This window comes from Parasteatoda tepidariorum, chromosome 5 (genome assembly GCF_982258835.1).
Source record: "Parasteatoda tepidariorum strain Cologne lab strain chromosome 5, Ptep-v5.0, whole genome shotgun sequence".
NCBI classification, from domain to species: domain Eukaryota; kingdom Metazoa; phylum Arthropoda; class Arachnida; order Araneae; family Theridiidae; genus Parasteatoda; species Parasteatoda tepidariorum.
This window is the reverse complement of record NC_141759.1, coordinates 5059650-5164551: the sequence shown is the minus strand read 5'-3', so window position 1 is coordinate 5164551 and position 104902 is coordinate 5059650. Positions and strand designations below refer to the sequence as shown.

General features: G+C 31.3%; 3 protein-coding genes across 7 annotated transcripts; 2 read left to right on the top strand and 1 right to left on the bottom strand.

The window, feature by feature from the left end:
- Positions 1–12548: 12548 nt before the first annotated feature.
- On the top strand, positions 12549–67741 carry LOC107446729 (soluble guanylate cyclase 88E). The gene is made up of 12 exons (XM_087163196.1): positions 12549–13046; positions 40620–40898; positions 46087–46428; positions 47347–47464; positions 49385–49469; positions 51332–51461; positions 51909–52055; positions 53706–53852; positions 59544–59700; positions 61137–61246; positions 63584–63673; positions 67064–67741. The coding sequence occupies exons 1-12, from the start codon at positions 12879–12881 to the stop codon at positions 67547–67549; spliced, it is 2259 nt and encodes a 752-aa protein (XP_087019322.1). The 5' UTR covers positions 12549–12878; the 3' UTR covers positions 67550–67741.
- Positions 67742–75751: 8010 nt separating this feature from the next.
- LOC107446746 (putative RNA-binding protein Luc7-like 1) lies at positions 75752–101556 on the bottom strand. 5 transcript variants are annotated; one of them, XM_087163194.1, is made up of 11 exons: positions 101293–101496; positions 100158–100252; positions 98371–98407; positions 93916–93982; positions 90526–90624; positions 86288–86398; positions 83425–83568; positions 81960–82136; positions 80518–80660; positions 76777–76953; positions 75752–75911 (listed from the first exon to the last, which is right to left on the bottom strand). In XM_087163194.1, exons 5-11 carry the CDS (start codon positions 90619–90621, stop codon positions 75845–75847), a joined length of 915 nt encoding a protein of 304 aa, XP_087019320.1. In that variant the 5' UTR covers positions 90622–90624; positions 93916–93982; positions 98371–98407; positions 100158–100252; positions 101293–101496; the 3' UTR covers positions 75752–75844. The 5 variants fall into 5 exon arrangements, with proteins under 5 accessions (XP_087019320.1, XP_071041567.1, XP_087019321.1 ...); XM_071185466.2 differs by lacking the exon at positions 98371–98407 and having other exon boundaries at positions 101293–101533; XM_087163195.1 differs by lacking the exon at positions 93916–93982 and having other exon boundaries at positions 101293–101524.
- mRpS9 (mitochondrial ribosomal protein S9) lies at positions 101466–103135 on the top strand. The gene has a single exon (XM_016061488.4). The coding sequence runs from the start codon at positions 101892–101894 to the stop codon at positions 103095–103097; it is 1206 nt and encodes a 401-aa protein (XP_015916974.1). The 5' UTR covers positions 101466–101891; the 3' UTR covers positions 103098–103135.
- Positions 103136–104902: the final 1767 nt, after the last annotated feature.

Genomic DNA, 104902 nt, shown 5'->3' with positions numbered 1-104902 from the left:
AACCGGGAGGAAAAAGAAAAGATATAATCTTTTCATCAGCCCACACGATTATATCCGCAAAACAGAGTGCTATCTGATATTGTATCAATAAAGCCAAAGCAAAATATATTAATACAATAGTGTGAGGAGCACTCAGAAAATTTTTTTATAAAAATTACAGCAAATAAAATAGAACACAAAAAGTAAAAATAAGTATATATATATATATATATATATATATATATATATATATATATATATAAATTAGAGGAACCAGAAAGTAATGTCGTTTCGGTGCATTAAATATTCATTAGTTTTAAAAACTAAATCATTTTTTTCGATCCAGTTTCGTCTGACATTGAAAGGTTGTTGCTAACGCGGGTTAATTCAATATTAAATAATCTGAGATATTATTCCAATTAGTAATTACGACTGAATAATTAAAGATAAAATAAATAAACGAAAATGATTTGAGCTTCTACCGTTAATTACGATTTTACCTTAAATATGAATAATTTAAATTTTAAGTCATAGTGGTAGTTTTATTAATTAAAGATCATTATAACGATTTATTAATTAAAGAAATTATGAATAAATAAAAACGAATTGAATTTTTACCTCATTTTATATTTTTAGTTGCCCGTAGTGTCAATTTCTAGCATCTTTCAGACCATGCTTATCAAAATATATGAGATTTTAAATAGGCTATATCTCAGTCTTACTGAGGTTACTAAAAGATATAGTATAATGATTCTTGATATAGCCACTTAATTAGCACAGGGCAGCCAACTTTCTACACTTTTGGTTATAATTTATTCTAGTGATAGCAAAGTCAATGTTTTTATGTATTATTTTTTGTTCATCTTAAGAAATTATTAAGCAACAAGAAAAGAAAAGAAAACAAATCAATGAATAATTGAATTAAAAGGAAATCGATAAATTTGTTTTTGAACGAAAACGAATCAATGAAAGTGTGAGCTAATGAATCAGGCATAAGCTTTTAAATAAAAGCGAATCAATGAAAAAGTGAGCTAGGGAATCAGTAAATCAGTCTTTAAATAAACGCACAAATCACTGATTTAGGGAATCAAGGAATCAATTTTTAAATATAAGTGAAGGATGAGCTAATAAATCAGCTTTTTTTAATAAAATTAAATTAGTGAATAAGAGATTGAGAGAATCAGTTTCAAAGAAAAGTGTATCAGGGAATGGATGAGCAAGTGAAAAGATTATTATTATTTTTTTTTTTTAAATGTAGGCGAATCAATGAATAGGTATTCTCAGAATCTGCAAATCAATCTTTAAATTGGTAAAAATAATAAAAATATGTTATTTGTGATAATATGTACAGTTATTTAGAACACAGTTTTTATATATTTGTTTATTTTAATTTATTAGAAAAAAATTGTTTTCGAAACTCATTCGCACAAATTAAAATATTTAATAATGACATTTTTCTTCCTTCATTTTACTATTATACATGCTGTATTCATTAAGTATAAATCAATAATACATTATTTAGTCACATTATTTATTTTATGAATTAAAATATCGAAGAATGAAATTACTCATGAAGCAGGTTACGAGCAACAGGAATGATGGAATTCCCAATCCCATTCTAGGAGAAAGAAATGACGAGTGCAGAAAGTTTCGAATAATCTTATAGGATTTATATAAAAAAAAAAAAGAAGAAAAAAGTCGCCTGCAAACGAAGTACATCTAAGAATTTCAATTTCTCGAAATCGTTTGTGGAGTCGTCAAGCAGGCGACATAGAGAAATTCCATAGAGAATTGGTCGAGGGAGAGAGCGGGGAAACTCTCATCAAATCCAGCGACCACCCTGTCCCAAAAGGGAGGATGAAATAAAAACAGAAAAGGAAAAAAAAATCGGTAATTAGAGATTCTCGGGATTCTGCGGCTGATGTGTTCTTTGAAAGAGTGCGTGTTCGTTTTCTTAACAAATTTCACTAAACGATTTATTTTATCGTTTGAATTATAAGCTTTTAAAAGGTATTAAGGCCTCCAAATCGTTGTTGATGTATCTCACGGTATTAAATTACAAGTGATGACATTTATGGAAAATTGATACAAATCGCGAAGATAGATTCGAAATAAATCTTGGCATCTTTATGAAAATCTTCTAATCAAATATTACATGCCTTTTCATATACTTCCTATGAAACGATTTGTTATGAAAATAAAGAATTAATCTCCTTCGTTAAGTTTCTTTACTTCCGGCATCTATAAAAACAATATTCTTAGCATCCAATCGAAAATAAATTAGTGGTAGGAGATTTATTAAATTTTTCGTTTATTTTAGTGTGTAATCAGAACTAGCTAACAATTGAATTTGATTTATCTATTTAGTTTCATTTCGTTTCTTTATTCAAATGTAACTAAAAAACTTTATATTTAGTTCGCTTAAGAGATTAATTAATTTTAACTGATTACCATATTGTATGCGGATCTGTTAAAAGCACGTTTTTTAAACTTCTATCTAACAAAAGTTCGAAAAGTGGTAGCAATTTTTTGACACTGTAAAGACGGAAACTTAGTATATACCTATTTTGCCTAAAAGCAGTCAAAATGACTAGATTGTAAAAGAATAAATAATGTGCAAAGAAATTTGTTTAAAATTAATTTTTAATATTATTTACAGTTAGATAACAAGTTATAAGTAAACATTAGCAAATAAAAAAGTTGTATGTTGTATAAAATTCTAAGAAATTTTGTCATTATATACATCTTTTTTTTTCTAACTAACCAAAGATTTCAAGATTTTTTACGAACTTACCACATAATACCCGGAGATCACTGAATGAGTTTATTTATTGGTACAACATACATTTGCAGGCTTGTGTGCTCAATTAAGGCTTATAAAACTTTGTCAAGTAGAAGGACAGATAGAATAATTTAGAGTAGGGCATCACAAAGAATACATTCAGCGTTACGGCGGGATTCGAGCCCGCCACCTCCACGCTTAACAGAGCGCTTGGCGGGCGACACCGCTCGGCCAGGGAGGCCCCATACCTGCCAACTCTTCCGGAAAATCCGGACGATTTTATTTTCATATTTAAAGTGGTAGCAATACTCAGGTTATTCCAATTAACTTTTTGAAGTATAATGATAATTATAAATGAGTTTGACCACCACTACATATAAATAATTACAATAAATATAGGAAAGCATAATAAACCTTGCACAAGCGAATCTCAACGGGATCAAAATATAAATATATTTTTGAGTCAGATTGTTTTTCGTTTATTGTTTCACAACCACTCTGAAAATCCATTCTCGGAAAGAGTGAAAGTTGGCAGGTATGAGGCCCCATCACTGAATGAAATGGTAACGGACGTTTCTTATCTCTACGAACACGCGTCAATTTGACGAATGAAAGAATACATATAACAGCACTTACATAGATGCTAACTTGCTCCGCACCGCAAATATATTTTTTAAAGTGGTATTTTATCAATTGTGATTCTTGGTTTAATAAATTCAATTTAGTAGATTTTTATCCACCACTATTTCTAAATAATTGGTAGGCTTGTTTAATTCACCACTTTATATTTGCAAAATTTACATAGCACTTATTTCCCGTTTTTTAATTATTATGGCGTGTCAGGAGCAGTTGGCATCACTGCAATGTAATTATATTCTATAAGGAAAAAATGAAAATATGAGATATATATTTATGAAATATTCTAGTATTTTATTTTTCAATACTCCAACTAAGCAACTGAAACCTTCAAAATCTGACATCAGTTGACATTCTGCTTTTGTTCTTTCTATTATTGCTTAACGGCAACAGTTGTTTATCTCTTGTTTCATTTGAGAAATCGGATAACGGATCGAATTATTATCGGTACATTCCTATTTATTATTGATGTGATGCTTGCATGTTTACTCAAAATTTTGTCTAAATTACAATCGCGTCAAATGGACGCATATCCGTAGAGGTAGGTATACCACAAAGAGAATTTCAATACTTCAACGCTTTTGAAGAAAATAGATATTTCAATATATATTTACCTCGATCAATGGATAAAAGTCATTACAAGAGATGAAATAAAAATGCAAACTGGTTCTGTAATCTTCCACCATATAAAATTCAAAGCGTTTTGTAAACCTAGCGTTAGTTAAAAAATCAATGCATTAGAACTTGAAAACCTATAAACAAACTATTCTTAAGAAAATGGTGGTAGTTTTTAGAAAAATGTATCAATTTCTTTACTTTTTTTTAAGTTTAATAAAACGGTTAGTTTTTAACGTAGAGAAAAAAATGAGGGTTTTGACTAGTAAACAGACTTCTAAACAGAGTAAGAAGTATTCGTTTATAACAGTTCGTCCTTGAACCTTAATTCTAATACAATAAATACCTAAAAATTTTAATACATCTTTATTATTCCAATAAAACGTATAATTCAATAATGTAAGCCAATGGCTATATACATATTTTCTCAAAAATGCATTTTAATGTAAATGTTAGTCTACATCTTTTGCCAGTACCCTCTATGCTAAATCTGAAAATGGCGAATACAATCGATATGGCGTAAAACCTATAAGTTTTATGAAAATGAAAAGTGTTCGCGAGATAATTTTTTAATAATTAAAAAGTCATTCTGAAGCCATACACTACCTGATCTCATTAAAATTTGGAAAAATTTTGAGAATTTTTCAATAGCTTTGACAATTTTCATTATCTCGATAGAAAAATTTCGCCAATTTGGAGATTTTTAAGAAAGTTTAATATTTTTTTAAATATTTAAGTTGTCTCTTTTTAAGCTCTGATAATTCTTTATGACAAGACGCTAGTGTTAAAGCTTCCTTCATGTGTATAAGCATTCGAACCTTATATCTCGACTTGCTTATTATTGCGGATGGAAGAGGCATCTGAGCAATATTTAGTACATTTTTTTCGCATTTTTCCGATGGTCGGGAGTAACGCTATACAAGTAGTACAACTACTGTAGTCGCTGCTTTTTCTCGTAGTTTGTAGTGCTGTGTGATAATTTTTGAGAAAGTAGTGCAGTGAGTAGTGCGTTACCAAAAAAAAAAAAAAAAGATACAAAAATAAAAAATAAAAAACAATAGTTAGAAGCGATTTCTGACAACTACTTTTTACGTTAGTTCAAAAGAGAGAAAAAGCACGGTTCTACCTACTTTTCCGAATGTGATGGAAACACATCTTCGCTGGTTCGTCAATGGATGTGTGAAGAGAGTAGATATTGACAACATCAACCTTCATCTATGAAAATATTACATCTTGAAGGAACAATTTTATGATTGCTAGCATTAACCCTTTAACGGGCCCTTTATTTCCAGTAAAGGTAAATAAAAGTATTTTTGGAATTGAAATTGTTTTAAGAACCGTAATTGAGAAAACCGTAAAAAAGAAAAAACTCATTTAGTTTATAAAAATGCCATTTTCTTGGTGGTAAATATATTTAACATGACCTATTAGGAACTTACTGACTTTTATTTTTCTTTATTTATAAAATAAATTCCTTAAATGCTACAAACTTCAAAAGGAATTATGTATTTTATAACTTTTATACGTTTTTTAAAAGTGACAAATGGTTACCAATTTTATTCAAACTCACTTCAAGAAAGCTGAAGTCATTTAAAAATGGAAACCTAAATTAAAGGTGGTAAAACGTGGTGGTAAGTATACTTACCACGGCCTTCAAAAGGGTTAAAGCTAAACAAGATAAAAGAAGGTACTATTATCTTTTCCCTACTTGGTCGATCCGAATTTAAAACAGTTAAAAATTGCATCATCTCTAATGCTTCACGTATGATCTTTCTAATGGTGCCAATAGTTTCGCCATTTAAAATTTTTCATAACATTTGTTACTAAAATAAAGATTGTTTTCATAGAGTTAACATAGAAAAGTTTCGATTATTTTGATAACCACCTGTCAATACTCTTAATGTTTGTGACTAAAACCAATCAGGGGATGACCTGTTCCGGAACACGTAAAAGCAAAGATCCTATCAACACCTCCTAGAAAAAAGATGACCTCAACACGGATCAAGTTAATAGTCTGGCGTAGCGAACATAAACTGCGCAGTGAATGAAAAATAAGAAAGATGTCATGACGTTCGGGCTACTTAGTTCGGGTATTGGTGGTAAATACGAATGAAGTCATTACTTTTGAACTACTAAAGGATCGAATTTCTCGTTTATGGTAACCCGTACTGAGGCCTTCTCTTTTCTAAGTGGTATTTTATTCTATATTATAACCGTCGTCGAGCAGTCGACCTAATTTTTTGAGCTTACGACTACTAATGTTTAACTCCGACACCTTGTACTTTTGAACCCAATCCAGAAATCTAGTGAACTCCTGGATCAAATATTTTATTTTATTTTATAACCGTCGTTGAACAGCCGACCCAATTTCATGGGTTTACGACTACTTACGTTCAACTCCGTAGCCTTGTAATTTTGAACCAATCCAGAAGACAAGGAAGCTCCTGGATCAGTACCCCCAGAGGTATTGATTTGTTGTGGGAACATGGAGGACTTTGAGACTCGACAGATTTAACGTGCATCAGTCACCATTTACTACACGGAGAGTCTTCGGCCGAACGACGACCCACCCACGATTCGAACCCACGACCTCTTGGATAAGGGCCCAGCGCCCTACCGACCAGGCTATCCCGGTCCCCTGGATCAAATATTTGGAGAAATTTTGCCTTCGTGGAGGACTTTCGGATGGAACTAACCCGCATTTGCGTTACCTGGAGAGGCAAACCTCCCACGGTTAGCCTGATTGCAAGGGGCAAAATTCAGTTTGCGAAAATTGCTATTGGCCTTGAAGGAGCGTTCCTAATAGTCTCCAAACAGATGCCAGCCAATGCTTTCGTTTTGTTTTCGGTACAGTATCATTCTCCAAGTTTAATATAGAGGCGAGGAGACGTGGTGGCCACGCCACGTTCAAATAGACCAAAATAACAACTGATTTTAATACCAGCAAATTTGAAATCCTTCTATACGATTGCAGAATTTTTCGGGGTCTCGAAAGTTCACATTGTAATAAAAGCAAAGTTATTTGAAGAATGTCTACAATGGTATATCATGTAGTTGAATAGAGGAGCAAAAGAGATGATTGTGTTGTTTTTACAGGTTGTAAACAGATTTTATTTGCATGTTTTGATACTTTGGAAAAGAACGCGTCACTGTAAGCTGCTATGGGTAATATAGTAGTAGTGTAAACGGAAAGAAACCTAGAACTTCCTGCGCATATTTTGGTCAATGCATTTTTGCATCTTTGAAAGTTTCAAGCATGATCTTTTAAACTGTGACAATAGTTCTTTTTTCCATGTCCCAATCCTCCGAGAGATTTACTGTTAAAAGAATAATTCTTAACATCGAGTCCAACTGCTTTAAATAGTCTCCAGTATTTACAATACCGGACCCGGCTCGCATCAACCACAGTGCTAATGTAAAATACCGCCAGTGGAAGACAAATCATGGTTAGAGTCACCTTGCCGACAGGCTAACCGTGGGAGGCTTTCGAGGTTTTCCTCTCCATGAAACGTGAATGCTGGTTAATTCCACCGCTACGAAAGCAAATTTTCTCACTCTTCTTGATCCAGCAGTTCACTAGGCTTTTGGATAGGGTTCAAAATTACAAGACTACAGAGTTGAACAAACCCAAAAATTGGGTCAGCAGTTCAATGACAAATATGAAGTAAAATACATATAATGATAATACTATTAATAAATATTTTTTGATCGTCTACGGCTTGATGTTAGCTAAAAGAAAATTAAATATTTGAATTCATATGAATTATAACCGAATATTTATGAGTGAGGTATCAAACGTTTTAAAAGTTTTCAGCAATCTCCAAGCATTTAGAGCACAAGACAAAGTCCAGACACTTAACATATATCACACGAATGCCATATGCTACTTAAAATGCAAAGAGTGGTAGAAACGTAAATTGTTTTTTATTTATCTAATCTAATTATTGAATCGTAAGTACAACCACTACTAAACTTTAAATTATTCATATTTAAACTGAAAACAATTTATTTCATTCACTTTCTATAGTAACTTGGGGGAAAAAATTCGGAAAAAGTTCTAATTTTCATAAATCTTTAGTTTTTACTAGACACCACTTTTTACATTTTTAATCTCTAGTGTCATCCCTATATATAGGGAAACTGAAGTGTTCAATAAACATTAAGATGCAATAATTTCACCATTTACAGTGGAAAGTAATTTACAGATAACTATCGCATGCCTGCAAACTCTTTCTGATTTTCTAGATTTTATCTTTATATTTAATGTGTGACAAAATTTATATATTCATGTGTTGGTAGCGTACAAGTGTTGTTGGTTAGTGTTGACTAAGTACGTGGTATCAAAATTTATTTAGACTAACCCCCATTGCATCCAAATAATTCAAATATATATACAATAAGCCTGCTAGTTCTAAGAAAATATTTCCAAGTGTTGTTTAGATTTTAAAGAAAAACCACCTTTCACTTGAATTGGCCTAACCACTAGAAAAAAACTTTTTCTAAGAGCCTGAGAGCATTAAGAAAAAGAAAATTTTGAAACTACCAATGCATTTAATTTTGTAGAATAAAGTTTCTTTCAACGATTATGTGTAGTTGTTTTCATGAAACCCGAGAACAAAAATACTCAGATGGAACTTTTTTAGGATGCATCCTCAGTATTCTTTCATTTTGGTTCTTTTTTATTTGAAATATTTTGTAACCAACGTTGAACAGATGACCCGATTCTGAGTTTACGACAACCATTGTTCAACTCCGTAGACTAGTCATTTCGAGCCCAATCCAGAAGACAAGGGGATTCCTAGACTAAGCATTGGGACAAGCCAGCCTTGGATGAAAACTTTCTGAAGGAACATAGCCTCACTTGAGTTGCATGGAGAAGACAACCACGTAAATCTGTTAGATTGATGGCTTGAGGATAATGAACCATGATCCGTATAATACTAACGATATTTTCAAAATCTTATGTCAGCACTGCGATTTTGATCCGAGAGCAGGATTCGTTCTGAAAAGCCAACACTGGGATATCACTTCTGAGAAATATATTAACAGTATACATACATACAACACTCGCGCTAAGCAATCGCCAAATGCGATACAATTGTGTTTCGTCTAAAGTAATGGCGAATGATTTTTTTCCTCTGGAAAGAAAATATATATTTAACTCGATCCTCAAAATTACGTCTAGATGAATTTTTCTAAGCAAATCAGTGTTTTTAATTCGATTGCATTAACTTTCAGTAAATGCGCCGCATAGCCAGTTAGAATTGGGTCCAAATAATATAAGTCTGAAACAAACTACCGTAAAATAGTTTTCCATGCGAAAAAAATTATTCATAAAAAATTTTTAGACTTTGCATTTGGGGAAGCACTTTCGAAAATTGGCTAATTTACTCGCTAATAATATGAAATCCTTAGCTGCAAAATAATAGAAAATAGAAAACTTTTAATGGAAAAAAGTAAAGGTCTTCATCAGGACACATCCTTTACTATATATATATAGGTTCAAAATGAAGATAAACAAACGAAGGAAAATTACGGACATATGAAGAAAAAAAAAGGGTGGGGGAAGAAAAAAAATAATAAAAAATGATGAACATCTGAAAAGAAAGAAAAAAAGGATAAAATTTTTTTTAAAATTCCGGAAAATAAAAGATACAATTTTTCATCAGCCCATAACCATAATATTGAGGTTATTAAAAAGTTAATGCCTCCTAAAAATGCAAAATCATTGCAAAAATTTCTTGGATCAATAAATGTTTACAATAAATTTATTGATAGTTATGCAAGTATTCGACATCCTTTAAATAACTTGTTAAAGAAAGATGTAAAATGTGTGTGGTCAGAAAAATGTCAACAATCTTTTGAACTTTTAAAAAATGCTATTATTTGTAAACCAATTTTGAAAATTTTTAATCCTAATCATGAATGTCATCTTTTTGTTGATGTATCGTTAGCTGGAATTGGTGCTGTGTTAAAACAGACAGATGAATGTGGTGTATTGCATCCTGTAGCTTTTCATTCTCGTTCCTTAAGGGACTATGAAAAAAACTATGCAATTACAGAACTTGAATGTCTTGCTATTGTAGATTCTTTAAATAAATTCCATCATTATCTTTTTGGCCAAAACTTCACCATACATACTGACCATGCTGCTTTAGTTTGGCTAAAAAATTTTAAAAATCTAAAAGGTAGATTATTTAGATGGTCATTATTGTTAAGTATGTATGAATATGATATTAAATACACAAAAGGTTCTACTAATTTTGAAGCAGATTGGCTTTCGAGAGATGCAACACATTCACTTGTCAAAATTAATTGTAACAATAATAATGTTCATGTTTCACATTTGTTAAAGTTGGATGAAATTGTTGAAGCTCAAAGGAAAGATAACTTACAAGGTAATTTTGTTGATGTCAATAATGTTTTATGTGTACGTAAGAAAAATTTTACTAAAATAGTTGTTCCATTTTCGTTAAGATTAAAACTTCTGCAAATTGCTCATGACAAATTTAATCATTCAGGAGTGCAAAAGATGATTAACTTGATAACCCCTGTTTATTATTGGAATAACATAACTTTAGATATAACAAAATTTTGTAAACATTGTCATACGTGCCAATTAAATAAAAAACCGCGACAAAAAAGATTTGGATTATTACAATCCTTACCCCCTGTTAATCAGTCTTTTGACTTGCTAGCAATAGATAGTGTTGATGGATTGAATTACTATAATTCAACAAAAAAATATTTAACTTTAATTATTGACCACCTCACAAGATACATTTGGGCTTTTGCATCAAAATCCATTAGCTCAGAAACCTATAAAAAATTTTACATCAAATTCCTAAATCCTTGTTGAGTGATAGAAACACTGCCTTTACTTCTTCTCATTTTAAAAAATTTTTGAAGGATAATAAAATTCAACAATTATTGACAACTGCACATCATCCGCAGTCTAATGACAAGGTAGAACGCCTTGGTCAAACAATAATTACGAGTTTAAAATGTAAAACCAATGAAAAACCTACTAAAACTCCATGGCCTACTTTGTTAAAAGATATAGTTAATACTTATAACTTAACTCCCCATTCTATAACAAAATTTCCACCTGCATACCTCATGCATGGTAGACTCCCCTATGAAAATCCTTTAAAGGAAGGAATCTATCCACCTGTTGAGGAAGTTAAAAAAATAGCAATTCGAAGAACTAAAGAATATCATGAAAGAAATAAAATCTATTATGATCCTAGATTTTTAGATATAGATTTTAAAACTGATGAATTAGTTACGTTTAAAGAATTTACTTATCCTAATACGAGGAAGTTGTCACCTCCTTTTAGTGGACCGCATAAAATTCTTCAAAAAATTTCAGAAACTAATTAGAAAATAAACAAAAAGAATAATTTAAGTAAACAAAATTTTGAAATAGTACATGTATCAAAGCTTAGGAAATATCACAACCCACAAATGTTGAAATTAAATCATGAATAGAGTCCAAAGGAAAAGAAATTTTTTTTACTTTCTTCAAAGGAAGAAATAAACCCTATATTTTTGAGAGATCCGAATCACGTGTGGAGATGTTTACCTCTACGTCATTTTGATGTGAGGGCGATGTAAGTTGAACCTTTTTTTTTCTCAATAAGGTGAGAAAAATTTTTATAAACTATTTTTATATTGTCCAATCTGGATCTCTCATTTTCCCTCTGCTTCATGAAATTCTGTTTTCCTCCATTTTAACGGGGAATACAGATTTTCAAAAAGTAAATAAACCCTATTAACCACACAGAATCTTAAATTCTGATTAAATGACACTTGTTGTCCAGTTCGTTTGCATAAAAGTTTTGTATATTTTTGTGTGAAAAATTTTTTTGAAAATTTTAGTAGAATAGTTTATAAACATGTTTCATTTTTCATTCTGTTTAGTTGACTAACAGATAATTTGCATAATCATGTTTTTCATATTTTTGTCTTGTTGTAAATAATCGTTTTGTTCTTCTTAACATAACTGAAAAAATGTTGTTTATAGTAGGGAAAAAAAATCAAAAGGAAAATAACAGCTGATTAAAATTTCCAGTTTACAGTTCTAAATTTATGTTTATTTCTATATTTTCTCATAAGACATATAAATCCTACAATAACAAAATTTTGTTCCATGCATTATAAATTATCTCCTTTTACTTTAAATAATGTTTCACCAGTAAAATATATATGTAAAAATTATCAAATCTTTCATTTCATGTTTCATTAAAATAATTTGTTTCCAGTTCTTTTTGTTTCATATTAGGCACTATTTGAATGGAACTATTGAAAATCGGTTTATTTCTTTGTAGTAACTTAAAGAAGCAAAAAAAGGAATATGTAATTTTTTTCTTATTACCACTTTCTTTTTCTTTAACTTTCTTTTTTCATCTTCTATCTCTATTTTGAACGGATGTCAATTGGCGGAGAAGAGAAAACGTCACGAGACTGTTATCCAATTAAAAACCTGAGCTGCTGCTTCTATAGACTCACAAATGAAACGCGGCAGCCACAGAGCAGTTCTTTTTTTGTAATGATGCGACATTGATGCTGAAGTAAATTTATTTTAGAAGACGCGCGGAAGTTGAAAAAAAGAAAACACTTCATCCGGTGTTAGGACTGATACATCCATTATTGTTATTATTATTTTATCTCGCTTACAACTTGCAGCATGACTGATATTTCATCTACGACTTTTCTCATAACAAATAATCGTTTGATATTTTGAATCGTTTGCGAAGAACTTTAGTATTCGTTCGAAATGAGGGATTAATTATCCAATGGATTGAATAGAGTGATCGTTTGGATAAATATTTTCCGAGGGTGTTCCGCCTGTTTGTTTAAGGGGATGTACGGTCTGATACTCGAGAACCTTAGCCAATACGTCGTCCATGTGTACGGAGAAGATAGATGGGAAGAAATTCGAAAAAGTGCCCGACTACCTCACCCCACCTTTACAAGGCAACAGGTGTACGAAGATGCCCTGATACCTAAACTGACGGCTCATGCCTGTGAGGTAAGATAATTTAATTAAAATTTGATGGTTTAGTAATTGTGGTAAATTTTTTGAAGCGAACTGAATTTAATTAATTCGTTGAAACCATTAATGTATCGTGGTGAAAAAAAATGAATTTTTAGTTTAATTTATTAAACTAAGTCTTAAATATAAAATATAAATACGAAAAAAGAAATCTGCAAACAAAGAAAAAAAATTTAGAATTATGAATTTAAATCAACAAAATATGTATTTCTGTTAGCGTACAAAAAATTACCTGATTCCTCCAATTTAAAAAGTTTTTTTTTAAGTAGTTAAAAAATTATAAATGTTGAAACGGGATTGCCATGATATCGAGAAAAGTCAAAAAGTGGTGGCAATTTATTTTCTTCTTTTGAACTCTTATTAATTTCTCTATAAGTATTATCAAACATTATTTGGATTTTCCCTTTAATATAAATAACCTAAAACAACTATGTATCGATTTATAGCTTTGCTGCCACTTAAAAATTATTTTTTCAGAGCATGGTATTCCAGATCAAATATTCATAACTACGAAAAACTTTTTTTTTTTTAAAGTTTTATAAATGAGAGTAAAGAGCCTTGGTAATATTTTTGTAATGCTCCGTAACCTTTAATGAAACTTGGCTACCGATTTTGATTTTTTATAGGTCTTAAAATTTTAAATTAAATGAACATTACGACTTATTATGAAAGCGTACTACTTAATTTCTTTAAGATGAGATCCGATAATTTAATTATTAAAACTATGGATCTAAGCCCCCTGTTCGCTATTGCACACGAACCCTGATGATTGTTTCCAGGGGTCTGTCCAGACATTTTGTGAAAGGTCCGTTTTTCGTGAAATTGTGAAAAAATTACTCACATTCTTTCAACCAGGGTCCGCTTTTATGAATTTGTGCAAATAGGGTCCGTTATTGCAAAAAAGAGAAAACTTTTTCAAGAAGTTTTTAAATTGTAAAGACATACAAGATTATGCTCAACACTGTAAAATTATAATTAAAAAACTTAAATTTTAAAAAATAAACAACAATTGCTGCTTATAAATTAGAGACGTAACATTTGGTATTTAGCCTATACTGCTGAACGCAGAATATTAATTTCGGACGAATAATGGAAGAATAGTCTGCCGAAGACAAAACTTAATTAGTTTACATCCATCTTTCTTGCTTTTTGCCCTGGAAAGGGTTTATTCGATTAACAAAATAATAATGAAGATAAACAAATTTGCGAAGGATCCGATTAAAAGAAAAATCATTTTGTGAAGAGTCAGTTTTTAAGTTAAAATATTTTGTGAAGGGTCCGTTTTTAAGTTAAAATATTTTGTGAAGGGTCCGTTTTTATGAAAAAATATTTTGTGAAGGGTCCGTTAACGGACCCAAATTTCTTCTAAACAGACCCCTGGTTTCGCAATATTTGTTGTTCCTTGGCATAAAACAGTTTCTCCTATGTAAGTTGAAATGATGAACTTGAAATAATTCGCACTAAGATTAAGATCCATTAATAAACATAAGTAGTTCTTCTAAGCAATCGTTTTTTTAAATAACACTTAAAATTAAAAGTATATTGTTCTAACAAATTTGGTGAGTCCAGAACCGTAATTTCATATTTTCGCTTTCGAAAGGGACGGATATATTAAACACAATTTTTGGATGTATCGCATCGTGCATGAATCATTATGTTCATTGAACGAATTTCTTTAATTTATAACAGCATAATGAAATTCGCACAAAAAATAATAATTGGGTGTTTTCACTTCAAGAAGAGGAAGACCATACATACCCATACATGTGACTTAAGTGCCAGCTGATGGTTTATGAGCAAAATGGCGTGTTAAAGTTGAACTTAGTCTCTCCATATAAGCTTGTTGATTAACGTGAAGTTAATTAAATACTGCGCCGTATTGCACACTGAATTCGCTGAAATATAATCCTTTCACTTCTACTAACTTAGATTTATTATTTGTTTGCGTATTTTTTTGTAACCGTGATGCAATTTTATTTTGTGTACCTGGCAACTTCGATGCATAATTAGTTTGTTTATGTTCTAAATGGCTTCGTCTTTGTGTTAAGTAAGAAACATATAGAGTGATAAAAATTGAAATATGGAGTGATAAGAATATAGAATGTATCACTTAAGAGAATTGATACATGGCTTACTCACAATAGAATGGAAAGAACAATTGTTAACGTAAACAAATGCAACGTTTCAACAACCAATCAGGATCGAAATACCCACACTACGTCACTTGCGGGTATCCCATTGTAAAACGGTTAATAAGATAAGACACATATTTAAATAACTTTATTTTGAAATCTAGCTTTAAATTGTGTTATAATAATTATTATGTCATAATAATAATAATAGGATGTGTATGATAGATATGTGGTCAGCAAGAGACGCATCCTTTTGAAGAGCGAGGCAGAATATCTGAAAAATAATCAAAAATATTTATTTTGTAAGGAAAAAGATAATTTAACCGGTGGTCGCACATATATTGCTCGATGAAAATTAGGGATGAAAATTGTTAGGAAATGGGCACTGGGACGGCGTCCGAGAGTTCGTGGGTTCGATCCCCGCCGACCGAAGATTCCTCGTGTAGTAAATGGCGACTGATGCACGTTAAATCTGTCGAGTCGCAAAGTCCCCCATGTTCCCATATCAAATCATACCTCTGGGGTTACGGATCCAGGAGTTTCCTTGTCTTCTGGATTGGTTCAAAATTATACAAGGCTACGGAGTTGAACATTAGTAGTCGTAAACCCAAAATTGGGTCGGCTGTTCAACGACGAATACAAAATCATACAGTTTTCATATCTTTAAATTTAGAATTTTGTTTTTGTTTAGAAACTAGTTGAAAAACTATCTCCGGAAATCTTTTATTATCTCCGAAAATTATGCAAAAACCTTTAGCAAAAAGTGAAGGAAATTGGCATGAAGAAAGTCTACTTTTTTTTTAAAGCTAAAGTGGTCGGTGACACAAATAGATGTCCACTTTCTATGAAGGTTTTTCATCAGAGTGGCCTGTATCGAGGGTGACTAATGAGGTTATTTGAAAATTTTTTTATTAAATTTAGGAACAACGATGAAGAGCTTAGATATAATTCACTAAAATTACAAAATATTTTGGATTGTTAGTTAGAACAATTTGTTTTTTGTTTTTTTCAATCTTTCTCTATCACTTTTAAAATTTTTCCTCCATGTTTGCAGGCAGGACTATCCAAAATATGAACTTTTCAACTATTTTTCAAGCTGAGCTGTACAAAAGAAGAATAGAAATAAATATAATTTTGGTGAAACTTTAATCAGATTCACCTGACTTTAACCAGAATTTTAAACCCTAACTATTCGTCTACATGACTTTTTAGAGCTGTGGTCGCTTAGGGAATGGCGCTCTCGTTTCCCAAAAAAGTGACCCGGGTTCGAATCCCAGCGATGGCTGGTGGATACGAATTCCGCACCCGTCTGGCACCAACCACAGTACTGACGTAAAATATCTTCAGTGGTAGACGAATAGAAAGTTAAATTCACCTTTCCGTGAGGCTAATCGTGGGAGGTTTCCACTGATTCCCTCTCAACGTAACGAGTTAGTTCCATCGAAAAAGTCTTCTTTCTTAACCCTTTGGGGACGGGTGATTCAGAAAAGCATTCGTACAAAATCAGAATCAAGTTGTAATGAAATAAAAAACGGTAACTTAAATGTAGTCGTTGCTAATTTGGCAGACTTACTTTGCTGTTACTTTAATTATTGTTAGTTTAATCATATATATAATCAATGTAAATTCAAAGTATAACTAAATAGTTTTATTTTGAACAAAGTAATGGTGAATTAAATAAATCAAACAATTATAACTCCGTCCACAAATAAACTGCTAAAGAATTACTTTGATTACCAGTTTTATCTTTTTACCCTGATTGATACGATTTTACGCTGTAACGTATTTGTGACAGTCGGCGCGAAAGGGTTAAAGAACATAGAGTTTAAATCTTTTTTTTTCTATGAATTTATGATCTACGGTCGTAGCGGCTGATTTTCAAAAATTTCAGTCAAAATTTGCTGCTTTTGAATGGGTTAAACAAAGGCCGTGATGGCTGTTTAAAATCAGGTGTCAATGGCTACTGAAGTGCTGGTGTAAAATATATTCAGTGGCAGACGGATCATGCTCTTGTCGTCAGGCTAACCGTGGGAAGTTTTCGTAGTCTTCCTCTCCATGTAACGCAAATGCGGGTTAGTTCTATTTAAAAATCCGCCACAAAGGCTCTTGATCCTGGAGTATACTTTATGACAATGCCAAATAATTATACCAATGCCTTTTGGAATGAATTCAAGACTACGGAGTTGAACATAGGTAGTCGACCCGGGTAGGTGACTGATCGATACGACTTCCGCACTAATCACTCTCAGATCCCCAATGGTAGACGGACCATAGGTTAGAGTTCCTTTGTCGTCAAGCTAACTGTGAGAGATTTTCGTAGTTTTCCTCTCCATGTAACGCAAATGCAGGTTAGTTCTATCTAAAAGTCCTCCACGAAAGCAAATTTCTCCGAATACTTGATACAGGAGTTCCCTTGATTTCTGAATTGGGTTTAAAATTAAAAGTATACGAAGTTGAACATTGGTGTACGCAAACTGAAAATTCGGTCGCCTCTTCGACGACGGTTATTAAATAAACTATAAAATAGAACGACCATTAAATAAAATAATTTGTTTTTAAATAAAGTGCATTAATTATAAATAAACAAGTTATCAATGAGGCTGCATTTAAAAATAGAGGTCAAATAAACAAAGTAATTATTTTATTAAAAACAAGAGCGATTATTCTACTGTTTGAAAGCGCACGGGAATTTCACTTACTCCTTATCTTGCATCAGATGGCATACAAATGAAGAAGTCAACTAAATACAAAGAAAATCAAAAATGATTATATTTAATTTCTAATCGCCATATCTCAGTTTATAATTATAGAACCACTTTATAAACACTGCAACCGCGATTAGAAATTCTTTTACCTATATACCTACAGTCATTAAGTTGTAATGAAATCTGGAGTGCCAAAAACGATTTGTCAAACTGTCAGTGGATTTTGAATAGCTGCCTTCACATATCATTTACTGACCTCTGAGCTGTGATAAAAAATGAGAGTTTGTTAGACTTAACAATGAACTTTACATTGTTTTTTTTTCCTCCCCTACAGGGCTAGAGTTTAATGATATGAAAGATCATTAAGTTTCATTCATTTTGTAATCATCGAAACCATGGTAACTAATAAACTACATTTCAGATCAGATTCATAGTATATTAAAGAGATTTTTAAACTTGAAAATCCTGTTTTAGTTGAAAAATCAGCTCTTTGCAATGTACCGGGTTAATTGGGCTTCAGTATTTTCTAATATGTCTGATATTTTTATGCTTGTTACATTTAGTTTATGGATTAAAATTAGCCCAAGTAATGATTATTAAATATTAGTTATTTCGGTAAACTTCACATCGGCTAAATTATGACTAAAATTATGGACTGAATTGGTGAAATTTATATAGCCCCTTCTGGGGTCTGTTTAGAAGAAATTTGGGTCCGTTAACGGACCCTTCACAAAATATCTTTTCATAAAAGCGGACCCTTCACAAAATATCTTTTCATAAAAACGGACCCTTCACAAAATATTTTAACTTAAAAACGGACCCTTCACAAAATAATTTATCTTTTAATCGGACCCTTCACAAATTTGTTTATCTTCATTATTGTTTTGCTAATTGAATAAAACCTTCCCAGGGGGGAGGGGGGGAGAGAAAGACAGATGTAAACCAACTAAGTTTTGTCTTCGGCAGACGCTTCTTCCTTTATTCCTCCGAAATAAATATTCTGCATTCAGCAGTAAAGGCTAAATACGAAATATTTGTATGTTGCCCCTCTCATTTAGTTGCAGCAATTGCTGTTTATTTTTGAAAATTTAATTTTTTTTTTTTATTTATTATAATTTTACAGTGTTAAGCATGATCTTGTATGTCTTTACAATTTAAAAACTCCTTGAAAAAGTTTTTTTGCTATAACGAACCCTATTTGCACAAATTCACAAAAGCGAACTCTGGTTGAAAGAATGTGACTTAACGTTTATTTTATATTCACAAATTACGAGTAATTTTTTCACAATTTTACAAAAACGGACCTTTCACAAAATGTCTGGACAGACCCCTGCCCTTATTAAAGCTGAATAATGTACTGAAATATGGGCTGAATGGTACAAATCTAAATAGTCTCAAGAACGATTGAACTATGGTTGCAAAATTGTGGGTAAATCAGATATTATTTATGTATAGATCACATCTTGGCTGAATAGTGGCTAAATATATTGTGTGAATCGGTCAATTCTAAATGGGGTCTATATTAGCTGAATAATGATTTCCGGCGAATCTTACAGTTCTATAAAGGACCATTAGTGACTACAAAATATCGATTTAATCGCACAATCTATATGAGGCCTTTGTTGACTGTATATTATTACGAAATCGGGTGAATCTGACAATTTTATTTAGGACCAATATTGGTAAAACAATGGCCGTTCTGGTGGCCAAAATAGCCAAGAATCTTGAATATTAGTCCAAACAGAGCCTAAGTTATTTTGCTGTTAGGGTAAATGAATTTAGGCCATGAATGCCCTTTGCGCGGAATAACTCAATCAGACTGAATGTGCTTAGGCTTATTGTCATAAACTTTTAATTAGGGATTTACAATAAGCTTTCACTTTTCTGGGTTTATAGCAAACTTCGCGAAAGACATCGTGCCAACTAAGTAATGAATGATGAATTTTTTAACTAGCTGAAAAGTATGTGGGCTTACTGCAATATGCTTGTGTCAGGTTGATAATTTCTCCAATTAGCATAGCGCATTGTAAACTGACAGCTGTCTGCAAAGAGTATGCATTCAAATGTTCAACTGCGACGTCATATTTATTAAAATAAAAAAAAAATTAAAAAAAATAGTGCGTGGAGTCCCTCCGCTCGGAAGAAGTTAAACTTCGTAACCTGCGGCGTTAATTGTAGAAGAATCAGCAGTCGTAGAAGGATCACTAGTTCTATTCAACGACTCTTTTTCCTTCTCCCCTCGCTTCCGTGCTCTGTAATAACGTAATATTGTGCATTTTTCCCTCGTGGACCTGTTGAACCAGTGGAAGTGCTTGTGGTTGCCTCATCGTCTCGCCATGGAAAATGTATTTGTATTAATAATGCGTCATAATGTAATTTCAAAAGAGAAAACCTAACAATCAATTGGTATTCACAAGAGACGTACCTTGACTTAACCTTAAATCCGTTGCATTGTCCGTGGGATTGTTTTTACTCATTTTTCACAATTGGGTATAATATGAAAAAAACACAACTACTTTGATTTAGTAGGAACAACATATGACGCAATGCTAAACGAATGAAATTTAGTTGTTGTTTAATTAGCTATATTGTTATTAGTAGTTGTTGTTATTTGTTTTAGTTGTTGTTGTTTATTTAGTTGTATTTAGTTTCAATAACTTTTCTTTATCATGCAATAAAATCTGGCGAGCAGCTATTTAAACGATCGAACACTTCGTTTGTTTATTTGTGGCTTGAAGTTAGGCTCGCAGAAAATGCCGTTCATGGGTTAAATTTAGTAGGAACAACACAACCTGTGACGTAGGCTATATTATACCCAATTGTTATCCACTAAATTTGAAAATAAAGAATACTACCCTGTTTAATTATATGTGTATCGAAACAAACTAAAAAAATATTTATAGAAAAATAATACTTTTATGACTTTTATTAGTTTTATGCTAGTGAGAACCAAAACAATATGAAAATGAATGAGGGAAAACTGTATCCTACCACGTGATTTCCCGGCCAATAAAAATGTAGTGTTAAACGTTTAACGCAACCTTGTTGGAAGTCGCATAAGAAGTATAACTTCAGTAATCAATAAGTAGCAGCGAAGATTTCTGAGTGTTCACAAAAACAGACTAAAATTTAGCTTCCACTTTGTTCGAGCTGTCAACAACAAAATTTTTTCAAAAATATTTTATAGAGTAGTAAACAATTAAAAGCTTTCAGAATCTTTGGTAATTTTAATTTTGCCAACATTTTAAAAGCCTAAGCACGGGAGAACGAGAAAAAAATAGCATTTCTGTTGAACTTTTGAATCATTTGCTTAGCAGCCCTGATTCATAATTCATTTACTTAACACCAGTGGTGCGCATACTTTTTTCATTTGCGACTCCCTATTTTGTGTACAATTCTTTCGCTACCCCTGGGTAGACAACAGACGTTTTGTTTAATCGTCAACGAAATTTCATTGAAATTCTTTCTGAGATTTGCTCTTACAGGGTGTTTTTAAAAGAGTGTCGTGACGTCATGGATTAAAATAGCGCATCAAACTTATAAGTCATCGTAAAAATATTATAAAAGTTGCAACATCATAAAAATCAGTTAATGAATCAACACATAATTTCGTGAAACAATGCTTTATTTATGCATATGGGTATAAATATTTTTTTTAAGGAAAAATACTTTTCAAAAACTTAACATCGTAAAAAGTCAATATGAGGTATGTGCTTTCAAAGAGCTCACGATTGCTTCGATGTTCGAATCTGTATCGGGAATTGCGAGTCATCCTCTGAATCCGATCGAGATCGATATTTTGTTTCAATGAAAACTAATTTTGAAAAGCTGGATTCACGTGAGTAGGTAGATTCAAAATGAATCAGAATATTGATTGCCTTTCTTTTCAAATCGGCTTATTCGTTTCCAATTCGATAACCAAAATTTTTGACAAGTCAGAGAGTTAAATTGAATGCGCAGTGTTTCCGTCGCTCGAAACATTTAACTAACTGTTCTTTTTCATTTAAAGGGGATATTGGAATTAATAATATCAAAAGAAAAAGGATCCAACCTTATTCATTTTCTGAGAATTTTTCGTACATTTTCATTAAAGTTTTCAATAAATTTTATCAAAGGGCGGGAAATGAAGTTCTTAGATAACTATATTATTTTCTTTCGTAAATTCTGAAACTCACAGAAACATGTTTGTGTTGTTTTTGTTCAATTGCCAAAGTACTGCTTTAATATATGTTATGTTAAAATGTTTAAAACCCACTCCCTGCTGTAGACTCATATCGTTCAGTTTTTCGAAAACATCAACCATGTAACTCAGTTTTCCGAGTCAATCTTCATTCAAGAATGAACGTGCCAGTATATGTTTCTTTTCCACCAAAAAATATGCCCAAATCGAAAATACGTCACAATATTTTGCCGCGTGAGAGCCATCTGACTTCGGTCTGTAGTAATCGTACACGGAACCCATCTCATTTCAGAGTATTGAAAAGAGGCGACTGTTTAATGTAATTAATTACAATAACATCATCATTTAATATTTTTTGCAACTATAGCTTGTCTATGTATCATGCAGTAGTTGCAATTTTCATTATTAACCCTTTTTGTCCTTTGTATAACCACGCGGTTAACTATAGGCAGTTCGATTAGACCACTCTGTAGGTACACCAGTCTACGAAAGAGCCATTACCATTAAAAATCTTGTAAAATTAAGGAAGTGGTAACAAATATATCTCTAAAAAAAATTTTATTTTTGAATATGATTGGTTTGTCTTATTTACTTGTCTTGTTTGCTTTAAATTTGTGATCTTATTACATCACAAATTTATTTCTAAAATATGTATGATAAATTCCTCCCAATTGGTTTTAAAAAGGAATTTGGGTTCACGATCACAACTGGTTCACTTTTTAAATAGTCTACGCCGACTTCTTATAAAAATTCATGTGAAGGCTTTCTGATGTAGGAGGTCCAGGTAAGGTCATTTTCCTCAATATATACAGGGTGATTCTAAAAAGATGAGCAAAATTTTAGGAAGTGATAGTACACACCCAAGCAAACAATTTTTATCAAAGAATGCATGGTCGAAAACAAAACTCAAAACCGCTAGAGGGCGTCAAAGTTTATGTTCTTATATGAGGCAAAAGCACACAAAGAACGATGAAGTTAAGTTATAAAAGCAAATTTAATGGCATGTGATTACAATAAGTGTTCAAAACAGTGGCCGGCAGCGGCTATGCTGGTACAACGGCGAAGGAAAGATAGGCGAACTTTCTCTGCAGCGGCCGAAAGCTTGGTGACAAATAACGTAGCGCAGTAACTCGCAATAGAAATGGAGCTTTCTCGTTTGCATGAAAAAACTTTCCAATTGTGCCATCACCTTTGCGTTTTGTTTTCGACCATGCATTCTTTGATAAATATTGTTTGTCTGGGTGTGTACTATCACTTCCTAAAAATTTTCTCATCTTTTTAGAATCACCCTGTGTATATATCAATAATTTCAAATATTTTCTCTCTAGTTGCTTTCTCTTCTAACCTTTTACAACATAAAAAATCTTTTTCGAAAAACATATCTCACATAATCGATTAATTTAGACATTTTAGTATTGTCAGTACTTTCGTCAAGTTATAGAGCAAACACAGGAGAATTTTGTATACGATTCAACAGAACCTATTCGATATTACGTGTAATGGCGCCAAGAAACGGTATCTCTTGATAATAACGGTATCGTTTTTAAATCGTTATCATATTTTTCTCCATTCATAATTAATGTCATTTTAATTGCTGAATGAAGAATTGTATGTGATTTCAAAATTTCCCTTATTAAATATGAAACTTCTAAGGATATCCGTAAAGCTTTCTCAGGAATTGTTGTATATATGTTTTCATAAATACAGTTTGATTTTTCATACGTTCAGCGCGGCTTTTAAAAACATGTTCCAAATTTATTTGCTAATTCTTAATGTTTAGTTACCAAATGTCTTTCTAATTTAGCAGGTTTAAAACTTTCATTTGTTAATTTATACGAGCTATTAACACTCAACGGGCATTCTTCCCCATTAACAACGCAAAATGTAAATTAATAAATTTTTTATTAGATAACGCATTTCGTACGATATTTTTTGAACTAGAAACAGTGCCACTGGATTCATATTTATTTGGATTTTCATCCACAGTTTTTCTAAGTTTATTATATGTTGGTCCATTATTCTCATTTGTATTGCCATTCCTTTCAATATCTGGACACTTGGTACCTATTTTTAGACACTTATCCATTATGAGGTTATTAACTAAAACAAAATAATAAATAAGCAATATTTCTATACTACAAAAGAAACGAAAAGATTTATGCAAAAATACATGCAAAATATTTTAGAAATATCAATTTTCCTTCATTAACATTTTAATATCTATATTAATTTTTTATGTAATTGTTATTATTACACTCCGAAGCTGTGAAATGCTTAATGCTTTCAATGTCTGTAAAAGCTTATTAAATAATTAATTTGTGGCCGGTTAAATATTACGAAAGCATCTCATTGTAATTGCATCTTGCATTGCTATACAGACAAATGAGGTATTGTCTCCTGCGTATTTTCTCTCGCTTAGTTGAATGAAAACGAACTCAAATCAAAAGCACTAATATTTCAAATGTTGCGATGTGTTTTTAAAGAATTATTTTTTAAATTGAAGATATTTCTAACAATTTCAGAGCTATCCTATCGACTTGACTTATTTATCCTACTGGCTTCTACTTATCTCCTCCAAACTCCGTGGTGGGGGGGGAGGTAGATGAAGTTTTAAAAAGCTCGCTTTCATAGTTTAACCACTACAACGGTTCAAAAATTTGTTTCTCTAATGTTAATTTAATGTGTCACACTTCTCTTCTTTTTTTTGAATAATTAATTCATAATAATTCTTTCAAAAAAGTTATGAACCATCAATTCAAAGACAAGTAATTGGAATTAAGATGAATGAATTCATTGCTATTACTTAGTGGGGAACAACAAGGTAAAATTTTCAAAAAATGAGCAAAAACATTATTGCATTTTCATTAGTTTATCCTATTAAGACTAATGTACCAAAATATTGAGCTGATTTTTGTAAAAATGTAAAAATCACAGCAATTATTTCGAGCATGGCTCGTGTTGCAGGACGCTCTGTGACATGTACCATCATGTGAAATTGTGCTCTGAGTTGATTAATGAACTTGCTAACTCCTATGAAAGCATTTTCGTAAAATACTATCACTTTTACTATTTCATTGAAATAATTTGTTCAAATTAAGTAAGAAAAAGAATTAACGGTATTTTCAATGTAAATAGTTGAAAATGCAACTTATACAGCTGGAATAATTTTTAACCTCTTCGTGACGGGCGAGTCATGCATGCATTCTAAGAATGGCGACAATCAGGGTAAAAAAGCAAACTGGTAGCCAAACTATTTTTATAGCAGTTTATTTGTAGGAGGGGTAATAATAGTTTGCTTTATTTAATTCACCACTACTTAGTAAAATATATAGTTACACTTTAAACAATTGTGGATTGGTTGTGTTAGACTTAAAATGAAAACAAAAGATAGGTCTGTCAAATTAGCAATGATAAAACAAGCTACCGCTTTTTTTTACGATCTTGAATATATTTATTATGTTTTAGTATTTTATTTTTAAATAAAGGACGAAAAAATTTTTAATTGTAAGGTATTAAACTTTTTGCATCATATTGAACACTAGGTTTACGGGACGCGTCATTTTGACGGATTTCGACTTTTGTAAGGAAAATTATAAAACCCGTTTGATTTTTTATTTCATCTCTTGTAATGACTTTTAACCATTGATCGAAGTAAATATATATTAAATGCTATTTACTTCAAAAGCGTTGAAATATTGAAATTCTCTATGTGGTATACCTATTTCTACGGATATGCGTCAATTTGCACAAAAGTTTAAGTAAACAAGCAATTATCACATCAATAATAAATAGGAATGTACCGACAATACTTCGATTCGTTATCTCAAATAAAACAAGTGATAAACAACTGTTGCCGATAAGCAATAATAGAAAGAACAAACGCAGAATGTCAATTGATGTCAGAGTGTCAGATTTTGAAGGTTTCAGTTGCTTAGTTTGAGTATTGAAACCTAAAATACTAGAATATTTCATAAATATATATCTCATATCTTCATTTTTTTCTTATAGTATACATATACATTGGTTTCTAAGTGCGGAGATGCCAACTGCTCCGAACACTCAAAAATAATTTTAAAAAATGGTAAATAACAACAAAGTAAATTTTGAAATATGAAGTGGTGAATTATATAGGCCTACGAATTATTTAGAAATAGTGGTGGATAAAAATCTACTAAATTGAATTTATTAAATTAAAAATCACAATTCTTTCATACGTCAAATTGACGTGTGTCCGTAGAGATAGGTATATAAGAAACGTCCGTAAACCTAGTGCTAAAGACTATAATTTAACATGGCAAAATTTTAACGAAATCAGTCGAATTTCTTAGTACCTTTTCAATTGATTTTACTCAAAACTTTTGTATTTTGTCAGGTAAATTTTGTATATTCTTTGAAGTGATACAAAAAATACTCTATACCTTACAATTCAAAATCTTTTCAACCATCATTAAATAAAATAATAAAAAATTTTAAGTATTTTCTAAAAGTTATTTTTTCCTAGAATTATCTTTGGATAAACGAATTTTCTATTTGTTTGCAAAAATTTTTCAATTCGTTTAAAAAATTTCGTGATTCAACAAAATACGCAAAAAGTAAGAATAACGTTAAAAGATCCAAACTTAGGACAGCTCTCCTGACCAAACTATTGGGACAATATTTCCCATAATACGCCTGACCCTTATTTTAGGGGTTAGAAATCCGAATTCCTTGGAAAAAAAGATATGTTTGTTAAGAGAAAGTTTGTTTTTGTATCTGATTTCGTAACTTAATACATATTTTCAGAGATGCCAACTGCTCCGGACGAGCCATAATCATTTAAAAAACACAAACTACCACAAACTAAACTTTGCAAATAATGGTGAAATTGTGTTAACTTTTTAAACGGTGTAGCACGACCTTAGAACTACCAAGTGGTGAATTATATTAGCCTTCGGATTATATAAATATAGTGGTGATTAAAACCTAATACATTTAACTTATTAAGCCAAGAATCACAATTGATAAACTACCACTCTAAAATATATATTTGCTGTCCGGAGCAAGTTGGCGTCTCTGTATTTGAGGTCACCCCCTCGAATCAATGAAAATAAGTTCTAGAACATGAAGATCCGATTATTTTATCAAAAGTTGTTCAATGTGGTTCTTTAAACATTTTTGTTTTCTCTTTTTTTCATTTCATAGCATTCACAAGCATATTTAATCAATGCCAGAAAATGCCTAAGATTATAACTTTGCTATATCTTTAACCACATACATACCTGCCAACTCTTCCGGATTTTCAGGAAGATTTTATTTTAATATTTAAAGTGGTACTAAGTATATACTATTTTTTCTTTTATAAACTTAATTTTTAGATGATTTCGATCACCACTATTCATACAAAAATTAAGCACATATATTACCATGCGTTGCTATCATGGTTGTCAACTTAAGGTTTCTGTAATACAACGTATTTGTTTGCTTAAAATTGAAGTTTTAATTCCATTTTAATACCACTGGAAAAAATGATAATGGAAGGGATTAAAAGTTGGCAGGTATGCACATGATAATGATTTATACAAGTCATAAATATAATACAACAAATTTGTTTTTAAAATGGTAGTTCATAGTTGCCTATTTTTAATTTTTCCGATTAAGATTATTTCCTCGAGTAGTTGCGAAACGACAATTGAATTACAACCGTATACAGAAATTTTTCATTAGCTTGCCTAAATGTAAACACACAATTGTGTGATTATTAAACATTTATATAATTATTTAAATTTGTTTATCAAGTGAATATGGAAGCGAGAAATTTGGCGGAAATGTCACTAAACAGTCATTTTTTGATTGCCACACAGAAATTTACTAAAATTAAAACGTAACCATGATTTATAATAAAATAACTACATTTACTATAATAAAGTACAACTTCAAAGAGTAACCATGATTTGAAAAAATTTCCTGACCGTGTTTGGGAAGCTCCGTGTTAGGACTGAGTTGGTTATAGTTCAAGATTAATGACACAGAAACCTAAATCATTCATAAATTGTATAATCTTTTAATTATCAAAGACAATTGACAAAACTGAAAAAAAATTTCTAACATACTTTTTCTTTCGAATTTTTTTTTTTATAAATATGACACGTCTGTTATGTCAGCATTTTCTGATCCCACTACTCTGGGTCGCCGTGATGTAATTTCTTCATTAAAGTTCATTAATTAAAGAAAGAATAGGAAGATTCCGCAAATTTACGTTCACACTTACAGTGCGCATGAAAACTTAAAAGTAATATCAAACTGTAAGTGAAAATGAGAGATTTTGAAAAAAATCCGTAAGCTAATAACTCTAACGATATAACTATCATTCTAACGTTATAACTATAATTCAACTCTAACGTTATAACTATCATTTTTACTATGACCGCAAAATCAAAACATACATTTACAATGAATCTATACTCTCTTTAAAGCTGTGGCATACGATTCAAGATGCTTTGCTCTTCGTAATTTGCCGATCTGCGAGCAGAAAAATTTGTTTGATTATAGATTTTAATAAATTCAATGATAAAGAAAGCATATTATTATTATTATTAATATTACCATTTAAAAAAAATTTTATTGATTTTCTATTGATTATTTAACTTCTTTTGACTAAATTGCATAATTAATTTTGAAATAGAGAAAATATATCTAGTTTCGTATGGAACTAGTACGGTCAGACAACCATAATATTAAACTAAGTTCAACAAAATAAATTTTTTTTATTGAACGAACCAATGTTTGTAAGATCACACGATTCATTTCTAAATTTCATGAATACATTTCTTCAAATTCACATTCCATGTCCATATTTTTAGTCCGAAGTTAGGCTTAATCAGAAAACAACATTTAACATCTATAAACAGCGTGCTTGCTGTTTTGATTTGAAGCGTAAATCACGCCAACATAACAGAAAGATGCATCTAAAATACGCGAGCATGCGCAGTTGATTCAATCTTACGTACGGAAGCTAACGTATAAGTGTGAAATCTTCCTAAAGTTACAACGCGTAGCGTCTCTGAAAAGAAAGAAAAATGCGCGTGTGTGCATAATTAGTAAAACCCGATTTGAGTATACAACTTAATAATTTTTATTCATTATTCACAGACCAACAAACATAAAGGCGTTTTTAAAGCATATCCCTCAATTTTAAATTTAATGTCTACCATGTATCAGTTGTTAATGATCAGCATTGATAATAGATGTGTTGCATGTAAGATTAGATTTAATATAAAATGTACAAAAAGAAAAAAAAAACTTTATTAAGAAAAATAGTAATTACTTTTTTTTACGTGATACCCGCAATATATTTTTACATATAAGAGAACTATCGATATAAATTTTAATAATTGTTCAAGATGCCTCTATCAATAATTTTGCGGTTCCACAGATTTGACTGATAGACTTTTCAGAAGCATATCAGTGTTAACAAGAGTTCTTAACTACTGATTTTACTGTAACCAGACTGCACTTTACTGTAACCGCTTGTATACGACGGCGCTAGCACAGTTTCAGGGGTTCAATGGATGGTAAAGCGAAAGCTATTTAAAGCTACGCCCAATATTTCCCACTCTTACATCTATTATTTTACCACTTTTAATTCATGCTGCTAAATGTTTGTAACTTCAATTCTAATGAATTAGGTTTGAGTTGCCACTTTTAGAGATTGGCGTATATATTCCAAATGAAAACAGAGCATTTGTGATTTCCTGCAGCGTGTTTCATCCTATTTTCGAATTATGGAAATTAATAAGCCGTTAAAAGATTAATAATAACCTTTAAAATGTGTTCACAATCGGAGGAAAATTAAAAAGTGGTAGCAAATCTTTCATGACGCTGTTGGAAATCTTAAAGGTTTCGCTTTAACTCTTTTTGCAGTCAGATGTCGCATCTGAGGCGCTATTAACAATCACTACTTTAAAATTAGAAACTTTTATACTTTAATAATATATAATCACATTATTTTAAGAATTATGTAAAAATATTGTACTATGTGTTTCAAATGTTTCAGTGCTTATATTACTTTAAACAGCATTTTAAAGCACTTGAGGTGCAAAGGGTTAATATCATAAACTTGTTGATGCTGGATGCTGGATATTGGGGTTATCTCGGCGTTTGGCGCGAAGCGCCACTAACCGATTCATCGATTCTGTTTTGTTGTATTCTGGGAGGTCCTATATATCTTTGAAGTTGTAGTATGTTGTAACAACAAGTCAAGTCCTTAAAGAAGTAAATCTTTAGTTTTGAAGGGAAAATCATCTTTGGAATGGGGAGATCCCCTTGAGTAGAGTTGTATGATAAAGTTAATAGTATTTTGATAGTATGCAGTCTGAGCATAAAAAGGCGGTAATTGGGCTGAAATTCGAATTATCACGGATTATATCAATATCGAACAATTTATTGAAATCTGATATAAACTTGTTGAACAGTTTTCACGCTTACATATATTTTTAATTTACAATTATATTTTGGTAGGTAACACCTGGTAAAAACAATTTATTTATTTTTAACTATCTTCCTTTACCACTTTTTAAATTTTTTGGGGTTACGACCACCCTGTAATAAGATTTTTAACAGACTAATTAGCTAAATTAAAAGAATATTTATTCAGATGGGGGGAAAAAACGAAAAAATAATTCCTCACTTTTTAAAAAGATAGCACACATTATGGGTAAAAAAACATATATCTTGTGTTTCAATTATAAGCATACACTACTTAAACTTTGAATTTACGAGTACGTGACTTTCTATCACGTAAGCATTGCCACCGCTCTTCCTCAATTAAAAAAAAACAAAATTAAATGCTATCATTCTGAAAGCCCTTAACCTTGCTTTGGCTTCCGAAACCGTTTTAAATTTCTCTAGAAGGAAAAAAAAACTGGCAACACCCGATTTTTCTCTCCCATCATGCCTCTATCTGTTCCGTTTGGAAACAAACTAAATGCTGTGTTCTTCGTAAACCAACTCTATGACACAGGAGATACTGATTAAAATCATATGTCCTTTTTTTATATCTTATGAAAAGAGAAATGAGATAGTTGAAGTTATGTGTTGATATTTGTCACAGACACCGTAACGTCATTTTAATGATAATCTAGTCGGGTGACAATTTAGCAATAAGATATTACAAAATCGATATCCTTATGCTTTCACTAGCTGGGATGATACGGCTGCTGAAGCTGTTAAATGGGGGTTTCAAATATGAAATAAGTTTAGTTCGAAAAGCTAGGGATGTTTTTCAAAATGGTATTTTAAGTTTAATTTAATTTTAGTCAGATTATAATAGTTCATAAAGAGCGCATAAGTTTATATACATAGGCATACACCTTTGAAAATAACACTAAGAGAAAAAAATAGATATTACCTTAGCATATCGCATCCTATTATAGCCTTCTTCTTACCACATCCTACGTAACTGAGAAGTAGGGACACTCTGTATTCACTCGAGTCAATTTCAAAAAATACTATTATCAATTTAATAATATACTAGGAGGCTTCGCCCCCTGCTCGCTGGCGCTCGCCAACCCCCTTAAAATCCTTACTTTTTTGTTTCGTACTTGTAGTTTTACTTGTACTTTTTACTCGGTGCTTTTCAAAACCAAAACTTTTTATTCGTTACTTTTGCTTAAAGTACTTTTACTCGTTACTTTTTAAAAGTAACGATATATGGTTTTAACCAACTATTTATTCAGATCAATGTGATGGTTCGATGAAATGGTTACAAATGGAGTCATGGAGTGTTTAATGTAACGGTGTTTGTTTAGGTATCATTAGAATATCAATGCTCTGCCACGAAGCGACCTTAACTGATTCGTCAAAGTTTCGAAAAGGGGGGAATGTGTGAAGTGGGAGGCGTGAAATTGGGGGGAGAGGGGTTGCTAAGCACCAAATAGTAAAGTCATGAATGGGTCACCAACCAGTTGAGCATATGATGAAATCAATAGACTGATATTAAACTAGATCAGAATATAATAATATTTACAGGGGTCAGAATAATATTAATATTTACGCTGATGTAATAAAATAGAAAATAATAGAGAAAATAAATGCAACTATTTACATATTTACACGAGATTTTGCAGAAAATCGGGCAACAACAAAGAGAAAGGTATGTAGGCGATAGATTGTCTTGTTTGTGACTCTATTTATGGTAATGATCCAGGAGTCCTGGTAATACCACTCGTTCCTGCGTTACTCGTCACACTGAAGTTGCCAAATCATTGTCTTAACGGTTGTTTAAATATTTGTATATCGATAAATATCGATTGTAAAAGTAATTTTTGTACAATAGATAATGTTTACATCGCAATAAAGTGCTGCTTAAACAGAACGTTAGCAGGGAATGATTTAATGTAGATATTAATTTATGCTATATTTTTTAATCTCTAACTGCCGATACAATTATTTCTCCCCTTAGTTTCTTTTATTTAATAGCTAACAGAAGAAAATATTCAGTTAGTAATTTTCTCACAATTGAATTAACCCTTTCCACTCCGAGTCGCACCAACAACTGTCACCACTCTAAAATTAAAAAAAAAAATTGTATCTTAATAATTAGTAACCACGTTAATTTAACTGTAAAAACTTTATGAACATACTAATTACTATCGTTACTAAAATGGTTTGAAGAAAGGAATTAATGCAATATAGAACACACAAAAATAGTTTTATTTCTATACACAGCGATGCCAACTTGCTCCGGACAGCGAATAAATATTTTCAAGTGGTAATTGTGATTCTTGGTTTAATAAATTTAATTTAGTAGATTTTTATCCACCATTATTTCTAAACAATTCGTAAGCTTATATAATTCACCACTTTTTTCAGATAAGTTATGCTAAACCTTTAAAAAACTAGCAAAATTTAACTAATATTTGCAAATTTTGTCTGTAGTAATTTACCGTTGCATTCAACGTGTTAATCAATGGTCAGAGATGTCATACGAAAGGTACGAGAAACAAAGTGACCGAGATCATCTGAACTATTTATTGTTCAAATATATTCCATGTGCCATGGTAGATGATGTGTGAAAATGTCACAAAAGATGTTCAAAGTTTTCACCATTGCATTACATCGTTTGGATTGGTGGGCTCCCTCTCTGTGGATACCTTTCGTGATACACAAATGATGCACACAAATGAACGATGTCTGCAGCAATGGTTTCCTCCAATGATCCTGCGAACAACAACACCTAGCGGCGAAACAAAGACGTTTCCAACAATGGGTTGCCATGCAAATCTGAATGCTTTGTCCCAATAATTCTGGGACACCCTATATATATAATTCCTTTTAAAGGGTGCAGCATTTTTGAAATTTATTTTTTAAATAAAAAATAAATTAAAATCATTAATTTCAACTGCTTTTCTTTATAAAATGGGTGGCAGTTTTAGGAAATGGATTTTTAAAAAAATGAAAATATACCTTCCTTTTGCTGGCTTCTCTATTTCAAATCTTTTTTTATTAATTAAAAAGAAATAGAAGTCATTAGGTTCATTACATATTTACAACACTTTATGTGTGGTGGTAAACATTCCTAAAACGGCGTTAAAATTTGAATTAATTTTATCTAATAAGCTAAATGAATTCTTTTCTTACATCAATTCCTAAATTAATAATCCCATTAAGGGGTTTATTTCCTAAAATATTCTTTCTCTAAGCCTAAGCTCATGATTTCATTTTTAACTCATTAATGGCCCGCCATCTGAAGTAATCCCGAACTGCACTCACGAGAAAGTAGTTGTTTATGCGAAGTGGATATTTCTTTCTTTTGCTTACTTCTTGAACTTTAAAAAAGAGCCGTTAACTTCCAACATAATATTTATGTTACTGTGAATGACCTAAATGTGTTGACTTCCACCGGTGAATGTCGACAATCACTTAGTCACTTTGGTAAATATCCGAAATATATACTAGGTCTAGTTAAGTGCCACTGCCCTATAAACATTTGCCCGATATGCCCTACATCCATGTTTTTTCAGGTCAAGTGCCACTGCCCTGTATGCATTTAACCGGTACTTCGAACATTGATGTTTCTCCTAACCTTAAAAAAACATCAGTGTAGGGTATACCGGGCAAATGTAAATGTATGGCCCGATACTCCAAACTCTGATGTTTCTTCTGATCTATCGTCAGTAAATATTAAAATATCGAACAAATGTAATAATATCAACGAATAAATGAATATCGAATCGGAACTAACAAATATTTCAGGCATTCACCAAAGCGACTATGTGATTGTTGACATTCACCGATGAATGTCGACATTCTCTTGACTTCAGTTATTCACTGTAACATTTACATTATAAATATATTATAGTACAGAACAGCAGGTCCGCAAATGGCGTTCCGCGGAACCCTGGAGTACCGTGGAAGGCTCACGGGTTCCGAGAGTAAAATTTTTAAAATCCATAATGATTTTTTAAACTTGTCGTTATCCAAACAACAAAACATCATCTATTAGATATTTTGGTTAGTATTAAGAAATTATAAGTAAAATAACAATAAAAGGAGAATTTTAAAAAAATCTTTTTAAATATATTTCTTTCCAATAACAGTTTCACTTCGAAGACTGTAATTCAGTGTATATTATTCGTTTTCAGCTTATGTATACACCAAAAACAAACTCAGAACTAGTTTAGATGACATTCCAGACCTTAAAGGTTTCACACAAAACATATTACCTTAGGTCTATTAGCACTAAAACAATGACTGAATAAATTTCCTTCTTCGCATTAAATATATTTTACATCCGTCGTTGAACAGCCGACCCAGTGTTTTGTCTTTACGACCACTAATCTTCAACTCCTTAGCCTTGTAATTTTAAACACAATCCAGAAGACAAGGAAACTCCTGGATCATGTATTGTTAGAAATTTTGCCAAGACTTTTTGATGTAACTAACCTGCATTTGCATTACATGGAGAGGAAAATCACGAAAACCTCCCTTAGATAGCCTGACGCAAGGGGACTCTAACCCATACGTCCAACAGGATCCGTCTTCCACTGAGAATATTTTACGTCAGCACTGTGGTCAGTGCAAGCCAGATGCGGAATCTGTATCGACCAGCCATCTCTAAGATTCGAACCCGGTCGCTTCATTGGAAAAAGAAACGCTCTTTCCCCTGAGCCATCATGGTTCTCACATTAAATATAATCAAACTAATTTGCAGTTTCTTATTATTGTTAGTTTGATAAATATATCCACAGCTACTCATTTTAATTATTAATTCAGGTTTTCGTCAAATGATGCACGATCAGTTACGGTTCCGTAAGCGTAAAAGAAATGGAAACCGCTGGTACAGAGAACCGTCTTGTTTCTGCAAAAATAAATTCCAATAATGAAACATTTGTGCTACCTAGAAAAGAAACAGTCCGCTTGAAAGACACAATCTCAGGGGATATGTTTACAGCATATCTGTTTCCTTATAGTAATACTACTGGAATTAATAATTGAGGTGATAAGTTTAAAAAGGCAGATGATGATGTTGTCACTTTTGACAAGAAAGTGACCTTGTGACCGAACATCGCGTCCTTCCGGTCGGTGTTTATTCATCTAATGATCAAATAGGATTCTACGAAACAAAAACAGACCAATTTGTTTTGTTTTTATTATTATTATTCCTCCCCCACAATCACTATTAAAAAACTTACTTGCCCCCCACTTCCATAATAAGCCGCCAGTCGTAGCTTGTCTTTATTTCTTTCATTCAAGAGACCTTTATAGCAGAGGTTTCCAAACATTGTTCTGCTAAGCATTTTTCAGTGTTCTACAAAAAGATATAATGTGTATAAAAAAATTTACAAAATTATGAAACACTCTTTAAAATTTGATTCTTTTTTTTTACAAATTAAATCAGAAAAGTTATTTTTTACGTTTAAAAAAACACCTGATTCAATTGTTTATCACAGTTCAAGAAAAACATTAATGCGTGAAATAATCGAGCATAAATTGTTTATCACAGTTCATGTAAAACATAACATATAAAAAAATGTGTATCAATTGTTTACAGCAGTTCATGCAAACGTTTAAAAAAACAGAGTATCAATTGTTTATCATAGTTCAAGTAAAACATTAATGTGTAGCAATCGAGTATCAATGGTTTATCACAGTTCCAGTAAAAGATTACATATAAAAAAAATGAGTATTAATTGCTTACAGCAGTTCATGCAAACGTGCAAAAAAAGAAAGTATCAATTGTTTATCACAGTTCAAGTAAAACATTAACGTCTAAAACAATCGAGCATCAATTGTTTATCACAGTTCCTGCAAAATATAACATATAAAAAAAATATGTATCAACTGTTTACAGCAGTTCATGCAAACGTGTAAAAAACAGAGTATCAATTGTTTATCATAGTTCAAGTAAAACATTAATGTGTATCAATCGAGTATCAATGGTTTATCACAGTTCCAGTAAAAGATTACATATAAAAAAATGAGTATTAATTGCTTACAGCAGTTCATGCCGCACATTAACGTGTAAGACAATCGAGAAACATTTGTTTATCACAGTTCAAGTAAAACAATAACGTGCAAGACAATCGGGCATCAATTGTTTATCACAGTTCCAGTAAAACATAATATTAAAAAAATAAGTATCAATTGTTTACAGCAGTTCATGCAAAACATTAACATGAAAAAAACTGAGTATCAATTGTTTATCACGGTTCAAGTAAAGCATTAACGTGTAAAAAACTGGTCGTAAATTGTTTATCACACACTTCCAGTAAAATATAAAACATAAAAAAGCCGAGCCTTAATAGTTTATGAGAGTTCCAGTAAAACATAACATATCGAAAAAATTGAGCATCAATTGTTTAACACAGTACGTTTAGGACATTAATATGTAAAACAACCGAGTATCAAATGTTTATCATAGTTCCAGTAAAACATAAAATATAAAAAAATTGAGTATCAAATGCTTACCGCAGTTCATGTAAAACATAAAAGTGTAAAATAATCGAGTTTCCCGAGTATCAATTGTTTACCACAGTTCAAGTAAAACATTAGCGAATAAAAATGTCGAGTATCAATTGTTAAATGCATAACATATAAAAAACAATTTGGAATTAATTGTTTATCACACTTTATGTGGATCATTTACGTACTAAGAAAAAGTATCAATTGTTATTTCACTTCACATAAATAATTAGTTGCAAAAAAATAAGCAAGCATTTAATTATGAATTTTTACTTCGTTCGCTTCACAAGGCAACACCTTTAATTATGCGAACGTGCATAGAATAGTGTACAAATAAAAAAAAAAACAATGTTCTCTTTTTCGTTAAATTTCTGTTCAACTAATCCAAGCATAAACATCTGTAACAGCCATAATAGGGCCAGAATGATAAAATAACAAATTTAAGATCTTCAATTAATTCATTCAATTAATTCAATCAATTCAATTCTTCAATTAATTTATTTCGTATTTACAGTCTGCAATAGAAAAAAAACTAGTCGAAAAGCAAAAATTTTTTTACAGGGGAATCTAATGTTCTACTAACTTAAGTGAAGACACCACCTAGTATCGATTGATGCTATTTTACGCAGCGAGAAATAGAATTTAATGCAGCGTAGAATTTCCAATTTTAACCCGTCCAGGTCTGGAATCCTATCAAACCATTCTCTCTTCACAGCCCACGTTATCGTGTGTGAGACTTGCTTTTCTGATTGCAGAGACCTTAATTAATGCGCATACTTTTTTACAGCGTATACTCGCTGCCCATATGTGAGCCCGGAGCTATTCCTTCTTTCACTAGTCTTGAGAAGATTAGATGTGCTAAGTAACTGAAAAAGTTGAAAGTAACTGAAGGTCTATCCCCTGAGAACGGCTCAATTAATTCCTTCCTTCCAATGAGGTGTCCGGGTAATTTACGGTTTACTAATTTACGGTCTAAATTACAGAAACGATATAAGACCAATATCTTTTTATGTTATCTAACTTTTCACTATTTTGAGAGAAAAAAATAGTTCTAAGTAAAGTATTTTTAGTAAGAGGAGGAACTTTGGAAATTATTTCAAAATTGTTTGAAACAATCCGTTGAGTAACAACTGTCACGAACAGAGCTCTAAATGAAAAAACGAATAGCTTTTCATCCAATGGTCGGATTTTCATGTACAAGGAGTATGACTATATTTTAATGGTTTTATTGACTAACCTCAAATGTAGTTAATTAGTGTAGACCACATTTTAGGTTACGATATCATAGACAGAAAAACATATTTTCTCTCAACAAACTATTTTTTATAACGAATGTAAATCTTTAAATCCTCAAAATATGGATCTAAAAAATATGATTCCAATATACGAGGCAAAATAACACAGTAAAATTTTATAATTTTTATATTTACGTAATTCGCCATCTCAAAACGTACTTTCGAAATTGTATTTCTTAATAACTAATCGACCTTCTTTTTAATTTTTGTATTTTGTAGTAGGAAATAATGTCAGTGCAAAAATTTTTATAATTTTTAAATCAGAGCAAAAATTTTTACAACTTAGAATTCAATTTTTTCTCAATCGCTTGTAAACTGACTAATAAAAAATATTAAATAATTATAAAAATTAATTTTTGCATGGAATTATCTTTGGATGCATAAATTTCATAATTGTAAGTAAAAAGTTTTGATTTGCTGCAATAGTTCTAAAGATAAAGTGAAATTAACATTAAGGGTTAATTAACATTACTAATAACATTTAGTGAAATTAACATTATTGAAACTACTGGGACCCTATTTTCCAGATGGCAACCACCACTCATACTTTTATAATCATTTCATACTGACCGAAAAAAAACTTAAGTTTACAAATATTAAAGAAAAGCTCCTTTTTGCGTCATACATGAGACGTGGGGACTCAGTTATAAAATAGAAAAGCATAGACCGTTTATCTCCCAATGAGGTGATCCAGGTTCGAATTCCAGCGATGGCCGATCGATACGAACGCAAATCTGGATTAGTGCTATCAAAATAGCTGTCTTGTCCCAATACTTGATCTAGGTGTTCCTTTGTCTCGTGAGCTGGATTCAAAATTTCAGGGCTATGTATAACATTGTACATATGTAGCTCAGTATAGTACTGATGAACGTAAACTCAAAAATGAGTCAGCTGTTCAACGCAGATATTAAAAGGAATAAATTTGGGTAATAAATATGACCATTAGGGAAACTTATCGCACTCGTTAAGTGCGAACCCCTGGTGATCTCATATTTCGTTCGTAATGTGAACACGCTCCAACACCTTTCACGATGGGGATGCGCTGTTGCCATGGAAACAAACATCTTTTACACTGTATATCACATAACTTCATCAGGAAAAGAACTTTTTACTTCCGATTTGTAACCTCAAAGACACGTGACATTTTTATGGAAATTTATGGAATTTTTATTAAAATTTTAAGTCACCAGTGAACACGTCCAAACGCAAACGCGTAAAGCCCGTTAATGTCCTTGCCTCACTTTTTCGTTTATAATTTGTTTGCGATATAAATTCTGCCTTTATGTTATTTATTTGAGAAAGAGAATAATTAGTTTGTAAAATTTTAAAACGCAATACAAAATTTGAAGGAAAAAAAATTATCAAAATCTGGATAATTGTAACTTCGTTGGAGAAGACAAATTCTTATAATTCTATTTAATAAAATATTAATAAAAATTAATTCGTCAATAATACAAGGCTCCCCTGGGCTTAAAGAATTTGAAAAAATTATAAACAATTAAGAAAATCAGCCTCGATGCTCTGATTGTGAATATTTATATGACCATCAATATATGCTATTTTTCTATTACTGGAAAAATTCTTCTGTAACAGGTCTCTAATTGTCAAAATAGTATTTTTTTTTTAAAAAAAGTCCTATTAGATTTAACGCAAAATTATTCTAACTTAAATTAATAAATACAAGAATGAAACAACAAAAAATAACATAAGTTTTTGCTATCACTTTAAATATAAAAAGAAAAACTTCCTTCAATTCTTAATAATCGGCAGCTGTGCATTTATATTAAGTTTTGATAGCTCAGTGGTAAAGGAACTGTCATAGCGAAGAACTGGGGCTCGATGTGTACCAGATTCGAATCCCATCGATGGCTAGTCGATACTAATTCCGCACCCGGCTCGCCCCGATCACAGTGCTGACGTAAAATATCATGGGTGGTAGACCGTGGGAGGAAAACCGTTCAGAGGAAAACCGTGGTTTTCCTCTGAACGTAACTCAAATGCGGGTTAGTTCTATCAAAAAGACCTCCACGAAAGCAAATTTCTCAGAATACTTTATCCAGCTATTCCCATGTCTTTTGGAGTGGGTTCGAAATTTAAAGGCTACAGAGTTGAACATTAATAACCGTAAACCCAAACTTTGGGTTCAACGACGATTATAAAATAAAATGTTACTGTTGGTCACAAAATTGTGGATTCTTAGCCTCTATGAACCCCTGTCTCACAACAGGCTGTGGTGGGAATGCTCTTTTTAATCATTTTATGTCCATCTAAATATTGACTTATATTATTATTTTCAGATTCTGAAAGTGAACGAGAGAGATTTCCTGGAAGGCATGGGTGTCTACTTCGTCTCTTTTGTGGGGCAATATGGTTACGACAGGGTGTTATCTGTGCTGGGAAGGCATATGAGAGATTTCTTGAATGGCCTGGACAATCTTCACGATCACCTCAAGTTCAGCTACCCTCGCATGAAGGCTCCCTCCTTCTTTTGTGAGAGAGAGACAGAATCTGGCATCACACTCCATTATCGGAGCGCACGAAGAGGATTTCTCTGGTACACCATTGGACAGATCAAAGTAATGTCATGTTTTCATTTTGTGATGCAGTGAAGTTAACTGTTAACCGAGATTAGAGGTGAAACGTAAATATCTGCCTCAACTGTGTTTAAACAAATGCCAGTTTTGAAGCGCGCTTGTTCTTTTCCGATCAAGGCTTGTTGTTGTAACCACTTTCCTTGCTTCAAAAAACGACAAAAGTGGAGGAAAATTTGTAAAGAGAAAACGGAACAGTCAAGAATTTTCAGTCAATTCTAGTTGCAGAGATGCCAACTGCTTCGGACACGCAAAACTAATTTTAAAAAAAAACGGTAAATAACTACTAAGTAAATTTTGCAAATATGTGACTATTTTCGCTTGCTTTTTAAAAGGTATAGCATGACATAAGTACTGTAAAGTGGAGAATTATATAAGCCTACGAACTATTTAGAAACAGTGGTGGATAAAATTCTATTAAGTTGAATTTATTAAACCAAGAATCACAATTGATAAACTACCACTTTAAAATATATATTTGCTGTCCGGAGCAAGTTGGCATCTCTGTAGTTGTCTATTAACGCATAGCAAGCGGACCACGTAAAAATACTTTTTTGAAATTTCTGCAGTCCCGCAGTGGACTGATCGTTAAGACACGGTTCCCAGCAGATCTCCGAAGTCAAGCATCACTGGCTACGGTCAGTGTGCGGGTGGGTGACCACTTGGATCAGCCTGCGTAGGGACCGAGGGTGTGCGGTATGGGTCCTCGTTAAACTGTTCTACCGTAAAGTGTTCGACTTCGCGTGCAGGTCGTCGGGCTACCGAAGCAGGGATGCCATCCCCTCTGCAGAGGATCAAAATTGCGATGGCATGTCTTCGGATCATCCTCAGGGATGTTTCCCAAACCGTCGCCAATAGCCCATTGTGCAGCTCTAGTGCGACGTAAAATGAACAACAACAACATTTGAAATTTCTGCGAGCCATGAAAAAGTTTAAAAAGTGGTTGCGAAACTACTTCGTTTTCGCTCTGCTTTTCAAAGAAATCATCCACTTGTAATTGCTGCAATGTATATAAGCGATTCAGTATGTATGTAATGAATACTGCAATCGTTCGTCGTAATTTATTTTTTTTTGATGTTGTAGCTAGAGTGACAAGTTTGCTGCAACTTATATGAAGTCGTGCCAACCACTTTTTTAAAAATTTTATCTCTAACTACTGCAATACATTTTTTTGAAAAAATTGCCCGCGTGCAATGCGTTCAACTGATACTCTTCTTCGAAACCATTGGTCAAAACCAATTTGCATTTACCGTAATGACCGTCTTCATTCGCTACCTTCCCTAATGGATGAACAATGAATTCCCTCAATGAATAAAATTTTGACACAAATATTGAACAAATCAAATTATTCGCGTTAATCTTGCGTTGTCCATCAAATATTCGTTTACCAGCATTTCCACATGTTTTTTAACAAAATAAATTTCGAAATTTCATTAATTGCATTACTATTTCATTTAATTAAATTTCATCGTTAAAGAAGAAGATTTTTTTATTCTTATTGTACTTTACAAAGGTATTGCATCCTTATTAATTTATTATTCAAGATATCGAAGGTTCTTCTGACTGGATAGGATATATTATTTGACTGGCTGACGTGGTTAAATTATTGTGCCTCTGAACCTATTTTCTTATCACTTTGCCCTTGTTAAATTGTCCTAAATGTTTTATCAGTCATATATTACACCAAGAAGCACACATATTTTTTTTGTTTCGTTTTTCCTGTTGCATGAGATTTTTGAACTGATCTTAGATATTTTCGCGTCGATGATTTCAAATCTGATATTGGTTTCTCCCCAGAAGCTACAGTTTTCATGCAGTTAAAGAACACAAGACGAACCAGGATTTTTTAAGCTTCACAGGAATGAATACTAAGTATCACCACTTCTCTGATACGTAGTGCGTGGTAGGAAAAAGATGATAATATATTTGAAAGTCATATGTTTTTTGTCGTAAGAGCTATTTGCAAAGGAGCACACTAATGTATATCTATGTATATAAATCTATATGTTCTTCATAAATTTGTCATTTTAGGCAAAAGATAAACTAAACTAAAAATACAATTTTGAAGAAAAAAAACTGTAACTCTCGGAACCAAACAATTCTCAGATTTGAATACCCCGAATGAGGTAAGATCTAGTACTAACAAAAATGCAACAAAACAATTTGTCCCCCAGTGTTATCAATTGCGAAGTTTCAGAAAATTACTGATTAATAATAAAACTTAGGTAAAAAAAAAATTTAAAAAATCGTAGCCTTTTTAAAAAAAAAACTCGAGGATTTAAAGTAAAACAAGTCGGTTAGAAGGTTTTGATTTCATCGAAAATGCATCATTGTCAACTTTTTTAAAGTTTCTACAACTTATTAAAATTTGACTCTGAATTTTTTACAGAAGTTTCATTTAAACATAAGCTTTATTGAATGATAAACACTTTTATGATGTCTGCGAGGCCACTTGGAATGTCCCCCCAAAGCAGTCATGGTATCAGTGTTCTCGACCTGGAGGCTCCCTGGCCCAAGATTTCAATAGACAAGAACAAACTATTCTTACTCGCTTTCGAAGCGGTCGCCTTAAATCAATGAAATTTTCGGAAGGATCCACGAACTTTGAAATTTGCACCAACTGTTCCTCAGACCAGGCTTCGCCTCACCACATCCTCGAGTGCCTGGGGGGCTCACCAAACAGGATTTAGCAGAAGATCCATTGAAGGTGTTGGATTTTTTGAGGGTGTATAACGTCATGGACCTGGTCTAGCACTGCTGGTCAATGGGGGCGTGCAACAACAACAACAACACTTTTATGAAACAATTTTAAAAACTTTAATAATTTTACCCATTGCACTCCGATGTCCGCAGTCACCACTTTAAAATTAAAAAATTTTATAACTTAAAAATTAGCAACCACTATCTATTAATAATTTTAAAAACTAATTAAAAATAAATTTTTTATTATTTATTTTAAATTATTAACTTCTAACATTAACAGGCCTGCTAAATTTCTACGCTTTTTGGAAAAATTTGTTCTAGTGGTAGCTAAAGTTAATGCTTTAATGTATTTATACTTTCTTCCATAAATTTGATTTAAAGTAATTTTTCACACCACTACTTGCAAATGATTCGAAAACTTATATAAAAAGCCATTTTAGTTTAACCTTCACGTCGTGAAGCTTTTAAAATGTTGACAAATTTTCTGTAAGCTTTAGTTTTCAAATTTCTACCATTCAATAAAAAATTCGCAAAGAGCGTAGTATTTGACAACCCTGCATTTGTTCTAACAGCATTTTAAAGTACCAGAGTGTAAAGTGTTGATTTCCTACAGAACTAAAATTTGAATTTTAAAAAAAAAAAGCATATGTCTTGCGCGCGTTGTGAAAGTCATGAAAATCACGTTAATGATTTGAAACAACTTTTTATCGGCAGTCAAAGGGGATCTTTTAAAAACAATTATACCTCAAATTTATTGTGACTCTCAACAAGATATAATACACTTGATTTGCCACTGCCCAAAATTTCATGCACAACGTGGCACGAAATTCCAGGACAAAACAGAACATCAGCTATTCTCAAACTTTACCTGCAGAAGAATTATCAAAGAAATCATCAAAACTACACTTGAGGACATGTTAAATCCACCAGATTCAACTAACAATGTAACCTAACTGTCACTCCGTGTCAACAAACTCTATATACTTATCTTACAATATTTGTTTTAGTCAAACTCTCAAGTTATCCATGACTTTTGAACCTTTTGTATCTTGAATTTCTTTGTGATTCTAATATTTTGCTTCAATTAATGATATTCATTCTCTTATACTTAATTTTAGAGTTAAAATGCATTTTAACTTCGGTGCTTTAGTTTAAAGTTACGTTAAAATTATTTTCTATGCTTTTGTTTAAGGCATTTCACTATGCCTTTGTATTTTATAGTGTAAATATTTTCATATTTTAATTTATTCTTTATATGCCATTTATACTTGTTGCTAAAGTAATTTTTTGTGTTTTATGTATGTTTTGTCTGTAGAATGTTTGTTCTACTCTCGTGTGCCCTGAATAGGGCGGGTCGAGGTATAAATAAACAATACCTCAAATATATTAAATATTTTTTAAACTTAAAACTTCACCCAAAAAAAAAAACCTATAACCAAATTTCAACGTAACATATTTATTAGAAATCGAGAAATCATGCGTGAAAGTTAAAACATTTTATTGAAGAAAAACAGACTTAAAGTCAAAACTTTGAATAAATAACAAAATACTTTAGTTTGCAAGCGATTCCAATTTAGAAAATGTGTGCGTTATTTTCTGTTTTTAGCGAGTGGGTTTCAATATTTTTATAGTACCTTAGAAAGTTTTTTGAGTATTACCTTATGCCTGATGTTAAATTGTTCTGAATAAAACATTAGGTGTATATTCTTATTTTTTTCTTCCCTTTTTTTCAAAAATTAAACATTTTGTTAGGAAAAACTTCCTGGAATCCTCGTGGAAGATTGAAACCTTAAACAATTTAGTATCTAGAGCTTATAGTTAAGTATCTAAAGCTAGTATCTTACAGTGCTTCCAGAGAAAAATACCTTATTCTTCTATAAACAAAATAATTAAAAATAATGTCAATAAGAACTATGAGAATCATTTTAAGGAACAAATTGGTGATACGGCTTGTAGGGAGACTGTAAACGGGATTACCCAAGACGGAATGCCTGCCTTTAAATTGGCAACCGGGCATGACCTGTCTTGCAGCTCACCTCTACAGACTTAAGTTCCCTACCCAAACTGTATTCTGTGCGAGAAGGACGCCCTGGTGAATGCCGCGCATCCGGGGGTTTGCCTAGCAGTAGTGGGAAACATCTACGACAGATACTAGAGGGCACTATGACAAGCCCTGCAAACTGAATGATTTTCCATTAACTTTTTGTTTGTGTTTATGTTTTTTATATTTTTTACACTTCTCCTATGTTCTAATGTTTTCAATATTATTAATGCTCTAATGTTTTAAATGTTTATAATCTTTTATTGTTTAATATGTTAATTATTGTTCAATATTTCTTCTCTCAGTAGGCTTGCGGGGAGTGTTTACACGCTCCAGCGAATGTTCTATGCATCAAGTGCTGCTGCTAAAAATTAAATAAATAAAATATTTTAGTTGCATACGTATAATTAAAATTTGTATCGCTTGCAGGAAGTGGGTCGGCACTTTTACAACACCATAGTGGATGTCACTGTTCTGCGGCAGACGAGTTCGGTGGGCGTGTTCCATGTCATCATGCAGCTATCTTTCGACAACGAGGCCTTTCGACTGGAAGGTCAAAGGAATCTACAGAGGGGCATCGACAGGACCATGTTGCCCATCAAGGCATTCCTCTTCCTGGAGATCTTTCCCTTCTGCCTCGTCTTCGATTCCGGTCTTCACATCAAAACCATCGGAAAAAGCCTCAGAGCCATCATGCCGGACATTGCTGGACGGAGGTTACCCGATGTCTTTGATCTTACGAGGCCACTCATTGAATTTACTTGGGAATCTGTAAGATATTTTTATAACACAAAATAAATAAATAAAAATTTAGTCATGGGTGCCAAAACTGATTGTGAACGAAACTCGAAACAAAAAGCGTGCAGAGCTAATACTACAAAATTCTAAACAGCCTCCATATGTGTTGGTGGACTATTCCTTATATTTTGTTGGTGGAGAAAAGTAGAAGATGCATCGTTTTCCCCATCATTATTGTTTTTTTATTGGGGTGATGTTGTTTACCATCAAGATTATGTTGGTCCCTCAATGAAAAACCATCAATTTTGACTTGGGTTTAAATGTCCCACGGTAGATGGGTCGTAAGGTACGGTTCCCTGTAGGTTTCCGAAGTCATGCATCACAGTCAGCAATGCTGTCAATAATTGGTGACCACATTAATTAGCCTACGAAGAGACCGAAGGTGCGCGGTATTGGTTCTTGTTAAACTGTTCTACCGTTAAGTGCATAACTTCGCGCTCAGGTCCTCGGCAGAAAATCAAACTTGTGATGGCAAGTTTTCGGATCATCCTCAGGAATGTTTTTCAGACCGTCTCCAATAGTCAACTGTCAGGTCTAGGATGAAGTAAATAAAACACTACTACCGACACCTTTAAACTAACTTTTCAGATTTAGAATAATAAATATTTTTTCTTTAAATATCGATTCAGGCTTTCCATAAGCGTAAAATGAGTCAGGGTTCATACGATGCTTAAACTTGCATCAATTCATCTATATGTTCATGAAAAAATATTTTTGCATTATCTTCCTCTTAAAAATTTAAGACCTTAGGAGTGTATAGTTATATTTTCTTGACAATGTTTAATTTATGGGGACTTTACAATCAGGATAACATAATTTTGCAACAGCTTTTTAAGGTGACTAGTTTTCAAAATGGTTCACAAATATCAACTAATCTTTCCTTTTTTTCAGATTCTAGTCCATTCCAATAATATATTCGAATTGAATTCCGTCGATCCAATGAGGAGCCAAGAAAGTAATGGAAATCATTTGATGGGTGGAGAAAACTCTCAAGACGAGGATGACGTCAGTGAGTACGTCTTCAAAAGTTAGCTTTCATTTCTTTAATTACTCACACCCAATTCAATTTGGCTTGTTTCTGGAGGAGTAGTGAAAACTAAGATCCAAACATCCTGCTCTCACTTAACCCCGGAACTGCTTTCACAGTTCCAATCGTGTCAATTTCAGTTCATTTCACTTCCCATTTACACAAGGCGTAACATAAGTCCTGAGTCATTATTGGTTAGAATTCCCTTCCATGTGGACAAACCGTGGGAGGTTTTCATGGCTTTTCCTATCCCTGTGATGTAAAAGTAAGTTCTTCCCATCTTCAAGTCCTCCACGAAGTTTGTCCCAAAGCTCGATCCAGGTGTTGTCTTGTTTTCTGAATTGAGTTCAAAATTACAAGACTATGGAGTTGCACATTGATAGTCGTAAACTCAGAGTTGCGTCGGCCGTAAAATGCCGGTTATGAAATAAAATAAATTATTGGACCTGCAAGGTCTTGCAATTTGGTTCACAGATGGGGTATTGATCGCAAAAGGAAAAAGGAGTGCAAGTATTTTGGAATGGTGATATCTCGATTCAGATCGAAAGAAAATAAGAATTTGTCGAGTTTGATATTTTTTAAAAACAGACCATTTCAAATTTAACACCCCCCCTCTCCGTCCCATCGTCCCTTGACACTCAAAGAATGGAGTGGATTTTTTTTTTAATTTTTTAATATACTCTATAACGTTTCTCATATTGTTAACTTTTAAATTTTATTCATATTTTTTATATTAACTTTAAAGTTATATTCATGACTTAAAAATAACTTTTCAAATCACATGACTTTAAAATCACTTTTTCATTTTTAAATTATATTCATGACTTTTTTTTCTAATTTTTTTATTAGGAACATAGTAGAATTCGAAAAAAAAGAATTTTTTTTTTTTTACTGTAGCAACTGTATTGTATGTTTTATTCAAGAGATGGCAAAATTACATAAATACTTAAAACCAAAAACCTTCTACGTGAAGAATGTCTCGTGCAATTTAAATTAAATTTTGTTATTATTTTAATTTTAAATTCTTGCCAAAATTTAGTAAAAGAATATCCATTTGACATAATAAATAAATAATTTCATCGTCAAACATACACTCATGGACCAAAAAATTAGCGCACCAAGAAGGAGTCGTCAAAATGAAACGAAATTTTACATACGTTATGACTACTTTGATATAAGTAAATAATTAGAAAATCAAAGAAAATAATTCAAGAGTTATGTTGTCCTTTGGATTGGCTTCAAAATTATAAGGCTATGGAGTTGAATATTGGTAGAAGTACACTCAAAATTGGCTCAGCTGTTCAACTATGGTTATAAAATAAAATAAACTCTGTAAGTAATTGAGTTCTGTATGTATTTCAGATGAAAATTTTCTTCACGATTTAAAACTTTTTCTCCAGCTACTTTTTGGCCATTTTAGTTTCAGAACAAAGCTCTTGCTACGTTTTTATTTTTTTTTATAAAGGTAATTGTGTTAAAGATTGTAAATGTAACTTAGATTCTCGGCATTTTCATAACTTCACTACTCATACAGTTAGAAAGGTTATAAAAATATTGCATCCAGGGAATTGTGAAGGTAAGGGGATCATCCATTTAGGCCATTTTAGTTTCAGAACAAAGCTCTTGCTACGTTTTTATTTTTTTTTATAAAGGTAATTGTGCTAAAGATTGTAAATGTAACTTAGATTCTCGGCATTTTCATAACTTCACTACTCATACAGGGTATAAAAATATTGCAATTGTGAATGTAAGGGGATCATCCATTGGTAGTTGTAAATTTAAAATTGGGTCGGCTGTACAAGGACGGTTATAAAATAAAAATAAAATGATTGCATTGTTCGCTTAAGTTGTTGTTTTCTATTTGATCCAATATGAATCGATTTTTGTTCTCTCCCTGTTAAGCTTTGGAGGATCGAGTATTGCATTTAAAGGGCCAAATGATGTACATGGAAGAATGGAAAAGCATGGCCTACCTAGGAACTCCTGTGTAAGTACCCTTTCATTTCTTAAGAGGACTCCACGGGAAAATCCTTTATATCAAAATCTATCCCCCCCCCCAACATAAATAATTTAAAATTTAAGGTATAGAAAAACTGAGTTCTGGTAAAGCGTAAAATTTAAAATGCTTATTTAAAAAGAACAAAATATATAAAAATGCTAACAAATTATACCAGGATCACTAAAGACTGAATAGTGGAAAAGTAACTCTGATGTAATTTGCTTGCACTTTGAAGCATTGACTGTGAACTGAATAAAAAAATTTGGGATTAATACACTGATGTAAGAAATTAAGAGAATTTGCAGACTGGGTCGATTATCTCTAGAACTGCTGGACCGATTTTTAATGAAATTTGATAAGAACATACATTGACACAATGTAAAACAAATAACCATTCACCAATTGTAATGCACACGCGAGTTGGAAGGTATGAAATTGCCACAGGAAATAATAAACTGCCTTATTTCAAGTATGGAATCACTCTTCAAGGCCTGTATGTCTGTAAGAGGGGACCATAACCCCTGTTAACCCTTTTTTTTTAGCTTATTCTGCAACTGCTGTTTCATACCTTCCGACTCCAACGAGTGTAACGCACGATCATGCGTGCGTATTGCAATTGTTGAATGGTTATTTGTTTTGTATTGTATCCATGGATGTACTTATCAAATTTCATTAAAATTGTGTCAGTAGCTCTAGATATAATCGACCAAGTCTGCAAATTCTCTTAATTTTTTACACGAGTGTATTTTCAAGTGATAGTCTTTCAATGTATGATTCTTGGTTCAGTATATTCGGTTCATAGGATTTCTACTAACCACTACTTTTACGTTAATTCAATAACTTATGCAATACGCCAATTTGTTGCGGCTGAGCCAGATAAAAAGTTAGCAAAATTAACAGAAAATCTGCAAATTTAAGTTTGTAGTACAGTACAGAACCCGTTATCTGGAAATCAGAAAACCGGAACGAAATTCGATAAATTTCCCCGCCATTTTTTAAAAAAAAAAATTTTTTCCTCATAAGATTTTAGGATTTTTCGTTCTTTTTTGAAAGATGTTTGCCTTACCATCATTTTGGAAATAATCATTAGTGTATTACTCCATCGTTTTTTCTTCTTTTTAAGATTATTTCCAAAAAAAAAATTTTTTTTAGTTGGGTTTAACAAAAAAAAACGGCTTTTTGTAGCGATTCAGAAAACCGGAAAAATCAGTTATCCGGAATAGCAATAGTCCCGATCGTTCCGGATAATCGGTTCCCTACTGTACTGTTTTTTTTTTTTTTTTAAATATTTACTTAAATCCAGTACAGTTGGGCTCTTTGTTTTCGTTGGGATAGTTTGATAAGGTAGTGATATTGTAGTTGAAAGAATCTCAACTGATTACCGATTTAAGCTCTGCATTTGGAGTACCTAGTCAAAAGGGTTATCTGCCCCTCCATCTGATTTAAACTAAAAATGATGAGGAACGGTGAGTGAGAAGCGTTTACGTAACGTAAATTAAACGATAAGAATCTCAACTGAATATATAATTTAACCTTTTATAGGTGTATTTAAATTATTTATACTGAGTGCTAATCTTTTTTATTATAATAATATTACACTATCTTTCCTAACATTAGGAAAAATATTTTTCTGAAACTACGAAAATTCTGCAGTTTCTAGAGGGTGCACTAATGAAACACATTTTTAAGTCATCATTAAACCATTTTTTTTACTTCTTTTTTGTTACATCAAATACATTTCTCTACAAATTAAATGCCTGACCACAACCGTGATCCACTAGACTTGAAAAGAATTATTTACGAGTGACACTGTTTGTATTTTGTTTTAAAGTATGTGTATTTTCATTCAGAATGCGAAGCCTTGACGCAATGCTGCACACTGGCCTCTACATCAATGATCTAAGTATGCATGATTTCAGCAGAGATATGGTTCTTGCCGGGCAACAGCAGTCAGCTGAACTCAAGTTGGCCTTAGATCAAGTAAGCATTTCTCATTTCGAAATTAAAGGTGAAATAGGATTAAACGATTTGCAATGATTCGGTTGAAAACCACTGTAACTTTCAAGATATCTTAAAGTGTACTTGTTAAAAGAATGTTAATTTTTCTGACTTTGTTGTAAACCACCACATCACATAAATGACTATTGAAATAAGATAAATGTGTTTTGCAAAATTTTATATTGGGAGCTGGTTCAATCATAAACTGTTTATTTAAGCGATCTGATCAGGCGAAACTGAGGGGAGACTTTCTGTCATTGAAGTCATTACTTAAAATGATTAACTGATTGCAGTGGTTGCAGCTTCCAAGTTAAAACGAATTATGTCAGAATTTTCTTTCCAATGTGTTTGACGTAGCTTGTAGCTTACACTGAGTTTTGATAATTTATATAATGCATATTTTTTGTAGAATATATGCGATTCTTATAGGAGCTGCAGAAGAGCCGACAACTGGAGGAGTCGATGCGGAAGCTGGACGTTGAAATGAAGAGGACGGACGAACTTCTCTACCAAATGATTCCCAAACAAGTGGCCGACAGACTCAGAAGGGGTGAGGCAGCTGTCGATACATGCCAGGTACACTCTCCATGGAACAAAATTTTTGTAATCGAGATGGATTTATATGCATACAGTAAACTGAGTTTTGCAACTAGAAGCTCATTTCCCCTTTTTTATTAGCACAAGACGCGTATATACTACAAGGGGTGATCAAATGAAAAGATACGAAACGACGTAAAAACGTAACAGTTAAATATCTGCATATTCCGCTATGGGAGAACGTAGCGAGACATCTCGGGATGCGATTGGAGTCTCTGACTGGGATCGGAGCATGCGCTGGTGCCCGCATGAGCAGGAAAGAGCAGAGGCTCTTATCAGAAGCGGCGTCCAAATGATGCGGCAGTCCGTATGAGGACTGGATGGCGTTCGCGTTGCAAAATTCGACGATTGAGGAGCAGCGAGGCGTTATCCGATTTCCTCGAGCACAGAAAAACCATTAAGTCCTATGTGTACTGTGAGACACTCTGACGCCCACGCAGGTCCATCAAGAACAAAAGACCGGGGCTGCTCACGGAGAGTGTGGTTCTGCTCCATGATAAAGCGCGTCCACACGTCGACAGTCTCACACACATGGAACTGGCCAAGTTCAAGTGGGAGACGTTGGATCATCCGCCATTACAACCCGGACTAGTCGCCCTGCGATTTCCATGTGTTTGGTCCACCTGAAAGGGAAGCTCTTCTACTCGGACGACATACTCAAGGACGCTGTGAAGGACTGGGTCTCGTCAAGACCACAGGAATTCTGGGAACAAGGAATCCTGCAGCTTGTTCATCAGTGGGATCGCTGTGCACAGGCCTATGGTGTATATTTTGAATAAAGTGTACATTTGCACCCACCGTGTCGTTTCGTACCTTTTCATTTGATCACCCCTTGTATATATTCATATCTATATTCATACAGCTTTATAATATTTCTTACCATAATTGAAACATTCAACAGCAAAAGCAATACAAATGTTTTTGCATGTGGATGATTTCATGTTTTTTTAAATATTTATAGACTAATTAAATGAAAATAAATTTTAAAAATTCTTCAATTATTGCACATAAAGTATTAGGCAGTCCACACATTGAAGAGGCAAGCTATTAGTAAGAGGCAGATTACCATACTTTCGCTTTATCGTGGGTTCATCACTTCTGCTCTTCCTTACGGAAACATATAGGAATTCGTCATCAGTAGGAAAGAAGCATAGGGAGCATTCGCACTGCATTCGATTACTCTATGTTTAGAAACAGCATGTTAAGACGAACTGCTTACGCAAATGCGAATCGCATTGACGTACGATCGCTTGCGAACATCACATGCAGTAAGAATGCTTCATGAGTGTTATAGCTGTCTGATGTGTTTTGTTCAACATGTACGTGTGTGTACGAGCTTATACGTGTGTTTATGCAAAAAGTCTTTGATGCAGGAAATACTGCTGAAAATGCAACGCAGCTCCCTTTCAAAATGACCTGAGCTCTTGGTTTTTGCTTTTAAGTTGCACTTTCATTTTTTTTTTCACTTCATTTTATTTGGTGACACTCAGAAATGATGCTCGTAACATTTCATATTTTATATGGATTCTTAGGAGAGAAAAAATAGTAGTAAGATTAGTTATTAGGAAATACCTTGAGATTGTAAGTTTCTTAAATATACGGCATCTAAATGGGGTTTTTTTCTTTCAGTTTTTTGAGTGCGTGACCATCCTGTTCAGTGACGTAGTGACATTCACCGAAATCTGCAGTCGCATCGCACCTATGGAAGTGGTGTCTATGTTGAATTGTATGTACAGCCTCTTTGATCAGCTCACCAGCAAGCACCAAGTCTACAAGGTATTCACAACTCTTTCTGAGTTTTAAATTTTTTTTAATAAACCAATTAAATTAGCAAGCAGTCACGTGACCCAAGGCATGTCTGGAAAAAAGAAGAAGAGGTGACCCAAAGGATTTCTTTCTTCTTTTTTAAATGTTCATTTATTCGAGAATTCAGAAAGCTTAATTTTTTAGTTGTCTACGACTCTAATTGTCTACGAATTTTCTTTTAATTGTCTACGAAATTATTTTGCAAAAAGCGTAGTCTTTGGTAGCCCAGGCTGTTCGCACACAGAGAAGAAAGTAAGCGCTACTTCTCATTGATTAACCTGTATAATGAATTAACCATTTCTAAATTTCGAATCTAAGTTGTCGTTACTGTGACGTACGCTGTTGCTTAAAAAGCGTTACAAATTGTCAATATTTTCACATGCTCAGTCTAGCTAATTATTGCTGTGTGATGTCAGCCGACCTCCCCACTAACAAATCCATGACGACAGTCTTTAGTTGTGGAACTGCGGCGCTCGATCCAGAGAGAGTATTTAAAGACTTTACTAATTGATGTTTACTATTCAATGAAAAAATGCAAGTAGTTGATAAAGCCAAATACCTTGGACTCATCCTTAATAGCAAATTCAACTGGAACGATCACATCAAGAGCATAACCAGTAAAGCACAAGCAGCATGCAGCAAACTCCGGGTACTACTCTATCAATCCAACCTGGCACTAAAACTCAAAAGATTTGCTCGATTTAGCCATGATCCGCCCCATCTTTACATATGCCTCACCAGTCTTGGCAAATGTAACACAAACTAAGCTGAACAAATTAATAGTCTGTCAGATAAACATACTAAGAAGGATAGGTAAAGCTCGTAAGAAACGACACAATACACCCATAGAGTTGAATATATCTCAAAATAGATGTAATAGAGAAACATATAATTAAAGATCAAAATTTATGAAAAAGCCACTGAAATATTCCTGTGTGAAAATTCAACTGAAGACAAGAGACTAATAGCAGCATACTATTGTATATTCCCGACACCAGCAGCATACCTCATTTTCACCATAGCAGCTTAGTTCAAGTTGTACCTCACATTTTAGTTTTATCTGCATGTAACTACACAGTCAGAACTCAATGATCCACATGAATACTTTATTTGCATTCCTCCATCTCATCCAAACACCACAAATTTTAATTTAAAGATGAATGGGAAAAGGTGCCCAGATGTTAAATACAGTTCATGTTTGTTGATATTCTTCTATTACCTATTTGGCTAGCATGTTATTTTGTTATACTTATGAGTTTTTGTTGTATTATTAAATATAGTTTCAAGTCATTCATGAGATTCTTCCTCCTCGAGCATACCTCGTCAAAGATTCACACATTGTGACAATCATGACCTGTAGTAACAGAATAAGCAGAATTGGGCATGAAAAATTTTGTCTTCGTATCATCCATTCATTAAATAAGAATTTCACTTCACTTATCTAATGGTACCTGAGCCTCCTTCATCGTGTGCATAATAGTCAGTGATAATAGATAAATTGCGTAATACGATATAATACATAATAGATTAATAGTCAGTAATAATAGATATATCGCTAGGCCGGGATAGCCTGGACGGTGGGGTGCCGGGCCCATGTCCAAGAGTTCGTGGGTTCGGTCCCCTTGGTCGAAGACTCCCCGTGTAGTAAATGGTGACTGATGCACGTTAAATCTTTCGAGTCTCAAAGTCCTCCATGTTCCCATAACAAATCAATACCTCTGGGGGTACTGATCCAGGAGTTTCCTTGTCTTCTGGATTGGTTCAAAATCACAAGGCTACGGAGTTGAACATTAGTAGTCGTAAACCCAAAAATCGGTTCGGCTGTTCAACGGCGGTCATAAAATAAAATAAAATAGATATATTGATGAATTATATAGCAAAGATAAATGGGAATGAAGAGAATTATCGTTATTCTTTTTGCTTAGTCCTTAAAACTAGATGTAATGTTGTTGTTGTTGTCGTCAGCCATTAAGGAAGAAGGGGTGCGATTGTTTCTGCCACACCCATGCGTCACTCCCATTTACAGAGCGTCATCCATTCATTCATCCACAGATCATAATTTTGACCTGAACCAGGGAACGATCCATCTCCACTTCAGTACCCCAAGAGATATAATTTCTTATGGGAACATTGAGGACTTTGCGACGCAACAGATTTAACGTGCACCAGTCACCATTTACTACACGGGGAGTCTTCGGCCGGCTAGATTCGAACTCCCGAACGTGAGTCCAGCGACCTGCCAACCAGGCTTACTAGATGCAATAACGGATGTATTTTAAATAAAAAATTGGAAGACTTGATTGTGTCAAATCACTAAGAAAGTGTGACGCAATGTACTTCATCGTTCTGGTTCTCAAAACTATCATTAAAGTTTGCTACATTGCATTTCAGAATTAATTTGGCGATGTGATTGTCGAATCTTCCTATTTTATGATCTTTTATAAAATAAACAGGAAACTATTAAATTAAGAAATTGAAATTTTATTTTATGAATAAAACTGACTACCTTGTTTTTATTCGAAAAAAGATTTTTTTATTTTATTTAATTCAGTTTTCTGGACTCTTAATAAAATGTTAATTTTGAGCAAAATCGATCGAATAGTTCCTGAGAAATCGAATAAGCGACTTTTTTTAAAATTCGATTTCTCATGAATTATTCGACGAATTTCGTTCGAATTTTGTATTTTGCCATATAAAATTACATTCTTCAAAATGATTCCAAATATTGTTTACCTTACAGTTCAAAACTAAATAAAATAATGTAAGAATAATAAATAATTTTTAAAAAAATATTTTTGCATGGAATTATCTTAAACGAAACAAATTTTATAATTGCATTCAAAAAAAATTCAATTCACTTTAAAAGTTCTCGAGGTATAGAAAAATACTCAAAAAGTAAAATTTGCAAATAGGGGACCAAACTTTGTACCACACTCTTGAATGATTTATTTGGACCCTAGTTCCTAGTTTGCGGCTAAACCCAAATATATTAAGGGTACGGAATCTAAATTCGTTTACAAACGGCACGTTTGCCCAGGGAGCGTACGTTTTCGTGCCTGATAACATAACTTAAAATATCGTCTGCACAAATTAAATTTTGAATTAATATTTGAGGTCACCCTAGTAAACCATTAAGTTTGAATCTTAGTACATGAAAACCCGATCATTAAATTAAAAGTTATTCAGTGTGTTTAGCTCTCTTTTTTCCTTTTTTTTAGAAGAGTTATAAATTCATGTTTAGAAAGAATAATTTTTTTATCTAGAAGAATAATCTATTTAATCATTAATTCCACACATCTTCTTCATCAACTGAATTTTAACTTCATTAAATTCCACATGAAAACATACAAAAATGAAACAATTCCTCTCTTGCCTAGATCTAGAATCTAGATCATCAGTCGAAAATTGTTCTTTAATTTTTGCATAAAATCCATACAACTCCTAGTCTATACATTTTTTTACTGATCATAGTCGACGTTTTGCTTAATTAAGTGTAAAAATAAAATAATTGAATAACTAATGGTGAATTTTTTAATAAATGTAAGTGGGAACTATAACCATCCATTTTTTTATAAATTATCTGGAGATATTAATTACTGGTAGTAAAAAAAACAAGTCATTTTTGACTCTATTGCTAAAAAAATGAACTATCTGAAACTACTGTTTAATCTAACCGATTTAAGCATACATGCATATCAAACTAATAATAGTTTTAAAAAATAGTTTTAGTTATAGATAGTTTATGACTCCAAGGAGAGAATAGAAAAGAGATAATTCTTGTATCATCAATTTTGAATTTCTTTAAACTAACGGTGAGAACTGAAAAGCCTAATGTGTTGACATCAGAAGAATTAATTTATTCGGAGATCTAATTCACAGAATGAATTTAATCAGGCGCCTGATTGTGAGGGTTGATTATGTAATCATTCCGACAAGAAGCGCAATTAATTGGATTCCGAGCCTGGCAGGAAGAATGTCGTTTCTATTATTATCGGCCACTGAAACAAAATAGAAGACTATCTCAACTGCGCCCGCATAGCCATATATTTTTTATCTAATTCACTGTATCGAAAAATACATTTTATTTTTTACCAGCTGTACTCTGAGCACGTTGCAACTCTTTCAGTTTTAATTGTATTTAAATTTTGTATTTAAGTGGGGAAATATTTAGGCGTATAAAACATAATTTAATATTAAAGTGTATATAATTAACTTTTCAGAACAAACAGAGCTATAAGCTAGAAAATATCACTGATGATGTCTTCAAAATATTTGAAAACTGAATCGTTTATATTAAAATTTAAAACAATGGCTAATATTTAAACAATCAGAAAATTTCATTTCGTTTTTCGCTAATCCCGCTTAAAAGGTTTGTCGTAGAATGTTCTAAGGTCGACAATGACCATCCTCGAGCTTTGAAGTGTCGATATGCCAAATTTTATCGCATTCGGTAGGATGGTTTAGGAGCCTATAAAGGACACGCACAAACATCTACAGACAGGCATTCATTTTTATGTGTATAGATTTGAAGGATTCCATAACTCGCATATATTTATTTTTAAAAAAATTATATTTTCTAACTATAACGTATGCGTGTAATTTATTTTAAAATAATATTGCTAAAATAATGAAAATACTGGGGAGCAATTTTTTTTCTCTCTTGCATGAAATTTTTGCACGAATCTTTCATCTTTTTGCATTGCTGATTACAAATCTGCATTCCGTTTCTCAACAATCTAGAGTTTTTACGAAATTGGTCATTTATGCAAGCGATTTAAAAGTACATCACTTTCAGTAAATTGCTTTTAATGTTGTATATCATTTTTAATGGTGTGTCATTTATTATATTATAATTATTCTTTGTTTTTTAAAAATTAATTAATTACATGAAACTAAAAATGTCACCTCCACAAATAATGAATTGCAAAATTTCTCATCTTTCCAAAATTTACTAAAGTTCTTGGGTTCATTCCCTTATTTCAATATTCCTCGATTTTTCGCATCTCTTGTTGCACTTCAGTGTGTATATCGTCTTTAATGGTGACTGTATTTAATTCAGTTGTCAGTCTTATTTTACTAAATAGTAGTTTTCCCCTATATCGAGACACTTTTTTCTAGAAATGTTAACATAAAATATTTTTAGGATTGAGATTAGTTAGTAAAAAAAATTATTTTATCTTATCTAAAATTACTTTGATTTTTAAGACCATTTTTTTAAAATTCAGTTAAGGAGGTAGATGGAAATTTTTTGATATTTTTTGCCCAATGTAAAGAAACTGTACTTGTGTACTTATAAATAGCCGAATAAATAAACTTAATGTTTATGAATACAAATAAACTCTTTCAGAAATGATCAAAAGAACAAACGGTTAAAACATAAGAGAAAATAGCACCCACGTGTCTGCCCCTGTTCCTGACCTTACGCAACCTTTATTGCTTCCCACGTATTTGTAAGCAAAATCATCTTTTTTGCTATGTTTTTTTAATTTTCTGAAGCCATCGAAAGATGACCACATAAATCATAGGTGCGAAAATATCATCTCATTGATTTTTAGAAATGAATGACTTTAGTGGGAAGTATACTTCCCACTGCCTTTTAGAGGGTTAAGGTTCTAAAATATGTTCCTGTATCATGTAATCAGTAGTAATATCTGCCGCCAGGTGGAGACTATTGGTGATGCTTACATGGTTGTGTCCGGTGCCCCGGATGTAGAAGAAAAGCAGGCGGACAAGGTGTGTCACATGGCTCTAGACATGGTGGATGTGATAGGAGACCTCAAGGATCCTTCCACTGGAGAGAGCCTCAAAATAAGAGTTGGTACGTCACTATCTTTATTAGAATCAACATTATACAAAGTAGTCGCTTAAAACCTATAAGTTATCGAATAAAGAAGCCTGTCATTTTATATTATATTACCGTTGTTGAACAGCCTGCACAATTTTTTGGGTTTACGACTACAAATGTTCAACTCCGTATCCTTGTCATTTTGTAACCCATGATCCGTCGACCACTAAGGATCTTTTACGTCACTGTGGTCGGTGCTAGCCGGATTCAGAATTCGTACCTAACAGCCGTTGCTGAGATTCCTACCCGGTTCACTTTAATGGAAGGCGAACGAGCCATCACGCCTCCCTCTACAGTAAAACATGAGTTAGGAAGATTTATAGTTTGTCTAAAGTAAGAAATCCCCTATCCATTCGTCTAGACATGTGGCGGTGACTATGGTAAATGTGGGACGGCTGTTTAGGACAGCCTTTCGCTCGGGTCGGTGAGGGAAAGGGAATCTTTTTCTTCGGTCTATTGAGAGAAACTACCCTCCCTGAAATGCTCTATTCTTGCTTCCATAACAGCGGACGATCTCTGACTTTGTAGTGGGGGAGTTCTTACCGTAGACAAACTATAGTAGTGTCATAGAGGGTCGCCCACGTTCGAACTGGATTGTGTAGTTCTATGCGACGTAAATAAATTACCTACCTAACTGGAAAAAGTACATTTTCTTATTCTTTTTTGTCTACTTAACCGCGTGTATTTTAAGCCATTAACATCAGACCACTTCAAAAGCTGGGTTTACGAAAAAATATAGTTGTCTCGAGTTCTCTACTACTTAAACTTTGCTCTAAGGACACTGTCAGTTCCAAATATAAATATTTTCTGATTATTATAAATTTTATGGTTGATATCTCGCTTGGTTCTTCAAAAAAAAATAAACAATAAAACACTTGTGCCACCACTTACAACCTTTTTAATAGGAGATCCGTCTTTTTAGAAAGACGATAAGTACTAATGCATTGAAATATTAAACCATGAGTCCCGCAGTGGACTGATCGTAAAGACACGGTTCCGCATCTCCGTAAGTCACGCATCTTTGGCTGCGGTCAGTAAGCGAGTGGGTGACCACATTGACCAGCCTGCGTAGGGCCCAAGGGTGCGTGGTATAGATCCTCGTTAAACTATTCTACCGTAAAGTGCTCGATTTCGCACAAAGGTCGTCGGACTACGAAAGCAGGGGAGTCATCCCCTCTGCAGCGGCTCAAAATTCCGATGGCGTGTCTTCGGATCGCAGCCCATTGAGCATCTCCAGTGCGACGTAAATTAAGAACCTACCTATAAAATTATACCAATTAAACCATGAAAATTACACGTTAATATGTGATCTACGATCACTGGACCAAAAGTTAGTTAGAATTTTCTACTAACCATATCTTAACCATACCTCTTGTTCTTCTGATCATAGACCTACATGTGTTTTGTAGGTATCCACTCTGGAGCTGTTGTTGCTGGAGTAGTCGGTCTTAAAATGCCCAGATACTGCCTTTTTGGTGACACTGTAAACACTGCTTCAAGAATGGAAAGCACCAGCGATGTAAGTCTCTTATTTAAAAATAATTCAAATTGAGATATTGCCTTTATCCCTTATTCTTGAACACCTCATTGACACGAGGACAATAAACAAGCAATTTTTTTTAAATACAAATGATCAAAGATGTCTTGGTGTTTGATATTTTGAAAATATCTATAAGTGAAAATGTTACGAAACTCAGCCGTATTCTTTGGAAGTCGCCTCAACCTTAGAGGAGGGGACGGTGGATCAAATGTGGGGCGTTTTAAAATTTATTTTAAGATATCAAACACGGTAACCTTCCGGATCTGCGCCACTTCTCCTGAAGGGTCTATCGCTAGTAGAATTTCCCTTGTGCTCCAAACAAGATATGTCGGAATTAACAGCTACTTAAGATATCAAATACCGCACTTCTTTTTTTTTTCGATCAGACGCGAATTAATCAAGATATCTCCATTTTTAACTATTCGTACTCCCTTTCCATTTTGCGATAAATACGCTGTATATGAACTAAAATGCAAAGATCTGTAGGTCCAATATTTTATTTTATTTTATAACTAGTATGGAACAGCCGACCCATATTTGGTTTTTTACTATCTAAGTTCGAATCAGAGCACTGAGACAGACAAGCCTTCGTGGAGGACTTTTTTGGTGAAACCAATTCACACTTGCATTACATTGATATTTTTAAATTTCATAACCGTTGAACAACCGACCGAATCTTCTGTTTACGACAACCAATATTCAACTCCTAATCCTTGCAATTTTGAACTCAATCCTGAAGACAAGGGAATTCCTGGATCAAGTACTGGGAGAAATTTGCCATAGAGGAGAACTTTTTGAGGGAAGTAACCCGCATTTGCCTTACATGAAGAGAGCAACTACGAAAACCTCTCACGGTTAGCCTCACGGCAAGAAGATTCTAACTCATGATCTGTCTACCACTGAGGATATTTTACGTCATCACTGTAATGTGCTCATTACATATATAAGAAAAGATAACGAAATCTTCCAAAGGTTAGATCGGTGGCAAGGGGATTTTAATCCATATACTACTGGCGACATTTTATGCTAGAACTGTGGTTGGTGCAAGAAGGACACAGAATTTATACCGACCAAACATCGCTGCGATTCGAACTAGGGTATCCTCAATGGGAGGCAAGCGCTGTTACCCCTGAGCTACCGTGGCTCTTTAGGTCAAATAGAAATTCTGTAGAATCCAAATCTGCAATAACAAATGGATTCCTATTTAATATTTTGGGTTCTCCCACCTTTTTTGCAGAGAGTGAGGTTGGGATCAATTTTAGCATCATTGAAAGCATCTTTCAAAAATATTCCACAACTGCCTTTTCAGAATTTCGACCCGATGCTCACTTCTTGAGATATTTGACCATTGCCATGCTTTTAAAACAACATTAAAAGTAATCCCTATGATTTCTAGAGCAGATGGCGGTGTACTTTTTTTTTCTTCAAAAAAACTTCTGGTTTATTGTATCCGGTTTATTTTATCACCACTTGGCTAGCGTGTGTTTTCTCGTTGACTGTTGTCGATTTGTTAATTATTTAAGCAAGTTAAAGTTTTACTCGAAGAAAGATTCGTTCGCTAAAATAACACGTTTGCAAGAAAATTATATGCCATGTTACGCTATAATCTAATCAACCAGAAATAAAAATGACTTCATTAAAGATTTCTTTGAAAATTATGTCTCTTTTATAAATCAAAATCTAAATTATTCTAAGCGATATTACCTTAAGACAAGTTACCATTGTCCAATAGGGGAATATAGATCTAATGAATCTTTAAGCAAATTAAATTCATTCTTTTATTTACTTTAATTACGCTATAACAAAATCAAATGTTCGAAAAAAGAAAGATCAGTAGAATAAATAATAATAATCTAGCTGTGATTTTCTAACCAGAACTTTTCTAGAAGGATTTCCGTATGTATATTTATACTTACTATATGACGCCCGGTGGCTGAGCGGTAGCGCTTCGCGCTGTCGTGCCACAGGTCCCTGGTTCGATCCTCGGGTCGGGCAAGGTTGACTCAGCCTTTCATCCCTTCAGTGGGTCGATAAATGTGGGTGAGTACCAAGCATGCTTGGGAACTAAACACTGGGGGTTCCGCGTTTGGCTGACCATCTGACCGGAACATCTGCTCCTGCACCCCAGAGCCCAAGGTCAAGAAAACTGAGATGGGCACAGTAGGCCTTGGCCCTCTATGGGCTGTCGCGCCTCTGAGTTTAGTTTAATATTACTATATATTTACTATTTATACTTACTATATTTATACTTTATTGGAATCACCATTCATTTATTTCATATGCACTCACGTGTATCTTTTATTTCAATTGTTGCAGGCTCTTAAAATTCACATCAGCGAGGCTACAGCCCAGCGTTTATCTCCAGATCAATGGGACATTACAGAGAGAGGTTCCATAGGAGTCAAGGTTTGTACATTAAAGTAATTACACATGCATATTAGCCAATGTAATTCCTCAAAATGAGGATAAATTTATGATTGTTAATTATTAAAAAATAACGCAGTATAAGTTGGAAAAATTTTAGTGTGCTTTTTTAGCAAATTTATAAAAAAAGATATCCTCACTAGTGCTACTCTATCCTATTCAGAAAATGCGATGCAGAATTCCTAGTGAAGACTATCAAAACACGATATCTTTAAAGATCAAATTTATTTATTGGCACAATTTATTTTTCTTCTTTTTAAGTTCTATGCACTTAGCTGCTCTAGAGTTGGTTACAGTGATTTCTATTTGCTAAATATTTTCTTTTTCTTCTTTCCTTTACTTATATACTCGGTTAAAGAATTTACAAAGCGCTGTCTGCATTTGCTCAAATTTTTCCGTCACCCCATGGCAGTATCTACATACATCAGCAAAATTACATATGTAAGATGCATAAAAATTGTACACAAAATCTCTGTTGTTTAAATTCAAAAAAAATGATACTAAATAAGAGGAATTCAATAAATGATATGAAAAGAATGGGATAATCCCGCCTATACTATAAAAACCTATAAATCCGTTTTTTTTCTTCCTACATGGAGTTCTGTTTATTATGCTCTAGAATTGTGGTAAGATATAAATTTAGTGATGTTCTAAAAGAAAGGCTCGAACCGCGTTGCTCATGCAGTATGTTGATAGAAAGGGGTAACATCTCATCCACCCAAAAGATAATTTTTTTGCTAACTATTTTTTTTTTAAATATCCAATTTTGGGTTTACGACTACTGATGTTGAACTCCGTAGCCTTGTAATTATGAACCAATCCAGAAGACGAGGAAACTCCTGGATCAGTACCCCCAGAGGTATTAATTTATTATGAGAACATAGAGGACTTTGCAACTCGACTGATTTAACATGCATCAGTCACCATTTACTACACCGGGAGACTTTGACCAGCCTGGGATCGAACCCACAAACTCTTGGACGTGGGCCCAGTTCCCTATCAACCAGATTATCCCGGCCCTCTGCCAACTATTTGGTTTTCTTTGGATCGCAGTCAGCTAACATCAGAATTATTGAGGATGATACTTCGACAGATATTTTAAGTGTCACGTGAACTCTTTTCTTGCTTACGGTTTTTTTTTTTTAAATAAATTTAATTTGATAAGTTAAATTAGTTAATTCATTGTTCCAGCTGGTGCCTTTTAAATACCCCCCGAAGCTTTCTTTATAATTATAAAAGTAAATATTTCTAAAAGGGATGATTTATAGGTGATAATAGTGTAGAGCGCCGATTATCCGAACCAATCGAGAGCAAATCCGAATAATTTGACAAGTATGAGAACATTTTTAAGTAAATTTCCTTCACACTTTTTCTAGGCTTAGGATAAATAAATATAGTAGATCTTTTAACTTTTTCAGACTTTTTAAGGGCACCCCCCGAGAGTCAGAAGAAGCCATTTTTCAACACTTTTCTAGTATTTGAATTATTATTTTTTTTAAAGAAAATTGAGAAAACACGCGGTCCTTGAACGATCTGTATAATTGGACGATCCGTTCGGATAATCGGTGCTTGACAGTATTGAAATAAAATATTTTCATTTCAAAGGTTGAATTTAATCAACAGATGAGACGATAATATGTACCTCCCTCTGTCTTGCTGTCTGGGGTTTGTGCTACCTAGTGTATATATATATATATATATATATATATATATATATACACTGGTTATCATAAATTAAGGAAAAATCACAAAAATAGCGATAACTCTTTCAAAAGTAAGCCAAACCGTGCAAAATTTGCATATGTTGTCCACTAAGAGTAGCTGAGTAAAATTGCAATATGCAAATTAGTGGCGCTGCACTCGGCTTACGTCATCTGCCTGGAGCATAAAAGTCCAAGTTTGAGAGAAAGCACACAAATTTTACTGTGATTGCGACATTGAAAATCTGAGATAGCCAATTCGTAATAATGACCTCTAGGCATCATTTGCCTGAAGAACTACGATGGAGAGCCATCGGGAGACTAGAGGCAGGGCAGAGTCAATCAGAAGTGGCCAGATGGCTAAATGTGAGTCCATCTGTGGTTCATAGACTTTGGAGGCAATTTCAAACCACAGATTCGGCATCTAGGAGGTTCAGTCAAGGACGGCCAACTGTTACGACCAGTGCCGATGACCGATATTTGACATTAAGTGCACGCAGGAATAGAACCGCTACTCCGACACATCTTAGATCCTCTCTTGCTGCAGCCACCGGAAGGTTGGTGTCAACGTCAACTGTGCGCAGAAGGCTCCACGAAGGTGGTCTGTATGCGAGACGACCAGCCATTTGCGTGCCGCTCACATCACGCCATAGGAGAGACCGTTTGCAGTGGGCCCGACAACATGTCCACTGGACGTCAGATCAATGGAGGCCTGTTCTCTTTACGGATGAGTCCAGGTTTAGTCTAGAAAGTGACAGTAGACGTTATTTGATATGGAGAGAACCTGGGACCCGTTATCATCCATCAAACATCCGTGAAAGAGATGCATACGGAAGAGGCAGTGTCTGTGTTTGGGGAGGCATATCCTTAGGAGGGCGCACATACCTCCATGTCTTTCCAAGGGGAACCGTGAATGCTCAGGTTTATCGAGACAACATCCTTGATGCTTATGTGCGCCCATATGCCGGGGCAATTGGTGATTGCTTCCTGTTACAGGACGATAATGCAAGACCACACAGAGCTCGCATTGTTGATGATTATCTTCAACAGGAAACAATTACTCGCATGGAGTGGCCAGCTCGATCCCCGGACTTGAATCCTATCGAGCACGTTTGGGATGCTCTAGGGAGGCGTGTATCTGCCATCAATCCGCCCCCTCAGACCCTTGCCACGCTTGCAACTGCTTTACAAGAGCAATGGCTCTCACTTCCTATTGAACTGATAGACCGCATAATTGAAAGCATCACACATCGCTGTTTGTGCTGTATTGCTTCTAGAGGCAATCATATTCCATATTAAAGGTACTTTTTCTATTGCAAACCGATACTTCCAATTTGTTTATTTTATACATGTGCTAATTTCTATACTACTATTAATGTCTGATAATTTCTTTTTATGTTGTTTAATACCTTACTATGTGTTGTATATTGTGGGTAAGTTTCATAAAATTCCATGTGTAATTTCTTGAGTTATCGCGATTTTTGTGAATTTTCCTTAATTTATGATAACCAGTGTATATATATATATATATATATATATATATATATATATATATATATATATATATATATATATATATATATATATATATATATATATATATATATATATATATATATATATATATATATATTTGCGTTTATTAATTCTTAATGCATATATATATTTTCAGGGCAAAGGCCAAATGAAAACCTATTGGCTGAATAATTACAAAGGCACTCCCAGACGAAAAGCTTCTCTTGACATTTTACCACCCATTTCGGACACAGATCGCCAATATTATTCACCAGTGACGTTAGGATCGACTCGAGCGAGGGCTCTTTCTGTAGCACCTTCCCTGCTGTACAGTCCAAGGAGAACCAGGTTCGATTCATACGAAAGTCCCGAACGCCCTAGGTCAGGAGGGAGAGTGCGATTTGCGAGCAGTGCTTCGTGGTTTGCACCCCCTCCAACCACTGCATGGGAGGATAACTCTGAAGTCTCAAGTAGTCACTGTGTTTGCTGCCAGCAATCGAAGATTACAACGCCTGGAAAACCTATTAAAATCATCAAAACCAGACGTTCTTTGAAAAATGCCGTAAAAAGGATTTTGATTAGTCCTAAAACGTCGTCCGACGATTCTGAAGCAACTAGTACGAAAACTTGCATTATAATTTAATATCAGAAATATTGTTTTCATCAATATCTTTGAAGCAAAGATTGTTTGCTTTGAATATTTCAACAGAAATCGTTGTCTGACAGGTGAAGTTTTCCTGCGTTTTTTTATCAAACGATGCAGAGAAACATCGCATCAAACGATAATTTTCCTAAACAAAAGTTATTATACTTTAAGCATAGAATCTATAACAAAGCAGAAAGAAACTTATTAAAACTTATTTATTATTTTTGAAAAAGAAAAAATTCCAGGCGATACTTTGCTTTATAAATTGCAACTTTTACAAACTTCATTCATTATAGTGCTTAAATAGTTCTTCTCATAGTATCCTTTTTTTTCAAACCATTTGAAGTTTCTTCATACTTTCAGTAAAAAAATTATTTAATTCTATGTTCAAATTATTGAAAGTATTCCACTTTGTAATGCTTTTTAAAAATCTTTTTTTCACCCATTTCATAAAAAATCTTCTTAATAAGTCAAAAACATTTCGGAATAAGCTGAAAGGCAAACAGACAATACATGGTTGCTTACACTGTCTTACAAGGATCTGCAATTTGAATATAAAATGAAATGGTCTGTTCAAGATATCTTTAAATGATTTAAGTTTTATATATATATATATATATATATATATATATATATATATATATATATATATATATATATATATATATATATATATATATATATATATATATATATATATATATATATATATATATATATATATATATATAGCACAATAAAGACAAAAAACGAAGAAAATTAATAAGTTTTATTTACTGCGCATAAGTTGCAGCAAGTATATAGAACTTATAAAATAAATTAAAAATATCGAAAAAACATGGAAAATAATTATAAAATTAATGAAAAGAAAAGAAGAAAAATTATTAAAATGAAACAGTTTTAAAAAATTAAAAAAATATATATACATATATATTTAAAAAACCAGAAAACAAAAAAAAAATAAAAAGATATAATCTCTTCATCACCTCACACGATTATATCCGCAAAAAGGAATACTTTCTAATATTGCATCAATAAAGTCAAAAGATAAATACATCAATACAATAGTATCAGGAGCACTCAAGAAAATTGAAAAAAAAAATAGGACACATCATGCAAAAAATATATCAAGCAAAAAACAGAAAATAAAATGAAATCTATAACGCGAGAAACAAATTCAAATGAACTTACATGTAGCGGAATCCTTCAAGATTGATTAAAATATTTTCGTAATAAGATTGCCAGATTACAAAATATGAAAACAGAAACTCAAATGGAGGTAAAAACGTATATAGAGGGAATTTGTTTTTTTGGCACTTTCTTACTGCAGTATTAATGCGTGTTTGATTTGTTAGTTACCAAGGATTGGCCCGAAAATGGATGTGCGCAAGTTAAAAATATTATACTAAATAATTTAACGAATTTTATAATTAATATGATGTTGCAAAATGATTCAGTGGTGAATGGGTGTATTAATTAAAGAAACCATATTTAATAACAAACAAATTTAATAATAAAACAATAAAATATATGATACGAAAAGGGGCTCTCCAATGAGCCAGCCAGTTCAATCCATTGCCTGCCACATAAGTGTTTACAGAATTATAATGAGTGAGTGATTACAACGCCCTCTTCTGGTCAGGCAGAAATTTGTAACATATGAATAATTAAATATCAACCTTATTAATTATAAACTTCTTTAAGTTCTATAGTATAATATTATTATTTATATTCTTTGAGTACTCCTCACACTATTGTATTGATATATTTTGCTTTGGCTGTATTGATACCATATTAGACAGCACTCCTTTTTGCGGATATAATCGTGTGAGCTGATGAAAAAATTATATCTTTTCATTTTTTCCTAGATTTTTATATTATTTTTTAATTTCTTTTTTTAAATATTTTTTAAAAATAATTTATTTATATATATTTAAAATAAATTTATTGAAATGAGAAAGACGTTTAGCACTAAATTACCCAAGGAAGTCATTTTAAATACTTTTTAATTTTAATTCGAAAAACAATGATGTATACAATGACGCAATTTCTTAGAATTTTGTGACTTTTCGTACATCATATAGTTTTTTTTATTGTTAATATTTACTAATAACTTGTTACATAACTGCAAATAATATTAAAAAAAATTTAAAAATTAATTTTAAAAAAAATTTTTACACATTAGTTATTCTTTCACAATCCAGTCCTTTTGACTGCTTTTGGGCAAATATTCTAAGTTTCTGTCTTTTTAGTGTTAAAAGAGAAAGTTCTTCCAAGATAAACAAGTTAAATATAAAAAAAATATCATGTATATCTCAAAAAAATCTTTCTTAATATCTAATGACATGGTCAAATAATTGTTCCAAGAAATAAAGGGAGCATTCTAAATAATATTGGTGAAAAGCTGTTTTTAAAAAAATATAAATAATAATAAAAATTGATCTTTTTAAAGTTTTTGAGTACGCCTTACGATAATTTGATCTCAATCACATTCCGAAAAAAATTGTTTAACGTTGAAAAAAAATTAGAAAAATTCAAAGCATTTTAACTGCTATAGAATAACTTTTTTTTTTCTTTGGACAGTTTTTAACATGCCATTAAAATAAATAAATAAAATGAAATAAATGAACGAGTTATGTGAAACGGAGTTAGTGGAGGGTGCTGTGAATCTTTTAAAATGTTGTTGTAAAAGTTACACTTCAAACGCGTGATGACGCCTTCCCTTCCTTTTATGCAGAGTATACTGGAAAGTCTGTTTAACTCAAACTCACAAAAATATCCCTTAAATCAGCTATGAAAACATTTTTCGGCGGAACTCCAACTTTATAAGTTCAATAAATAGCATCAGAAGCAGCGAATATACTAACCTTACCAAAGGACTACTCATTATGATTAAAATATTAAGATCTGATATAAAATATTAATATGTGAAGAATAAAATATTTTCCTCGTTCTATCAATCATAGTCTTAAATTTAGGTTTTGTATCAGATATTTAAATTCATCGTTAAGGAGCGTTTAAATGAGTTCCTAGTGCATGCCTAAGATAAAAATGAGCAAAATTATAAGTTTGGCAAAAGAACTGATATGAACGGTGAATCATCAAAGAAACATAATTCTGTATTCTTTGAATTTGGTTATTTTATTTTAAATTGAAAACATTGTTGACAACTTTTGAATTTTTTCATAAATGCATCCATTCATTTAATCAAAAAAATGGTTGAAAAATATTTAACGATGTATTTCTGAAATTTTACTTTCATTTTCTCCTTCTGCTTAAATAATTTTACATAAATAACCGAAATATCAAACATATTATGGAGTATTGGTTATATATATACAATGAAAGGTTTTAAACTTTTAAAAAAAAAAAATTTCAATGAACCTATATGATCCTTCTACAGAGACCTATTATTCATGCACTCACCTTTTGTAAACTACTTCAGAAAACATGCATTCAGAGACGTATCCGCAATACTTTGGTTTGAATACATGCGTATACTTTAGTAAGAAAACGTCAATGTTTTAAATTAACAACAAAAATAACGCTTCATCTTTGAGAAAGCCAAATAGAACTTGAATGAGCCATTTAGTGGAGCGTTTCATTCAATTGGGAGACATATTCCTCCAGTATAGACAAATAACTGAACGAAGTATGAAGCAATACATACGGATGACATATAAAGACGAATTAAACTATGTGTTTAATGATTTATTGTAATCTATTTATTGTGTTGTTAACTGTGTAGTTATAAATTTTGATTAATAAATTTAACTTATGAAATAATGTTGAATTCATACTTCATAGGTGAGCACATATCATTGAAAGAACCATCACTTCCATTTTTGTAGCACAGGTGCTTCCCAAAGTGTGGTACGCATACCCCCCGGGGTATGGGAACAGCTTAGCGGGGGTACACCAAGGCTGAAAGCCCTTATATAGCAAGACGGAAAAGAGCAAAAACTGGTACGAAAGTCATTTCCATACCTGCCAACTCTTCCGGTTTTCCCGGAAGATTTTTTTTTTTTTTTTCATATTTAAAGTGCTAGCAAAATTCATGTTATTTCTCTAAAGTTTTTAAATTATATTAATAATTATAAATGAGTTTGACCCCCACTATATATAAATAATTACAACAAATATATAAAAAGCATATTGGCCATCACTACAGCGAATTTCAACTTGGTTAAAATATAAATATCTTTTTGAGTAAAACTGTTTTTCGGTAATTGTTTTACTACCACTTGGAAAATCCATTCTCGAAAAGAATGAATGTTCGCAAGTATGCATTTCATTTTAGCATTTTTTTTTCGAGAAAAATAAAATATCTGTAACTATCAAGATTTCTTCTAGTTTTAAGATATAACTGCTTCTTTTCCAAGATAAAGTAGAAATTTTTGAATAATTTTAAAGAAAAATAAGTAAAATTCTCCCAAAAACTATCAATAACTGAAATGGTTTCACTACCAGCCTTTCCTCTTTTCCGTCTCGCTTTCATCCCTGGGGTACACGTTCTTATGCGAAATATCTTGCAACAAACGAACATTTCAAAAAATTTTATTTAAAAATAAAGCAAGCCATGAAATTTTATGATTGCGTATTTTTCTATTGACTACTTTTTGCAGAGATAACAGTTAATAATTAGTGGTATCAACAGCCAGTTGTGATTTTTAACTAGTGCAATTTTTTTACAGTTAAAAATACGTTCATTTTTTGAACAGTAACAAGAAAGAAATAATAATACAGTATAGTGCGGCTTTGAGGAGAACTCCCCCAGATTAAAAGTCTGGAGCTGGCTGTTACTATGGTAACAAGCGTGAGCACATTTCTAATGGGGGTGAAATGGAGGAAAGGTGTAGATTGGTTTACTCACGACAACCTATGCCAAGATTAAGACAAAACTATTCTCCTCACACCCCCATTCGAAGTGTCCTTTCCTCGTAACCATAGTACCCGCCACGACGCGAGACGGGTGTCTGGAGGAGTTCTCCTGAAAGCCGCACTATAGTGTATCTTTAATGTGATCATGGTTTTTGTCATCAATTGCTTATTGTTCTCACTCGGTTCTCTATTCATATTTGAATATTAAAGTTACCGCTTTCACTAAGATTACATCATATAATGTTATCAGTATTTTTATTGATTTTCATTTCATCTATTTATTCTGAATATACAGAAGGTAGATAATATTTACGTCGCACTAAAGCTGCCCAATGGGCTATTGACGACGGTCTGGGAAACACCCATGGATAGGATCCTCTGTAGAGGGTATCTCATTTGTGGGACCACTTCCTCCATTTAGACATCGATCTGAAAGGGAAGACAATTTTCTCCAGATTAATGAACCCATGGTACTGTTCTGCGACCGACCACAGGATTTTAAATTCCACAGATTATACAAGCACGTATATCGCATGTACTCGGTGGGTTTTAGCGGAGTCGGCCGGTGTATAGAGAAGGAACCTTTTCTTTACTTTCTCTGCCCTAATGTTTGAATTTCCCAGAATTATTCATCTTTTACCTAGAATTCAATCTCTTACATCCCTTTATCAACTGCAAGTTGACAGGAGCGAGATGATATGCTGTTAATGAAACGTGATTTTCTTCCTCTCGGAAAAGCGGAAAGGATAAAAACAAAAGGGAGAAAAACGAACCCGTTAGTTAGGGGTTTTGTCAACATTTTATGTCCTGCTCACTTACAGAGAGTAGGACAATATGGATGGCAGAAATCCAACTAGTTTAACATTGAAACAAAAGGTTGACATTTTATATCGTTTGGCCCAGAAAACTAACGTTCTTGATAGGGTGCAACTCTTTAGTAATTCCATGGCATCGAGTTTCTGTTAAAATGATCAGAAATTGCTTTGCATAAGCAGGATTTTGCAAAAGAGTTTTCCTGGCAACTGAAGAAATTATAGAACATCCTTGAAACCTGACGCGTTCGAGTTATGGATGGGAATTGATGAAAATATCCTTATAACTTCCAGAGTGATGGAATCAGAAATTTATCAGTTGTAGGGAATAAGACGGATGATGGAACTGACGAATCACATGAAGAATGCCTTGATGATGAGCTACAATTGTTGAAAAAGTAAAATCGACAACTAAAAAATTTTTTTAATAAATATTATTTCCCATATTAAAACTTTAGTTCATTAGATTTCCAAAATCCTTTAAAATTTTATCTGATTTCTAGAAAAAAAGTAGTAGGTAGATGGGGATTTAATGAAATTTTTTAACCAATGTAAAGAAGTGGCCATAAAACTGAACTTGTGCATTTATAAATAGCTGAATATATAAACTTAATATTTATCAATGCAAATGAACTCTTTGAGAAATGATATAATAAACGAACGATTAACGCATAAGAGAAAATAGCGTCACTGTGTCGGTCCCTGTTCTTGACCCCACGAAAACCTTTATTGCTATCCACGTATTTGTAAACAAAAGCATCTTTATTGGCGATCGAAATGGGCTATAGGTGGCGTAGAGCAAAACTCTCTAGCTATGGCAACACTTCACATGCTTTCACCATTAGCGTGTGGAGAGTCATAGGAGAAGGAAGCACGTTAGTTTCTGTCCTGATCTTAAAATTGATTAAAAACTATTAAGTTTGGAAACTTTTAGGACTCCTGCTTACCAAACACAAAATTAAAGTTTAAATTAAGCCTTAAAAAAAAAAAAATTGTGTCCAAATCAGCTGAATAACTTAACATTCTGATTAAGAACGATTTATAAATAAACTTCTGAGAAAAAAACTGTAGATAATTAGCCATTGTTAATTTTTTAAAATTACACTTAATTTATTTTTATATTAAAACAAAATTACGGTACAAAAATATAAGAGGAGTTTTTTCCTTCAATTTATTTTTAAACTCATTATGCAAGCCTCAATTTGTAATTTTTCTTAATTTGCCGATTTATTTATAGCTATTCATCTGTAAAGAACTCGAAAGAAAACAAAAATTTCAGTCATTAACAGAAAATGCAAACAAAGATATTTTCTTTGGTTGCAATATTTTCTTTGTGGTGACCAAAAAGAAGTTTCGTCACCAATATTTTGAAATAAAAAGGATCAATCACCTGAAAACCATATACTTTGAGCTTTCCCAGAATTCAATGGGAAAATCAAAAACTTTAGTTAACTCTTTTCTAATGGTATACCATGTTGTACCAGCCATAAGCAAAAGGTTAAATATCTTTTAAACTTCAAAATGCAACCAACATTTTAACTGAAAAAAAGTTTGTCTTAAAAAAAGTCATTAATTTTTTTTTAAACAAGTGCCTTTTTTTTCTTGAAATTCTTCTTCAAATATCAAAACAGTGCAAAATTTTTTACCCTTATAAGATAAAAATGCAAAGGAAAAATATATAATTTTAAGAAGAATAAAAATTATTAATAAATAAATTTTATTAATAATTTTTTCTCTCTCTTTAAAAATATTTTTTTTCTTGTTTTCTTTGTTGTATTTTAATCTTATTTTACGGGTTCAATGTATTTGCAGCTTATGCGCAATAAACAAAACTTATTTTTTCTCAATTTTCCTTGTTAATCTCCCTTTTTTTTAATTTGTCTTTTTATCGTGTTATACATAGATATATCTTAGTGGTGGTACATTAAAACACACGCCACAGCTTTATGCACTTTCCAAATGCCACTCTTTTAAGAGATGACAATTAAGAGGATGCTACACTGCAGGAGAAACACTTCATGGCAATTTTTGTTCATCTTAGTTGGTTAAGCACAGATAAGAGAGTTCAGTTAAACCATCAAGTTTCAAATTCTGATAATTCTTTTGAAATATCAAAATGCAAACTAATTATGATAGAATTACACAGAACGGGAAATTAATTCTGTAATTATTCGTTTGTATTTTGATATGTTGAAAACAGTTTTTTCAGCATTTAAAACTTCATGGTTTACGCTACATTCACCAAACGCCAATAAAGGTAAAACAGAATTTCCTATAAAAAATTTCTCTCACGGCATAGCATCCCCTTAAGAAACTACATACATAAAAATACCAATACTGTTTTAATACTGTCTTGACAAATACTGTTTTAATAAAAACTAATACTGTTTCCAGAAAGTACAAAAGTTCTTTAGAGTTTTGTGAAGTAATTTTTAAATGTTTCCTATTCATATGGTTACATCATCTCCATGTGAATACATGAGAAGTGGACAATTTGAAAAAGAAAGAAGCAAAACAAATATTTATTTTTCACACAAGATATAGTTTGAGAAGAAATAATTAAAATAATAATAAACACATAAAGAAATGAAGATTAAAATCAGTCTTCATGATTGCTTCCTTCTTTGTCATTAGAAGTAGAATGCCTTCGTTCACGAGAATCACTCCTGAAAACAGGACATTTATATACAATAGAGTATTATGAAAAAAGATTTTGTAAACAGATAAAATTTGATTGTTTGACTAATTATTAATTGAAAAAAAATTATAAGTTGAGTTTTGAATAGGTATCAACTATTGAATCCTTAACTCATTAGTAGATTGGATTTTGGGAAATTTAAATTTATATAATTACAATGTTTTTATTAGCTGGTTCAAGAATCTTTAAAATCAGATAAAATATTAAAATATATATAGATAAATTCTGAATAAAATTCAAATTTGAAAATGTGAACTTGACTTCTTAACATCTATGTTAAAATTAATTTAGATATCTAATAAAACAAGATAAAATGATTCATGCTTTTAATTTAAGATTTTTTTTTTGTTTTGACAAATTCTAAAACAATCAATACAATAATTTTACACATAGTTAATTTTTTTTTTTTTTTTTTTTTTGTAAATAAAAAATAAAAAAACTTTTTTGTTGCTGTTTTTCTGGAACAATATAAATACAATTCATATAATTTCGTTTTCTTGAAATAATAAAAAAGTCTTAAGAAATAAAACTGTCCTTCACCCAAATGTTAATAAATAAATAACTAGTTACTTATCTTATAGAGAATATTAAGAGAATAATCTTAAGAGAAAAATGAATACTAAAAAGTAAATATACTAAAAGTAAACTTTTTTTGTCAAGTTTTAGAAAAATCAATACATTAGTTTTAGACAAAAAATGAACAATAAAAAATTTTAATAAAAAAAAAAGATTCACTCCAAATGTGTTTACTCCTTGCAATTATACAAGTTAAATATTAACAAATATAACATAATGAATGGGAAAAAAATTTTATGTTAGTTATTTCAAAATACCTTTTAGTTTTCTCCTTGCTTTTCTCCCTCGATCTGTCACGACGATGTCTCCTTTCGGTCTCTCGTGACCTGTGACGTTCCTTCGAACGGGATCGACGATGATGCTTGTGCTTCCGCCTCTCAGTCGAACGAGATCTCGATCTGTGACGGTGGCGATTACGAGAGTTTGAACGAGACCTGCATAGAAAAAAAAAAGGAATTTAGCTTTTACCATATCATTACCACAACACATGAAAATTCATTTAAACCAAAAATGGATTTTCTTTGTTTTGAAATGTAGGCTCGAGAAATCAGAAATATAGATATGTTTTTAAACGATTCAAAGCAATCTTATGAATTGAACAACAAACACATAACTGCAGACTGCATAGTAGTTCAAAATAAAAATCAGGACACCATTTTACAAAAATATTAGGCTAAAATCAGGTTATTTTTTGGTGAAATACATGCATACTAAGCTATTTTTATGAAGGAAAATTAGGTTAAAAAATAGTGTAATATACTGCTTTGAAATCTTCATTTTGCGCAGCATATTTCTTTAAATCTCTACATATTTTTAACATTTTATTACATATTTTCATATCTCTTAATATTTTCAAATAAGAACTTAAATTAAGATAGGAATAATTTAAATAAAAATAATTTTTCTCAAAAAAATGAAATAAACAAAAAAAAAAGAGAAAAAATTCATTTGTAAGCAAAAATTATACGACTATACAGATTCACAAACTATCTTAACACGTTAAAAGAAAATAACACACAGGTGTGATTGTAACACTAAGTGAAAATTTTATGTGGAAGATATCACTTTATATATATCATGCATACCTACCAAAGAAGACTATCACACCTTTATAGTAACTAATTTTTAAAAAAATCATAGCTCTTACTAGAATTGCAATGCTGTATTTTTAAATCCCGTAAATATGAATATCGTGATATAGGATTTTAATACGCATGAATATGAATCGCAATGTTGGATTTTAACATCGAGAATAGGAATCACGAAATTAGATTTTAAAATTACATGAATATGAATCGCTATATATGACTTATTGATTGCTTAAATTTGAATGGCACTGCAAAGCTTTTCGACCCTGTATAAATACAAAAATTGATGTTTGATATTGCAAACCCAGGAATACAAATAGCAATATTGGATTTTAAAAACGTGTGAATACAAATTGTGACATTTGATTTAAACTCGTGCGAATACAAATGGCAATACTTGTTTTTTAAACGGCACGTGTAAGAATAGTGAAATTGATTTTAAAAACTCGTAAATACAAATATCGCTATTGAACTTTCGTCTGAACACCAATCGCAACGTGTAACATTTAAAGTAAGTAAATACGGAAATCAACATTTGATACTTAAGATCATGTAAATAAGAATAACGATAATAGCAAATTCCGGTGCAGTTTCAAATATTCAAAATATTGAAGATCTATGAAACTGCCAAAATTACATGCACTTAAATGTCTTACTAATGGAATTTAGCGAAAGTTTTAAAATTTATATATTAGATTGCAGAATTTTATTGAAAATTCTGTCAAATTATGTTTCTGATAAACGAAAGCCTGAGAACCAATGGTCTTGAGTAGGACTGGGCTATAAATCGATATATCGCGACATATCGATTTAACGCCTATATCGGCAAACCGATACAGCAACTTTCATTCCAAGCGATGCATCAGAAATCTGATTTAAGCGTCGAGTGAAGAAGACGATATAACGATGTAGCGATACACGCAAGGACTTTCTCTTACGTTCCGATGCCAACTCGCGCTGAGGAAGACGATATTGTTTCGTTATGTTGAGACGGCCTTGACTGATGAGCGGTAGAATCAGAATCACTTTTGAGACCTTATATCGTTATATCACATGTTCGTTTTCGCACCTTCACGATTTGAAATCGTTTCTTGTAGATTATTTTCAATGGGATTAACTTCGTGATCACCGTCGTAACCTTGTTCTGAACGCAATCTATTATTGAAAAGAATTTATAAAGAAAAGTTTCTTCATTAATTAGGTAAGTTTTTTATTTATTTTCTGACAAAACTTTTTTTATATTTTGAATGTGAAAATTATCGGAAATCTAATTTAAGGCATCCATAAGGAATTACAAAGTAAATAAATTTGTTAGGTTATTTTTTTACTTTCTTTTAATTTATTAAAAACCTTTCGGATAAAACTTCTAATAATTTAATGGGCTTCTATTACTGATTTTAAATTTATAAATCTTGAGTTGTTTTTATTTTTAGAAATAAAGTTAAAACAAAACTTATTTTTTGGACATAAGTCAATAAACTTTATTTGTTCAAAAGAATTTGAAAAGTTTGCGAATTTTATTCATTTCTTTTTTCTTTTTTTTTATCAATTACTACTTCGTTTTATTAGAGAGTAAAATCATTATTTTTTTTTAATTTTCGTTTTATATTATTAGTTAATTAGCTAAATATATTACCGAATATCACAATTCTTTTGTTTTTATTTTTAAGAATTTAATTAAGAAACTTTGCCTTACTTTGTTTTTCGTTCATAATTCGGTCATTATTTAATTTAATTGAATTATTTATATGAAATAATAATAAAAATAGTGTTTAAGAAGCATTTTTTTTCTAAAATTTATTTAGCTCTTTGTTTTAAGCATACAAATAATTTTTTAACGAACTTATTTTTTAAATTTTGTTCCTATGCTGTTAGGTAAATATATTGATAAATTTCACTTTTATTTATTTTTTTATTTTTAAACTAAGAAATCTTTTGTTATTTGCGTGGTCATTTTATAGAAAATATAACAAAACTTGTGTTTACTTCTTCATTAAGAATTTGAACATTACGATCGAACTTAATAATTCTGTAATTATTTACGCATAATAGTACAAGCAAATATTGATTTGTTAAAAAAAGTTTCTTTTTTTAAAAAAAAAAATATTTTTAACACTTTGTTTTAAGTGTATAATGAATATCTTAACAAACTTTTTTTTTAAATTTTTTAAATTTTCTTTCAATAATTTCAGCTAGATATCTTTATAAAATTCCCTTTTTATTTTTAAACTGAGAAATCTTTCAGAGAACGAAAATTTTAAGAAATTATTACAAATCTTATGTTTACTTTTTAGTTTAAAATTCGAACATTTTTAATTTTAAACTTCGGCTTTTAGTCAATCTAACTTTTATTTTAATTAAAATATATTTTGAAATTTTAAAATCAGCTTTTGTTTAATAACAATATTTTTTTTCATTAAGGGTGTTTTAGGGGTTAACTTAAATTAAGACTGCTTATACCTTATAAACGATAAAAAAGTGCAAATATTTCATTCTGTATCTACACACATTTTTTCAATAAATATTTTAAGTAAGATTTGTACATCTTAGTCAATTTATTTAATATCTTTCTTAAGCAAAACATATATATTTTCAAATTTATAAATTGATTTAAATCAATATGCGTATGAAGTCTTGATAGAAATCTGACTTCCTGTGCTTTAAAGTAAATGAAATTCAAAAATACTATATCGCGATACATCGCTATATCGCGATGCAAAACTGACGATATATCACGATATATAATTTCTAATATCGCCCAGTCCTAGTCTTGAGATAAGCAGAATTTTGCAATATTCCCAGAAAAATCCTTTTCAAATGTTTAAACCTACAAAAATGATACGATAAATCTGGAATTCCAGGGTACAATCACCCCTGAGCACACAAAAAATTTCAAGGGAAATTCTGTACCTGTGGCGTCTGGCTGCACGTTCTCGACTGCGACTTCGTTCCCTTTCTGAAAAGCTTCTGTTCCATTCTCTGCTACGTTCATCCTTAGCGTAATCTCTGTCTCTTTCCATTCTGCCTTTTTGACGCTTCTCACTCACTGCAGCCTACCAACAAAACTCATATTAGTTAAAAGCTCCATTTTCCAGAAACTACTTTTTTAACAATCAAATCTTAATTTACTTTCCAAAAATAAATAAATAAACATTTGTTTTAAAATCTTATGTAAAAGAAATTTAACTTCCCCAGTTAAATTTAAGACAGCTAAACATTTATTTAGTGGGAAAGAATCCAGAACAAGAAGATTTTAAAGGCGTGTTGGAAATAAAAGTCGCATATTCAGACAAAAACGCAATAAAATTAATGGTTACATTAAGTATATGAAACAAGGAGACAAAAAAAAAACATCATATTTTCCCCACTAAAAGTAATATTTCAACATGATTAAAGTAAGACACTCTTATGAAGACAGCATGTTGGCTTCTTGATGTGACTGTAGTAAGAAACAGTAATTTCTTAAACAGAGGAAAACATAGAAGAAAAATTGTTCATTATCTAATAACAGGTTTGTGTGATGCAAGAAAATAGAGAAGAAAACAGATAAAGTTCAAAATTATGAACAATAAAAAAGAGCTCTTAAAATAAGTAGTATAATATTCTTTATAGAATAAGCATATTTGCATATAGTAAGTATTTACAATCACACCCTTACATAGTTTTCGAAACACTTCCCAAGAGGGGGTGCATGTAAATTCAACTATTTTCCGTTAGCTTTGTTTTATTTATTTATTTATAAGAGCATTCGTTTTATCTTGTACTAAAAAAGTAAACAATAAAATAGGTGGTTGAATAAAGTTGTGCACAATTTTAAGAAAAGTACTTACTTTTGCACCAAATTTCAAAAGTAAATTTGAAAATAAATTTCTTAACAAAATATGGAAAATAATCTAGTTATATTGCAAATAATTTACTTTGGTAGCTTATAACACATATACACTCATTAAAAAAAAGGAATCAAATAAATCCATGAGTGAATAGCTACAATGGCTCATACCGTATTAGTTTATAGTAGCATTTAAAAAAAAATTTAGAAAATTAAACAGATATTTATGTCATTTTCATTCCAACAATCCTAAATTAAGAAACTTGGCATAAAATATCTCAACACCTTCCTCTCCCACAAAAGAATATTTTAAAGGAAACTTACAAAACAAAATTTAAGGAGTATATTTTTTCTCATAATATTAAAAAATCTAAATTTGAAAGTTCAAATGAGTGACAAATAAGAAAAAAATAATTCTCTTGCTCACCCACGTTACTTTGTCATATTATATATATACGCACTTACATGCACATTTCGTCTCATTTCTTAAAAATACAAATATTTAAAATGATAAAAGGGTTACCTTTAATTCTTCCAACTTCTCTCTGATTGTAATAAAACCGAGATGAAGTTTCCCACCGAAATGATCGGCTAAACGCCTATCGTTATCATGAATACCCAGATACGCAGAACACACTTCACAAACACGAAGCTTCTGTTGCTGGTAACTTGAAGCAGGCATCGAATTTCGATACTCTTGCTGAAATAAAAATGTTTTCAAGTAAATGCTTTTTTCATAGTATACACACTTTTAGATTTTATTTTCTGCAAAATGAAAGCATTTTACAGTAATGCCACTTTGCAATATATCAGAATCTGAGTCTATTTAAATTATTCATTTCTAAAACAAAAGTGGTCTACCACCACTAATTTCACAGCATACACATATTCTCAGTCTTTCTATATTAAATAAATAGAGGGGGAAAATATTACCAAATAAACACCAGCACACAACTAAAATTTTATTATGTTAAAATGTGTGCATTAGAAATGCAAACATAACGTACTAAATTGTATTAAGCTCATGCAAGGTTGCAACAGACGTAAATAGCTAGTCAGTTAGTGGGCATAAACAAAATCCTGTATGCATTTAGACCTTAAAATTGGCATTTGTATTCATACAAACATAAAGAAAAATCAGGACAGCATTTTTCAAAAAAGAAAAAAAAAATTTTTTTTTAAATAGTTTACACATACAGCAGGGTTTCATGAAAAAATACCTGACATTTACAGGAGAAAAAAGTATGTAGAAGGGCATATATTTTAATTGATTGCGGTTAATTTCTGCTTTCCAAAAATGACAAATTTCAGTTTTAATTTCCAGAATTAAGGAATTGATATACTTTGTTATCTTATTTCACAAAATTTTAAAACTTATATTAAGTATAAATAAATAAATAAAAATTATAAGCCATATTATTTCAAGAAACAAAAACACCTTAATTCTGAACAGATATTTATATCAGTATTAATTAATAAAAAAATAAAAGTAAAAATATATTTAAGAAAATGATATAAAAATTTTAAATTACTATTTTTTGATTATCTGTGTGAACAAATTAAAATGTTATGCTTTGAATTATATGGAGACTAGATAAAGTGTTGACTCTTTATTCAAGAATTATTATTAATCCTTAGAAATGAACTTAACATGCTTCATTTGAAAAATGAATAACAAAGTTTGATCCTTAAATCGCATTAATAAGAGTCATACTGTTTGTTTTTTCAAACTTATAAATATGAATTGCAAAATGTCAATTTTCATCTCAAGAACACGAAACCTGGTTTTTGAATTTTAAATTGAGTGAATAGGAATCACACTGTGTTATTTACAAATCAGATGACTGCAAATCATGATGCATAGTTTTTAAGTTGAAAGTTCAATATTATTTTGTTAAATATCTCCTCCATCTTCTTTTAAATATTTTATAGCATAAGAAAACAATAGCAGCAATTTGCTTTTTAAAATAATCATATCTAATAAATACCTCAGCCATTGATTTTTGCTTTCGAAATTCTTCCACCTCCTCAAGAGTTTTCATAGACTCTTCCACATTACCTTCTGCTCCTTGTTTTTCAGCTTGAGCCAACTTTTTCCCAATTTGTTCAGCAAGCTCGTGAACTTTATTAAGCTAAAAGATGAGATATTTATTAAATATTAATGTATATTTTGAATAGTAATAAACAGAGTATGAAATCATAAATAGTCTACCAGTCCTAGGCTACATCAACCAACTAAATAGTTGCTATATAAGAACTTAGATAAAAATAAAACAATGATGCACAAGATCAATAGCAGTTTAACTGCCAATATCTTAACCAATATAGAGTGTTCGCCTTCCAATGAAGTGAATTGGGTTCGATTCCCAGCGATGGCTGGTCGATACCAATTCTACATCTGGCTTGCATCGACCACGGTGTTGGCGTAAAATATCTTCAGTGGTATCATGGGTAAGAGTCCCCTTGCCATCAGGCTAACCGTGGGAGGTTTTCCTCTCCATGTAACGCAAATGCGGGTCAGTTCCATCAAAAAGTCCTTCACGTTATATACCTCTTTTTAAAAAATTTCCAAATGATTTAAACTTTTAACATAACATTAAATACCATAGATCTACAGCAAATTTTGAATCACTAGCTTAAGGATCACTTTTTAATATGCTCATTTAGAGACAGTTTCATAAAAAACTGACAAGGTTTTTGGCAGCAACTTTATTTGCCAATAATTAATTACTACGAATTTTAGCTGATTTCTAAAAGCGTAATTTTTTAAAAAAAAGGTAATATTCTGAAAAAGTTTAAAAATGAGACTTTTACATATTAATTGCTTTCTTTTAATTTTAAAAAAGGCTTTTAATACCAATTTAGTGGGAAAATGTAAAAAGGTTAGAATTTTCTTTTTTAGGTTAAACTGCATTTGTTTTAAAGTGAAAACAGAGAACTTTTTTAATGACAAAAAAAAACTTAAAAATAGACTGATATAAAAATGAAAATCTTTCTCAGAACACAAAATCTCTGTTGTAAGTGATTTCTTGACTACTGTAACTAGTGCCAAGCCTTTTACAGCCACCAAATTTGGACAAAATTTATTTGAAAATTACTTATTTTTTTAAAAATTTATTTTCATAAAATTATTATTATATACAGTCGAACCCCGCTATAGTGAACCGTCAGTAATGTGTCCACTATAACCGATGGTTCACTATATCCAAATTTTTCGAAGAATATTTTTTGCATAAGACAGTTGAATGATTGAAAATTGGCTTTGCAATTTTGTATAAGTTATTTAAAAAATTATTACCTAATTAACAGATAATAAAGCAAAAATTGAGGGAAAAAGTAATTACATCGCTAAATATTAGTTTTATTTTCACTTTTTATGAAAAAAATTTGTGATTTTTGATTGAACACAATTTGATTTTAAATTGAGTTCATCAATTTTCTTATCTACAATGTGCAAAGAATGCAAGATTTTCACATTATGAACAAGATTTCGAACCATCTTAACAAAGCATCTTCTACGTTTTCTCTTTCAGCTCCACGCAGTTTTTTCGATGAAATCATGTTTTTGTCGTATGCCGCAAGAATTGCACTTCGATTTTTCCAAATGTTTGAAACTGTAGATTTTGACAAGGAAAATTCCTTACACAGTGTCGATTGATTGGTTCCATCATCAATATGCTTTACAATTTTAACTTTGTCATCTCTCGAAAACGCTTTTCTCTTTAGAGAATTTGCCATTTTCACTGCTTTTGAATTAAAAATCTTATCTCAAATAGATAATGTAAGAATATGAAGAGAGCAGCTGTAGAACGAGTTAAATTGTTCCCCTTCTTGATTGTCAAGGGGTGATTTGTAAAGAATATGGTTTGAACAGATAAGAAAATTCCAAAAATTCAGCAGACGGCCAAGTTAACTACTTATAGAGCAAGCTTGGGGAAAAGAGATAAAGTGAGGCTTGTCAGGGAGGGGGGAGAATAAGATAAATGATCTGTTTGAGATTTATTACAATATAGTTAAAAGTGATAAGCATAAAGGAGAGTAATATGACACATTTTATAGGAATGCATTCATTTTCAGTCCCAACACCTACAAGTTTAAAGATGGAGGACTGAAAAAGATATTTAAAGAAATGAAATTTGAGTCCACTATAACCGAGTTTCCAAGTTCTAAGCTGTTCACTATAAGCGTTAAAAATAACATTATTTAAATAGGAATACGGACGGGACCGCTAAAAAAGTTCACTACATCCGAGTGTTCACTATATCCCAGGTTCACTATAGCGGGGTTCGACTGTATATACCAATAAATACTTCTTTAACCCACTGACAGCTCTGCGCATAAATAGTTGTATTTTAACCTGCAGTCTTCTCACCATGGCAATAACTGGTTTTTCAATGTTATTAGATAGGGAAATAGTGTATTGGGAAGAAATATTCTCCCAATTTTACCCATTTGCTAAATTGTCAGAGGGTTAAATTAAGCGGTTTTTTTTGAAGATATATTACTTATTACTGATGACTTGCTTTATATTTGGCTTTTTGTGAGGAAGAAAAATATTGACTATGGGAAGGAAAAGGGGAAGTATGCTTATTCTTTCATTTATAATAAGTAGAAATATACCACAAACGACATGTGTATATTATGCATATTTGATTAAGAATATCATGGATCTCTTAAAAAACATGCTATGTTTTACAAAAGTGTCTTTTTTTTCTTAAAGGATATATTACCTTTTTTGTTCCCACCACCCAACCCTTTTTCAGTTCTAGAATGAACCATGAAGAAAGATGAGTTACTTTTCAAAGATTTCCAACACTGCTATTAAAAATAAACACAATAACTTATTCTTACTTTTGCAGCTACTTCAGCACTCAATTCTTCCTGAGTATCCGCAAGACGTCTTTTTGCCTGTTCTGTACGACGATCACACTCGTTGATAAAATTCTGTAGATGTTCCATAGCCTATAAAAAGGAGAAAATATTGTTTAAATTATAAACTATTTTCAATATAAACATCTTAAATAAAATAAGAAATACTGGTTTGTTATAAATATAAACTTAATAAAATCAATATCCGTAACTTGTCAATAACAAAATAAAATGCATCGGAAAAATTCAACAACAGAAAATTATTCCTGACATATTTTTTCTGATGTCCACCAGTATATATTGACATTTGTCATATTTATTACATATAATCTGCAAACATAGTATTAACCAAGTAAAGTTTTTTTCTTTATTCTTAATTCTATTATTGTTTTTTTCAATTATTGGTTTTTCTATTCACTAAGTTATAAATTTAATTTTTATGCCCCTATTATTTGCAATGCCAAAAAATAAAAAATAAATTGAAAAGTTTAGGACTATATATAGTAATACTAGGAGGCTCCGCCACCTGATCGCTAACGCTCGCCAACCTCCGAGAATTGCTACGCAATCCTATGTGGTTCACGCCGTGAACCATGGCTCGCTGCGCTCGCTTGCCAATGAACACAATGTTCTAGCACAAAGACATAATATATTATCATCAAAGACACAGTATCGTACTTATGTAGAAGAATTCTACCGATGTTCTTATTGGCTTTTAAAAAAGTATATTAGCTATTTAGATTGTACATGGTGAAAAAATCAAAACATTTGCTAAATAAGAAACATATTAGCAAAATAAATTATCAAATATTGCTTCACTAATATTCTGCATTTTAAATGGTGAAAATTCAATGCATAAATAAACGCGAAATATAAAAAAATTCAATGCATTCAATACAAACACTTAAACGTTTTTTAGACGTTTAGGTAGCTCCCAGTAGAAAAATATCAATTCAACAGCGGCAGGGTTGGCAGGTTTTTGACATGTGACAGTTTTTGACAGTTTAAACCATGGTTTAAACCGTCACGTCAAAAACCTCACTGTCAAAAATGTCGAAAATGTCAAAAACCTATATTCATATGTGAAATTTAATTAATACATAAAATTAATATATTTTTTATTTAGGATAGTGTTTCTAAATATGTTCTCGAAAAAATAAATTTAAAATTTTGAAGAAACACTTATATTTTGAATAGTAACCAAAATCTTGTACTTTTGAAAGCTCACATCTTTTGTAATATTATGTATTCATTTTCATGTGTTATTGAAAATCTGCAGTGATATTATTAAGAAATTTATTTATAACCAAATTTAGTGTATAGTATAGATTATACTAAAAATTAGACATTTTTAAAGATAAACATTAGCAGTTTTGTACATTAGACATCTTTTAAAGAAAAATCTTTTTAATATTCTTTTAAATCTTCTTAATAATCTTTTTAACATAAGACAATACAAATTTAAGTGCTTTCTGTTAAATACACAGAGTAGTTAGTGTCGATTTACAGTATATTCAGCCTTTTCATTTACTATGCTGAAAATTTAGTTTATCCGAATACTTGTGAATTTCATTTTGCTGAATACTATATACATAGTTTTGTTGAATATCTAAATATTCAGCTGTTGAATAATTACTTCTTGCTTTCAAGATATGCATTATTTGTATTCTTAATACAAGTGAGGGAAAAAATTAAGAGGTAAAAATTGTTTTAAAATGATAAGTGTAATAATTATAAATAAATATAATACACAATATGAATTATATTTATCATTATTCACAAATATAACTACTTTTAAATTCAAAATAACATAAAGATATTCGGTATAACATTAAAAATTTTTTTTCATACACTTGTATCAAGTTTGTATTTATACAACATAACTTGTAAGTTCCTTATAAATATTAGTTATATGTTCCTTATATGTCAAAAATGCATAGAAATAAACTTTTAATTTTCTTAAGTATCAAAAAAAAAATTTTTTTTTTTCAAAATATAAATATTTAAAAAAATTTTGTGCAAAATTTTTCTGCACATGCATTTGAATATAAATTTCTGAGATTTTAAATCTGTTATTTTAACTTAATTTTAATTAAAAAATATTTTAGAACCTGCTGATTACCTATAGTATAATTAAATTTCAATATAATGCATGGCAACTGTTGGTAGTTTTGAAGTTTATATATTTTTTTGGCAAACTTTAGTTTTTGACATTTTTGATGGGTTTTTGACGGTTTAAACCAGTATTATACCCTTGTCATGTCAAAAACCACTTTTTGACGTCAAAAACCCAACCCTGAACAGCGGCCTTTTAAAGCATTCTCACTTCAATTAATTAATTAATTCCTAATTGAGTTTAAATTAAATATTGTCATATTTTTAGTGCATGAATCTGAATTGAACAACCTGATAATGCTCACTCTGGTTATTGTTATCTGGTTGCTCACTACGTGCTCTTGCGCGCCGAATCCAATCAATTAAAAAGAAAACTGTTGCCAGCGCAAGAAAAGAAATATCATCGGTTTTATTGATACATACATACGTACGTATTAGCGTTTTATATAATAAGATAAGACATATTTTTACATGAATTTTTTTTCTTAGTATACAAGGAGAGTGCTCTACATGAAATTTTTCCTACAATGCAGCACAATACACTGGCACAACTTAATTACCTATGATACATTTTTCATGAAATAAAACAGTCTCCTGAATGATGGGGTTGTTCAAGCATTACCTAAGTAACATAAGCACCTAAAGAGAGAAGAGGGGCTGTCATTAGCTTGATTTTGCTGACAAGGGGAAGAGGAGATATAAATAATACTGAGGTAAGATCCAACAATACCCTTATATTCAAATCTTACTTAAAAAGCAAAAAAATATACCAAAATTTAGATGAACTTCAAATTCGAACCCAAATAGTTGAAACCCTAAAGCATAGCAGCGGGCACTGCAGATTATTACTGTGTAACTACAAATTATTTTTCATCAAATTTAAAAATAAAAAGAATTAAAAAATACTGTTTAAGAAATGAATAAAAATCACTGAGTCTCCATTTTTAAATATCTCTAAACTTGTTTAGAATAAAATTAAAAAATGAATTGAGAGAACATAGCAAAGAACAAAACATAATTTTTTTTAAATGATTACAGGCTTCACAGTATAGAAATCTTTTCCAATTTATTTTAGTATCATTGTTTAAAATTCAACCTGAATTTAAACAACATAGTTTCTATGTATAATGATATATTTTTTTGTATATTTTGTCACACATACTACAGACTAAGCTGAATTTTGAGAATAAAAAAATTTGCCTGACCGCATTAAGGTTGGGGGAAAATTTGGATTTAAGAAGATGGTGTTGAATGTCCGTTCTGGAAATTCTGCTGCAGAGAATTAAAATATTAAAATAAGACATTTCTTTGAGTAGTTCCAAAATTTTGTAAAATGAAGTTAAATATAAATTTTTTTTCATGTAAAGTAACATATTTTATTTCAATGTAATCCTAAAATTTTTAAAACTAGAACATTACAGTGAAAATATGAAAACCAAAGGGGCCTGCCTTTCTTATGTACGCACTGAAAAGGGTAGTTTTTTTTTTTTTTTTTTTTTTGTAATTTTTATCACCAATTATTGAACAGCAAACCCAATTTTGAGTTGAACCAATTGTAACCTGTTATTCTGATTAAGGTATTTCATTTTATAACTCTTGTCAAACAACCGAACCAATTTTTTGAATTTACAGCTGGCTACTAAAGTTCAACTCTGTACGGGTAATTTAGAACCCAATCCAGAACTCAAGGAAGCTCCTGGATCAAGTATTGGGAAAAATTTGCATTCATGGAGGATTTTTTTGATGGAACTAACACAAATTTGTGTAGCAGAGAGAGGAAAAAACCATGAAAACCTCTAACATTTAGCCTGACGTCAAGGAGACTCAGACCCATTTCCCTATACCAATGTAGAAAATCTACGTTGGCACTGTGATTGTTGTGAGGCTTGGGCAGAAGTCGTATCGACCAGCTATTGCTGGGATTCGAACCCAGGGCACCTCATCGGGAGGTGAGGACTCTATCCCCTGAGCCACCAAAGCTCATGGGAGAGGGTTTGTAATTTTCATATTTTTGCTGACAAGTGAAAAGAGGCCAAAAATATTAGAGCCGATCTCATCTGAAAATAAAGATCATAACAGAGTTTATAACTGATAAAGCTACTTACATCCACATCATAGAAATAATCTTTCTTCAAGGAAGCATTTTCAAAATCAGCTCTTAAGGCTAAATCATGCAACTTGGGACATTCACCCAAATCCATCCGCTATAAAAGATAAATTAACATTTTACATTAAAAACTATTTTAAAAATCATGATTTGGCATAATAAAATGCTGCACATTAAGCTCTACAACTGTAGTGTTTGGACCCTTTATGGAAGGAAACAGATGGCTGGAATATTCTTCATCCATAAAATAATGGATTAGCTTTAAAATATAAAAACTGTAAAAACTTACCTTCCAGAAAAACTGTAATAAAGTAAACAGTATCTATAACTATGAGATACATGCATATATTTTTTTCTTTAAAAAAATCACATATGGTTTGCGTTTTAAACTAACTTATGACAGCAAGAAAACATGTCACGAACATTCTTTAGCAAATTCTTTGAAAGCATGTAACCGCAATAGTGTGTGAGAGGAATAAAAAATAGTTTATTTCTTCTAAAATTAAAAAATGCACATGAATGGTAGATATTTATGCCATGCAAATGAGAAGCAAGTTGATTTTTTAAGAAAATCATATTTCACATTAGATTTGCTAATGTGTTCTTAGATAAGAAGTTCGAAAAAGAATTAATACGAAAAATTTAATGTGCCTAGATTCTGGGAAAAGAACTACAAACAGATTTCAAATTAGCATGAAGGCAAAATAAATTATTCAAAAATTTACTATTCAAAAAAGAAATTCGAAAAAAATTTTCTTAGAAAAAATAATGTGCTATGAGAAGAGAGAAAACAGTAAAATTAGATAAATCTAAAATAAGAAGCAGTCAAGCTCAAATATAATGAAGGACCAATTGGCTCTTTAAATCAGGGTGCTTGTTATACCCAAGACAGCAAATATTATCAGAAATAAAGGCTGTAATTTAAAAAAATGAATAATAAAGGTAAGAAAATGATTTACGTTTATTGTTTTTAAGTTATACTTCAAGAGAAAATGAGTTACTTCGATTTTTTTTATTCATTTAAACATCAAAAAGAAATGTCAACTTCAATTTCGTTTTATTTAAACTTAAGAGGAAATGTGTTAAGTTAGTTTCAATCAACTTTGAGTCTTTCTTAACCATTTATTGGATCTACAACACTCCAGGGACACAGAAAATTCTTAGAGCCTAATACTTCTCTAGGACACGATTAATTTGGTTTGAAATTTTTCCCAAAATTATTCCTTTCTTCTTTTTTTATTTATTTTTAAAGATACTAAAAGTTTTTCAAAATATTTTTAGAAAGAAAAGTTTAAATACTGTTGAAAATTTTTTATAATAATATTTTTTTAAAAATTTGACTTTAAACAGCTCTGGAATTAACTAGCATGTAATAAAGAATAGAAATCACAAGATATTGAAATAATTTAAATTTAGAAATAATTTATTAAACTCAATTTAAAGTTTTACACATTAATTTAAGATATACAAACTAATAAATAAACAAATCAACACATAAAGATTTTTTTAAAGAAAAAATTTTATGAAGTGACACGTTTTTAATTTTTTTTAACTAAGCTCTAAATTTTCCCCAGTTCTACATAAATTTTCTTTGAACCTTGTATGTGCGAACAGGTGTATTCTCTCCCCCCCCCCCTGCAACACTCCTGGTGCTACAAATATTTTCCCGAACACCTTGATAGGCCGTTGATAGACAAAGCAGTATTGCATTAAGCAAAAATTAACTTTTTTTTTAAAGTCTTGCTCGCTGAATCCACGGAATTTTAAATTCTTACAATTGAAAAAAATGTAAAGTATAATAGAAATTAAGTATTCATCTAAGATTTTTTCTCAAAAACATTTTCAGTCCTTCCTCAAACTATAAGACATCAATTTTGTGCAATTTTTGACAATTTGAAAATTATTAGATAAATTACAAAATAGTGAATATTTATTATTTTTAACCATTACAATATTTTATCATCGAGCTACAATATTGAGACCTTTTCTTATAAACAAAAAGTTAAAATACGAATAATAAAGAATTTTAGACCACACTCAATCACTCAAAGAATTTATAAAATTATTTATTTGAGGAAACACTATTTCAAACTTTTTCTAGTTCTAGATGAACAGCCTATTCAAATGGAGAAACAAGCAATAAATGTTCACCTTATCATTTTCAACCTAACTAAGAAGATGTCAAAACTCCTAATTTGAGTATCAGAACAAATAAAACATTATAATGTCATTAAATATCAATTGCAATTAAGATGAAATATTAATCAAACTCTTGTGAAATTCAAAACATTTCAATAGGCTTTATCATAAATTATTATATCTTAGACAAGGGATTGCATACTTAATAATCCATATGGAAAAGTTTATAGAAACAAAAAAGTTATAAAATAAATGCACAGGCTTTTATTTCAAAAGAAATATTTTTAAAAAGAAAATATATGGAAAAAGAAAATACTGGACTTGTTTTTAAATTCATTCTAATAAAAATGTTTTTGCTTTCCTTGACAAATTTAAATATTAATAAGAAAATAAATAACAGAAAAGCCAAAATTAAATAAAAATTGAAATATATTCATAAAGTTCTACGCAATACAAGTGAATAATACAGTCTTCTTTTGAGTTATTGTTAGTAGACATTATTATTTAATAAAAAAAATAAATAAATTAATAATTCCTCAGTCCATAATGACTCCGACGGACATTTATTTCCCTTTCCATGCTACATTTGTGCTTCAGAATAATTCTGAATATGCAACATTATTTTTATAACTTTTTTTTTGTTTAACAGTTCATCACAGAAAAGCTCAAACATGAAGGCATGTAGGGAGCCCCCCTTGAAGAAGTATTGCATTCGTGTTAGTTTCCTTCAAATTCGAGCATAATTGTCCTTGCCTTCCCTTCAAGCATAATTGTCTATTTTTATTTTTTCCTCCATAAATTTGAAAACAAATTTTTGACGTACGTTACTTTAATGCTTTTCTAGGTTTGACATTGATTTCGTTTCAATGCTACGTCTTCAAGCAGATTTTCCTTTCCATCGATAAATTTGAGGACAAATATTGAATGTACGTTGTTTTAATGCTCTTGTAGGTTTCAATTTGATTTCGTATTTAAAATACCTTTTCAAACGGATTTTTTAAACAGATTTTTATTTAAGAATGTAATTTAATACCCCATAAATTAAAGATAAACCTGAAAAAAAAAACATTTTTAAAAAAAATAATCACTCATCATAATTTAATATGCTCACACATTCCTTTCACTTACAATAATACAACATTCACAATTTGAACAGAACATTTTCACCTATACATATTTTAATTGGATGTTTTTCTGTAGAGCTTAATGGCAACAAAGCAACAAGCATAACAAAAGCACATGTTTTTACCAAGAGCAGAAACAAGTTTGGTGACCCACAACAGGCTCATAAACATATCTTCTACTTGTGATGAGGCCTTCAAGGAAAAACGATAAGCAGTGAATAACAATGCAACACAATACCCAATAGCGTTTTTTCATCAATATTATTTTATGTTTACTTCTCAACTCAGCAGCAACCATACTACACTTTGAGAATTAAATGTAACTGGTTGCCTAAATTAATCAGCTAAATTTAAGTGCACTACAGATGAGGAGAAAAAGATTTGTAAATGTAGCATAACCTCAAGTTGATAGAATTATTTTATATATGTTTTAATACAGCAGTGATTCCCAAAGTTACGTTCAGGTAGGTGCCAAATTTAGTCATACGTGGTATAATAAGAATCATAACATTTATTAAGAATTCAGTATCATAAAGGAATTACACATTAAAGCTAAAAAAAATTCCAAACTGAATGCAATTAAATTCTAGTGATCCAGATCATTATTTACTCCTAGAGCTTGAGATTATCAGTGGTATCTGTTAGTACAAGACTAATCATTCTGAACTCAATCTATTAATGAAAAGAAATTATGAATAAATTAAGATTCTTCATAGTTTTTTTCTTCATCATTTTAAGCAATACAATTTAATAGCAGTATTTCAAATTTAAGTAGTTTATACTTTGTTACAAAAAGTTTTTTTTTAAATTAATTAATGCACCTAAGTATAATAATTAGATAGAATTTGATGACTATTTTTAAACCTTAAGTGGATTTTGTTTTCAAAAGAAAATAAATAAATCTATATATATAAATAAAATAATAATTAATAAATAATGCAAAACTTACATTTATTCTTACATTTATTATGAAGTGAATTTGACCATCATTCAATCGAACTTATTTTAAAAAATTAAATAATAGAATAATGATGTTCCAAACGAATGCTTTTTTTTTAACTAATAATTTAAAAATTGTTTTACTAAAGTGTGCAATAATTTTGATGTGTTTTTTCATTTTTTTTTAATACATGTAAGTAAAATAGTTTGTTAAAATTTTAACATTAATTTCAGACCAATAAATCTTAAATCATTTTTAAATTTTAAAAAAAATTAAAACAAAGGTTGTGTTTGATTTTACTTTAAAACATCCCTCTTACGTCAATTCACTTTTACTATTCTATTTAAAAACTTAAGCAACGCTATTAATGCTATAGAAGCATTTTTTTATAATTATAATTTTCTTTTGTTTTAGTTTACTTCTTTTATTCATTTTTAATTGATTTAAAATTTCTGTAGTTCAAAAGAAATAATTTTTGAACATATGTTATATCACGATACATCACTATATGGCGATGTCTAACAGACGCTATATCATTATATAAAATGTCTTACAGAGCCCAGTCCTAGTGGCAGGGAGTACTTTGATAAGTACAAAATCTTGTAGCTTATTCTATTCAGAAATCTATAACGCTCACAATATTTGGTTATAATTCTTTTCAAGGAAATAAATATTGACTACAAAAAATTTGGAGAACCACTGCTTCTGAAGAATCATAAATGTCTTTTAAAAACTATTAGATTCTTAAGTTGCTTTGTTGTTCAAATAAATAAGTAGCATCTAAATCTAAAATCAGTAGAAGAAATTAGAACGTTTTAAAAAAATTCTGAGAATATTTTTTCCCTTGAATAAAAGAAAAATTGAGGATGGATAAAGGTTGAAGTCAGATTTGACTCATAAAAGAAAAATGATTATGAAAAAGGCCATAAATAAAAAATATTATTTCAAACTAATGACTAGATAAATATTTAAAATACTTAATAAAAAATTCTGTGGATTTTTGTAAATATTTAGAGGCAGTAAAATATCACTTAAAGAATGAAAAATAAAACAGCTTTAAACTGAAATAGATTGAATGAAAAATAAAGTTCTCTTTTAAATAAAAAATTAATCTGTTAATGCACCTTCAAAAAAAAATATTTTATTATTAATGATTATAGTATAATAAAAGTTATAAGCTAATTGTAATTTAAGTTTAAAGCTTATTAAAAAAATACAGTTATTGAATGAAACCTACAACTAACTTAATTTTAAAAAAATAAATCACTGATTTCAAATACTAGAAAAGCAATTTCAAAAAAACACAAAAAAGTTAGTCCTTAAAATAAGCAATTTTTAGCTATTTAATTAGATTTACTGTCTAATTACAGAGTCTAGGTAGTAATAGGAGAGGTAACTTTTTTTTTGTTTAATCAACTCATTTATTTTATTAACTAATCTTGGATTATATATCTCAAATTTTGAAGAACATTAAATCATTAAAAAAATATTAACAAATATTTTTTTGCGCTATAAAAAAATATACATAGTTTATGGTAAACAAAGTTAATTTAAAACTTTATGATAGACTATATATTTCAGGAAATACAACAGCCAAAGCACTATAAGAAAAAAAAAAGAAACAAGGGGGAAAATAATACTAAAGAAAGAATTCAGTTTATATAACCTTTTTACCATTTTTCAATCAATTGCAATAGTAGTTGGGATAAGTAGTTCATATGTATAAACGATAAATAAATAAAAAAAATCTATTAACTTCAATGATGATTTAAAAAAAAAAAATTTAATGCTTGACAATGAATGAAAAATAACTAATAAATGTCACTTTAAAATAGGTAGGCGTTCCTTATTAAAAATAATAAATTGCTTTAAAAGCAAAAATTATGTTTTTTTAAAGTGAGTATTACCAATTAGATATTTTAATAACGGCAAAATATTACAATTCATAATGATTTAGGAATTCTTCGTTTCAAAATGTTTCAAAGTTGTTTGGTTACTCACCACAATCCATTGTAATTTTAACCCTTTAACAGCAAAACACTTGGTTGGTATAATTGCCCAGCAATTACCAATGGCATGATCATCCACATAAGGAAAATGGAATAATAATTTTGAATAGAAAACTTTTTTTTCAGGCTGGATTTCAAACTAATAAGTTGAACACAATTAATGGTGAGCAAGAAAGATAGCAAAAAAAGAAATGTATTATTCGTGTTACATTTCTTTGTAAGTTTTTCACAAAATATTAAATTTTGAGACTATTAGAATAAAAACCAAGCTTTAAATTAACTGTGGTCAGGGACCACTATATTTTTTCTCCGACCAGCATAAAATAATTATGAGTGGTCTTTGGGCCAGCAAACAATGTTAAGAGATGGCATAATTTTTGATTTCATGCTACTGTCACAAAATAGCATATTCAGGGGTCTGTTTAGAAGAAATTTGGGTCCGTTAACAGACCATTCAAGAAATCTTTCCATAAAAATGGCCCCTTCACAAAATATTTTAACTTAAAAATGGTCCCTTCACAAAATAATTTATCTTTTAATCAGACCCTTCTCAAATTTCTTTATTGTTTTGTTAATCGAATAAACCCTTCCCAGGAAGGAGGGGAAAGAAAGACAGATGTAAACGAGCTAAGTTTTGTCTTCGGCAGACGCTTCTTTCTTTATTCGTCCGAAATGAATATCCTGCATTCAGCAGTATAGGCTAAATACCAAATATTTGTACGTTGCATCTCTAATTTAGTAGTAGCAATTGCTGTTTATTTTTTAAAATTTTTTTACAGTGTTGAGCATGATCTTGTATGTCTTTACAATTTAAAAACTCCTTGAAAAAGGTTTTTGCAATAACAGGACCCTATTTGCACAAATTCACAAAAGCAGGACCCTGGTTGAAAGAATGAAACTTAAGGTTCATTTTATATTCACAAATTACGAGTAATTTTTTCACAGTTTTACAAAAACGGACCTTTCACAAAATGTCTGGACAGACCCCTGGCATATCGTGATTGTGAGCCATAAACATTGTTTGCAAGAGAGGGGATGTATGTACCACTTAACTCTTACGTCTCTAAAAGTCCCCACATTATTTCAGACAAAAAAAATTTCTCAATCACCCATTTAAACGCATTAAAAATAAGAACAGATTGATCTTTTTACAGACATTTAGCAGATTTAATTTTGATATTAGCAGAATTAAAAAAACTAGTATTACTTTCTACTTTAATTTTGTCCCTCTCAAAAATATGGACATCTGTGACGTTCATGTTTGGATCATTCAGTGTATTGTAACTTTTTATTTTTAATTCTTTTTTAATTGCTTTTAAAAAAATACAACAGTTTTAAAACCAAATATTTGCATAGCTAAAGTTAAATGGATTTGAAACTGAATTCCTATAAAAGAATATTGATAAATTAGTAAGTATGTTATTCAACAAACAAGGTCTTATCTCAGAAGGAGAAGAAGAAAAAAAGTTTTAAAATAATAACCATTACTCGCGTTTCAATCTAAGTTATCTATCTTACTCACCCATCAAAATTTTGCCTATTGAAGTAAACTTTAGAATTAGGTAACACTACCCAAAAGAAAGATCATTAATGAAGAGGAAGATGTTATTCCATTTTAATCTAATACTCACGTGAAAGACCAAACTTCTATTAAGAATGTATTTATCTCTAAAAAATTAAAAAAGGACTTGATTTTAGAAGTGTTTCTTAACAAAGAGTGTAAATTAATACATAATCAACAAAGTACTTCCAAGTCTCCATAAATCCGAATGTGTAATAAAAATGAATTTGTAAATGCCAAAAATACTTTCTCACTGACAAAATTGAATACTTTTACTTATTTAACAGGAGTGATAGCGATACAAAGTGAAAAACCCTGAAAATTTTAAGGGGAAAAAATTTAGATCAATTTACATACCTTACTTGTTTTGTATTTAACATGATTTTTTTAAATAAAATTTATAACTAAATTACCCACCAATGATGACTATCACACCTTCATAGTAACTAAATTGAGAAAAATCTCAGTTGTTACAAGAATTGCGACGTAGGATTTTTAAAATTGTGTGATACTAATTGCGATGTATGGTTTTAAACTATGTTAATACAAATCACAGTGTGTAACTTAAATTAGGCAAATGAGAAAATAGATGCTTGATATTCAAACCATGTGAATGAGAATTGTGATAAAAGCAGATTTCAGCACAGTTTCAAATATTCAAAATGGAGAAAATCCGCCAAATTAAAAGAATCAATCAGCAGATTTCTGCCCATTGGCAGAAAAATCACGTGTATGTAAGCATCTCATTAGCAGTAATTAGGGAAAATTTTAATTTTGGATTAAGGAATTCTGGTAAAATTTCCTCGGATTATAAGTTTTTGATTACCAAAAGTCTGAGAACCTATGTTCTTGAGAAAATCAGAATTCCACAATATTCCCAAAAAAATCATATGCTCTGCTCTTAATTTTTAAAACCGGAAGGATAAACAAAAATCCCTCAGGATACCCTTAAATACCCTCTGATTTTAAAAAATTTAATCAATAAAAAAAATTAAAAAAACGTAAATAATAAATATTTTAAAGGGGAATTTCTTAGAAAACATAAGCAAAATTTATAAAAACTCTGAACTAATGCATCAGAGTTGGCAAACTTTTAAAAAAATTAATTAATAAATAATTAATTGAAAATTGAATTTAAATAACTGATTTAAATAAACTGATATTATTATTTAATGATCAAAATAGACAAAAATTATTCTGTTACTATTCTTTTAATGTTGGAATCTATATCGCTTTTGATTTTAGGAAAATGTTTTTTAAAAAAAGTGTTCTTTTTTATATACCAAGATGATCATATGCTCGAAAATATACAATAGATTATAATTTCTTAGAAGCTTTACAGTCCTTCTTGTTTCATACAGATTATGCATAATCTTCTTTAATATTTAAAGCTCCTTTGTTTGAAAAAGTGATATTTTTTAAATATTGAAAAAAGAGTCATAGTTTAAAAAAATAACAGTAATGAGAAAAGAAATAAAAGAATTAAATTTTTCATAGCTCAATTTATTTCAATTGCTCAAATTTATCTAAGAACTGTAACTTTATAAACTAAATCACATATTATAAATCAAAAAAAAATTTATATAATACCTGTAACACAACTTCAATCTTGCTAAAAATGAGACAGTAAAATAATAAAAAAAATATAAAAAATAAAATATACATTCATACAAAAACCCCAACTTTAAAATCACTAGTTACACTTGACACATGAGAAAGTATTTAATTGGCACACAAATTTGATCTCAATATCTAGAATTAGAATGAAATTCTTGGAAGAACTATTTACATGACATGAGATATATATAACTTAATCAATGATTAACCTGCCCATACCCAACAGGTTGAAATACTTACAGTGGCCGCTAGGATGTCGTGTGGGCAACATGCAAGCAAAAAACTCTTACACACTCTTGGATCTGTGAAATGCACTTTAAACTTATTATTCTCACCTGAAATTAAATACAATAATCAAATATTATGATTCTTTTTTTTTTTTAGTTTTTTGGGGAGATTTCAGTTTTGTGATCTGTGGCAGAATAATCGCCAAGTTTTGAAAATTTCCAGGCAGTGGAAAGCGAGAAATTAAAAAAAAACTTTACAGAAAGGGACCAACTCAAAGCCATCCTCGGGAAAACATCAACATGATCTTGTTTTTAATAAAATTGCAAGTTAAATCTATTTAGCACCTTGGCGATTGTAATTGGCGCAACAGATCACGCTTCGAAAATACCCCCGTTTTTTTCTTATTGGTGGTTAAAAATAACATTATGATTACTATCAAAATACATAGTGATTACAGTAAACAAATGCGTGACTTAAAAGAAAAAAATTACATACTTATCAATTTCTATTTACAGAGCAAGAATTACCAATTGTAATTACCAGAATTGAATTGCTTTATTATGAGCAAGAATTACCAATGATTAGGGTTCTAAAAAACCTGGGTTTTTTCAGTAAAAACACAGGGTTCTATCAGATTTTTAAGTTTTTCAGAATTGAGTTTCAGCATAATATTTACCAAAAATACCTTAAATGTTAATTTTACGGTACACAAAAAATAGTGAACAGTTGTGAAATATAGGATAGTAATTTTTTTTTATTCTTCTGAGAAAAACATTTCACAAATGCTAAAATTAATAATTAACTGAAATGATAACGAACTGAGCTTCAGAACTCAATTTTACTAAAAATAAATTATTAACCCAACTTAAATAATCACCTTAATTCGAATTCTGTGAGTATTTACACAAATTAACAACCAGATAGAAAACATGATATCGAAATTAATCCTATCGCGCTCATTTAGAATTCGTAAATAGTCATGAATAACAAGCTTAACAAAATGGGGAATAATTCTAAAATATTGGAGTGATGAAAAAGTGCAAATTTCAGCATAAAATTACAATGAATATGATTACTACATTTTGTTTTCATAAAATTTTATTCATAAATCGGTGTGAGAACATTTTCCTTTAAAAATAAACTATACCATCACGGCCGGTTCCCATCAATTGATCCAGCATAGCTCGCATTTGCTCGTGTGCAGACATTATGTTAGAGCTACGTACGTATAAATCCAATGATTTTACAATTTTTTTGTGCAATAATAGTGCACAAATTAAAAAAATACACAAATTCTAATGACAAATTTAAGTCATAACAAATATAAACTTGACATAGCTATTAGCTAATCAGCTGCTTTTCTTCCTTTCATTTCAATTAAGCAAGATAGTTGAGTTGAGAGTTTCGCTTTAAATAGCTTGAGCTGTAACCGTCATTTTCATTAAACCTAGGAGATCTTGAACTAGACAGAAACACGCCGCTGGAAGCGGCTTCCATCTTATATAAACACCAAATGATAACTCAAGAAACTAAAAAAAAATTATTTTTAAACTAATGATTAAGCTTGTCAATTCTTCAACTATCTGTATTTTGACAGAAGTTCTTCATTAATTTATATATTATAAAAAGTTTTTTTTGGAATTGTTGGATTTTACGCACGATTGAATTGCAACATTATGTGCATTGATTATTAACATACTTATGAAAGTAGTATTCTAAAGTTTATTAAATCGATCAAGTTTGAAAATGATTTCCTGTATCAATCGCAGTGCTGTATGTGCCTCCAAGTTACACCGTTCAGTGTTCGTGCCATGTAACTGCTCAGTTTTTCAACGTTTTAAATCGGAAGTTGCAACATCTCTTCCTGATAATATTCCTATTTTAAAAGCTGCAGTTTCAAGTTCTTCTGCTGCTCTTCGTGTCAAAACAATCAATAAAGCTATGAAAGCTTACTTGGAAAGAGCTAAAAACTATGAAAACTTTTTAAAAGTGAAAAGCGACGAGTATGAAATAGGCCGGCAGCATTTAGCAAACATGATGGGTTTAGAAGCTGGAACTATGACACAAGAAGACGTGGACAAAGCCATTGCATATCTCTTACCATCTGGATTATATGAAAAGAAAGCAAGACCGATGATGAAACCACCTGCCCAAATGTTTCCTAAAGAAAAAGCAGCTCAGTTTGATATGGATGGCCGACCGTTTAGTCCATTTTTTTACACGAGAAAAAGTAATTACCATACAGCTTTGCATCAAATTGTTGGAAAGTTTCACGAGCTTGATCAGTTTGAAGATAAAATGATAGCCAGAGGTATATTAGAACCACCGCCAGAAAAACTCTTAAATCTGAGCGGAGGAGAATGGTTTTCAATCGATGAAATGAAAAATATGTTTCTAGAAAACATCAATGAAGTGGAATATTCATTTCTCATTCAAACTCTGGAACGCTTATGCAGTCACCCATATTCATTTCGGGTTAAGGAAGACATATGTAAATACAGACGGGAATTACAGGACATTGTGTCAATGACTGAAGTTCCAGACCTTATGTACGATGAAAATGGCCGGCCTTACATGGAGGCCATTGGTATAAGAAAGTTCTGCCATGCTAAAGTGACAGTGAGGGGCAATGGTACTGGTAAAGTCAAAATCAACGATGGTGATGTATTTTACTTAGATCGTTTGGAAGACAGAGAACAGGTTATGTATCCCCTTGTGTTCACCAAAATGTTAGGTCTGGTTGACATTGAGGTTGATGTAACTGGAAATGGGGAGAAAGCAAGAGCGGGAGCAATACGATTGGGTATCGCATTGTGTTTGAGAAGTTTCGTGCCCGATGATGTTGAAAAAATGAGAATAGCCGGCCTGTTGACGAGAGATAGGAGAGTGAGAGGGCGAAAGATATATGGTCAAAAAGGTTGTAGAGCTAAGTTCACATGGAAGAAAAGATAGATGTGCAAATTACATAAATAAAATATTGTTGGAAATTAGTAATTAGCTTTTTTTTCTATTTACTTTTAAGTTGATAAAAAGATGATTTTAGTTTTATTATTTAAAAAGTTTGATTAATCATCATTTAGTCTATTGTAAAACAAGTTGTATTACTAAGTTTGCATGGAAGCAAAGCTGAATGTGCAAGTAACATAAATAAATATTCTTTGAAATTAATTTCTTTTTATGTTTTTTATAAATTAATAAAAATAATTTAAGATTAGTTTTATTTTCTATTTCAAAAGATTGTAATTATATCTATTAAGAAGAAAGGTCGCATGCTGAATTCAGATGGAGTAAAAGAAAATATACTAAGTTAATAAAAAGGTGAATAAGATATAATATGAATATATTAATAAAAAATTATTTTAGTTTTCTGTTAAAAGGTCTATTGTGTAACATTATGTGTCTACTGAGTTTGAGAGATCTAAGGAAGAGTGGCAAACTGAGGAAGGTTCATGTTAAACCAGAAATATACTAAGTCCATTTTTGTACCTTTATTAGTGTTATATTTAGTTTCTCTTTTAGAAAATGAACTATAAGTGCTTCCTCTTTTTTAGAGAAAGCTATGTTTAGCATCCCCTATTCTTATTTACAGACTATTTCTAGATCAGGTCTATTTATTAGGGATTTAGCTTGGTTTCATATGTGGAGAAATGTTTCTCATGGCACTAATCTCAGATCGTGACAGTTCCTCATAAAACTGTATCATTTAAACTATAATGGATACTTTTCTGTTTGGCGAATGCAAGTGAATTTAACAATTTATTTATTTTTTTAAATATTTTTATGGAATAATGTCCAATTTGTTTTGCGTTTTAAAAAATGAAACATTGTTGAATTCAATTTCACCTTGGATAACGAAAGAGTACAAAAAAAATAGCTAATTATAAGAGATATACTTTTAACTATCACATCTATCATACATCCTACCATATAAGCTGACATTTTAAAGTTTTAAAATTTTACAAAAAACAGGTTGTCAACTTATATACTACCAATAATGCCATAAGTTAAACATAAAATATTGATACAATGAGATAGATATGAATAAATCTTTATCAAATTACCCTTCAAAAACTATTTCTAAAAAACTTATACGCAATCCCTGTGGCAAAATCACGGCACAATGTCGCAGAACATTACGGAGTTCTCGCAGAAAGAATTTTTCTTTAGAAAGTAAAAAATTTTGGTTTTCTTTCTGCAAAAAAAAATTTTTTTTTTAATTATGTTTAAAAGATGCCTTTTTTGCGCATTGGAGGGGAAGGAAATGTTCCTAATTTTTCGATTCTTATTTGAAAAAAATATTGAAGCAAAAAATTTCTTTTCTGCAGAAATTTTTTTTCCCTCCCAGAGGGGAAGAAATGATTCATTTTAGCATGAATGATTAATTTTAAAGTGAGTTTTTATTTTGGTTTTCTTTTCTTTCACGGATTTCTAATTATTTTTCTATGTGATGATGATTTGCAAAATGCAAAAAAAAAAATAAATAAATAGTGTGTTTTCCTCTTACAAAATGTGACAATATCACCCAAGATGATTAGAATAAAAAAAATTATTGTATATTCATTTTTAAAAAAAAACATACAATTTTATTATACCCAAATACCAATTTTAATATACCCACTTTTCTTTGTAACTACAATGTTTTTGTTACTTTAAATTTAATTAATAACATATATATTAGTTATTATTAAAAGTATCTTGCAGAAAGATATTAGTGCTGGAGAGGTTTGTCGCAGAAAGCCCAAACATTCTGCCACAGG

Bases quoted from the DNA above. Each gene is read 5' to 3' on its own strand.
- mRpS9 (XM_016061488.4), top strand. From the start codon at position 101,892: ATGATTTCCTGTATCAATCGCAGTGCTGTATGTGCCTCCAAGTTACAC.
- LOC107446729 (XM_087163196.1), top strand. From the start codon at position 12,879: ATGTACGGTCTGATACTCGAGAACCTTAGCCAATACGTCGTCCATGTG. The intron at 51,462-51,908 runs GTAAGCATTTCT...CGATTCTTATAG, and splicing joins TCAAGTTGGCCTTAGATCAA to GAGCTGCAGAAGAGCCGACA. The intron at 53,853-59,543 runs GTATTCACAACT...ATCTGCCGCCAG, and splicing joins GCAAGCACCAAGTCTACAAG to GTGGAGACTATTGGTGATGC.
- LOC107446746 (XM_043051747.3), bottom strand. From the start codon at position 101,353: ATGTCTGCACACGAGCAAATGCGAGCTATGCTGGATCAATTGATGGGA. The intron at 82,137-83,424 runs GTATTTATTAGA...TTTTTATTTCAG, and splicing joins AGCAAAAATCAATGGCTGAG to CAAGAGTATCGAAATTCGAT. The intron at 75,912-76,776 runs GTATTTTGAAAT...TCCTGTTTTCAG, and splicing joins AGCAAGGAGAAAACTAAAAG to GAGTGATTCTCGTGAACGAA.